Source organism: Narcine bancroftii, chromosome 3 (genome assembly GCF_036971445.1).
Source record: "Narcine bancroftii isolate sNarBan1 chromosome 3, sNarBan1.hap1, whole genome shotgun sequence".
NCBI lineage: Eukaryota > Metazoa > Chordata > Chondrichthyes > Torpediniformes > Narcinidae > Narcine > Narcine bancroftii.
Genome location: NC_091471.1, coordinates 311804528 through 311914425, shown reverse-complemented (window position 1 = coordinate 311914425; position 109898 = coordinate 311804528). Strand labels below are relative to the sequence as shown.

Here is a 109898-nt window from a genome sequence, read left to right as displayed (position 1 = left end):
CTTCATGGTTCACTCCCAGCCAGAGCTGCAAGTATTGTGTGATGCATTTGCATCTGCCTGCACTGAATTTGGTCGGAAAATGAGCCTGGGCAAGACGGGCATCTTTAGCCAACAAACCCACGACACTCCATCAGTTACGATCAATGGGTCAGTGCTCGCCAACATAGACAAATTCTGCTACTGAGGCTTCACTGTGACAACAACAAACTCACTTGATGCAGAACTGGACACAAGCCTGGGAAAAGCATCCACTGTCTCCGTGCCCATGTGTGGGAAAACTGCCACCTCTCCACCAAGTTGAAAATCCGAGTCTACGAGGCCTGCGTGCTGAGTATGCTTCTCTACAGCCTTGAACCCTGGGTCACATACATAAAGCATGAACACTGCCTAACGCATTCCATTTCTGCTGCCTCAGATCCATCCTAGGCTACTCATGGCACGACAGAGTCACAAACGTCCAAGTCCTGGAGAAGACTGGAGGTACGGACCTCTACTCAATCATTCGCGCTCACTGCCTGCGGTGGGCTAGCCACATTGTCTGTATGCAGGATGGCCGATTGCCCAAAGATGTCCTCTACGGTGGGCTACCAGATGCTCCCCGCAATGTTGGCCGCCCACGTTTTCACTACAAAGACATAATCAAGTGCAATCTCCAGTCATTCCATGTCAACCATACTGACTGGGGGGACCTCACCGAAAAAATCGCACTGCATGGCGTTCTGCGATTCGCAGTGGAACATCACAATGTGCCAACGACTACAAAAAGTTCCGTGAGGGCAGAAGAGCGACAAGACACCGTGTTCATGTTCACTTGCGAAGGGATGGGCCACGATGTTGTCAATGAATTAAACAGGAGACTGTGCAGCCGCAGAGGCTGAGGGAGCATAGGAGGAGAATTCACAGACCGTGGCTCTGAACAGAGGTTGTTTTGATTCCCTTTCTACTCCAATAGCTCAGTGCTTAGAGCACTGGCCTTGTCAACCATTCCTTGCTGGGGCCTCATTTCTGCAAGGGGAGCTGGACAAAGTGGTGACTCTCCGTCTGCCTAAAATAAAAGGAGTCTTGAACCTTGAACCTCAGTCAGAAGTGAGGAGCTGTTTGGAAAGGCTGGGTGCTGAAGCCTATCAGCTCCTCTCTGAGCGGTGAAATGGATCGGTTCCAATTTGCAATCGTAGCAGTAGGTCTATGGTGGATGCCATCTCACTGGCACTACACAAAGCCCTGGAACTCCTGGACAGCAAAGATGCATACTTCAGGATGCTTTTTATCGACAACAGTTTGCCATTTAACACCATCATTCCCTCAAAATTGATCATCAAACTCCAAGACCTTGGGACTCAACACCCCACTGTGTAATTGGATGCTGAATTTCCCTCTCCTCCTGTCCACAATCAGTGAGGATCAGTAAGAACATCTCCTCTACAATCTCCACCAGTACCAGAGGGCTGTGTTCTTAGTCCCTGCTTTCTCTCTATAAACTTATGACTGCGTGGCTCAGTACAACAAAGCCAATGCAACTGATGCTACCATGGTAGTGGATTATATATAATGGGGCGATGAGACAGCATACAGGAGGGAGAATGAAAACTTGGCTGAATGGTGCACGAACACCCAACTCCCACTCAATGCAACCAAAACCAAGGAGCTGATTGTGGACGTCAGGAAGGGAAATCCAGAGTTGTATGGTTCAGTAATCATCAGGGGATTAGTGGTGGAGAAGGTGAGCAAATTTCAGATCTTGAGAGTCATTATCTTGGACCCAACCACAAATGGCGTTGTGAAAAAAAGACGTCGACACCTGTACTTCCTCAGGGATTTGCGGAGCTTTGGTACGACATCGGAAACCCTGGCAAGTTTCTACGGAGGTGTGGTAGAAAGTGTGCTGATCGGCTCCATCCCAGTTGGGTATAGGCACATCAATACCCTTGACTGAAAAGCCCTCTGAAAGGAAGTGGACACAGCCCAAGACATCACAGGCAAAACCCTCCTCACCAACGAAAACATCTGGAACTCTGCCATCGGAAGGCAGCATCAATGTTCAAGAATCCACACCACGCAGCACACACTCAGGAAAGAGATATCGGTGCCACAAGACCCGCACCATAAGGTTCAGGAACAGGTGCTACCATCAGACTCCTCAACAACAAACTCAGTTCAGGGACTTATGTAAGGAGGGTACTTTTACACTTTATTGATGTTTTTCTCTCTGTATCGTACAGTCGGTTTGTTTAAATTTCTTTATTTGTTTACATCTCAGTGTTGAGTCAGCTTTATATGGCATTGCCAAGAAGGGTTAATTCTGCATGGCCCACAGCAAAAACAATTTCAGGGATGGATGTGACGTCATGTATGAACTCTGACAAAAAATCTGAAATCCGAAATTGGAAATGTCAGATGTTTTACACGTCTGGACATGGCAAAAGAAACCTTTTCAATGCACTGTTGCCAAAAGTGACTTTAGTTAGGGAATATTCTGGGATTTGGAGCTTTCATAATGTGACAAAGACAAGGCCATTTCCTAACCCCTGTTGATCTAACTAATGTGAATTAAACATCTGCGATCCTAGCTCCATGAAACAAGCCTTTGATAAGTTGGGTCACTCTTATGGTGCCATGTTCTCCCAGAGTAAATCATCTCTGATACCAAACTTTTTTTCCCCTCCCAGAGCAGTTTAATGATTTTGGGAGATGTAATGGTGTCAAATAAACATTCCATCATCTGGAATCCAATGAAGTGGTTCAACCACATCGGAAACGACCACAGCAAGAGTGAGTTGGGGAGGGGAGTGAATTTGTCCAATTTGCAATAACATTCACCACGTGTCATTTTTCTTACAGACAGGCCAGAATGGGGTGTTTTTGGGGGGCACGGCGGGTCTTATCACAGTCCCTCATAGAGGAGGGTATCAATCACTTCCCCGATCTCCTCATAGCCCCCGGCACCCGATCCAGGTGGGTGCAGACTACCTGGGAGGGAGGGGCAATGACAAGAGGAGTCCACCTGGCTGCCCCGACAACAATGGTTGGCGGGAGACCCTCAAATATAAACTGCCCCTTGAGTACATTCATTCCGAGAATGTGGGGGGTTGGGGTCTCATTGTGACATCATAAGGAGAGAGTAAATATTGGGAGATTGCCATGGTTTCACTTGTCTTTCTGTATTATTGTGTAACAATGAACCCATTGATGACATCACACAGCCAGCAAACCCAGTTGCTGAGACTGCAGTCGTGTTCATTGTGAGGGTTGAACGTGGTGCGAGCGCGTGGCACAGTCTTTGCCGAATACCAGGGCTTTTTGGCCAAGTGAGGCTCACGGTGGTGACGTATTTGAATTACTACATCACACGTCACTGGAAACACCTCGCGTGTGACTTGCAGGAGAATGGGCAATGCCTTGTGCTGTCTACGAGTGGCACGAGTGGCTGGGGAAGAGGAGCAGAGTAGGAAATCCCTCACTCCTCGGAAAAGAATGACGTGCAACTGCTGCAAGAAGATCAGAGGCAGGTGGTTTCATTCCCGAGTTGCTGCGGAGGAATCGTCAGACTTCAATGTCGACCGCAGGGAAGAAAACACGCAGCAGGTACTCTCGGTCACGTGTGAAACCTTCTATGAGGCAATGTCGAAATGAACATAAGTTGTACTGTGTGCACAAGGTTCATTACTCACGTAAACATCAGACACTCATCCTATAAGGAGAGTTTGGTGTTTCGCAGCTAATTACCTCCAATTCAGTGTTGGTAAATCAGTTATGCTTTGTCTTATCTTTTTCCAAAGCATCTACAGATTGGGTGCTTCATTTATTCTGAAACTTAAACAAGGTCTTCAACAAGTGAATCCTACTTGGAATTTATACATTCCTACTTAATAAATGGGTCCAGATAGTCTTATTTTTGTAAATTAAAATGAAAAACATTCTCTTTCCTTTCACAGCACAAAGGATCCCCAAGCTTTAAAGTGTAAATGATAAAACTGGAATTACTGGATATTTCAATAAGAACAGAAAAGGCTGGAAACTCCCAACAAGTCAGGAGGTGACCAACCTGCTGACTATTTCCAACATTTTCTGTTGTTACATTTGAAGTATAATTATTTTTAATATTTCTTCTGGGAACAATTGGCTGTCAAAGGCAGGAATTAAATACTCTTTATTGTTTTGGGGTAGGGAGAGTTTAGTGCTTTTTTTAGGAAGGAATATATGGGTTGGCACAACATCAAGGGCTGAAGGGCCTGTACTATGCTGCAGTGTTCTATGTTCTGTGTTTCTGCCATGGTGATTTAAGAGTAAATATTAACCAAGGACCCCCAGAAGAATGTGCCCTTTCCTTTGGTTTCTGCCCTGGAATGAGATGAGGTGAGAGACTGGAGTCCTGGTTTTGTGGCTGAAATCAAAACAAGAGTGTTCTTCGTAAAGATGCACCAAGAATCTGTGGTTTGCCTTTCATCAAATTCAAGTCAGAAACCTCAGCCTTGAGTGTATAGGTGTGAAATCTGAATGTCTCTGGGGATTGACCCTGTGCCATGTGTTCAGTTGCAATGCCTTGGGCCAATCCTGAAAGGTGTTTTGCCTTGCTTTTTCCAGATACTTTTGTTCTGTTCACTGCCATGGTTCACATGACGCAGTGGATTTGAAAATAGTCATTAAGTTATAACTGTGATTTTTACCTTCAAGACCACATGCTTGTTCTTGGTAAAATGTTTTTATTGAGTTGGAAGGTTGGAACAGTGTGGTGCATTATCAGGATATAAGGTTAATTGGGATAAGAGTGAAATGATGCTTTTGACAAGAATGGATTATGCAAACTGCAGAGATATTGTTACATTTAAGTGGTTGGATAAAATTAAGTATTTCGGGATAAATGTAGATGATAATTATAATCATTTATATGAGTTGAATTATAGACCATTATTACATTAAATTAAATAAGATTTAAATAGGTGGAAAGATTTACCGATAACTTTAATAGGGCGCTGTGTTGGCACAGTCTCTCATGGTGTATAACGCCACATGGCGGAGCAGCCATGGGAAGATGGCGCTGTCAAGGTTTTCTCCCTGCCTCAATTCACCTGCCCAGCGCACGCCTGTGGCAGCGATTCTGATATCACAATGCACGAGGTGATTGAGCTTAGGCTGCCCTTAAGAGGGCGCGGGCTGAATTTGAATAAAAACATCATTAATGGCTTTCAATGTGGTGGCTGAGTCTTTCTTGGTTGTGTCCAGCACGACAGTGTTTTAAAATGAATTTTTTCCCCCGTATTCAGTATTTTTGTCAATCAATTACATGTGGGATTCCTAAAAGGTTTTAAGGATTTCCATGTGCTGGGAAGATCTTTATTATGAAAAGGTAAATAGGCAAGAGTATCTATACAAAAATTGACTTGGAGTTTTATAATTACCACATTTTCAGGATTATTATGAAGCAGCACAATTCAAGTTTATTAATAGAATGGTTGGATCACAACAATCTTTACGTTGGGCTAAAATCCAAATGGCTCAGCTTCATGAACAAAGAATGCAACAGTTTATTTATAAATGGAATGCTCAACTTTTCCAAAATTATCCTTTACCGGTGTTAAAACATTTCATGGAAATATGGTATCGGACCAACGTTGCTATTGGTGCTGAGGGCAAAATTTCGGCTAAAACCCTTTGTATTAAAATAAGCTTTGTATTAAAATAAATCACGTATTCCTGAATATTTGGGAAAAGAGAGGTATTATCTTGGTCGAAGATTGTTATGAAGCTGGAAATTTTGTTTCATATCAGTGATAGAATGAAAAAATGGATCAGGTCCATGCTTAGTAACTTTGTTACTAGATAATTCTGGACACAGTTTGAGATTACCTAGAAGGATGAGATTTGAATGTTTAATTATTGAAGGAGGGGAAATGGGATTGATTACACAAATGTATGCTTTATTACAAAATAAGATGCCTAAGTCGGATATTTATAAAGTGAGAAGTAAAAGGAAGGAGGATCTGTCGGTTTTAATTTCTCAGGATGATTGGATGACATTATGTGAGGACAGTGTGACTAAGCCAGTAAACGTTATATAAAGATTCGTTCATTATAATTTTATTCATCAACTTTACTTAACACCTGAGAAGTTGAAGAGGTATAGATTTATCTCTTTGGATATGTGTTTTCAATGTGGAGAATAGATAGGGTCTTTTTTACATTCAGTATGGTTATGTGATCAGGTGAAACCCTTTCTGAATGGAATTATGGAACTTTTGCAGGGGTTGTTTAAATTTAAGCTTTCATTAGAGCCGTTAGTATTTTTATTGGGACATATGAAGTAAAATGGAGTTTGGAAATGAAATTGGATACATTTCAAATTGCATTTATTCAGTTGGAATAGGCAGTAGTGAGAAAATGTAAAGCTATAACCTGGAAAGATGAAATTGAATTAAGTATTCAGAGATGGCACATGGACTTGCAATCATGTATTCCATTGGAAAAGATAACTTACAATTTACGCCATCCGTCTACCATTTTTGTTAATGTGCGGGTCCCTCTGTGAAGTGTATGGGTCTAAATATGTCATGGTTGATTGGTGACATCAAACCCGACTATGATGGTTTGTTTCTTTAGTTTGAGGTTGTAGAGGATGGGAGGGAGCTAAGAGAGGGGGTGGGAGGGGGGTATATATGGGGGAAATTTTTGTATGTTAATATGATGTATTTTATTGTGGATTTTGAATTTGATTTTAAATAAAGTATACAAAAAGAAGGTTACTTTGTAGACCACATGCTAATAGTTCCTTTCATTGTTGTTCAATAACATCTGATCCTTTCCTGCTTCTAAACTGTATTTCTGTGAAATCTCCACACAGCGGCTTCTCTGTGTATTTCCGGCACTACCTGATCCAATGCACTAATTGATAAGGTGGTGTCTGCAACCTATCTTAAGGAAGGCTGAGACGACCACAGATCGCTAGTGATTGTTGTTTTCTTTCAAGCAAAGTTGGCTCGGCCAAGGGTTCTTCTCAGATCTCTGAATGTGCAGTGTGACAAGAGTTTTAGAGGTAGCTTGGAATGAATTACTCGAGCAGCTTCCACACACACACATTTGAAAACCCAGAATTTTAGCAGGCTTATTGCATCCTGCTTTTTGCAAAGGAGCAACAAAGTATCCACATACAGCTTGCCTAGGAGAGCATGTGGCGTTAGCAGGCAGAGTTAGAACAGCTTTGCTCTCAGAGAGGGAGGGAGTGAGAGAGAAGGAGTCAGAGAAATCTGTTCCAGAGGGACAAGCTGCCAAACTTTGGAAGGCTGCCTGGTCAAAGGAGAAGACTGATGGTCTGAAAGATGACCTGAAAGAAAAAGGATCATCCGGAGAACCCTGAAGGGGACAAGTTTTGTCAGAAAGACTAACTAAGAAGAAATCAGTTGCAGATGCTCTGGAAATGGAATCTCTCTCTCTGAAAACCAGCAAGAGCCCTTCTGAGTGGTAACCATTTGTCTGTTAAACACCAAAGCTTGGTGAACTTTGTTAATGCTAATGTATGAGCACTGTTGCAAGAATTGCCTGCAACCAGCGAGATTGGACTGTGATCCAAAGAACTTTTCTAATCTTCAATACACATTACACTCACCTGCACTTAGTATTTGAGGGCGGATTAAGTGGGTTAGGTAGGTTAAGTAATAAGTTAAAGTTCAATTCTGTTTTCATGTTCAAATAAAATTCTAAACTACTTTTGTTTAAATAACCCTGTGTTGTCGTGCATATCTATTGCTACTGGTTTTTGGGGTCATCTGGACTCCGTAACATTTTATGGGGGCTCATCCTTTAGGATTTGAACATTGTAGTTTCATGATTTATTAGTTGATTGGGTTGTTTTTGCAGGCTATTTTTACAAGCTAACAGAAAGCTTGTGTCTGGAAAAACTGCAGCAATGGATGTTGATACATTTTTGTTACAACCATCACCTGCAGAACTGCAGAAGGTGAGAAAGTAGGAACTGATGGCTATTTCTGAGGCATTGAAAATTGTTGAAATTAAACATTGGATGAGAAAAGTACAAACGTAGAGGATTATAATAGTGAAATATTACATGTGAAGGAAAATTTGTTGAGGAAGACTCACAAAAGGACATTCCAGAATAATAGGCATTTTCAGAGAGCTCATGTGGACCAGATTAATAAACCTGTTCATAAGGTTAGGATGGAGCAGGATAGTAGGGCTGAAATAAAGTCTGGAGAAAATGTTCAGAAAAAAGATGAAGGAAAGGTAGGAAAGGACAGAACTTCTGTATTTATATGCAATTTGTGTAAGAAAGCAGGTCATGTGACTGTGAATTGTCTAGTCTTGAAGCAGAAAAGGTAAAAACAGGTTTAACCAGAACCATGTATACAGAAACAGTGGAATTTAAGGAGAGCAGAGGTGCATAACCTGATCAGTAGGTCATGGATGTTTTCAAGCCTTTTGTGTCAGAGGGCTTTGTCTTAATAAAGGAGGGAGAACCACAGGTTCCAGTTAACATTCTTAGAGATACTGAGGCTGCTCAGTCATTGTTGTTAGAAACCGTTTTAACTGTGGATCAAAGGACAGACACAGAGGAGACAACTTTGATTAAAGGTGTTGGAGATGAGGTAGGGTCAATATTGCTTCACAAGGTTGTGCTAAATTCAGAATTAGTCAAAGGAACTGTTGTAGTAGGAGTTACCCATGCAAGGTGTCTCGTTTTTGCTGGGGAATGATTTGTCAGAGAATAAAGTTGGGTCAGTTTTAAGATTGACAAATTGGCCTAGTAAGGATGTGGTTAGAGAGGATGGTGAGATATATCCTGCATGTGCGGTAACTAGGTCTGTGACTAAGAAAATGATGACAGCTGAAGATGATCCAGATGGGGGGAGTCACGTGATGGAGTAGTGGCCGGTCAGGGAATTCCAGCCCTCTCCGGAAAAGTTAAAAAACGCACAAAATTTAAAATTTAAAACAAAGTAAAAATAAAGGTGAGAAGAAAATGGCAGCGAAGAGAGAAAAGTCGAAAACAACGGGAAGAAGAGAAGAAGAAAAAACGTCGGAAGAAGAAGGTGAAGGCCTTACCTGTCCGAGGAGGCCCGCTGCAGAGAGAGAAGCCCGCTCCCTCAGGTCAGTGGAAGTCCCGGGCTCGGGACTACAAAAATGGCTCGCAGAGCCGAGTAAAAGTGCGCAACCGCGCAAGAAAAAAAACACACTGACGGGAGGGGGAAACAGCTGCGGAGTCGATCTCCACAGCTGAGAGAGACACCTGCAGCACAGCAGCTGGTGCAGAACAGAGACAATAACGACAACAAGAAAGAAGAAGGTAAAAAGAAAAGAAGGAAACAACAGATGGTCAATCCAGAGGAAGAAGAAGAAGAAGAACAGAAAGAAGTGGAAGAAGAAGAGAAAGGCAAGACAATGGATGTATCTTTTTTCAAAGAATATATGGAATCAGTGAAAGAATGGCAATTACAAGAATTTAATGAGATAAAAAGAAGAATTAAGAATGCAGAAGAAAAAATGAATAAAATAGAAATGGTCATATCAGAGATAGGAAAAAGAGTGGAGAATGTGGAAGAACGAGAAATAATCGTAGAAATGGAAGTAGAGGACAAAAGAGAAATTAGAAGAATCTAATAAAAAAGTTAAAGAGGCACATGAGCCGTAAGCTCAGAAGACAGATATAATGGAACACTACATTAGAAGAAATAATATAAAGATTGTGGGCCTTAAGGAAGATGAAGAAGGCAAGAATATGAGAGAATTTATAAAAGATTGGATCCCCAGGGTCCTAGGAAGACCAGAATTACAGGAAGAAATTGAAATAGAGAGGGCACATAGAACATTAGCCCCGAAACCACAACCGCAGCAAAAACCAAGATCCATTTTAGTAAAATTTTTAAGATATACAAGAGAAAATATTTTGGAGAAAGCAATGAAGAAAATAAGAGAAGACAAAAAGCCACTGGAATACAAAGGTCAAAATTTTTTTTTCTATCCAGACATAAGTTTTGATCTCCTGAAGAAGAGGAAGGAGTTCAATACAGCAAAAACGATCTTATGGAAAAAAGGATATAAATTTATGTTAAAGTACCCAGCGGTACTTAAAATAGTTATTCCAGGGCAACAAAACAGACTATTCTCGGATCCAGAGGAAGCACGAAAATTTGCAGAACAACTACAAAACAAGCAGAGAGATGAAGACATGTAATGAGAGTAAAAATGACCACGAACTATATGTATGTGTGTATATAGGTATATGTATGTATATATTATATATATAAATATATATATATATATATATATATGTAGATGTGTATGTATGTGTGTGTATACATGAATGTATACGTATTTAGAGGAAAATATATAGAGTATAGATAAGAATTAATAAGGGAATGAAAGGGAATAGAGGGAATAAGGAGGGAATTAAAAGAGTGACCTTTGTTACATATGAAAATTGAAATCTTTTCCGTGGGGGGCTGGGTGGGGATGAGTTACGGTCACTGCAAAATCAGTTGACATTTGCGAGTGAATTCGCAAATCCAAATGGAGAGGGGAGATGTGTTTGCCCAACAAGAGATAAAGGGCAACTCAGGAGGGGGAGGGGAGAATGGGGTTAAAGAAGTTTTAAATAGGAGAATAAGGAAAATGTTTGATGTTTTAGAAATGTTGTCTTATAAAGTGTTCAAAACAAGAAAACAGAAATGGATAAGAAGGAAAGGTGATGATGGAGAAACGGAAAGGGAAGATAAACAAAGTTTGAAATGGCTACGTTGAACTATATGACTTTAAATATTAACGGAATACATAACCAAATCAAAAGGAAGAAACTGCTAAATTTACTGAAAAAAGAAAAAATTGATATAACATTTGTGCAAGAAACACATTTAACTGAATTGGAGCACACGAAATTAAAGAGAGATTGGGTAGGACATGTAACAGCAGCGTCGTATAATTCAAAAGCAAGAGGAGTAGCTATATTAATCAGTAAAAATGTACCAATTAAAATAGAAGAGGAAATAATAGATCCAGCAGGGAGATATGTAATGATAAAATGTCAGATATATTTGGAGTTTTGGTATCTACTCAATGTATATTCACCTAATGAAGAAGATCAAAAGTTTATGCAAGATATTTTTTTGAAGATAGCAGATACGCAAGGGAATATATTAATAGGAGGGGATTTCAACCTTAATTTGGATTCAAATATGGATAAAACTGGGAAAAAAATTAACAGAAAGAACAAAGTAACCAAATTTATAATTAAATCGATGCAAGAAATGCAACTTTTGGATATATGGAGGAAACAACACCCAAAGGAAAAGGAATATTCATATTATTCGGGTAGACATAAAACATACTCAAGAATAGACCTATTTCTGTTATCAGCTCGTATGCAAGATAGAGTAAGAAAAACAGAATATAAAGCTAGAATATTATCGGACCATTCACCCTTGATATTGACAACAGAGTTAGAGGACATCCCTCCAAGAATGTATAGATGGAAATTAAACTCCATGCTACTTAAAAGGCAGGATTTTAGAGAATTCATTGAAAGACAAATTAAAATGTACTTTGAAATAAATACGGAATCAGTGAAAGATAAGTTTATACTATGGGATGCAATGAAAGCATTCATTAGAGGGCAAATAATAAGTTATGTAACCAAGATGAAGAAGGACTATAATCAGGAAACAGAGCAGTTGGAAAGGGAAATAGTAAATATAGAAAAAGAATTAGCAATGAAGGAAGATACAACTAAAAGAAGAGAATTGGCAGATCAAAAAATAAAATATGAAACACTACAAACATATAAGGTGGAGAAGAACATAATGAAGACAAAACAGAAATATTATGAACTAAGGGAAAAAACGCACAAAATTCTAGCATAGCAGCTTAAGACAGAACAAGCTAAGAAAATTGTATTGGCATCAAGGAAAAAAGACAAACAAATCACATATAATCCAAAAGAAATTAAGGAAAACTTTAGAGAATTTTATGAACAATTATACCAAACTAAAAACGAAGGGAAAGAAGGCAAAATAGATGAATTTTTAACTAAAATTGAACTACCAAAATCACAAATAGAGGAATAAAATAAATTAACAGAACCATTTGAAATAGTAGAAATACAAGAGATAATAAAAAAAAAACTACCAAATAATAAAACACCAGGAGAGGATGAATTCCCAATAGAATTCTATAAAACATTTAAAGATTTATTAATTCCTCCCCTCCTGGAAGTAATCAACCAGATTGACAAAACACAAAGCTTACCATATTCATGTAAAACAGCAATAATTACAGTAATACCAAAGGCAGGGAAAGATCCACTCGCACCAGCGTCATATAGACCAATATCATTACTTAACACAGATTATAGGATAATAGCTAAACTATTAGCAAACAGATTAGCAGATTATGTACCTAAAATGGTAAATCTAGACCAAACTGGATTTATTAAAAAAAGACGCACAACAGACAATATTTGTAAATTTATTAACTTAATTCATGCAGTAGAAGGGAGTAAAGCGCCAACAGTAGCAGTTGCTTTAGACGCAGAGAAGGCCTTTGAAATGAAAGGGGAGGGATTAGACGAAGGGGCCCGAGAAATGAAGGCAGTGTTAGGGAGACATGAGCAGGGAAATGATGAAGCGGAATTCCGTCGATGCCCGTGTGTGTGTATAGGAGGCTGGTCTTTAGTATTTTCCATCCTTTTCGTATTGATCGAAGACTGGGCAAGACCACATGTTGCCCATGTGCATATTCCGATGAAATGGTGTGGAATGGCCCCTGTTTATAAACAGGCATCTTCCACTCAAGTGGTTTCACATCCTCCTCAATCCCAAGGGTTTGCAAATAGATGAGGGAATATGGAATTGCTGCCAGGAAAGTACAACACGTCTTCAAACTAACAGGATTTTGCAATTTGTAGGAAACAACAGAAGATAACCTACAAAAACATAAGAAGACAGTAGGTGATCTTCTGAAATGGTTGGCAGTCGAGGGTCACTATGGAGTTCATATCACCGAAGACGAATTCTACGCATTAGGTGATGGTTTCCAGATGGAGGAAGAGGACGATGCGATGGGGTCATTTGCTGAGATGGGCGAAAGACTGAATGACCACCAGCAAGGCCTGAAGGTATGAACACTTCCAGGTGTTTTGGATAAGTGTATATTCGAACAATTGTAAAAATATTTTGGATTGGACTTTTCATCAGAACCTCTGATCAGTACAGATTTGATGAAAGGCGACTGACTAAATTTCACTTAAATAATGACTAACACAATTTCTAAATAATGTTGAATTGAATTTTGACGATCTTCTCCCAATCCTATTCAAAGATCTAGCAGATCCTCTTTCTAACTCAGTCATACTTTCTGTTCTTTGCTCTGGCCCAGTCACGCAAGTGATGAGAGATGACGGGAATATGTTTAACTCACTAGTGAAGGGGCAGTGATTGACGATGGTCACAGAGGCCCTTCACTAACAATCTCACCATGGCAGCTTCTTAACAAAAACTCTTCACCTCAGTAATGCTGTATTCTCAGATAATGTGGATCTTGATGTTGTAAAGGGAAGAACCTCCTCCCCTATTTTGATAACTCCAGCACCCACTCATGTGATTAACTCTTTATAACCCATTGAATGGGCCATGCAAGCTATTCACAACCAAAAAGGGTTGAGGAAGCATACACCACCGGAATGAATTCTGGCGTAGCAACGTCACTGTTCGTCCACTCAACCAGGCCAGATCCTTGTGCAGATCTAGGGATTGGTTTGGAAAAGAGAGTGAGTAAGGCTACACCCCCTCACTACCACAATTTTCCTGTTGTTGAGGCAACTGTTGGTGACAGCAGGAGCAGAAAGATTCATCCCATGTTTCTCCAGGGGCTCCCTCAATTCTGATGTGTGGTAGCACCATTGTGCTAAATGGGATAGATTCAGAATAAATTGACAGCTGGAATCACAGTGGCCAAAAGGTACGATGGGCCTTTCACATTTGCAGCAGGAAAGTGTTACTTACCATCGTTAGTTCTCCCATTACAACCAAGACAAGTCATCACCATGGTTTAATAGGGAATGCAGATGCACATGAGGTGCCAGACTGATAATCTTACAACACTGGACAGTGGGCAGGCAATGCAGAAAAAAAAATAACATTCCAAAGACAGAATTAACCGCTGATGAAATTTGAGCTCTGTCGTCCTTCCGGCTGGGTCATGAACAGTAAATAGGAAAAGAGGGACCAAGGGTCTCCTCATTCTCAGTGGTGGTAGGCCTCAGCTTCTGAATAACAATGTTGGGGTTAAGACACTTTCTAGCATGTTCCATCAGGTTCTTCCGACACCATCACAGAAATCACTTTCACCCTATTTGATTTACTTAGGAACACCAAGTGCAGCAGACAAATAGGACCAGACTCCATCACATTCGAAGTACTGGAGAAGTTCAGTCTAGATTTTTTTGCACCTCTTGTCACAGTTGATCCACTGACATCCTTCTGACAAAGTGGCAAATTCTTCAGGTATCTGGTCCATCTACCAAAAGCAGGACAAAGCCATACTTTATTTAATCAGCTGCCCGATGGAAAGTGTGTCGCACACACTGTGACATAAAGTGGCATTGTTCACCAATAACCTGCATAATGGTACTTCATTTGGGTTTTGTCACATGACTCCAGGTCTCCTTCTCACTGTGGTCCTAACATGGACCAGCCACTTTGAGTACTGTGATAACTAAAACAGATCAGAGGCTACCTGTCAAGCAGTAGGTGGCGAACCTTTGCTCCGCACTTGACTGGATGAGCACAATTCCCAAAGGGCCCAAGGACCTCAACAGCAGAGCAAAGCAGTTGGCTTGATTAGCCCTCCATTCATTCTCTCCACTGAGGTAGTCCTGTATTCTATCAACGGAGTGAACGACATCTACTCGACTCCAAGAATATGTCCAAAGAGGAGCCTTCTGACATGGAGAGGGACGTGCATTAGGTCCGTAGGAACATTACTACCTGCTGATTCCCCTCCACACTCCTCTCCCTTCTAACTGGGAAAGATATTGCCGTTCGTTCAGTTTGGGCCCTGGCAGGGACACCTGCATCTTGAAGCACTAATGTGAAAATGATAATTACCCAGAATGTTTTCACTCAAATGGGGATAGATTTTCACGTTTGTCATTCCTTAATATGCAGTGCTCAAGTCAGATTTTCATCGTTAAAAAAGAGCAAAGATCTTTAAACATTTACCAATTGATGTTATCTTCTTTTCGTAAAGCATTGCTTAACATGTATGCAAATTATTGCCCTGTGTGTGCTTGACAGCCTGGTTTGTTTTGGAATAAGGCGACTTGAATAAAGTCTTGTCAAGTCCAAAGGATGTTGAACCAAATGGTAAAGATAAATACAATAAAGTCACCGTTATGTCTCTGTGTGGGAGGCTTTTTAAATAGCAGAAGTAAAATCTCTTCTGCTATTTGAATCTTGCATCTTCTTAGAGATGCAAGATTCAAATAGCAGAAGAGATTTTACTTATTGATGCCTTCCACCATGCCAGGAAATGTTCATACTCAAATAGACATGCACCCCACATTGGTGCACGACATTTACGACAGTGAGAAGGGTGTGTTATCTCGTCAGGATCATGTGAACTCTTTTGTAACTTCCTAGGAATACACCCTTCTCACTGTGGTAACCGTCGTGCACTACTGGGGGGCACCTATACATGAGTATGAGTGTGAACAGTTTCCTGAGATGGTGGAAGGCATCAGTAAGTAAACTCCCTTCTGTTATTTGAATCTTGCATCTTTAAGTTATTTAAGAATCCTCCCAGGTAACACGGAGACAGAACATGTTGGCAGTGGTCGGTCTGAGAGAACAAGAATAAAACTATAAAATGGATTGGAAGTGACTGAAATCTGAAGGGGAAGAAGAGAAAAAGTACACCTGGAAATGAATGGCTGGTGCAACAGCAGTTCACCCAGTGATGGACGGGAGGCTGAAGACATGGTTGAATCGTTTAAAACGTTTCAGCAGATGTACAATTTAGTAGTGAAAAGCTATTTTAAAAATGCAACAGCGAGGAGAAGGTTAGTTCTATACATGTCTGGACAGGGGAGCCAGGCCGTGACTTATTTAATAGCTGAGAGCTTACGGGGTGGAGAAAAATGATCCAGAGCAGATATTTGCAAAGGTTGTTTCTCACCTTGAACTCAGCTCTAATCCTAGACTTGAATGCAATGAATTTCAAGGTTTTGTGTAAGAGACTGATGAGACTGTTACTAACTTCCTTACTACACCAAAAATTAATGCTGCAAAATGCAGATGGAAGGATATAGAGGAAAGATTAGCTGATCCACTAATATGCCCATCCTGAAGTGCAAAAGTCTCTTCTAGGGAAGGATAGCTTGAAATTGGCCAAAGACTCTGACACAGCCAGAGTCTTCAAAGCCACGAGGATGCAAATGAAATCCCTATCAATGCAGATCCACCCACAGCAAAGAGAAGGAAGGGTTGATGCTATAAAAAATACAATCAGAAAAGTGCCACCCCCAGGACCTGTAGGAAGGGCAGCGGACAACACCCCTCCGTGACCAAAATGATTGCCCCGCATACGGTTCTGAATGTGGAGCCTACGGCATAGCAAACCACTGGGCGAAGATGTGCAAGTCTGGCGTGAAGGAAACAGTGATACCAGTGAAGAAAAAAGACAAGAAGATCCACCATCTCTTAAAAATGTTGACACACTCATATACATAGACATCCACCCCACAGTTACTTCAGTGAGAAGGGTGCATTCTTACACAGTTACAAACTAGTTCACATTCTCCTGACTAGATCACAGTCACCTCTCGTTAGATTTCACGTGTTCTCTTTTACATCATGAAAGAATATTAAATCCCTGAATTGAAAGTTAAGGATGAGATCATTCAAATGACAAAAGTTTAATGTGCTTAAGTTTAAATAAAAGTAAGTCTGTTTGACAGGGAAGGGACTGTGTACAAATACTGAAGGAGAGGATTTATTTTCTTGTCAGTCAAATTAAATATGGAATATATTCTACTCCATCTCAGCAGGATTCATCCTTTGACACAAGCAAAGAATTGTAGATCAAGGTAGTTGATTAAACCTCCGAAAGCATAAAACCATTTAGATTTCTGGACTTGAAGTATGTTTCCTGTGTGTATTTAAGGGTGTTTTGGTACCCTGATTTTAATAAATTGGGAAACTTGAATATTTTATTTCAATTGCAAATGCAATAAATAGAAACCTTACCTCCCCCAAGACAACTTGGAGCAATAAAAATGAACCTAGGATTGTTTCTTTTCTAGGAACATCGCCAAAAGTTGTCCCAGAAAGAGCAAGAGTTGGTTTTGGCCATAGAGGCAGCTCAGACTTTCCTGGAACAAAATGTCCAGGACCCTTTGCGAGACGAGGAAGTTGCACTGCAGGAGAACTTGAATGTCTTGATGGAGGAGTACGAATCCGCTTTATCAAGTGCAGATTCTCAATTAAACGTGATTGAGGATCTGCATCTAGAACTGCAGAAGTTCCGAAAAGGTGAGGGAAAGTATTCATTTATTTTCCAGATTACTATAAAATACTATTTACTGAGAGTTAAAAAGAATTCTAAGTAAGACAACTGAAAGGTACATGTGGTTTGGAATAACCCCAACTTGTAATTATTACAGGATCCTGTCAATGTGTCAAAGTCTATATAATCTGGTATTATTTGATCATTTTGATTATTTCACCATTATATTCCTTTAAACAGATTATGATGAATTTGAAACATTAATGATTCATTCAGAAAAGGAACTACAAAAAATAAAAGCTGAGGAATTTGACTCCACGTCATTGACATTCAAACTTAAGAAGCAGAAATTCCTCTTCAATGATTTTCAGTTTCTCAAAGGGGATCTAAGATACCTCAGACGATCTTGGAAAAGTCTCTTCGATGCTGCCTTTCTCTTTGAAATCAGGAATGCAATTGAAAGCTACAAGATCCCAATTGATCCTGATGCCATAAGCCAACGTGTGGAGGAGACGGTTGAAAGCGCCGATGCTCGCTTCAACGCACTTCGATCAGAAGTATGACATATCTCCTTTTTTTTGACTAATAGCATTTAAACTCCAATTTTACTTTAGATCAGTAACATGAGAGCATTTTGATAGACTGAGCAACTTGTGTAAGTTTTAGTCTTATAAGAGTGGCTCTGGAAAAGGTTTGCGGCTGTGATTAATAATACCCATGAAGAACAGGAACAATGATCAAATCTTTCCAGTATTGTGGAGCTCTCTTGGTGGCCAAACTCACTCGAGTTGGACAGAGACCACTGCAGAAAATAAGTCATGAACTCATTTCCTTTTAATAAAATCAAATGTCGAACAGATCATAATTGGTGAAGATTTTCCAGACTGGCCTCCCACGTGCATTTGTCACTGAACACGGTGTAATGTGTCCAATCCACAAAGGTCACCTCGCTGGCTCAGTATGTCCTAAACCCAAGGGTTAGGCTTGAATGGCATAACAGAAATGCAGTGTTCGGCTGGAACAAGCCCAGCCCCAAAAGAATTTCTGTCTAATCTTCACTGACACACTAAATTTGTGAAGGTTTTCAATGCTTCTGATATATTCCTGACCATCAGTTTATTTTGAAAGCAAACTCAAAATATTAATTAAAAGATTTATTGACATAACAAGAAAATGGAACAGTACGGCAGGGTAACAGGCATTTCACCTTTGGTGAGGAGTGAACATTGCCTTTTTGTCTGTGACCCTCAAAAAACTTGATGCAGGGAACAAAAAAATGATAGTTGGCATAAGTAATGGACCAGTAATGTATCGCTTGACCCATTTTGGATCGATTGGACACTCGATATTTGATCGCATCACAAAATCGTACATTTTAAAAATCCACATACTCATTCATTTCTTTCACTCTATAGTGCATTGGACTTGGAATCCGTCTTAGCACCAAGGTATTTGAACAATGGCAAGAGAAGGCAGATGAGCTGCGTTTGTGGCTAGAGAGAGTAGAAAGAGAAAGACGAATGGTTCAGCTGGAGGCCATCCCTAATCCAGAAATCTTGCAGCAAGAACTTGAAAATATCATGGTAAATTAAAGTTGTTATTTCATAAATCACTGTGTAATGTTGCTTATTCTAATTTACGAGTAGAATGATGAATGCTTTGAAATAATGATAATGTGCACATCCAATAACAGTGGTTAAGGCCACATGGGAGGTTGTAAGTTTGGCACCTGAAATAGGAAGTTGAGCTCCATTCATTCCAACTTGATCAGGTTTTAATGGGAGCCTGATGAAGATCCAACAGCCAATTTGCTTCCAGATGGTGGGGGCGAGATTGGAAACTGTAACAAAGAAGCCAAACAGTTCTGCTCTCATTGTGTGTCTATTTTCAGTATGGGTTTCCTCAGACCTTATCCATGTTTAATGGGGGCCTAAGAAAATGGTGGCAGAATTTTGGACGACCTCCAAGATTATAACAGCAGAGCAAAAAATCTCAGCAAATCATTAATGGGATCATCAGGTGCAGAGACGATAACTCCATAGATGGGGGTTTCAGGAACAGGTGAAGGGGGGTGGGAGGAAAGTGGTGATTTGGAGCACATTTGGAGGTAAGATTTGTTTGCAAAGTGGCAGAGATTGATTTATTCCAAAGAAGTATTCGAACCATAGAACCTTACAATATTACAGAACAGAAACAGGCCCCTTTGGCCCTTCTTGTCTGTTCCGAACCCTTTTTCTGCCGAGGCCCTCTGACGCACCTAGTCCATAGCCCTCCATACCTCTCCCATCCATGTACCAGTCCAAATTCTTTTCAAATTAAAAATTGAGCCCACAGTCACCACTTCAACGGACAGCTTGTTCCACTCTCCCACCTCTTCACTCTGTGTGAAGACGTTCTCCCTCATGTTCCCCCTAAATTTATCCCCTTCACCCTTATCCCATGTCCTCTGGTTTGTATTTCACTTGCTCTCAGTGGAACAAGCCTACCTATATTTACTCTGTCCTCCACATCATTTTAAATCTCTCTCTCAATTCTTCCCTCATTCTACACTCCAGGGAATAAAATCATAACCTGTTTAACCTTTTCCTACAACTCTGCTCCTGACGTCCAGGCCACATCCAAGTCAATCTCTGCACAATTGCCATCCTTCCTGCAGTTAGGTGATCCAAACTGCACACAATAATCCAAATTGGGTCTCACCAATGAAAATTATACTTTATCCTTTGATTGATCAAGGTCAATGTGCCAAAAGTTCTCTTTGCAACCCTATCCACATGTGACACCATTTTCAGAGAATGAGGTGTCTGTATTCCCAGATCCCTCTGTTCTATCGTACTCCTCACTGCCCGACTGGTTACCATGTATGTCCTTTCTTGGCTTGTCCTTCCAAAATGCAACACCTCACACTCATCTGCATTAAATTCCATTTGTCAGCCCATGTTTCCAGCTGGTCCTGATCCCTCTTCAAGCTTTGAAAACCTTCTTTAGTGTCCACAACACCTGCAAGCTTACTCATCCAATTTACCCCATTATCATCCACATAGCCTTCCTGGTTTCTTTCTTGAGGTTTTTTCTTGCATTTTCTATACTCTTCAAGCACCTCATTTGCTCTGTGATGTCTATACCTGCTGCACACCTCTCTTCTTCCAAACCAGATTCCTAAGCCTGCTAATCTTGACAGGAACATGCAAAGTCTGTACTCTCCAAATTTCACCTTTGTAGGTCTTCCACTCACCCCGCACATACTTTTCCAGGTCAACACCTTCTCATTCCTTTCTAATTTCCTCAAATTGGCCTTTCTCCAATTTAAAATCTCAACCCGAGTCCCAGACCTATCCTTTTCTATCATTAACGAAACTAATGGCATCATGTTGACTGGAGTTGATGTTTGAGGAATTGGAATTTGCATCAGAAAGACAAATCAGAAAGTTTTGCTTTATTGAGGTGGAGGGCATTTCTGGTCTTGCAGTCAGAGAAAAATCGGACCATTTATTGCAATAATGGCCTGGGATTGATGGTCATGGAGAAAAGCTGTGGGCCATTAAGTGCTCGAGAGAATAGGAGTTGCAAACGGGTCGGATTGCTGAGGGAGAACACATATTTACCTTTGAAGGATGATGGATTGGGGAGAGGGGTCATCTGGAGTAAAAGTAGACAGGCAGAAAAACGATAATGCAGAATAACCCTCTGCAGCCAAATCTATGTCCATTAGTGGTGAAAAGCCAAATGAGTTCTTCAGCATTATTTTATCAATGCTGATGTAAATCTAAGCATCAGAACATTTTTAAATATTTTCTTGTGACCTTGATGGTTTGCAAGGGGACTTCAGGGCCGGTCAAGAGATGTAGACAAGATAAAGATGATGAGCTCAACAGCATCAGAAAATGCTCAAACATCAGGCGTATTAAATACCTCGAAGCATTAATGAGTAATGAGTAATGATCAATAGAAAGTTTGATCTGGTTGTTTGAGAAAATTCCAATATCCTGTGGTTATTGGGTCCTTGAAAATGTTCGCCTCCTCACCCCAAAGCAGGCCAGAGAGTTGTTGGTAATTTATAGAATCGCCTTCACAGGCTGTTTATCTCCTTGACCCAAAGACAATATCGAAATTAACCAAGGCATCGGCAAATCTAAGATATACAGAAATAAATATTAATTTTATTGTGAATGAGTCATTGTGTCATTTTGAAATCACAGGTTCTTCAGGGAGAAATTTCTGAACATGAAGATGGTGTCGAAAAGTTACAGGAGGCAGCAAAGTGCCTGCTGAATTTGAGCAATGACGTTGTTCCAAATATAGTCCAGCTTCGAAAGACCACAGGTACCATTTCAACATTTGATGTTTAGATCAAAAGGTGGTTCTCTAATTCCAACAAATACAAGTGATGCTTCCAGCTGGTAAATTAGACATTTTCAAATTGTGCAAATTACCAGTGGGGACCCACCAACCTCTTTGAACCATTCTAAAATATTTCTTGCAATTGATTGGATTTCAAATGTTGAATCATCTTTACCTAGCACGTCATAAATAGGCTATCATTTCATAAACAGCTCTGAAAATGACCATTTACTAAAGAACTGTGCACACTTCAATGTTTGAATAAAATGCAGTATTTAAGAAAGTTCAATCGAACTTTCTCCACTGAATTGTGGTCAGTGATTCAGACTCGTAGGCCAGAATCGCAATAGTATTGCAAAATGTGTGTTTATTGAATGAAATTTCTGCTCGAGTGGTGCATCTTAGAAGTGTTGGGTCTTATAAAATTGTTGCATTAAAGGTACTGAATTGAGAACCATATTTGGAGCGTTGGAAATGAAAATGGCGGCAAATGGGAATTCTTGCAGTGAATTCGTTGAAAGTGATGCTCTGCGATTATTTAATAAAGCAGCCAGGCTCCAGTCATGCATACTTGTCCATGGCTCATCAATTAAAGAGAAGATTGAATGATTGGAAACCAGACAACTTCCAATCATAGAAACAAGACTGGAAATAGGAAACATATGTTAAAATATGCCAGCAAGGCGGTGAAGTCACGAGCTCCATCGAAATGTTAATGTTGCTTTTCTTTTTTCCAGATGCTCTATCAGCTCATTTATTTTTATACATTTTTGTTTCCTTTCCTAAACCTCAGAAATTCTATATTTTCCGTTTGTCTTGTTGATCAGTTATTAATAGAAATAGAGGGTATGTAGAAATGGTAGAAGGTTAAGCAGCGGCCATTTACCAAGTGTGAACATCTGGCAAACATGCAGCCAAGGAAGTTTTTAGGGCTGTGATGTCTCAAAGACCCCCCAATGAGAGGGGATTTCTCATGCTGTGCTGGGAGGGCACTGAAGATCCATGCATCTGAGCACCTGAAGGGCGGGATACAGTTCTGGTGAGAACGGTTGCAGCTGCTCTCAGAGTCTTCTCTATTCAGCAGGGTATTCTTTGTTGTTCCTGCTCCTCCCCGGCCCCAGCTCCCCCCCACTTCACCTGCTCCTCTCGATGAGTAAAAGGCCTTGAAGTCAACATGTTTTCAACAGAGTTGCACAACTGTCCCTCTCTTTCTCTCTCCATTTTCTTTTGCAAATGTCCCTTCCTTTTCACTGTTCTTCATTTCACTTGTCTGCTATTTCACGTTGATTCCCTCCAAACTTTTTTCATTCCTTGCTCACCTTTTCTCTCGTCATCTTCTGTTCTGCATTGCTTTAAATATTACTAAACCCACAGTTCTCTCTCCAAACCAAAAAAATGTGTTTGTTGGGAAGAAAACACCGGAAACATGGTAAATCTTTGAAGACATTTTTAAATGTATGTGTAACAGAACCTTGTGTTCATTTTAGCTACCATCGAACAGAGATTCCAGCGTTTGCGTCAGGAAACATCAGAGCAGAAGAGGACGTTGGAACGGACAAATGTCCAAGTGGAAGATCTTGAAGGTTTACTTTTACCTGGCACTTCTCACCACTGCGATTTTGGAAATGTTTTATTTCTGGATTGATGAAGCAGGGTCGTTGACCTAGTTGAGAAACATTGCTATTTTGCACACATAACTGGTCCCTAATAGCAATGCAGGAATGACCAGATGATGTTGATTGCAAGATAAATCTTGGCTGAGACAATTACAGTCCAGATACAGGACATCTCGGCCCCTCGAGTCCACACCGATTTAAGTGGGCTCCTCTAGCCCCACTTACCCACTCCCTGTCCATAACCCTCCAATCCCCTCACATCCAGGCAGCTATCCAACTTGTTCTGAAATGACACAGGAAGTTACATCCCAGACCCTGGCACCAATCTGTTTCCTTAATCGTATCCACAGAATCCACAATTTGTCATCCTGACCATCGAATCCCCTATAACTATTACCCTCCTCTTCCTTTCCCTACCCTTTTGGGCAACAGAGGTTGACCTTGTGCCAGAGATACAGCCACTGATTCCTTCCCCAGCCTGAATGCTCCTCAAGGAGGTGTACCATTTGTTGAGTGCTTCAGTCACAGGTGCCCCCTCCTGTATCTGTCTCTTCCCTTTCCCCTCTCCTAACTGGAACCCACTGATCCTCCTCCTGTGGCCCTGTTGAGACCACCTGGCTATAGCTCCTATCTATGATGGCCTCACTCTCACTGACCAGGTCGAGGTCATTGAGCTGCAGCTCCAATTCCCTAACACGGTCCCTGAGATGCTGCAGCTCAGTACACCTAGTGCAATCGTGGATGTCCAGGAGGTCGAAGACTCCAGGACCTTTCACATCTGACACTGAAAAGAGCAAACTGCTCTCACATTCAACCCTTCTCTCTTCCCCCTCACCTTAGAAAGAGAAAATAACAAAAAAAATATAGTCTTACCTTAATCTAGATACACTCGACCTCAGCCTCTACTCGCTGAACCCTCTCGAGCCAAAGCCTCGAAACCCCACTCTTTCACCAGGCCACTACTCACTGGGCCACTCCTCGCTGGCCTCTCCTTTGCATTTCCCTCCTTTTATCGGCCTTGACCAATTAAACCTGTCACTCTCAACTCGCTCCACCTCCGAACACTGCCCAAACTCTGGTCTCCGCCTCCTCCGACTCACTGCTCGAACCGACTAGGCCCGAGGCCGGGTAAAGAACAGAATTTATTGTACGATAGAATCTTGTATGTTCTTTAAAAACCATATAGGATGTGGTTTAAGGTCTCATCCAAAGCAATTGCATCCACTCATGCAATTTGATTTCACTACTTCCCCAATGTGCCATTTAGAAATGCACAGAATGACGTGGATGTTGCTTCTCTTCACCATCTGAAACAAGTAAATGGGTTCTTACTATTAAAGCTTCTGCCTCGCATGTTCGAAGTTTGAAAAAGATCAAAGCTGGTGCATAGTTTCATGCATCCACAAGTGTATAAAAAATGGGTTGTGGCAAATCATCGGCAATTATCCATGCCTGCTGCATCCAGGCATATTTGAAGATTGGAGCACGACTGCAACGCCATGTCAACTGTGGCGGATTAACTACCACTCCAGGCTGAGCTTTAGTAAAGCCCCCCTAACCTTGCCTCCCTGCCCCACTCTTTGCTGAATCGAATAAAGTGACATTAAGTTACTTTAAATAACATATTAGGGGTCTCCAAAGTGGTCGATATCGACCCTTGGTGAAGGGGTGGGGGGGTGGGTTGGAGAGGCAGCAGCGTGACCCAGATGTGTGGGGGGGGGGGGGGTGAGACAGCAGCACCACTCACGTGGGCAAGGAGGGAGATAGACGGCAGCGCGACTCGGGTGGATTGGAGAATGGTAAATAGAGTCCCCTTGTTTAAAAAAGGTAATAGGGAGAATCTTGGGAATTAGGGTTAGTCTTACATTATTGGTGAGTAAACTAATGGAAGGGATTCTTAAGGATGGGATCTATGAAGATCTGGAGAAATACACTCTACTCAAGGATAGTCAGCATGTCTTTGTGAAGGCAAGCTTGGGCCTCACAAATCTAACTCAGTCTTTGGAGGAGGTTACAAAAGAAATTAATGAGGGTACGGTGATAGATGAGGTCTACGAGGATTTTAGCAAGGCGTCTGAGAAGGTCGGTCACAGGAGACTCCTTCGGAAAGTCCTGAGTCATGGGATGAGCGAAAAATTACCTGCATGAAATAAAAGCTGTCATGTCGGAAGAAAGCAGAGTGTCGTAGTGGAATGAAAGTATTCTGCCTGGAGGTTGGTGCCGCAGGGATCTGTTCTGCGACCCGTGCTCTTTGTGATTTTCATGTCACCTGGATGAAGAGGCGGATGGATAGGTCAGTAAGTTTGCGGATGTCACGGAGGTTGGTTTGGAGGAGTTGTGGATGGAGATGAAGGCTGTTAAAGGTTACAAAATGATGAAGGTGGGATGCAGAGTTAGGCAGAAAAGTGGTGGATGGATTTCAATCCAGATAACTGAGAGTTGATGCATTTTGGAAGGACAAACCAGAAGGCTGAGTCCAGAGTTAATGGTCAGTTACTTAAGAGTGTGGATGAACAGAGGAACCTTGGGTTGCAAATCTACACATTTCTCAAGGTTGCCGCACAGTTTGATAGGAGAGTGAAGAAGGATTATGGTGTGCTGAGATTCCTTCATAGGTGGTTTGAATTCAGGAGTAGAGTTGTCATGTTGCAAATCTATAAATCTTTGGTATGACTCACTTAGAATATTATGTTCAGTTCTGGTCACCTCATTATAGGAAGGAGAGGGGACAGAGGAGATTTACCAGGATGCTGCCTGGATTGGGAAACAATTCTCATGAGGCAAGGTTCGCAGAGCTGGAGTGTAGAAGGATTAGAGGAGACGTGATAGAGGTCTACAAGATCTTCGACATCCTCCCGTGAATTCAGGGACCAGAACACTACGTAATATTCCAAATGCGGCGAACCAAAATTTTATACAGCTGTAACTTGACTCACCAACTTTTACACTCAGTTCCCCAAATCATGAAGTCCAGCAGGCTGGATGTTTTTTTACAATCCTCTCCACCATGTTGTCTCTTTCAGGGTGCAGAGAGCGTTCAGCTCAAAATCCTTCTCTCCATCAATGCTAGAAAGGATATATTGTAGACTTTCCCTTGCATTTGACCTCCCCCCCTCCCAAATCCAGCACCTCACTCAGGGGAGGGAGAGGGGAAGAGGAGGGAGAGGGGAAGGAGAGGGAGAGGGAAAGAGAGGGAGGGAGTGTTGTCGAGGAAGGGGGAGGGATATAGTGAGAGGGTGAAGGGAAGAGGAAAAAGAGAGAGAGTGGGGAAGGAGAGTTGTCAAGGAAGGCGGTGGGATAGAGGGAGAGAGGGTGAGTGGAAGAGGAGGAGAGGGAAAGGGGAAGGAGAGAGGAAGAAATGTCGAGGAAGGGGGGAAGGATACAGGGAGAGTTTGAGGAGAAGGAGAGGAAGTGGAGAAGGAGAGGGAGAGAAAAGGATAGGGAGGAAGAGTTGTAAAGGAAGGGGGAGGAATATAGGGAGAGGGTGAGGGGCATAAGAGAGGGGAAGGAGAGAGAGAAGAATGGAGTGGGAGGTAGACTTGTCGAAGAAGGGGGTGGGTTAGAGGGGAAGAGGAGAGGGAGAGGCAGGGAGAGTTGTCAAAGATGGGAAGGGATAGGGGAAGTGGAAGAGGAGAAGTCGATGGATAGGGGAAAGAGAGGAAGAGGAAAGAAGAGGGAGAGTTGTCGAGGAAGGGTAAGGAATATAGGGAGAGGGTGAGGGGAAGGAGAAGGGAAAGAGGATGAGGGATAGTTGTCAAGGAAGGCAGAGGGTTATAGGGAGATTGTGAGGGGAAGGGAAGGAGAGGGAGGGAGGGAGAGTTATCGAGGAAGGGGGAGGGATATAGGGAGAGAGTGGGGGAGGAGAAGAAGATGGAAAGTGGAAGGAATGGGAGAGGGAGGGAGAGTTGTCGAGGAATGGGGAAGGATATAGGGAAGAGTGTGAGGGTAAGAGGAGAAGGAGAGCGATAAGAGATGGAGAGGGAGAGGAAAGGAGAGAGGGAGAGTTGGTGAGAAAGGGGGAGCGATATAGGCTGAGGGTGAGGGGAAGAGGAGGAGAGGAAAAGGAGAGGGAGAGGAAAGGAGAGTGAGGGAGAGTTTTCGAGGAAGGGGTAGTAATGGGGTGAGGGTGAGGAGGGGAAGGAGAGGGAGGGGAAGGAGGGGGAAAGGGAGAGGGAGGGAGAGTTGTTGAGGAAGGGATAGGGATTTTGGGAGAGGGTGAGGGGAAGAGGAGGAGTGGGAGAGGAAAGGAGAGGAGAGTTTTTGAGGAATGGGAGGGATATAGGGAGAGAGTGAGGGCAGGAGAAGGAGAGGGAGAGGGGAAGGAGAGGGAGAGGGGAAAGAGGAGGAAAGGGAGGGAAATTTTTTGAGGGGAGGGATTTTGGGAGAGGGTGAGGGGGAGAGGGAGAGGAAAGTAGAGGGAGGGAGAGTTGTCGAGGAAAGGGGAGTGATAGAGGGAGAGGGTGAGGGGAAAAGGAGAGGGAGAGGAAAGGAGAGTTTTTGAGGATGGGGAGGGATATTCGTAGAGAGTGAGAGTTAGAGGGGAAGGAGAGGGAGGGAGAGGGAGGAAGAGTTGTCGACGAAGGGGGAGGGATAGAGGGATAGGGGATTAATGGGTTTCTATTGTCTCTGAATCTTTACGAAAAAGTGAAGATGATTTTGAGCTGAAGACCATTGGTCGTCTTCGCGTGATCTTCCTCAACTCTGTTCATCTCTTCCCTTGAATGACTTTTGTTTCCATTGCTTGTAGATTCGTGAAGCGCAGAAGGGAGGACAACAACTTGTGCTGGAAGTCGAGCTGGTAGCAGGACCAACTGTCAATAAGGCAGCCACACTTGGAAACACAATCAACATGTTCAGGTATTTCTACATCCAGTCCTGGAGGATCTCAACAAAGTTCAAGGAGATTTCTGCCAACACCTAAAAATTCGACAACTCCAAAAAAATGTAGTGAACAGATCCAACCTTTGTACACATCATTCATCACCCACACCAAAGCCTTTAACTCTGCATCAAGGAAACAACTATAGGACACCCCTTCTAGTATTAGATGAACTGAAATGGAAGTACGGATCCTGAGGCTCTTCAACAAAGGCATATTGGCCACAGTCATGGTCAACATGAGTACTTGGGAGCCTTTTTGCATGAAGTGAAGAGTAAACAAGGATCTGTGTCAGGTCACTCGCCTGAGTGCTACTGGTACCATGTAACCCAGTACTACCTGTCGCATGGTCGAGTGGTCGGCGACTAAACCGGCTCCCCCATCAGGCTTGCCTGGTGAGGAGGGTGGCTAGACACCCTGCAGGATGAAAAACAAGACCTGTCAAAGGGTGGATGAACCATGGACAGAAAGGTCTGGCAAACCATCATCTGAGAGGGAACAGCAACCTTTGAAGCCAGCAGATGTGCAGAAATAGAAGAAGATGAGAGGAGAGGCCGTACCAACCCAAGCCTGATCTGCCATCTGGAACAACCTGTCCTGAATGCAGAAGAACTTTCAAAGGCAAGATTGAACACAGAAGCCACTTGATAGCAACGAGGAGGAGAACTTTCTGACAGACAGCGCAGAATTCAAACTGAGGTCCAGTCCTGACCACTGGCCATGTAAAGGCATTGCCCTAACCACTACATCAACCGTGACACCCTGCTCAGAGAAGCCGGCTGGAATCTCGAGCGTCTGGAGGAATCGATGTGTCAGGCAGCAGTGGGGAGGGGTCGGGGATCAGCGGCGGCAGTGGGGAGGACTCGGGGATCAGCGGCAGTTCCTACCACACCCCCACACACACAAACCCTGACGCACACGCCCCACACACACACACACATACACACTCGATTCTTTGAAAGATTTTATTTAATATTCTCAAATTACATAAAGAAAATCAAATACACATAAAATAACTGTAAACTACATCCCCTCCCCATTACTAATACAATAAAAACCAAAAAAAGAAAAAAATAACCAAAATAAAGAAAAAAAAAACAACCTCTCCTCCCCCAAAACCTTAGAGAAATGTATCAAATATTCCCTGATTGGTCTGCCAACATTACAACATTGATTTAATTTCTATAGCCATGTGTTTCAAATATAAACACCACATATAAATAAAAAAGAATAATTACTTACATTATATGTTAATTTTTCTAAATATAGACAAGAGTGCAATCCGTTATGCCATCTTTGCAAGTTTATATTCTTCCATGTGACAGCTATATATTTTCTCGCTACTGCTAACCCAAATCTTAACAAAGCCAAATATGGTTTAGGCATTTTGAATCAACAAATGGAACATTAACATAACCCAACAAACATATTTTTGGATCCATTAAATATCCCTTTGAAACAAATCCCTCAAAAATTTTATAATTTCCTCCCAAAAATGCTTAATTTTCTTTCACGACCAAACTGAATGTACAAAAGTAACTTTCTGCTCTCTACATCTAAAACAGAAATCTGTTAAACTGAATCCATATCTCTTCAATTTCTCAGGGGTTGAATATAATTGATGCAAAAAATTCTAATTGACCATAGTATACCTCACATTAATTAACTTGGTAACACCGTCAACACACAGTTTTGACCATTCCTCCCATGTCAAAATAATATTTAATTCTTTCCCATTTGTCTTTTTCCATTTTCTCCTGCAACAACCTATACATATCAGAAATAAAGCATTTTTCACCTTTATCTGCAATTAATAATTCAAATTTCTTTTGACCTGGTAAATTTATTTCCTTCCCATAATTCTTCTTTAAATAATCTCAAAGTTGGTAATAAACAAAGAATTTGATGCAATACCATATCTTTCCTGCAACCTTTTAAATGAACAAAACCTCCCTGCTTCAAAACAATCTATTACATTCACTAATCCTTTAATTTCCCAATCTTTTAAGTAAGGATTCTATCATGAAAAGGGAATTAATTTATTCTGATATAATGGTGATCTTATCGAAACTATTCCGATAGAATCAAGAATTAAATTGCGATTTTACCAAATATTCATTATATGTCGAAAAACGGATAATTTAAATTCTTGTAACAATAAAGGATTCCATTTATAAATGAAATGATTAATATTATTTTCCAAAATATGAGCCATCTTTATCTTTGCCCACCTAGGAGATTGTTGATTATCAAATAACCAATTAATAAACTTCATCGGTGCCACCTCATAATAATTATAAAAACAATGTAATTGCAAACCACCCAATTTATAATGCCAAGTCCATTTTTGGAAAGAAACCCTCGATAATTTACCTTTCCATAAGAATAACCCAACTATGCAAGGAATAGATTGAAAAAAGTATTGTACTCGAGCATAAATGTTCATCTTTATGCAATTCACTCTTCCTATTAAGGTCAGTGGTAAATCTTTCCACTTATCTAAATCAATTTTAACCTTATTTAATAAAGGTACATAATGCAAAATAAATAATTCATGATCATTTTTATTTACAACTATTCCTAAATATTTAATTTTATTTGACCATCTAAATTTAGTAATTTGTCTACAATCCATAAAATCTTCTTCTGCTATTGGTAAAACCTCACTCTTTTCCCAATTAATCTCATATCCCGATAATTTACCATACTTATTCAACAAGTCCTGTGATAATTTTAGTGAAGTTTTTGGATTAGTTAAATATACAAAAACATCATGTGTAAATAAGCTAATTTTATTTTCATTTTCTCTCACTTTAAGTCCTCTAACACCAAAATCATGTCAAACAGCCTGAGGTAAAGGTTCTGTCACCAAAGCAAGTAAAGCAGGTGAAAGAGGAAAACCCTGTCTTGTAGAACAAGATAAATTAAAAGATTTTGAAATCTCACCATTCGTTATTACCCTTGTCGTAAGTTCTGCATATAAAGCCCTAACACAACCCCTAAAAAATGGAACAAAATTAAATTTTTCCAATACTTTAAACAAAAACTTCCACTCAACTCGATCAAATGCCTTCTCAGCATCCAAAGATATATCCATTGGTTGATTATCTTGTTGTTTTTAGCATTAATTAATGAAATCAATTTAACTATATTATCTGATGACAATTTAACTACATTGTCTTTGACAAACCCTACCAGATTGTTACGTAAAAAAATTTGGCAAATAATTCACTAACCTATTATCTGAAACTTTTGACACCAATCTATAATCAACATTTAATAATGATATCGGTCTGTAAGGTGACACTTTTAAAGAGTTCCTTTCTTTTTTTAGGTATAACTGTAATCAATGCTTTTGAGAAAGATTCTGGAAATACATCCATTTTAGTTGCTTGTTTCAAAACATCTTTATATAATGGAAATAATAAATCATTGAATTTTTTATAAAACACCACCTTAAATCCATCCTCTCCAGGAGATTTCCCATCAGGCATCGATTGCAAAGCTTCTCTCAATTCTAATTCAGTAAATAAAATATCTAAATTCTTTACCTCAAATTCATTCAACACTGGCAAATTTAAACTAGATAAAAATAAATCAATTTGATCCATTTTTTGATAACCCTCTGACATATATAAATTTTCATTAAATTTTAAAAATTCATCAGTATTCATTTATGTAATTTCTCCATTCTTCCTAATAGCATTAATTGTCCTTGATACTTGCTCAGTTTTATGTTGCCATGCCAAACCATATGCACTCTTTCTCCCAATTGATAATAACATTGTTTAGACTCCAACATCATTTTCTCATATTTATACGTTTGTAAATTATAACGTAATTTCACTTTAGATAAATTTATCCTTTCATCCTCTGTATAATTTTTTTTAATTTTTTTCTCCAAGCCTTCGATTTCCTTTTCCAAATTTAAACTTACGAATAAATAGTTTTTTTCTCTTTTAGTTGTATCGCTAATAATTTGTCCCCTCAAATATGCTTTTAAAGCATCCCACAAAATAAATTTACTTTGAACTGAATTTTCTTTCATTTGTAAATAAAAAATAATTTGATCTCTCATCTACTAAATGAAATCTGGTCTCTTCAATAACTTTTCATTAAACCTCCATCGATAAGCTGTCTCAGTTAATTCAGTCCCTAAACATTTAATGAAGGATATGAGAATAACCTACTTTTATATTCTGCAAAATTAAATCTACTTGTAAATGCACAGAAATCAAAAATACATTTATTCTAGAGAAAGAATCATGCCGAGCTGAATAAAGTGAATAATCTTTCTCAGTTGGATTTAATTTCCTCCAAATTTCCACTAAATTTAAATCCTCCATCATCCTAAACAGTCTTTTTGCCATTTTAGTTCTTTCAACAATTTTTGGAGATTTGTCCAACAAGGGATCCAAACAACAGTTAAAATCTACTCCGACTAACACATTCCCATATGCCTGATTCGAATTTAAAAATGTCCCTGAAAAAAATGTCTGATCATCTTCATTTGGTGCATAAACATACATTAAAGTCCAACTTTCGGAAAAAAATCTTCCAATTAACAATCAGTACTCTTCCAACATTATCAAAAAAAATCCACAGCAAAAAGTTTTTTTTTATTAACTAATATCACCACGCCTCTAGTTTTAGAGTTTAATGAAGAAAAAATTACATGTCCTGACCAATCTCTCTTCAACTTCAAATGTTCTTTTTCTGTCAAATGAGTCCTTTGCAAAAATACAATATCTACTTTTAGCTTCTTTAAATTTTTATTTTTTCTGCCTTTTTCTCCTTTGATTGTAATTCAAAAGATACATTTTTACGTATCAAAATAGCTACATCTTTAGCCTTAGAATTAAATGAAGAAGAATATACATGCCCAACCCAGTTCCTTTTTAATTTCACGCTTTCCATCACATTCAAATGTGTTTCTTGTAAAAAAGCAATATCAATTTTCTTTTTCTTAATATATGCCAAGACCCGCTTACGTTTAATCTAACTATTTAATCCTCGAACATTAAAAGTAGCAAACCTCAACTTTGACATATCTACTATTATTACTAAATACCAATAATATCTTTATATAAAAACTCAAATTAATGTATATAGGCCCTCCAATAAAAAAATCACAAATTAAAAACTACAAAAAAATTAAAAAATAAAGAAAAAGGAAAAAAAAAGAAACCCCCCCCCCCAAAAAAACTACCAAAAGGTAGTAATCCCCTAAACAAAAATTGGGTGTGGGTCACCCACCAGTGGCTGATGACTAGTAAAGAAAGTCCAAATCTCTCCTTGCCCAGCCAAACAGTCAGTAACATCAAAATATTATAAGAACAAAAGAAAAAATAGAATAAGAAAATTCTTTTAACCCAAAAGACTCCAATCTTGAAAATCCCATTTCAGAAGTTGGACTCTTTCCATTCCTGTTTTTTTCCCATTTTTGCCATTTCTTCCTTTTCCAGAGCTACCAAAGTTTTCTTTAGGAAATAATGCTGGACTATGTCTTTGTCCTCTTATATCTGGCCATGAGTCAGCAAAAATCATTGCTTCACAATCAGTTTCAAAAAACCAAAATTGATAGACTCCGTAAAACACCTTCAACACTGCAGGGTAACGAAAAGTAGACTTATAACCTTTATGCCACAAAACTTCTTTAACTGGATTGAATCGACGTCGACCTGATGCATTTCCAACAATGGAGACATTTTCCTGTGTGCTCCCTCCATTGAAATCAAAAGGCTTTCTACTTCTTGGTAACACGCACCTTCTTCCGGGGAATGGGTAATTCCAGCGCCATCCTTCATTTGGTAGCAATAGATTTTTTTTCAGCCCGCACAGGAAATCTTTGGGGTCTAGGCAATGAAGAAATTGAGCCAGGGGCTGTTTCAGGTCGTCTAGTCCCCAGATCCTCAGCACTTCGAAAATGTATATTCTTATGAACTTGAGGTTTAATCTTTTTACCATTAGTGGCCATAATAATTGCTTGATACTTTAAACTAAAATTTAAAAAGTTTAAACTTGAAAACAAAGGGTTAAAAAACAGGTATTTAAAAATCTGGCCAGAGAGGTCGAGATTACATGTCTAGACTCTACGCTATCTTGCCACAATCCCTACTTTTAGCTTCTTAATATAATCTATCACACATTGCCTTTTTATTGGGTGATTTAAACCCTTAACATTAACAATTGTAAAACTTAAATTACTTATTACAACTTACACAATGGCACCCAATCTTTCACAATTAACTTAAACAAAAACCCTCAACCAACAATGAAAAACACTAGACCCCCCCCTGAAAAAACTGCAACACACTCAAGACACATACCCCAGACACATACCCCAACAATCACACACCTCCCACACACACACCCTACACACAACCCCCAACACACATCCCCAGACACACATTCCACACATACAAGCCCCGACTCACACCCCCCACAATCACACACCTCCCACATGCACACCCCACACACACATACACATCCCAGGAACACACCCTCACGCTCACAAACTCCCACACATACACTCTGCGCACACACACACACATATCCCCCATACACATACTCCCCCAAACACAACCTCTGACAGATATACACAAACACCCTTCGACACTCATACACACCTTCCACACCCTCACTCCACAAACACCCAATGCACCCACAGTCCCCTTCCACACACCACACCTACACATATACCCCGACGCACAACCCAGAAACACCGCCCACATACACCCCTCACACACACCTTCACACATGACCACCTCCCACACACAACTCACAAAATCAACTCCCAGCCACACATCCCACACATAAACGCACACTCACACTCACCCGATACAACCCCTGGACAGATAAACCTCCCACACACATACCCGTACACACATCCTCTCACACTCAGTCCCCCCCACACACACCCACCCACACCCCATATACCTCTCACACACACCCCCAAACACACACACACCTTCACACTTGACCACCTCCCACACACAACCAACACAAAATCAACACCCAGCTACACACACACATACACGCACACTCACACAATACAACCCCTACACAGATAAACCTCCCACACACATACCCGTACACACATCCTCTCACACACACAGTCCCCCCCACACACACCCATCCACACCCCATATACCTCTCACACACACACCCAAACACACACACCTTCACACTTGACCACCTCCCACACACAACCAACACAAAATCAACACCCAGCTACACACACACATACATGCACACTCACACAATACAACCCTACACATCTGCCCCAAAAAACATGGCCCCAATGGACATCCCCCACTCACTCCCCACATACACACCCCACACAATCATAACCCTACAGACTTCCCCACAAAAACAATAACATACCCGTCCCACACACACCCAACACAAACCACACACACACCCATTCATAGACCTCCACCCATCCCCCAAACACATACCCCACATACACACCCAGCACATGGACGCCCCTCCATATTCACCACCGCATTCACACCCCTGCACACACAACCCACGCACAAACCCATTCCCAATCATGCCCCCTACACACTCCCTCCCTCGCATGCACTGCCACACTTATTTCTCCGCACACACACCCTTCACACCCTTGACACAAACATTGCCAGACAAATCCCACCATGCACACGCACTAATGCGACCCTGCACAAACACCTTCCCACACAAGTCCCTCACACATGCACTCCCACTCACATGGCCCTACACACACATCCCGAACCACATACCCCTACACACACACACCCCATAAATACACCCACACACACACTCCCTCATACAACCCCCTCACACACAAACCCGCAAATCCACCCACCCACACCACCCCACACATATTTCCCCCACACTCATGCGCTCACACATAGACACACACACATTCCCTCCACGTATATCACACACACACACACACACACACACACACCAACCCTCCATATGCAAACCCCACACAAGCCACACATCCCATACCCACACACACACTCTCTATATTCAAATCCCACACACACACAAACCCCACTCATAAACACCACACAAGCACAAAACCCCTAACACACACAAACTCACACACAAAAACACCACACAAACACAAACAACCCCCACACTCAAATCCACCCCACACACTAACCCACCACACACACTAACCCACCACACATACACACCATACTCACATCCCCAAACATCAGAGACTTACCCAAATTCCCCACACACACAAACCCCAAAATAGCGCCCATGGTGGAAGTGAGGGCATTGGTGCAGTCGCTGACCCATGGGGAGGTGTGGGTGAGGGCATTGGCGCCGTCGATGATGGAGGGAGGGGGGTTGGTGCCGTCGCTGATGGAGGGAGGGGGGTGGTGCCTTCGCTGATGGAGGGAGGGGGGTTGGTGCCGTCGCTGATGGAGGGAGGTGGATTGGTGCCGTCGCTGATGGAGGGAGGGGGGTTGGTGTCATCGCTGATGGAGGGAGGGAGGTTAGTGCCATCGCTGATGGAGGGAGGGGGGTGGTGCCATCGCTGATGGAGGGAGGGAGGTTGGTGCCATCGCTGATGGAAGGAGGGGGGTGGTGCCATCGCTGATGGAGGGAGGGAGGTTGGTGCCATCGCTGATGGAGGGAGGGAGGTTGGTGCCATCGCTGATGGAAGGAGGGGGGTGGTGCCATCGCTGATGGAGGGAGGGAGGTTGGCGCCATCGCTGATGGAGGGAGGGAGGTTGGTGCCATCGCTGATGTGTCAAGGGGTGCAAGATGACGTCGTCATTGACAAGTATGGGGATGGAAGTAGCGCTGACAAGCGGGGTGGGGGGGCATGCAATGCTTGCCATGTCCTATATACGTTGGTGCCCCACACAGACACTGACACACACACTCACGCTGCCACACACACCCACTCACACATACACACCCCCACACACACCCCAAACCCACACCCTTCACACACTCCCCATACACCCATCCCCCACAAACTCACACCCCTCACAACCACACACACACCCCTCACACACACCACACATAACCCACACCCACACCCCTCATACACACACCCTCACACATGCCCCACAACACACACCCCTCCACACCATCTCTCCACCCATCCCACACACTCTCACCCCCCACCCACACATACACACACTCAGACACCCCCACACTGCCCCCTACACTTCACAAACACTCATCTACACACATTTCCCACACACACCCCTCTCGCACCCATCACTCACACACACACCCCACACTAACACACTATACACACACCCACCCCCCACATACCCCACTCCCTACACATCCACCCTCCACAAACACACATCCCTCACAAACACACACCACACATAACCCACACCCACACCCCTCATACACACACCCCTCCACACCATCTCTCCACCCATTTCACACACTCTCACCCCCCACCCACACATCCACACACTCAGACACCCCCACACTGCCCCCTACCCATATTCTCACAAACACACATCTACACACACTTCCCACACACACCCATCCCTCACACACACACCACATTAACACACCATACACACACCCACCCCCACACACCCCACTCCCTACACATCCACCCCCCACAAACACACATCCCTCACAAACACACACCACACATAACCCACACACACATACCCCTCATACACACTCCCACACACATAACCCACAACACACACCCCTCCACACCCCCATCCACCCATCCCACACACTCTCACCCCCCATCCACACACTCAGACACCCCCACAGCCCCCTACATTAATCCTCACATACAACCCACACACTCCCACTTACACACACCCCACACACACCTCTCACACACACCCACAAACACACTTCCCACACACTCAGACACCTTCCACACTGACTCCACACAACACACAGACCACACACAATTCCCACACACACCCCACACACCCACATACTTACACACACTTCCCACACACACTCCCACTTACACACACACCCCACATCCCCACACTTACCAAACACTCACCCCACACAAACCTATCACATCCACTTCCCACACACTCAATCCACACACTCAGACAACTCCCACAGTGACCCCACACACACACACATCCACACTCCAATAGAATCTCTTTTCTCCCTCTCCCCTTAATCCCGTCTCCGAACCAGATTCTTGTATTTAAAGTAGACTTTGTTCCTAGACGAATATAATATGGGTCTGGAAGTCGGGTTTTAGAATGAAAGGTTCTGAAAATCGTTCAGGATAGGTCCCCCCAATTATTTCGGGGCAAATTGGAAGATGTTCTTTTATATCAGCGACATGTTCTATCAGTGAGATAATTTTGTCGAGTTCCTTCCATTTGACGTCGATGTTGTGCTTTGTACAAATGTCTGCATATATTTGTTCACTTATGGAAAATGGAAAGAAGGAAATGCACACACGCACACATACCCACTCCCACACCCTCCCACACGCACACATACATACACACAACCTCCCTCACACCCCTTCTTACACACGCCCACACACATACCTACCCAAAAGGACCCAAGCACATACACTCCACACATATCCACCACACAATCCTACCCACACACCCCACACACAACCCCTCACCCATTCCCTCCATAACCCCACATGCAGACCCCAAACACACACCCCAATCCCACAAAACTCCAGACACACATCCCAATGATTTTGGGGCAAATTGGAAGATGTGCTTTTCTATCAGGGACGTGTTCCATAAGTGAGTTAATTTTGTCGAGTTCCTTCCATTTGACGTCGATGTTGTGCTTTGTGCAAATGTTCTGTATATATTTGATCGTTGATATATTTGTATATATTTGTTCACTGTTCTGTATATATTCTGTATATATTGTATATATTCTGTATATACTTTTTCACTGTAAACAAAAGCCCCACATATCTGCACACACACCCTCACACACACACCCTCCCCCACACCCCTTCTTACACACGCCCACACACATTCCCACCCACAAGCAACATGCACATATAACCCACACACATCCACTGCACAATCTCACCCACACACACCACACACATCCACTCACACGTTCCATCCAACACCCCAATACCCGAACATGCAGTCCACAAACACACACCCAATTCCACACAACTCCACACACACATCCCAAATCCCACACACAACCCCAACTATTTCGGGGCAAATTGGTAGATGTGCTTTTATATCAGGGATGTGTTCGATAAGTGAGATAATTTTGTCGAGTTCTTTTCATTTGACGTCGATGTTGTGCTTTATACATATGTTCTGTATATATTTGATCGTTGATATATTTGTATATATTTGTTCACTCTTCTGTATATATTCTGTATATATTGTAAATATTCTGTATATACTTTTTCACTGTAAATAAAACCCCCACATACATGCACGCACACACACACTACCACACACACCCAAATGCCAACAGACACTCCCACTCCCACACACACACACACACACACACACACACACACACACACACACACACACTGTCCCTCACACCCCTTCTTACACACGCACACACATATACCCACCCACAAGCACCCATGCACTTATACCCCACACACATCCACTACACAATCTTAAAAAATCAAACAAAAGATGAGAAACATTAAATCGGACTGACCCGACAGGACGGAGGAACTAAGGTCGTTTGGAATCAGCAGATGCGATAGAATCGGCAATCTCCGTCAGGCCGAGGGACCTTGAAACACCACACAAGTACAAACTAAACTGGATGAGAGGGTCCTTGCAGAGAAATGGATTGGAGTCAATCCACAGGACCCTCAGAGCAACAGAGAGGATCACTGGAGTCTCCCTCTTCCCCATCAGTGTGATCTAGCAGGATCCTTGTCTGAAGAGGCCATGCCAAATCCTGGAGAAGCCCTTTGACCCTGCCCACAGCATCTCTCAGCTGCTCCCATCAAGGAAGAGAAAGGAGGATCAGAACCAGCATCAGCAGGATGAAGAACAGCTTCTGTGCAGGGGTCGGGAGAAGGTTGAAGCACCAAAGGAACTGCTCCCACTCACCATCCGAGTGCAAACAGAGAGCGCATGTAAAATGTTCAATGATGGGAATGTATGGACATGATACTAAGGGCTGAAAGAGACTTGGAACAGGGTTTTTTGTGGTCGATCATTTATTACGAATAAAGTCTTACACGAAAGGGCAAGAAGCAGCTAAGGTTCTTCTTTCCACACAGATCTACTGTTAGTCCTCTAATTCTATGGGAACTGTCGCAGGGTTGTAGCTCCCAGTTGTTGGGATAGGCTGACACAAAGTGGTAGGTCCAGGTACTAATGAGGATGCCATCAGGTGGTTCCCCACCCCCCACTCTCTCCCCACCACCACTGCCAACATCAGTTCTTTGTATTACAAATAAAGATGAGTGAAACACAGAAGTCTGCAGACGCTGTGATTATAATTACAAACACACCGACATGCTGAAGGAACTCAGCTATTCTTTCCAGCATTCAGGCCTGAGCCCTTCTTCAAGGAATAAACAGAATAACCCAGAAGCAGGAAATCTCAGAAAGGCTCAGAATTCCGGTTAGGGGACAAATCCAGCCCAACAAAAGGTGTTAATTGGATGTGATAGGGATGAGGTTTTTCATAGCAGGCCGAGCGACCATGTGGTCAGGCGGGCCGAATCGCTGTCCCAGTCAGTTGGTACAAGATGGCATAGGCCCCCCTTCCCTTCTCATGAGAAGCATGCATTTGGTGACACATGTTGCCTGGGAGGGAGATGTCGCCACATCCTGGTTGCAGCAACTCCGCAACGCACTGACATCACTCCCCTAGACCAGCGCACCCCAGAGAGGAATGAGGTCATCCCCTAAAAGCAGCACGAGAGGTTCATATAAAGGCAGTTACAGGTTCACTTCATGCTGTGCGGAGGTGCTTCATTTCAGTAGCACCACCTTTTGCAGTCACGACAAGACCATGAACAGGCTGTCAGCAAGAGAATGGGATGGGGAATTGAAGCAGGTGGCCACTGGGAGATCCCCGCTCTTGTGGCGGACATGGAGAAGTTTGTGTTTATAGGATAGCTATAAATTCCGATGAAAATACAACCAGTATAGGTTTTACTCACTCACAGGCTTCCAGAGTGGGTGAGAAAATACAAGTCTTTAGGCCAGCAAATCTTCCAGACAGGGTTCAATGATCAATTCTTCCCAACAGGGTCCCAACCTCCAAAAGGCAGCCCATTCATATATTGGTTTCCCGCCCAAACACAGCTGATTGAGTCTATTACCTATCAGATGTGAATTGTCAAAAGCTACAGTAAGCGTTCAGTAACCTTAACAACACCTTCCAGTGCCAGCTTGAAATTGTTTCTGCTCAGAGGTTTCGCCCACCATTGTTCACAGACGAAGGTGAATGATGCTTGTCAGTGACACATGGGTCTCTCTGGAGGTTGAACTGATCCCAGGGCACTGAGTTCTGGAGAAATGACCACACCAAATTTGATGTTGCTGAATGGAGGAAACACTTTCGTATGTCGCATGGCACCTTTCACTTCGTGCTGGAACTCTAAGAACCTCACCTGAAGCCGCATAGACCAGGCGCAGCAACCATGGAGCCGGGATTTCGATTAGCTGTGGCTCTGCGCTGGTATGCCACCCCTTGTGAGTATCGATCCATCAGTCCCATCTTTGGAATAGGCATCAGCACCGTGTGCATGGTGGTGCAGGAGGTGACGGCCGCCTTGACGAAGTTCCTCGGTAAACGTCTCATGTCCCTGCCCATTGGAACACGTCTCCAGGAGACCAATGACAGCTTGGTGCAAAGGGGATACCCAATGTGTGCCGGTGCCATTGATGGATCACATATTCCCATTATTGCCCCCAGCTTGCATACTGCAGCCTACTACAATTGCAAAGGCTGGCATTCAATGGTTCTGCAAGCGGTGGTCGACCACAGATTCTGGTGAGCTAAGCCTTTATTGGTCTTTATCACATCACATCTCAATGTCTATCACTTCACTGTGCTTTCCATTCACGTTACAGCTTCTCAGATGTGTTTGTTGGCTGGGCAGTACCCATGATGCCCGAGTGCTTGCCAACTCTCCTCTGTATAGAAAGGAAGAGGACCAGGGCGGATACCACTTCCCACCTGATGTGAGTGTTCACCCTACAAAGCTCCATGTGTCAATCTTATGTATGCTTATTGTGTCAACGGTCATGTGTATGAATTAACAACATTCTCCATTGTTGTGCCTGCAGGTGTCCAAGGATGTTAATGGAGTGGAGGTTCCAACGCATCTTGTGGGTCATCTGGCATATCCACTACGAAATTGGCTGATGAAGGGGTTCACACAGCACCAAGGACTGGATCTGGATCAGCAAAGATTTAACAAGGCCCTTAATTCTGCAAGGATAGTGGTGGAACATGCATATTGCCGTCTAAATGGCTGCCGGTGGTGCCTGTCCAACCGTCTGGATATCTCTACCACCTTAGTCCCAGGTGTTGTGTTTGCTCGCTGTGTCCTGCACAATATATGTGAGATTAACAAGGAAGACTTTCTGTCAGAGTGGACGTTGGTTGAAGCAGATGGTCCTGCACCCATTAGCACAGATTGTCGCAATCAGCAGGCCCATGGGCACCAGGCCATCCATTCTGCCATTTTGTCCATCCTGTAAGGGTATGACCCTGCCACCTAGCTCCTAATTTCCACAACTTGTTCCCCCCTCCACCCTCCCCACCCAATGCGACAACATGAGCCTACTGCCTGGCATGTTATGTGTTCTCGTGAAGTAATGGTTGCATATAAATGAGACTTGTGTGCTTGTCAAAAATGTAATAAAAAACATTTTTTGAGAAATCTTATTGCTTCATAAATATCTGAGTTCGATATAGCAATGTAAACATTTCACATTATGTTTAAACTAGATGTAAACCATGGAACGGACAAATCACATTGCAAATACACTCCACACTTGAACACTGCAGAACAAAAACAAAAATGGTAAACACAACAAACACCTCCACCCGGCACCACAGCATTTCTGTGTTGTGCCGATTATCCCTCTCGGAGGAGGGTTACCAAGTTCATTTGGCAGGCGCATCCTGCGCATTCAGGTGGCCTTCCGGCAGCCCATATTGCCATTATATGCGGCTTTACAAGTGGGGCATTTGGCCACCTGAAAGTGCCTTTTCTAAGAGTTCCTGTATCTGGCTCATTCCTTGAAGAAGGGCTCAGGACTGAAATGTTGGGAATATATCTTGATCTCCTATGGACACTGAAAATCCGGGCTGAGCTCCTCCAGCTTAACGGTGGGTTTTTAACCACAACATATAGATGCACATCTCAAGACAAGGCCACAAAAATGTGCCACCTGGGAAAATTGCATAACAGGGGCATCTTGTGGTTCCACTTGGCTGCTTCTTACATTATTTGGCCAGGACTTTCTTTGCAAATTTCCCAACACCTATTCTGTGTTTTCTCCAGCCTGTCAATTCAAATACACTTGTTTTCTTACTTCTCCAGTTCTTGGTTTCTCTGCTTCCTGACCTGCTTTTTCCAGCAGTTTTGTATAACTTATATTCCAGCAGTTGCTGTGGTTGAACTTTTACTGATTTAATGAATTGTTTTCATCAGAATCTAAATGTGCTTGAGTCCACGGTCAGCCATGTAAGCATTGAAATGGGTGGCCACAGGGAGATCCACCCTGTTGCAGCAGACAGAGTTGAAGTTCATTAAATGCACCCAATGATTTGGTCACTGCAGCCACCAGTTAAAAAATTCAAGAGGTTCTGCAGTCTGTGTGTCAAGAAATCCCTCTGCACCTCTGTTTTTAGTGGGAATCCTTCAACCCTGAAGTTGTGCTCTCTCGTCCTTGACTCCTCTAACATGGGAGATAATTTTACCAAATCTACTGTATCCAGGCTTCTCAACATTCGAAGTGCTTCTTAGGACCCCTACCACTCATCATTCTTCTGAACACCAAGGAGTATAGTCCAAGATCCATCAAACCTTCCTCATATATTAATCCCTTCATTCCAGGAATCATTCTTGTGAATCTTCTGCAATGCCAGCACATCCTTTCTTCAATAAGGAGCCCAAAACTCTCTCCGCTATTGCAGGTGCAGCCTCGCCAGTGCCTTCTTAAGCCTCAACATCACATCCCTGCTCTTATATCCTATTCTTTGTGATATGAATACCAACATTCCAATCAGCTGATTGACCACCAACATGGAAGTTAACCTATGGGGCATCCTGCACGGCGATGCCAAGGTCCATCTCCCCCAGAATTTTCAATCGGCCCTTTTATTCCTTCTCCCAAAGTTCATGACCAGACATTTTCCTACTTTGGAATTCACTGGCCTCTTCTTTTTCCATTCTCCTAATCTATCTGTCTCTCTGCAGCCTTGCTGTTTTCTCCCAGCTACCTGCTGCTCTGTAACGGGTGAAGAAAAAGAGATGGCCCCCAGAATTGTTTCCCAGCATTTCTGCACACCTGCAGAAAGCCACATAACACAGCAATTGCCTTCTGGTCGTTCCCCCTGATAGTACAGATTCTAACACCAATGTGTATCTGTCCACAGTGTACTTTAGGATGACTGTGATTGGCTGAGAGTGTAGCCACACCTACTGGCAGGTCTTAAAGGATTTCTCCTAGCCAGACCAGGTCATTCTGGACTGGTCGACCCACTTATGATATGCTCCAGTCTTTTAGTTAATAAAAGTCTTGGTTTGGATCAACAAGTGTTTGGTTCTTTCGACGCACTCTGCAATGTTCCCCCTTCCTGCACCTTTGCTCTCTGAGATGTGTCACCAGCAGTGTCCTTTCCTTCTGTTCCTCAAAATAGATACTTTATTTTCATATTTCAATATGTGCGCAACTCGGAGTTCACAATATTAGCCAAGAGCTGTTAAAATTCTCGGGAAAACATTGCAAATTATAAAATCTTCTCAAACAATGAAAAACCATGTACAAAAGTGAAAACAGTGACTCCTGGTGGGCCAGGTAAAAACTATCGGGAGATACATAAAAAGGTGCCTTTTTAGAATCTTTTTCTGCTCATGTAGAGAGGGTTTTGAAGGTTAATTGGAAACTATTTTCAGAGGCTTGGACATGGATGAATTTTTACGGACTGAATGAAGATGATGTTCACTTTGTTCCTGATGCATTTTTATATTTGAATCAATCAATGAGAATATTATGGTTGGAGGAGATTTTAATTGTTGTTTGGATCCGTTGTTGATTAAATCTCCAAAAATTGTGAAAAAAGACAAAATGGCAAAAAGAATAACTGAGTTAATGGGGGTTTTAAATTTAGTGGAAATATGGGAACGGAGGAATCCGACCAAAAAGGATTTTTCCTTTTATTCTGCACGTCATGATTCGGTTTCAAGAATAGATTTTTTTGGTATCAGCCCATTTGCAGGATCGAATCAGACAGGCTGAGTATAAGAGTAGGATTCTGTCAGATCACTCATTATTGTTAATTTCACGTAGTATCGCTGAGATGGTGGAAACTTGTTATTGTTGGTGATTTAATGAAACGTTGTTTAAAAAAAACCTGAAATTATTACGCTTGTAAGAGATCAGATTAGGTTTTTTTAGAAACGAATGAGGGATCAGTTCAAAGTAAGTTTATGTTATGGGATACTTTAAAAAAGATATTTACGAGGTCAAATTATTAGTTATATAGAACAAGTGAAGAAACAATATATAGCAGAAATTCAGGGCTTAGAGAAAGAAATTGCAACATTAGAGAAGACATTTAAGAAAAATTCAACTGAGGATAATAAAATACAGTTGTCCAAATTGAAGCTTTGTTACAATACAATTGTGAAAAAATAATTCAATGATTGAAACAGCTCTACTATGAGTTGAGGGAGAGAGCACATAAGGTTTTAGCTTGGCAATTGGAAACTGAACAAGTGTCTAGAATGCAGTTAGGAGAAATTCAGAGATAACATAAACCACAGGATATTAATGATGAATTTTGTACATTTTATCGGGACTTTATCTGAAGGGAATTCGGATATGGAGCAGATTGATTGTTTTTTGTCAAATTTAAATTTACCTTTATTAGAGGAAGTGGATATTAAGACTTTGGATGGTTCATTTACTGATTTGGAACTTAAGGAGGTGTTACAATCTATGCCAAGTGGAAAATCACCTGGAGAAGATGGATTTACATTGGAATTTTAGAAAGAATTTTATGATTTGTTATTTCCGGAATAACAAGCCACTGATACAGGTTTATTTCCAGAGTGGTTTTCAAGGGCATTAATAACAGTTATCCCAAAGAAAGACAGAGATCCATTAAAAGTTGTCTCATACAGACTAATATTAATAAATATTAATCTTGAATGTATATTACAAAATTGTAGCAAAGGTTTTAGCAAACAGATTGGCTAACTTTTTACCGCAATTAGTACATGTGGATCAAGCAGGATTTATCAAGGACAGATGTTCAGCTGATAATATTACTAAATTAATTACAATAATTAATGCTTCAAGACAACTCAACCAGACAATGATATTAGCGCTAGACGTGGAAACGGCTTTCCACAGTGTGGAGTGGAATTTTTATTTAAGGTGTTAGAAAAATATAAATTTGGACCACTCTTTACCAGTTGGGTTAAGGCATTATATTCTAATCCTTTGCTCGGGTGGTGACGAATGGACAGATTTTGAAGGCATTTAATTTGTTTAGATCCACTAGACAGGGTCGTCCGCTGTCACTAGCCTTATTTGCATTAGTTATAGAACCAAGCAATTAGGCAAGAAATGAATATTAAGGGAATTACAATTGGTGGGCAAGAGTATAAAATTAATCTGTTTGCAGATGATGTGTTGATATATTTGTCTCAACCTAAGAATTCTTTAGAACCATTACAAAATTTGTTGAAAAGATACGGGGTAATGTCAGGTTATAAAGTAAAGTGAGATATTACTAATATCAGATGGATATTATTCAGATTGTAAACAACTTATGAAGTTTAAATGGTCAAATAAAATTATTTGGGCATTATAATGGATAAAGAGTATCAAAATTTATACAGCTTAAATTATGTACCATTATTAAATAAGATTAAGTTTGATTTAAATAGATGGAAGGAGTTACTGCTAACACTGATTGGATGGGTAAATTGTATTAAAATGAATATATATCCTCGCATTCAGTATTTGTTTCAATCTATTCTGAGTGTTATACTGGGAAAGATCTTTCAGGAATTAAATAAAGCAGATTGTTTCTTTCTATGGAATGGTATGTTGTCTCGAATCTCTATGCAAAAGTTAACATGGAGGTATGTTTTGGGAGGTCATCAATTACCACATTTTCAAAATTATTATCAAGTAGCACAATTAAAATTTATTAATAGAGTGTTTGATATTGACCAACCTCCGATGTGGGTGAATGTGGAGAGGGATCAAATACAAGAAAGAACAATACATTATTTTATATATAAATGGAATCCTCTGCTTTTGCAGTAGTATCAACTGCCAGTATTGAAACATTTGATAGGAGTATGGTATAAATGGAATCAGTTTATAGGATCGAAAGGTAAGATTTCAGCTAAGACACCATTATATCAGAATCAGACAATTTCATTTTCTATGAATAATTCTTATTTGAACGATTGGGAATCAAAAGAAGTGATATTATTGGAGGACTGTTTTGAAGTCGATTCACTTCTTTGGTTTAATAGACAGAGAGAAATTTGGAATATCGCAAAATACTTTATTTGCTTACTATCAAGTACAAGATTTATTATTGGAATGCTTTGGTAGAAATTTAGTATAACCTGGTCAAATGAAATTTGAGAGATTCATTGTTGATAAGGGGAAAAAAGGGATTTGTTTCTGAAATGATGTGTTATTACACAAAGAGATGAAAAAGGTAGATATATTTAAAATAAAGGATAGATGGGAGAAGGATTTATGTGTTCCTATTTCTGTGGATGAGTGGTCTTACATGTGTTTGGTTAGTGTTATGAAATTAATTAATGTACGATATAGTTTAGCTAATTATAACTTTCTGCATCAGTTATATTGAACTCCTGAAAAACTGACAAAATATGGATTTAGTGGGTCAGATTTGTGTTTTTGATTTGGTGATCAGACAGGTACTTTTTTTATACTCAGCGTGGGAATGTTTAAAGTTGAAGCCCTTTTGGTAAAAAGTGATTAAATTTTTGCGATTTCTTTTCAAATAGATTTATATGTGGATCCATGGGTATGATTACTGGGATACATGAATACAATTATGGCAAATTTACGCTTGGAGAAACCTCAAATTGCATATATTCGTTTAGAATTAGCAGTGGCTAGAAAATGTATAACTGCAACTTGGAAAAATGATGTCGAATTGAGTATTTATAGATGACACAATGAAATTCAATCATGTATTTACTTTAAGAAAATAATGTATAATTTGCAAAATAATTATTCTTTTTTTATAAAGATGTGGAGTTGGTATTTGGAATGTATGGTTTGAGATTTTAAGTAAAAGCCTTATACGTGTTGCAAGATGTAAATGGATGGCGCACCGTAACAGCCTGTTATGAGACGATGTCATTCAGTTTTTTAATATAAGCTCTGTAGGGGTGAGGGTTATAGGTGCTTGGAGAGATGGGAGGGGGAGGAGGGAGGTAGTAGAGGGTAGTTATAGATTACACTTTGTATTTTTTCCTCTGGGTACTGATGTCCTCTCACATCCCTCAGGTAGGTGTAAATGGCACCTTGATGACTGATGTGGATTGTTTTATATTTTAAATACAACATCTATGTTGTACATGTAATGACAATATCATTCAAAGAATTAGACTCAACTACAAAACTGGGAGGAAGGATGTGAACCTGAAAGATTTAGTTATGGCCACTGATTCTTAAACAATTTGGTGAGAGGACACACACATGGTTACCGGGATGAACTCAGGCATGAGAGGTTTCAGAAAGGAGAAGAGACTGTTCTTGATCAATCAAGAAATTTTAGAGATCACCCAGTAAATGTTATGAGAAGGCACATGCGCACGTGATGCCATAAAAGGAGTTACGTTTATATTGCATATTCAGTTAATTTTTAATTTAGACATACAGCACGGTAGCAGAACATCTCATGCCCTGAAGCCATGCTGCCCAATTTACACCATTAACCTACACCCCCTGCACATTTTGAATGGATCATGGAAACCAGAGCCACTGGGGAAAATCCACGCAGATACAGGGAAGACTTTCAAACTCTTTATAGACAGTGGAGGACCTGAACCCAGGTCCGGTCCCAATCACTGGTGCTGTGATGGTGTTGTGCTAATTTCCACACCAACCATGTCATCCTTTAGATGCCATCTTATTCAGAATAAAGAGTGTTTACTCTTTCTCTCTTTTAACCATCTTGAACACAATGTCAAACTGTTTCATTAACCTCCAAAACAATTGATCAGAAATAATCTATAGAACACCGTCGAACCTGTTTACTGAAATAAATTAAATGGAAGGAAAAAAGAAAAAATTAAAAGCTAAAACTAAAAAAAACCTAAAAATTAGGTCTAATCCAACCTCTCCCTCTAATCAAGGTTACCTTATGTAATGAAGAAAAGACCAATCGTGTGGAACAGTTGGCAGCCCCCAGAGAACAGGCAATGAACGGCCAAAACACACATTTAGTTCCTCCAATTGTAGAAAATCTAAGAATGGGCCCCCATTATTTCATCAATTGGAACTTTCTATCTTTAATATTAGATATGATTGTCTCTAAACTTAAAAGGACATTTCATCATGTAATCACTGTGTATGGGTCAGGGAAGAATCATCTTTCCATTTCAATTACATTGCTCGTCTGGCTATTAACGTAGCAAAAGCTCAAATTTTTTTTCCTGAGCTGCCGACAATGGTTTATCTGGATCACGAGAAAAACCAAACAGTGCAATTAACGGACAAGTTCAAAATTGATAGTAAGAACCATTGATAAAGTTTGAAAAATGCCTTTCCTGAATTTCTCTAAGTTTGGGCATTCCAAAAACAGAGGAATTAAAGAGACTTGGAAAATTTTAAATTTCTCACATAGTGAATCAACACCTGCTTACAAGCGAGATAGTTTCAGTTTGGACATATGTATTCCTGTACCATCTTAAATTGTAAAAATAAATGCCTAGCATAAAGTGAAGAGTCATTAATACAATTGAGAATAGAATACCAAGCTACTTCTGGAAATTTTATATTTAAATCTCATTCCCAACTGCTCTTAATATTGGATTTTAAACCCAATACATTATTATAAATACATGCTATTAATCCACCATGAACATAATGCCATAAATTTAAAGAAATAGAAGAAGAATATTAGTCTTATAAATTCACGGAAAATCCAACATCTTAGGTTGAAGAAAATGTCTAAATTTTCAATGTCCAAAAAGAGTGATTACTAAGTTCAAAATTTAGTTGATAATTGTTTGAATGTGGCAAAATTAACTGAAATAAAGGGGTAATTGAAACTTTGAATATCTATTCTATACAATCCTTGAAATCTACATCCAACAAGGATGGTGGAAAAAGATGGTTATCTATCATAGGGTTGCCCAATGTAAAACTATTTAGCCCAAAACAGTTCCTAAATTGGCCAAAATTCTCTATCAGTTTTTCAATCATGGATTATGTGTCAAATTTGGAAAATGGTGAAAATGATCCTATTGTAGAACTTTTTTGGAAAACTGTAATTCCGTCATGGCCCATGAAGGGCGATTCACTGATTTTTCCAAAATTATCTAAAGCAAGCCTGATCCAAATGCTATACTCTTTCCATTTATTACATTCCCAGCAGAAGTTGGGGAATTACAACTAGTAACAAGGAACTGGCTCTGTTATCCCCTCTTCACACAGGCCATAAAGTTCATAGTTGGAGCAAAGGTCTATCTTGGATCAAATGAACCGATAAAAACAGGATCCAAAGCAAGATTTAATTTGTTATTTTGGCCCAGTATTTAATGGCAGAAACTTGCTGAGCAGAGAGGGCTTTTATAATAGATATATAATATTGAAATATTACAGACCTGAAGGGTTTTTATGTATTCATTAAATAAACAGAAAAGGGTTTAAAATAATCAGACAATAGTCCAATTTTATAAATTAGATCAGGGTATTATATTATAAGCCCAAAGTTAGGGTTGTACCTAATGGACAAATGTCCTCAGCATTCCCATGAACCAGGTGTAGTGGGCAGGGATGCCCATTATCTCCAGCTCCCTTCATTTTGATTCGAGAACCGTTGGTGGAAGATATTCACTGAGATCCAGACATTAAAGGATCGTGGGTAAATAAACCAGGAAGAAGATGAGATTAATCTATTTGCAGATGATGTCCTGATATGTTTGACAGACCCAGCAATTTCATTGGTAACACTACACTTTAAACTGGAAGATCATGGGAAGATCTTGGGATATAAAAGGACCAAAATAATCAACTTCCACGTATGTAAAAGGGAATTAATCAGGTGAAACTCTGGCCTGTGGTAAATCAGACATTTGTTGTTGTCCAGGTTTTCATTCTCTCTGTAAGTCACAAAGATATGAACCCTCATGATTTCATTATTAATATATTTAAGCACTGATGTACTATCAGGCCAAAACTCAGAATCTGCTAACTCCATCTGTAATTCTCTTCTTAACATAGTGTCCATTTTGCTCACCGTAGTAGCAGCAGTCAATTCCATTCAAGGTCTGGTGACTGACTTTAATGGAGTAACTCTGGCTTTTCCCATTACAAATCCACCATGTACTCGCACTTGGTTTTCACAGGACTCAGTAACTGACAGGATCAAAATCACCTTCACTACATCAGCAAAATGGTGTAACAGCAAACGTGGCCACTCCAAAGTCTGTTGACTTCAAACGTCCAAGTATTTGAAGACACTCAATCCAATTTCTCCAATCTTGTGCGATGGATTCTGAGATAGTTTCATCCCATCCAAATTTTCTTCTGCACAATTCTTGAAGAATTTTCTTTCATTGAATATTTTATTTAAATCAACATATATATGAAAGTTATAACAATTAAAAATCAAATCACAATGTTACAGAGCTTACAAATATATGTTGATAATATATAAAAAAGAAAAGAAAGGAAAAGAAACTAAGATACTACAGTAGCGGCAGCTACAACCAGGCAGGTTGAGTTCAGTGAGCAAAAATTCCTTTATTCAGGTTTGCATGGCTGGTCTTATGTTCCCAGCCCAGACTTGGCTGAGAAGCGTACCGGGGGGTCACGTGGGCCGCAGTTCACGGGCTTCTGAGCCTGGTGCCGAGGTAGGGGAGAAACCCGCGACGGTGCCATTTTGGACGGCTGCCCCACCGCATGCATGACATGAGGGGCTGGATCACATGCCTAATGGCATGCGCCACACAGCCCCCCCCCAGAACCGGTGCCAATGGCCTTTTTTGTCGGGCAGCCTCGCTTCTTGGGTTCAGCCGCGACCGCTGGCTCATTGGGGTTGAGGTGTGCTGGCTTTAATCTGTCCACAGTAAACAGTTCCCTCTTACATTAATGTCTGGTGTGAAGGTGGATCCTGAATGCTGGATGACTCTGTACAGTAGAGGTTAATGGTGATGTATGGGAGACTACGTAGATACGTTGATACTGGGCTCAGACTGGGAAGAAGGTTTATTGGTGATGTATGGGAAACTGAGACAGTTACTGTGACACCGGGTTAATAGTGGGGAATATGTTTAACAGAGCTGTACGATAACCTTTGGCGAATATAGTGACACCAGGTTCACAAAAGGGAGAATGTTTAACGGTGATTTACAAGAAATTGTGGTAGATGCAGTAACACCAAGCTCACATTGGGGAGAAGGTTTACTGGTGATGTACGGTAGACTTTGGCAGACACTGTAACACCGATTTCACAGTAATGAGAAGGTATAATAGTGATGTACGATAAACTGTGGCAGATACAGTAAAACTGGTCTCACAATGGGGAGAAGATTTACTGGTAATCTACGGGAAACTGAGGCAGATATTGTAACACCAGCTTCACAGGGGGAGAAGGTTTAAAGTAGATGTACATCAAACTGAGGTAGAAACTGTGAGAAAGTTTTCACAGTGGTGAGAAGGTTTAACAGTGATGTCAGACACTGTGACACCAGGTTCACAGTGGGTAGAAGGTTTAATGGTGATGTGTGGTAAACTTAAAAAAGTAACTTTCACACCAAGTTAACAGGGGGAGGAGGTTTAACGTTGATGAACGGTAGACTGAGGCAGAAACTGTGAGACAGCATTCAGAGTAATGTGAAGCTTTAACAGTGATTTACTCCAAACTGTGTCAGCTACTGTGACAAAAAGCCACCTTCCCCAGTTAGACTATAAAATGGTCAATTTTTAAAGTTGTAAAAGTGATTAAAATACTGTTCATAGACGTTGGAATAGTGAACTATCAAAACGGCTGCAAATGTGAAAAAAATCGAAAACTCAGTTACAGAAGAAATTACCTTACAAAAGTGTTAAAGAATTGAGGCCTACCTATCAAGTTGAAGCAACAGAATCGTCGACTGGAGTCTCCAAGCCTCATAGAACTCCTGCCCAGCTAAGTATTACACCAGTTTAGCATTGAGTTTGCCCAATTTCGAATCGTGTATTCGTGAACCCGGGCGCATGACAGGCCCGCGAGCCCACAGCATTGCCTGGTGGTCCGGGGATGACGCACCTGCGTGTGGGTAGACCTACCGGGCAAGCGCAGTGCGTCAAGGGTCCACGGACCTTTGGAGAAGGTGTGGGCTGTGGGGGAGCCCAAGCGACGGTGAGCTGATGAGGTTGGCACACTGTCGTTGGGTGTCCAGACCTGCAGCCGCACCGGAAGAGGACCTACTGCTTTGGAGGAAGAAGAAAGCTCAACTTCATTAGAGTTTGAAGAACTGGGTCTGAGGGAAAAGAAGGTCGGCCTCAAGGGAGGTGATCGATCCTGGACTGGATTCTGTGTTTCCAATTCTGGAAGGGATTGCTCAGCTCATGGACGATATGTCAAATATGTCACTGCAGATGACTCATCAGATGACTCAAGGATTTTCGGAAATGAAAACTAAAATGAACACTGTTTGTGAAGAAGTAACTTTTCCGAAGGAAGATATTAATGCAGTTAAGAGTGATGTTACGAGATGGACACCATCAGTGGATACTGTGCAAGATCATTTTAAAAAGATTGAGGAGGGTTTCTTGAATGCAAGAGTCAAGTGGAGCGTCATTAGTAAAAAATGGAAAAAGTGGAAGATCCTTTTGTAGATTGGGGGATTCAGAAGAAGGAATTATTGAAGAAGTTTGACTCATTGGAAAACCAAAGTCGAATAAGTAATGTTAAGATAGTTGGTCTTCTGGAAGATATGGAAGGTTCGGATCCGGTGAAGTTTTTTAAGAAATGGATCCCGGAAGTGTTGGGCTGGGAATTCTTTCCGGATGGACTGGAATTAGATCGAGCAAATAGAGTGTTAAGGAAGAAACCATTTCCAGGCCAATTACCACCAGCAGTTTTTATTTGCTGTTTTAAATATCAAGACAGGAAGATGATATTTCGATTGGCAGTGCAGAAAGCACGGCAAAATCAGGCTCCAACGATGGTTCAAAATAATAGGGTTTTTTTTTAATGCAGATCTGAGTCAAGAAATTATCAGAAGATGCTGAGAATTTAATTCGGCTTAAAAAGTATTGTGGAGAAAGGGATATAAATTTGCTTTTCATTACTCGGCAGTATTGAAAGCTTTTTATGGGAATTTTCAATCTCAGTTTTTTGAAAATGACCATGATGCATTATTATTTGCTGATTCATTGCCAGATGTACAAGGAAATGGGCGATCGTCACCAATGTCACCGAAGAGAAGGGTCAATGGTAATGGAAATGGGAAGATTGGAAAATATGGAAAGAATATGAAAAAGTTGAATTGACGCAAAGTCTTCTCGATATTGAAGATCCGGAACAATCATTGGGACTGGAATCACTGGGTTGAATGTTTTTGTTTCAATACTTTGTGAAAGTCTGACTGGGGGAGTGGGTGACACTGAGTCCTTTAGTCACCTGCCACTTGTGGACTTTACCACACCCAGATTTTTAAGGAGCTACTACTTTTGAGTAGCTCGTTTGGGGATTGATTTTTCTCTTTTTTTTGGAATCTTTTAAATAGGTGGGGATTAGAATACTGTGAGATTTAGAAGGGGAGCATTATTTTATAATAGGATTCACATTCGTGGGAAGGTTTAACAGTGATATACTATGAAATGTGTCAGATACTGTAACACCAGGTTCACATGGGAATAAGGTTTAACGGTGATGTATGGTATGTTGAGGTAGATAATGTGACACCAGGAGTACAGTGGGGAGAATGTTTAATGGTGATGTATGGTATGTTGAGGTAGATAATGTGACACCAGGTGTACAGTGGGGAGAAGGTTTAACGGTGATGTATGGTATGTTGAGGTAGATAATGTGACACCAGGAGTACAGTGGGGAGAAGGTTTAACGGTGATGTATGGTATGTTGAGGTAGATAATGTGACACCAGGAGTACAGTGGGGAGAAGGTTTAACGGTGATGTATGGTATGTTGAGGTAGATAATGTGACACCAGGTGTACAGAAGATAGAAGGTTTAACAGTGACGTATGGTAGGACTGAGGCAGATACAGTGACACCAGGTTCACAGTTGGGAGAAAATTTAATGGTCATGTACGGAAGACTGAGGCAGATACAGTGACACCATGTTCACAGTTGGAGAAGGTTCATCGATGATGTACGGGAGACTGAGACAGTTATTGTGACACTGGGTTCACAGCAGTGAGAACGTTGAACAGTAATGTCCGATAAACTGTGTCAGATACTGTGACACCAGGTTCACAGTGGGGAGAAAATTTAACGTTCATGTACAGTAGACTTTGGCAGATACAGTGACACCGAGTTTACAGTAGTGAGAAGGTTTAACAGTGATATACTATAAACTGTGTCAGATACTGTGACACCAGGTGCACAGTGGGTATAAGGTTTAACGTTGATGTACGGTAGACTGAGTCAGATACTGTTACTCCGCATTTTCAGTAATGAGATGGTTTAAAAATGATATACAATAAACTGCGGCAGACACTGTGAAACCAGGTTTACTGTGGGAATATGGTTTAATGGTGATTAAAAAAATAAACTGTGGCAGATAAAGTGACACCAGATTCACAGTGGGTAGAGGTTTAATGCTGATGTATTGATGACTGAGGAAGATATTGTGACACTGGGTTCACAGTAAGAAGGAGGTTTAATGGTGATGTAAAATAAACTGTGGCAGATAAAGTGACACCAGGTTCACATTAGGGAGAGGTTTAATGGTGATGTACGGAGGACTGAGGCAGATACTGTGACACCGGATTCACAATGCGGAGAAGGTTTAACAGTGTGGTATGATAAATTCTGGTATATACTTTGACATCGGTTCATATTGGGGAGAAATTTTAACGGTAATGTATGGTAGAGTGAGGAAGATACTGTGACACCATGCTCATTGTATTGTTCATTTATCTTAATTACAATATCTAATTTATATGCTCATTTCTTTTTGTGGCAACTTCTGAACATTCCATAAACTTCAATTCTAATAAGATTTTGTTCATTTAAATAGGTCACCACTAAAAGCCGAAATTGTTTGGTCTCTAAAGTACGCTGCACAAAATTAAATTCTTTACTTGGGTTTGGTTGCAACAGCTCTTCAGTCTGCTTCATTATTTTTTCAGTCCCTTGTTTTGTACTTTCTGTTTTGCCCTGCAGATTCGCCAAATCATCCAACACTGTCTTCTCAGCTTGACCCAACATCCCCTCTGTAAACTTAAGCAAACCAAGGAGACCAAAGTTAAAATTTTCATATTTGCATTTTCAAAAACAAAAATGGCGCTGTGACTTGCAGTTTTACATCATAATCCCACTTGCTAAACTTGCAAGGAACTGCACCTCATCCTACAGCTGGAAAATTGCATAGAACTGCTTGGTTAAAGCAAAGATTCCACCCAGTCACCCCATTAAAGGCCTCCAAGTTAACAACAGATAGCAACCTGAAAGTTAAACACAAAGATCTGTATCAGGAAAATTAACGGGCTTTTAAAAAAAAATCATTTCCACTATTGAAAGAAAACTCATCAGGGAACACCAGGTTCTTGTTGAACCATTCCTGTTGTATTCATCAAAATGGTTTGAATCTTGATTTCAAGCAGAGTCATTTGGTGAGATTGTTGGTCCAGAACAAACCCTGCCTACACACTCCCTTAAATACCTGAAAAGTCCCGGCTCAGCTCTGCTCCATTCTTAAGCTATCAGAGCTTTTCTGAAGAGATAACGGACTTCAGATGCTGGTACGTTGTCAAAAAAAACACTAATGCTTCCCTGAACAACTCTCTCTGAAAACCAACAAGAACCTTCCGAGTGGTAATCATTCACCTTTAGAGCACCAAAGCCTGGTGAACTTTATATATGTTAAATTCTATACACAGTATAAGAATGGCCTGCAACCAGTGAACTTGGAGGAATGAGAAGTGAGATTGAACTGTGAACCTAATAACTTTTCTGAACTTACAGACATATTACACACACGTGCACTTAGAATTAGAAGGGGGCTAAGTTAGATAAAGTAAATTCAAGTAGTAAAATAGTGATCAGTTAAAGTGTAATTCTGTTTTCATGTTTAAAGATAATTAAAATCAACTCTTGTTTAAGTAACCATTTGTCTTGGTGAATATCTATTGCTGCTGGGTTTGGGGATCCTCTGTTCTCGTAACACAGCACCAAGCTTCAGGTTATGATAATTGTCCATAAATGGGCTCCGGCATCTTTTGAAAGTTATTATTTGACTCTTTAATAATTTTTTGTAAATTTCAACAGACATAATATCATTTAATTGTTGTTTATGTGTCGTTGGAGAATTACCTTTCCATTCAATCAGATTTAGAGTTTTGGGTGCCGTATTTGAGAAAAGATGTGCTGGTGTTGGGGAAGGTTCAGAGATGATTTACTGGAATGATATCAGGAATGAAAGGGTTAGTGTATGAGGAACATTTGTTGACACTTTGACTGTACTAGTTGGAATACAGAAGGATAAGGGGGACCTCAGAGGCATTTCAAATGCTGGATGGCCTGAGCAGAGTACATATGGCAAAGATGTTTCCCATGGTAGGGAATTCTAGAACAAGAGAGCATAATTTCAGGATAAAAGGGTGTCGATTTAAAACAAATTTTGTCAGTGGGTCGTGAATCTGTGGAACTGAGGTCATTGGGTTTATTTAAGGAAGAAATTGACAGGTATTTGATTAGTCAAGTAATTATGGGTTAAGGGGAGAAAGTTGGGCAGTGGGGCTGAGTGGAAGAATGGTGGAATAGACTCGATGGACCTACTTCTGCTCCTATATCTTGTGATTTATATCATGCGGAAGACCAAGACAACCTCTTCTGCATCATGGTTTTATGTTATGTGAACCCATTTCCGAGTGAATCCCATGTTACGTGGCCCACACTCCTCCGGAATATTTGCTCTCATGTTATGCCATTTTAACCAATTCAATAAGATCGCTAAAGACCGCTGCGTTTCTCTCAATGCAAATTCTACATTGACAGAATTACAGCTTCCTCATTTAAAAAATTAGTATCGAGCAGCTCAAATGAGATTTCTTGGTTCTTTTTTGAAAGGGTTAAAATAGAATCAAATAAAATAGGAGAGTGAAAAGCAGAAGAATTTATATAAAAGTGGGAATTGAAATTAATGGTTGGTGATAAAGATACACCATTGTTGAAACATTTGATTAATATATGGAATAAAATAAATGATGAAATTGGTGTAAGTGGATGTACATCACCCAGAATAGCTTTGATTCAATATCCTCATTTCTTTTTCAAAGGATCATCAATTTCTGGATAGTTGGTTTCGTAAGGAGATTATAAACGTGGAAGATTGTTATGAAAGGGGTCAATTAATGTCCTTTGAGCAATTGAGAAATAAATATCGTATAACTCATAGCAATCTTTTTTTCTATTTCCAATGAAGAGCATATTTGAAGGATAAGTTTGGACCAACTATGTTGTACTGAAATAGAAATTCCTTATAAAGACGAATTGTTAAAAAATTTACTTCTCTGATGTCCTGTTTATTATAAGTAGGAACTTTTAAATGAGGAGTTCATGAGTCAAGATAAAGGTGGGTAATGGATCTGAATATTGTATATGATTGGCTAATATGGGCAGATCCATATAAGGATCTCAATGTAAGAAATAAATTGGTTCAGTATAATTCTTTATACATCAATCATTTATCAGATGTCAGCAAGGATTTTATCTGAAAGCAGCACCTGGAGTCAGGTGACTCAGGCAGTTGGATTTGAAAAGATCTACAGGAAGCTGATTTGGCAATAGAGATCACGTGATCCAGGGGAGTTTATTCATTCACTTCAACTCAACAGTCTGGAACGATTGACCAGCGTTCCACATTGCAGCAGTGAAGAAGGAATTCACAACTAGTTTTTCTTCTACAGTTTCTGTGGAACTCACTACATAGCAAGTTTATACTGTGGAACTCACTCACATAACAAGTTTACACTGTGGGAATCTCGCACATAACAAGGTCATACTGTCGAACTCACTCACATACCAATGTTACACTCTGAGACTCATTAACTAAACAAGGACGACACTGAGGAATTCACTTCCATAACAATGTAACACTTTAAACTGATTCACAGAGCAAGGTTAGTGTAATAACCAGGTTACACTCTGGAACTCACTAACATTACATTTTCAATATCGAACTCACTGACACAACAATGTCAAACTGTGGGACACAGTCACATCACCAGGTCACACTGCGAAAATAACTCACATAACAAGTTTACACTGTGGGACTCACTAACATAACGTTAACAATGTGGGATTCACTAAGAAAACAAGATTATACTGTGGAACTCACTCTCATAACATTTTCAGTGTCGATCTCACTGATATAACAAGTTCAGAATGTGGGACTCACTCACATAACAAGGTTAGAGAGTGGTTATAAATCACATCACAAATTCATTCTATGGAATTGTAATGGAGGATTTCGACCAGCTTATGCAAGAATGTATACATGTGAATCAGAAGACATGATCTAAATTCCACCATGAGGCCCAGAGATGCAGTTGTCTTTTGTTGGTCACAGACTGTCAGGAGACCTTGAAGATAATTAAATCAGTTATTCAAAGAGATAAGCTATAAGTAAACAAACTTTTGGGTAATATAAGCCATGGTCCCACTGCTGAGATTTGAGACTCTCTGAGGGGTGGAAATATCTCTCAGCAAGAAGAAGAACTTCTAGACTCCAACCAATGTCTCAGTCGGGGGAGGTGGAGAACCTGCTACCGGCGCCCCGACAACCTATTACAAGTGTGCAGTCGTTGCCTCGCTTCGGATGTTGGGACCAGTCCAGGTGTTGAGGGGTTGGGGAGGGGAACGGGCAGGGGAATGAGGAGGGCTACGGAGTAGAGGAAATGGGAGGTGAATGGAGGAAGGCATCCCTATCCCCTCCCTCACCACCTGTTCCCCTGCATTTCCCCTGCCTCTCCTCTCCTCCTTGCAGAAGAAGCAAGGCCTCATTGCAGCCAGAACCTCCCTGTGGTTCCAGAGCCTCCATTTCAGGAAGTGCCTTCGATGCTCGCTGCTGGACAGACGTCTTGTCTCTTGATTCATTCTGTACCATTGTTATTAAATTAAAAAATGGGTTGGCTTTTTAAAGCTTGAACACAAAAGGCTGGTCCAGATAGACAACACACAAACAGGCCCTTCGGCCCCTCTCTCCTGCTGGCTAGGCTGTTGTAATCAGTCCATATTCCTCTCCCCTTTTTCATTCTTTGCTCCCATCCAGCTCATGTTGCCTTGTCAATCTCACGGCCTGTGAGAAGAAGCTATTTCCCTGCCTGGCTGCTCTGCTTTTATACCTCCACATCTCCTTCCTGATGGCAGGGTGACAAAAGATGCTCTGTGCTGGATATCTATGAGTCTTTTCACAAATCCCATTCCTGCAAACAATCAGGGGACCCTTGTCTTGAGGTTCCACCCATGTTGCCTCTCCCTTAGCACCCTCTCGTCGGAATACAACTGCACCCTCCTTCCCCTCCTCCACCAGGTCTCAGTACCCCGCTGACAATTCCAGTCAGCTGCCATGTCTATACCCTTCCCCCCCTAAACCGATGGATCAACCAGCGCCTTCCCTCCTCAAGAGTCCGAGGAATCCACTCTCTCGCAATGTCCTGCTATCGAATGACCTGCATCCTCCTTCCCCCTTGGTTTCCTCCCGTTACCAGGCACCTGGATTGACCCCAACCTGTTGAAACTACCCGTGTTCGCTCTGATCTCTCTGTGCCTCTGCCCTCCATCCAGGGGTCTTGGTTGTCATGTGGGGCTGGTGGAGAAAAATACACCAACTCAAGGAGATGGTGAGCACTTTGGAGACCCCCAGCTCCAGGAGACCAGGAGCAGTACAGAGACCCCCATATCCAGGAGACAGCGAGAACCACAGAGATGCCCAACTCTATCAATCGGCGAAAATCTGATAACCAGGTGCCAGGTGCAAGGTGCAAGGAACTCTCGGTACTGCTGCACGTGGGGCAGGTGTGGCCCATCCCCACACCTTCACCCTGGCAATTCCCAAAACAGTCTTCCTCTTCATGTGGGGGTCCAAAATGGGTAGAGTCTGGAGAAGGACCATGTTCGTCATCAATCAATGGGGGCAAGAGTGTAACCGGCATGGCCATGATTGTGTGTGGCTGTGCGTGGAACCAAAGAGCAAGGGCACCAAAAGCTGCTATGTGCTGAGGTTCTACCTGGTTCAGGTGTTGCGGAAGATTTGTCTGGCCCTGGTACCACACAATGTCCCAGTCAGCAGGACTTTGCCACATCACCTTCCTGGGAATGGTTTCATTGACAAACAATTTTGACCAAAAGGGCATCAGGCAATGGTCAGCAGAGAATTGCTGACATAGAGAGTCTAGGATTCGATGGGATACATAGGGGTGGTTCCCTGAGCAGAGCATCCAGAGCTGCTGGAAGACCAGAAACTCGGTGAAAGATGCCCTTTGGTCTGCCTGAAATCCAGATGGGGGTAGCAAACATGATGAAATTTGCCCAAAGCAAAGGGAGGAAGGTTTAGGTATCAGGGGTATCTACCCAGAGTTGTGGGAGCCAGGAATGCCTTGCCAGGAGTGGTGATGAAGGCCAAACATTAGGTGCTTTTCAGGGGTTCTTAGTCACATTGAGGGACTGAGACCAAGGAGGATATTCTCCAACAGCAGAGGGTGGCAGTAACCACAAGGTGTCAAAGTGGTGGCAATGAAGCTAAACAGAGACCATCTAAGGTGACTGTGCGCCCGTCTGCAGGAATTTGGACTAACTATAAATACTGCTTAGTGCCAGTTCAGGCTGGAAACTTTCAACTTCTTGGGGCGTCAAATCAATAGGAACATAACTAAACCCCTGCTTAAAAAGGTAGAGGCTGTTCTGTACTTCCACAAACCTCCCCCCACAGTGAAGGGGTTGCAGGAATTCACCGGTACGATTAATTTTTATCAACGATTCATATCGTTAGTGGCCCGCATCTTGTGGAGAAAGGTAAAGACATTACCTGGGACAATGAGGATTTGGAGGGTTTCCTGAAGGCCAAGGACGCACTGGCCAACACCACCCTTCTGGTACACGCCAGGCCAGAAACACCCAAATTCTCACAGTAGATGCTTCCAGTACAACAGTACGAGGCACACTGGAGCAATTCATCGAAGGGCAATGGCAGCCCCTGGCCTTCTTTAGCAGACACCTCTGGCCACCTGAACTCAACTACAGCACCTTTGGTTGAGAGCAATTGGTGCTGTACCTGGCTGTCAGGCACTCAGGTATTTTTTGGACGGTAGACAATTCAGAGTCTTCATGGACCAGAAGCCGTTAACTTTTGCCTTCAATAAAGTGTTGGACCCGTGGTCGGCCAGGCAGCAGCGACTCCTCTCATATGAGTCTGAGTTCACGACAGACATTCAACACATCGTGGGTGACGCACTACCTCACCTCGCAATCAAGTCTGTCCAGGCCCTGTCCCAGGGAATAGACTATTTCGCCCTAGGCAGGTGATGGCAGGAAGACCCTGAGATCCTTGCATGCAGCACAGCAGTTTCAAGGCTCAGGCTGGAGGATGTTGCCATCGACCCTGATTAGTAGACATTCCTCTGCGACATTTCAATGGCAAACCCTGCCTCATCATGCCGGCAGCATGGAGATGACAGTTTTTGATGAGATGCACAACCTAACGCACCCAGCCATCAGTCCTGTCAAAATGGTGGTCAGTAGGTTTGTCTTGCAGAGACTCCGGAAACAGATTGTCACTGGGCCAAGACCTGCACACTCTGCCAGATGACCAAAATGCAGACATACGTGAAGGCATCACCCCCAGACATTCAAGTCAGCACCACATAGTTTCAGCCACGTCTACATTGACATTGTAGGGTCACTACCGGCCTCCCACGGGGCCTTCTCACCATGATTGCTTGCTCCATGAGGTTCCCCGAGGCGGTCCAGCTGGCTGACACAACACTTATGTCCTCTATTAAATTGGAAGCAGTAATAAAGATGAAGGAGCGATTGATAATAAATAGTCTCCCTTGTAGTTGGGGTACAATGTATTTCTTGAGATCAGAGGAATCCAGGAGCCAGCACAAAGTGATCCTGTGTTTCCCAATGATTTGATAGTTGGGGTAGTAGTAAGTGGAAGGGCCGAAGGGTCTCCTGCTCCTTCGACTGCCTCTCTTTTCTGTCTTGCGATGCTGATTGGGTGTGGCTGTGTTGTATCGCTCGCTGATTGGTTGCTTCAGTTGCACAAGCGAATGGGCTGATTCGGTGAGGCCGCTATTGAATTGGAAGCTGAAGTAGGGTTAGATTGATGGGCGTGTTCGCGGGCTGATTGGCTCTTGCTGTGAGGAGGCGGGAAGTTGGCGGTGGCGTCTTCTGCTCGGGGTCCGTCGCGTCACAGCGGGTCTAACGGGAAGAAGTTAGCGGCGGCGCCGGGACCTTCCTCAGCCGCGCGGTCCAGGGAAAGCGGGCGACTCGCAGCCCGATGGGACCCACCCGTGAGAGGCTGGTACCGACAGGGTGTTTGGGTGGAGCTGAGGCGTCGGTGCGAGGCCGGAGGCCGCGGGGTAACTGGCAGCGGGAGGGGGCGGGAGAGGGGTAAGAAGGAGATTGGAACGTCTTTGGTTGGCGCATGCGCGATGGGTTCGCCACTTGGCGTTCGGTTTGCGCATGTGCGGCTGATACACATGTGCCAAATGACGGCCACAAAGCGAAAGCTTAGCGCAAGCGCGAACTGATGACTCGCGCATGCGCACAGAAATTAAGATGGCTGCCCCCAGCCGATGGACCCCGAGACACTGAGTTACAAACTCAATCCGCACATGTCTCTGTTCTCATTTGGCAAATCATTTGATGTTAAAAATAGGCTCTTAGACTTCAGGGCTCCTCACACGGGGGAAATCTCCGACTTGCGACCGTTTTGGAATCTGACTGATCATTCGGGCTCCATGACGGTCGCAAGTCGGGTCGCTTCGGAAGGGATGGAAAACCAATCCATTTTTCTTTGCTTCCCAATGCTCATAGAATGTGTCTGATTCCATCCGTTTTTCCTGATGTAGGATCACATTCTTCATCAAGATAGATGATATTTTTTTAAAGTTGTGTCACTTGAACAATAATGTTCCTCCCCTTCTGATCCTGACTTACCGTGTGGGAAGCAGAAGTATCTTCACAGAATTTGCTCGAGATAAAATTGAGAACAAAGATCTTTATTATACTATTACAACAATGCAAAGTTGGGTGCTTCCCCTTACCCTGGGAATACACACAGATACTGAGGCAGACCCAACTTTTATACATTACATTTCAGTACAGAGATACCTTCCCCCTAACATTCTTCTGCCTCCTGCATTGGTTTAGCATTAGGTAATTCTGTCTACGTGGATTCTAACTTCTTATCAGTTTATGTGCCTATCTGCAAACTTGTTAGCCAGGAAATATCATGTCTTTGTTCTTTACTCATTAACCAATCCCCAAGACTTGCTAAAGCTATTTACTTGCTATCCTGTTTTGAAGATACTTATTTTATTATACTTTTATAACCCTTCCTAACCCTTCCTAACCCTTCCTCCCATTCCAGCATCCCTTCACCCTGATTTAACCCATAAAACTTAATTTCTAATGAGCACTTGCTTGATTCCTCACATTCCAGTATCCCTTATCCTTAAGTTAACCCATTATACTTCATCCTTATTTAGCACTTGCTTGACTCCTCACATTCAAGTATCCCTTACACCATGTGTTTAAAATGTAATGTTTCTCAGTTACTTGTCCGAATGCCTTGAAAAATAGAGGGACTTTGGTGTTAACAATACAGCGTAAAGATTTCACCACCTTTTAAATTTATGATCTCTGAATTTCTGGTCATGTTTTCTATTTTGGTTGGTGTATCTTGCAGACCTATTTGGTTGCAGCAAGTAAGAAGTTATCACCATGTAGCATCCGCTGCGGCAGCGCTACCAAATAAAGAGACGTCCACACAAGGTAGTGTAAAACAAAGACTGGATTTACTGGTTTAAATTCCCCACATGTGCTTGCTGGCCTGGCCACTTCTGTTGACGTACCCTTTGACTTCCAGCAGACTTGCATCATTACGTCACTCTCCGGCCGGCTGGCCGCTACACGAAGTGAAGGACTCCTCAGCCCGCACATGGTGCTAGACGCGGGCTCCTTCTTGGCAATGAAGGGGTGTCTGTGCCATCTTGGACTGTCTGAGTGTTGCAGAGATTTGGCCTTTTTTGCTTGCCCCGTTGCTTGGCACTACAATGTCTGTGTTTATAAGGGGGAAATTATTTCAATGTTTTATTTACTTTTGTTACAGAATTCTTCCTAGATTATCTGTGTAACATTGAAGGTTTTGGGTTTTCATGAACAGCGATCATGATTCTACTCATAATTTGGTGACAAAATGGATGGGACACTTTTTACTAATGCCCCATGTGAATCAAAATTAAAATGAAGTGACAAAATTAGGAAGGTTTGTTTCCCCTTCTTTTTAAGCAGGATGTCAGGATGATTTTCATCTTGCTTGCTGAATTAAAATGTGATTTGTCTGTTCTTAATGGGAGCTGCCATATTGGCATTGCAAGGAGAGATGGGAAATGGGTCAGGTCCTTGGTGGTCCCAGTAATGCAATGCAGAAAGATGTCACGGGGCTGAATGTTGTTTAGGGAGGGAGAGGGTATTAATTTTTAGGAAACATGTGGCCAGCCACCTATCAATATTTTTTCTCAAATAGAAACTCCTGCTAGTAGAAGCCATTTCCTACTTTGAACAGGCCAAATTGTCATTATCTAAGAAGATATTGTTACAAGTCCAAAGGACCCCAAAACCCAGCAGCAATAGACATTCACCAGGACATGTGGTTTTTAAAACAGAAGTTCTTTTTAATCAACTTTAAACATGAAAATAGAATGAAACTTTTAACTTAACTAACCCAAATTAACCCCCTCCTAATTCTAAGCACACATGTTTGTAATGTGTTTAAATTTTATGAAAAGGTCTTTGTTTCACAGTTCAATCTCTCTTCTCCTACTTCCAAGTTCTCTGGATCCAGGCAATTCTTCTGCTGTGCACAGAATTGATCATGTATAAATTTCACCAGGTTTTGGTGCTCGAAAGGTAAATGTTTACCGCTCAGGTAAAGGTTCTTGTAGGGTTTGCAGAGAGTGATTTGTTGTTCCAGGATTTCCACAACTGAGGTACCACCATGAGTCACCTCAATGTCTCGCTGATCAAACTTGCCCCGTCAGGGTTTTCCAGATGGTAACTTCTTTCTTTAAGCTACCACAGAGTTCCATTCCTCTTATTCCAAACAACAGGAGTTCTTTCTTCTGCTCAAGCTGTTGTTAGATAAACAAAACCCAGGAGTGACTTTCCTGTAAGCACCCTGCAGAAAGGTACTTGCAGCCATCCTGGCTCCATTTCCAAACAATGGTCATTCATTTTATGACATCAGTTCGGTTAACACCTACTTGTGTATGTGCATAAATCTTCAATGTTTCAAATAAGATCTGTTTTAAAAGGTATGTATGTATGTATGTATGTAACCTACACTAAATCTTACCAAAATCGCAAATATTACCAAATTCTCCAAATGTATTTATTCATTACAATATCACGTAAGGAGCATTTAAGAGACTCTTAGACAGGCATACATGGGTGAAAGAAAAACAGGTTGTAGAGGGCGCCACCGTCAGTTCACAGACTTACCTGACACATTGTGGGCTAACAGTGCTGGACGCCAAAGTACAGCCAGTGGATCAGATGAAGGCCCAGGGCTATAAAGCTGATAGCTTTAACGTGATGGTCCTATGGACCAGCAGTTGTTCGCCAATGAGCTCATTAACGTGCAGGGAATAAAAGATCTGTATGTCTGCAATAAACCAGTCTTGAGTTGACTACCTTTGTTTGTGTTTGCCCTTATTTAGTAGCCGCTACACATTGGTGATCCCAAAGTTAAGATTTAATGAATATGAATCATTATGGAAAAGGAGGACATTTCAACAGCAGGAACAACTGCTGCCGCCATGACAGTTAATGCAGTTGGGCTTCATTTGCCTCCTTTCTGGACACATCAGCCACAAATTTGGTTTCTTCAAGCTGAAACCCAGTTTCATTTTTGGGGTATAATGGCGGAAGACACAAAATTTTGGCAAGTCGTGATTACATTGGGCGTGGCCACTGCATTGCCAGTAAGCAAGTTTTCTGCTCATCCTCCAGCAGAAGACCAGGGCACCAGGTTCCGGTAGTTTCTTCTTGACACATTGGAACTTACTTGATGAGCGTGGATTTGAACGTGGGAGGCCAAACTGACAAGAATCCATCATACCTGATGAATGAGATGCTGGCATTGTCAGATGGTCCTTCCCATTGTCTGCTTTTTTAAACCTTATTTCTGTCAAAAATTCCCGCTCACGTGGCCATACACATTGGTAACATGGATTTTCACCATCTCCATGACGTGGCTCAAGAGGCTGACAGGCTCTATCGTACTCCGACACAAGAATCTGCCCCAATACATCCTGTTTCTGTTGCAGAAGCATCTCCCGCATCCTACCAAACTCCAGTATCTGCAGTCCAAACCAAGAAAGAGGAACATGCTGATGTACATCGAGAGTGGTGATTTTACCATCGCCACTGGGGAAACTATGCCCATAAGTGCATCCAGCATGTACCTACTACAAAAAGAAGTCGGAAAACAAGAGCGCTGGAAGCTGGCATATATACAGGCCTATTGTATCTTCAGGACGATGCAGGTAAGCACAAATTTCTTGTAGACACAGGTGCTGAACTTAGTTTGCCGACCTATTTTGAAAGGACTCAAAAAACAGCATTTGACCCTGAGAGGGGCGAATGAAACTGCCATTCCAAGTTTTGGCACTAGATGAGTCGGAATAGGTGGAACCACGTTACATTGGAATTGTGTCCTCGCTTCTGTCGCTCAACCTATTTTGGGTGTGGATTTTTTATGTTCCCACAACTTATTGGTAGACATAAAGCAGAGTAAACTAGTTCACATCACCATCTTTCAGACATATCCACTGGCGTGCATCAAGGGGAGAGTTTCACAGCTCGGAGTACATACGTTACACATGGATGCATATACTGGTCTACTCCCTGAATTTCCCCATATTCTCACCCTGAACTCCAATGCCTCAAGAATAGTCCATGGTGGGTCTCATTACATAGACACATCAGGCCCACTGGCCCATGTCAGGGCTCAGCGTCTGGTGCTTGATAAATTGTGGCAGAATTTAAAGCAATGGAAGAATTGGGTATCATCCGATGCTCAAAGAGCCCTTGGACCTCACCTTTGCATATGGTAGTCAAGGAGACAGGCAGATGGAGACACTGCGGCAACTACTGTAGGCTTCATGATGACACAACACCTGACAGATACCCAATTCCACACATACAGCATTTCGCCGCCCATCTACATCATTGCCGCATACTTTCAAAGATTGATTTGGTTAAGGGATATTATCTGATACCAATTCATGAGAATGATATGACCAAGACAGCAATTATTACGCCGTTTGGTCTTTATGAATTCCTCAGAATGCCATTTGGTATGAATGCCATGCAAACTTTTCAGTTGCTTATGGACGCTCTTGGCAGAGATTTAGACTTTGCGCTTATTTATTTGGACGACTTCCTTGTAGCAGTCAAAATGAGCAAGGTCACCGCCTCCATTTGCGCTGCCTTTTCCAATGGCTCCAAGACTTTGGACTGACAATTAATCTTGAGAAGTGTCAATTTGGCAAGTGAACCATAGAATTCTTAAGGCATAAAATTACAGCAGACGGCATATCTCCATTATCAGGCAAGGAAGACGACATCCATAAAATCTCCAGACCTGTCACTGTCAAACGGCTGGAAAAGGTTTTGGGAATGATAATTTTTTAATCACAGATTTATTCCTGGGATTGCTGACATCCTGCAACCCCTGTTTGACATCATCTCTGCTCCAAACAAAAACATTACTAGACCTCAGAGGCAGAGGTTGCATTTATGTCCGCCAAATAATTATTAGCCAAAGCAGCAATGCTTGCGCATCCAAATCCTGAAACTGCATTGATGCCTCAGGAACAGCTGTGAGTGCAGATCTGGAACATACGTCAATGGCCATTATCAGCCCTTTGCCTTCTTGAGTCGTCATCTAAGACCAGCAGAAATTAAATACAGCACCTTTGATTGAGAGCTGTTAGCACTTTATCTGTCTATAAGGCACTTTCGTTATATCTTGTAAGGTCGACATTTCACCATATTCACAGACCATAAACTTCTAATTTTCACCTTGAGCAAATTCACAGATCTTTGGTTGGCAAGACAACAACTACATTTGTCCTACATTTCGGAGTTTACTACGGACATACGTCATATTTCAGGAAGGGACAATCTGGTCGCAGATGTGCTCTCTAGATCAAGTGTGTGCCATATTCAAGGTGGAGTCAACATTGCTGAACTGGCTGCAGCACAATCTGCGGATCCGGATATACAGGCACACAGTATAGCTATCACTGGACTCGACATTCAACAGGTGGCACCACAACATGACATTCACAATCTATCACACCCATCCATCTGGACTTCAGTCAAAGTAATGTCAAATAAGTACATGTGACATGGGCTGAAAAAAGACATCACTCAATGGACCCGATCGTGTATATCCTGCCAATCTGAAAATTCCGCACCACACCAAGGCACCCCTGCAGTCTTTCCTGACAATACGCAGAAGATTAGAGCATGTGGATGTGGTTGGACCATTACCAGTATCACAGGACATGAGGGATATTCTCACGGTAGTTGACCACTTCACACACTGGCCAGAGGCCATTCCATTACCAGTCAGTAACACTGAGGCATATGCTAAAACATTCATCTTAAATTGGATGTGCCGACACACATAACCGTGGACCACAGTTCACTTTGGCATTATGGGCTTCCTTGTCTCATTTTTTTGGTACACAGTTGCACCACACTACTGCGTACCATCTGCAGTCCAATGGCCTGGTGGAACGTTTCCATCATCAACTTAAATCTTCACTGAAGGCCCGACGCACTGGTCTCAACTGAGTCGATGAACTACATTAGGTTCTATTAGGAGTATTAACAAAAGAAAATCTGTCTGCATCATCTGGAGAATTGATGTTTCGTCCGGCCCTTATGGTTCCAGGAGATATTCACTTTAGAAGCAATTCAGACATGGACATCCTTTAACAACTCCGCAAGGGTATTGCTAACAGCAAACCATCCTCCACCAACTGGCATGGCAAACCTAGCCAACAAGTGCCCCAATCACTATTAAACACTGAATTCGTATTCATACGAAGACAGGTTCCACAGGCACCCTTATTAAAACCACATGAAGGACCATTTTGTTTCATTAAGAGATATGGAGTGGTATATACATTGGACATCGGGGGGCATCCACAGCTATTCAGCATGGACAGACTTAAACCCGCCATACGACCCTACTTCATCAGTTCAGTGCCATCAACCCAGGCGACATGGACGTCTGCCTAAATCAAGCGTATCTGGCATCTTAAGTTATAGTGACGATTTTGGGGGGTGTGATATAGCGAGTGCACAGCGCGGTATTATGAACCGCCACCGTCAGTTCATAGACTTAATTGACAGATCGCGGGCTAACAGAGCTGGGTGCCAAAGTACAGCAAGTGGATCAGTTGAAGCCCCTGCATAAAGGTGCGGGGCGCTAATGGCTCGTAACTTTAACCTGTTGGTCCTGTGGACCAGAAGGTATTCACTAACAAGCTCATTAACAGGCAGGAAATAAAAGGTCTGTGTATGTCTGCAATAAACCAGTCTTGAGTTGACTACCTTTGTGTGTGTTTGCCTTTATTTAGTAACATCTACCGCAGTAGCCGCTACAGGGTATTATTTTTTTTGTTAGAAATATCTAGATCAGCACAACATTTTGGGCCAAAGGGCTTGTACCGTCCTGTAATATTCTGTTATTTCAGTTATTGCTTGACTTTGAATATCTGTTGTAAGCAATGTGAGACTTCAATAATGTAGCAAATGTGCACAGCAACATTGGAGTCAGGAGTTTGTATCTCCTGGTTGACTTGAGCTTTGTGAAGGTTTGTATCTGGATTTGAGTCATTTGACACCCTGTCCATGGAAATTGTGGCTCAAAAGCTACTGAAGTATTTGGAAACATCGTCATCGGTCCTCTTTCAAACTCGTCTGAATTTCTTGGATGAAGAAACATTGCTCTGAAACTTACTCTGTGAGAGTTTATTTTCCTCTCTTGCAGGAGGTTTCCGAATCTCTTCCACATGATGAATCTGTTCTCTTTTCAAAGAGAGAGTGGAGTGGCTATTTTCTTCCACAATGATTTCATAAACCCAGTCAAGGACTGAACTCAGTCACCATTTAAAAATGGTTATGTTGCAAATACAAGATCACTTTTACTTTATTCTTCAAAAGTGGCCATTTCCATGGACACAACGAGGTTGCCCTCTTGATCTCAAAGAGACAGAAGTGGTCTTTCTCCTTAAAATCCACTTGTTACTCCTGGTCAAAGGAGAAGACTATGTAACTGTACCATCTCTGATGACTGTATGTTCAATCCTCTCTTCCCTACAGGATGGACAACAACTTCTGCATCTCGTTTGTAATGTTTCTCCAAAATGTCTCATCACATGACAAGTGCCACCATTTCTTCCTTTGAAGTCCACTATGTCTCTTCAAAAGGATGAATCATGAGCCAATGGACTCCAGCCTGTCTGCGCAGGAACTTGAATCAAGAACTTGCTTATTCAAACCGCTGCCATCTCTCAGCACTCTATTGACTTAGTTTCAATTTTAAAAAAATACACCTAATCAACAGATGGTCTCTCCGTTTGACCAGCAATCTTTCCTTCCTTCACAAATTCTTCAGGTTTTAATAAAGCAAACATTCCATTTTTCTCAGTATCTCAAGAACCATTAAAACTTGCATTTTAAGTATGAGCTGTTTTGTGAAGTGTTTGTGTTTGTGACCTACACAACTCCTACAATCCATCTATTTCAAAAACATGTCAATGTACAATTTTTAAATATATAATCTGTCACTGGTCAGATGGAGCATAGGAGTTGTGATAAAATCAATGGTGTCCTTGCAAAGGAAAAGGGGGATGAGATATAATCCAGGTAGCTCTGGCAAGTTGAGTTTGTAATAGTTTGAAACTTGAACCTCTCTCTCTATTTCAGGAGACAATTTACTGTCATGTAATTAAAAAGTGTCATATCACACAAAATTGCTTTTTTCCTGCTGTGAGGCAGACAGATTCGCCATTTGCAGAAATTGCCTGAAATGCCTCTTGCAGTCAGAGAAAGAAGCAAAAGAGAGTCGTGCTCTCCCCCTTCCCCTCTTCCACCCCCCCCCCCCACCCTGATCCCTGGGCCAAGTCACTGAGGGCTTGTGTATTCTCTTTCAATGCTCACAGACTAATCCAAGTCATTGGCAATGCGTGCTCCTGTTTTGAACCTCTGACACGATTAGGAACCAATTCTTCTTTGGCTTGGCTTCGCGGACGAAGATTTATGGAGGGGGTAAATGTCCATGTCAGCTGCAGGCTCGTTTGTGGCTGACAAGTCCGATGCGGGACAGGCAGACACGGTTGCAGGGGAAAATTGGTTGGTTGGGGTTGGGTGTTGGGTTTTTCCTCCTTTGCCCTTTGTCAGTGAGGTGGGCTCTGCGGTCTTCTTCAAAGGAGTTTGCTGTCCGCCGAACTGTGAGGCGCCAAGATGCATGGTTTGAGGCGATATCAGCCCACTGGCGGTGGTCAATGTGGCAGGCACCAAGAGATTTCTTTAGGCAGTCCTTGTACCTTTTCTTTGGTGCACCTCTGTCATGGTGGCCAGTGGAGAGCTCGCCATATAACACAATCTTGGGAAGGTGATGGTCCTCCATTCTGGAGGTGTGACCCACCCAGCGCAGCTGGATCTTCAGCAGTGTGGACTCGATGCTGTCGACCTCTGCCATCTCGAGTACTTCGACGTTAGGGATAAAAGCGCTCCAATGAATGTTGAGGATTAGCACCCACTCATATCACAAGTCTGATACCTGATACTCTTTTAGCCAGTTTCAAACCAGTCTCTAGCAATCCACGGCCTGGTGTGAGTTCCTTGACTGCTTTCTCCAGAAGCCCACAACCTGCTTGGGTTCCTCTCCTCTAATTTCCAATAGCCTATCACCTACGTGGGTCCTTCAGCAGCAGAACCCCTCATTGGTCTGGTTCCATGGTCACTGACCTGTGGATTGAATCCTCTGCTTCTCAGATGTTGATGGTGTGTGGTCTTCCTGTTTTCTGGTGCCCTGTGTTAGTTCTCCGCTTCCCCAGAGTTTGCGGTGGCGAGGAAATCCAACACATCTAAATAAACATTTTACAACTTAGAGGAGAATCTCGTATGTCTAGAAGGATGGAAAGGGCATTATTATAAATTGAAGTCTAATATTTGAATATTCAGGTGCCAAATTTGCAAAAACATAGAGTATATATTTCTCAAACTAATGTCATTTTTTTCAAAGGAATAAAACTTTGAAATTTTGCATGTCATCTTGGCATCCCTAAAAATATATCTGATTTCCGAGTAAGTGCAATACATTTCCTCATCACTGCTAACATTAATTTAACAAATTTCAATTGATACTTTAATAGTTTAAATTTGAGCCTTGTTCCTTCAATATTTCCTAATAAGGGTAAGGTTGGATTTTGCAGAAAAACCACTCCTAAAACTTGTTCCAAAAAATTTGTAATTCTCCCCAAAAAGATCTTGCATAAGGACAAAGCTAGGTTGAATGCAAGGAAGTTGCTACATCTTCACCACACCTAAAACATTGATCTGATAATTCTGATTTTATTCTATTCAATTTCTCTGGTGTAAGAAGTAACTGTAGAAGAAAAAAATTAGTTGTGAATTCCTTCATCACTGCTGTGGTGTGGAACTCTGGTCAATAGATCCAAAATGCTGAGTTGAAGTGAATTAATACAACTCCCTTGGATCACGTGATCTCTGTGGCCAAATTATCTTCCTATAGAGCTTTTCATATCCAACTGCCTGAGTCACCTTACTCCAAGAGCAGCTTCAGATAAAATCCTTGCTGACATCTGCTACATTACTGATGTAAAAAGAATTAAACTGAACTAATTTATGTCTTACATTGAGATCCTTACATGGATATGCCCATATTTGCCAATCAATTACAATATTCAGATCCATTTCCCACCTTTGTCTCGACTTAAGAACTCCTCATTTAAAAGTTCCTACTTGTAATGAAGAGGCCATTATCGAAGTAAATTTTTTAACAATTCCTCTAGGAAGAATTTCTATTTCAGTATAACATGGTTGGTCCGAACTTATCCTTCAAATATGCTCGTAGTTGGAAATAGCAAAAAAGATTGCTATGAGTTATATGATAATAATTTATCAGTTGCTCTGATGACATTAGTTGACCCCTTTTCATAACAATCTTCCAAATTTATAATCCCCTTACGAAACAAAACCAGCTATCCAGAAATTTATGATCCTTTGAAAAAGATACGACGATTTTGAATCAAAGCCTTTCTGGGTGATGTACATTCACTTAGACCAATTTCATCATTTATTTTATTCCATATATTAATCAAATGTTTCAAAATGGTGTATCTTTATCACCAACCATTAATATCAAATCCCACTTGTAGATAAATTCTTCTGCTTTTCTCTCTCCTATTTTATTTGATGTCAATGTTTCTCTTTCAAAAAAGGAAGCAAGAAATCTCATTTGAGCTGCTCGATAACAATTTTTAAAATCAGGAAGCTGTAGTCCTGTCAATGCAGAATTTGCATTGGGTCACTTGTAACATGGCATTCAATCGGAAATGGGTTCACATGACATAAAACCACCATGTAGACTGTTTTCTATGAATGGAATACAAGAGGAGGGTTGTCTAGGTCTTCCACAGGATTTAGATCACAAGGTCTAGGAGCAGAAGTAGGCCCATCGAGTCTGTTCCACCATTCTTCCACTCAGCCCCACTGCCCAACTTTCTACCCATAACCCTTGATTCCTTGATTAATCAAATACCTGTCAATCTCTGCCTTAAATATACCCAATGATCTCAGTTTCACAGATTCACAACCCATTGACAAAATCAATTTTTCCACATCTGTTTTATCACCCTTTTATCCTGAAATTATGCTCTCTTGACGTAGAGTCACCTACCATGGGAAGCATCTTTGCCATATCTTCCAGCATTTGAAATGCCTCTGAGGTCCCCCTTATCCTTCTGTACTCCAACTAGTACAGTGGAAGAGTCAACAATTGTTCCTAATAAACTAACCCTATCATTCCTGATATTCAAGTAAATCATCTTTGAACCTCCTCCAACACCAGCACATCTTTTCTCAAATACGGCATCCAAAACTCTAATTCTGATTGAATGGAAAGACAATTCTCCAACAACACATACACAACGGTTAAATGATATTATGTCTTGTCGATATTAAAAAAAAATTGGAGTAAAATAATAACTTTCAAAAGATTCAAGGGTCCATTAATGGACTATTATCATAACTTTAAGAATTAAGGTTGTTCAGAAGCTTGGTGCTGTGTTACGAGACCAGAGGATCTCAAAACCCAGCAGAAATAGATATTCACCTGAAAAATGGTTACTTAAACAAAAGTTGATTTTAATTATTTTTAAACATGAAAATGGAATTACACTTTAACTTATCACTATTTTACTACTTCAACTTACTTTATCTAACTTAACCCCCTTCTAATTCTAAGTGCACATGTGTGTAATGTGTGTGTAAGTTCAGAAAAGTTCTTTAGTTCACAGTCTCATTCCTCCAAGTTCACTGGTTGCAGGCCATTCTGATACTGTGCACAGAATTTAAGTTCACCAGGCTTTGGTTCTCTAAAGATAAATGATTACAGTTCAGGAAGGTTCTTGATGGTTTTCAGAGAGAGGTGTGTTTTTCAGGCAAGTATTAGGGTGTTTTTGACTCAACGTACCAGAATCTGAAGTCAGTTACCTCTTCAGTAAAGCTCTGATAGCTTTAGCATGGAGCAGAGCTGAGCCAGGACTTTGGAGGTATTTAAGGGAGTGTGTGGGCAGGGTTTGTTCTGGACCAACAATCTCACCAAATGACTGCTTGAAATCAAGATCAAACCATTTTGAGGAATACAACAGGAATTGTTCAACAAAAGCCTGGTGTTCCCTGATGAGTTTTCTTTCATGAGTGGATATGATTTTTTTTTAAAGCCCGTTAATCTTCCTGATACAGATCTTTGTATTTAACTTTCAGGTTGCTATCTGTTGTTAACTTGGAGGCCTTTAATGGGGTGACTGGGTGGAATCGTTGCTTTAACCAAGCAGTTCTATGCAATTTTCCAGCTGTAGGATGAGGTGCAGTTGCTTGCAAGTTTAGCAAGAGGGATTAAGATGTGAAACTGCAAGTCACAGCACCATTTGTGTTTTTGAAAATGCAAATATGAAAATTTTAACTTTGGTCTCCTTGGTTTGCTTAAGTTTACAGAGGAGACGTTGGGTCAAGCTGAGAAGAGAGAGTTGGATGCCCATTTGGTGAAGCTGCACAGGCAAAAAAGAAAACACAAAATGAGGGACTGAAAAAATAATGAAGCAAACTGAAGAGCTGTTGCAACCAAACCCAAGTAAAGAATTTAATTTTGTGAGGCGTACTTTAGAGACCAAATGATTTGGGCTTTTAATGGTGACCTATTTAAATGAACAAAATCTGATTAGAATTGAAGTTTATGGAAAGTTTGGAAGTTGCCACAAAAAAAATGGAGAATATAAATTAGATGTTGTAATGAAGAGAAATTAACAATACAATGAGCCTTGTGTCATAGTCTCTACCTCAGTCTACCGTACATCACGTTAAACCTTCTCCCCATTGTGAACCTGGTGCCACAGTATCTCCCTTAATGTACCATCCATCCCCGTTAACCTTCTCCCCCACTGTGAATGCGGTATCTCCCGCTGTTTATTGTACATCACTTTTATACCTACTCCATACTCTGAAATCTGTGTCACAGTATCGGTCTCCATCTACCTACATTCCCATTAACATTCTCCCTATTGTGAACTTGGTGTCACAGTATCAAACACAGTTTATCGTACATTACTGTTCAACCGTATGACGGATGTGAACCCAGTGTCACAATATTTGACACAGTTTATCGTTCATCACTGTTTAAACTCATTCCCTCTATTCAACTAGTGCCACAGTATCCATCTCAATTTACCGTACATCACCATTAAACTTTCTCCCCACTGTGAACCTGGGGTCACAGTATTTGACACAGTTCATCGTTCATTACTGTGACAGCTTCTCACACTGTGAACCTAAGATCAAAGTATCTTGCACAGTTTATCGTCCAGCAGTGATTGACCTTCTCCCCATTGTGAATCCGGTTTCACAGTATCTGCCCCTGTCTTCTGTTCATCACCATTAAACCACTCCCCACACTGAATCCGGTGTCACAGTATCTCATGGAGTTTATAGTATCTGTCTCAGTCTGCCATACATCACCATTAAACCATCTCTCCACAGTGAACCCGGTGTCATAATATCTGGAACTGTTTCTCGTGTATCACTGTTAAACATTCTCATTACTGTGAACCCGGTGTCACAGTATTTGACATAGTTTATTGTACATCAATGTTGAACCTTCTCCCCACTGTGAAACCGGGGTCATAGTATATGCCAGAGTTTATTATACATCACCATTAAAACTTCATAATATTGTGAACATCATGTCACAGTATTGCCACAGTTTATCATACATCACTGTTCATCCTTCTCCCCACTGTAAACCCATTGTCTCTCTATCTGCCACAGATTATCGTACATCGCCATTAAACCTCTTTCCCCTTTGAACCTTCTGTCAAAATATCTGCTACACATAATCCTACACTGTTAAATCCACTACCAAATGGTTATCAGGTGTCACAGAACCTGGGACTGTTTATCGTACTGTTAAATCTTCCACCACTGTGAACTCAATGTCACAGTATCTGTCTCACTCTAACGAACATCATAAAACCTTCTCCTCACTGTGAACCTGGTGTCTCTGCATCTGCCATAATTTATCATACATCACTGTTAAACCTACTCACTACTGTGTACCTGGTGTGAACAGTATCTGTCAAAGCGTACCATACATCCTCATTAAACATTCTCCCCACTGTGTAACTGGTGTCACAGTATCTGCCTCAGTCTTCCATACATCACTGTTGTTTTATCTCTCAAATGTGAATCCAGTGTCACAGTATTTGCTACATTATATTGGACATCACTGTTAAACCTTCTCACTGCTGCTGTGAACCCTGTCTCACAGTATCTTCCTCATTCTTCCGTATATCACCGTTAAACCTTCTTCCCACTGTGAACCCGGTGTAACATTATTTGCCTATGTCTGCCATGCATCACCGTTAAACCTTCTCACTACTGTGAGCCCAGTGTCTGAGTACCTGCCTCAGTCAACCATATACCACCATTGAACATTCTCACGTCTGTGAACTTGGTGTCTCAGTATCTGTCACAGTTTATCTTACAGCACCGTTAAACCTTATGCCAACTGGAAACCTCTTGTCAGAGTTTCTGCCACAGTTAATTGTACAAAACTGTAAACTTTCTCCCCACTGTGAACCCAGTGTAACGGTCTCTGCCTCAGTTGCCGTACATCAGCATTAAACCTTCTCCTTACTGTGAACCTGGTGTTACAGTATCTGACACAGTTTATCGTACATCACTTTTTAACCATTTCACTCCTGTGAACACAGTGTCACAAAATATGCCTGAGTCTACCGTATATCACCATTAAACCATCTCTCCACTTTAAACTCGGTCACCATATCCACCAAAGTTTATCGTACGTCACTATTTAAACTTCTCAACATTGTGAAACCTTTGTCACAGGATCTGTCTAACTCTACTGAACATCACCGTTAATCTTTCTCCCCACTATGAGACCCGTGTTACTGTATTTGGCACAGTTTATTGTACATCACTGTTAAACCCTCTCAACACTGTGTACCTGGTATCATAATATCTGCTTCAGTTTACAGTACATCACTGTTAAACCATCTCCTAACTGTCAAATTTGAGTTACAGCATCTGGCAGGAAGACCATTCTACATCCGGCATCTGGCAGGTGACCCATTGGAAATCCGACATATTGAAGAAGAACCATTCCAGATCCAGCAACTGGCAGGAAGACCATTCTCCTTCTTGCTTCTGGCAGGCAGACTATTCCTCATCCAGCATATTTCAGATGGACCATTACACATCGGACATTTTCCAGGAAGGCCATTCCACATCATGAATCTGACAGGCGGAACATTCCACATCCGGCATCTGGCAAAGGACCATTCCACATTCTGTAAGTTGCTAGCAGTCCATTCCACATCCAGAAACTGGCACGAAGTCCATTCCACATCCGGATTCTCACATGAGGACCATTCCACCTCCAACATTTGGCAGGTGTACCATTCCACATCCGGAATCTGGCAGAGGAACATTCCACATCCAGCATCTTCCAGGTGGACAATTCCACATCCGACATCTGTTAGGCTGATCATTCCACGGCTGGCAAATGGCAGTAAGGTGATACCAGATTCAGCCTCTGACAGGCAGACCATTCCACATCCGGCATCTGGCAGGTAGTCAATTCTAAATCCGGCATCTCGTTGGCAGACCAGTCCAAATCTGGCATCTGGCAGGCCAACCGCTCCACATTCAGCATCTGGCAGGAATACCATTCCACATCTGGCATTTTGCAGCAAACCAATCCACATCTGGCAATTGAAAGCTGGACCATTCCACATCTGGCATTCTACAGGAGTACCATTCTACAATCGGCATCTGGCAGGCAGACAATTTCACATCAGGCATTTTTCAGGCAGACCATTCCATATCTGGCATCTGTCGACCGTTCAACATCCAGTGCATCTGGCAGTAGGACCATACCATATCTGGCATCTGGTAGGTAGACCATTCCATCTGCAATTTGTCAGGATGACCATTCCACCTCTGTATCTGGCAAGTGGACTATTCCACATTAACATCAGCCAGGCAGGACATTCCACATCTGTCATCTGGCAGGAGGACAATTCCTCCTCAATTATCTGGCAAGTGGACAATTTCACATCTGAAATCTGGTAGGCAGACAATTCCACATCTGGCATCTGGCAGGATGACCATTCAACCTCAGGCATCTGGCAGGTGGACTATTCCACTACAGCATCAGCCAGGTGGCTCATTCCACATCCAGCATCTGGCAGGAGTACCATTATACATTCAGCATCTGGCAGGCATACCATTTCACATCAGGCATTTTTCAGATGGATCATTCCATATCTGGTATCTGTCGACCATTCACCATCCAGCATCTGGTAGGTGGATCATTTCACATCTGGCATCTGTCAAGTGAACCATTCCACATATGGCATGAGAACAATACCATATCTGGCACCTTCTCGGCGGACAATTCCACATTTGCAATTTGTCAGGATGACCATTCAACCTCCAGCATCTGGCAGGTGGACTATTCCACACCAGCATCAGCCACGCAGACCATTCCACATCTGGCATCTGGCATGAATTCCATTCCACATCCAGCATCTGTCCAGAAGATAATTCTACATTTGGCATATGGCCGGTGAACCATTACACATCTGGCAACTGGCAAGTGGACCATTCCACATCTGGCATTTTTCAGGGGGACCATTCCATATCTGCCATCTGTTAGGTGAACGTTTCTATGTCCAGCAAATGGCAGGAAGCTGATATGACATTTGACATCTGACATGCAGACCATTCTGCATCCGGCATCTGACAAGTGGTCCATTCCAAATCCAGCGTGTCACAGGTAGACCATTGCACAGCTGGCATCTGTCAGGTAGACTAGTCAATATCTGACCTCAAGTGGGTGGGCATCTGGCCAGACGACCACTCCACATCCTGCATCTAGGAAAAACACCATTCCACATCTGGCATCTGACAGCAAACCATTCCTCATCCGGCAACTGTGGTCTATTCCACTCCAGCAAACTATTCCTCATCTGGCAACGTGGTCTATACCACTCCAGCATCAGCCAGGCGGACCATTCCATATCTTTCATCAGTCAGGTCCATCATTCCACATCTAGCAACTGGGAGGCGGACCAGACCATTACACATCTGGCATCTCTCAGGCGGTCCATTCTACATCTGGCATCTGGTAGGCGGACCATTCAACATCTGGCATGTGGCAGGAAGACCATTCCACCTCCGGCATCTGGCTGGTGGACCATTCCACATCCAGCAACTGGCATGCGGAACATTCCACATGTGGCATCTGGCAGGAGGACTATTCCACATGCCATCTGGCAGGAGGTCCTTTCCAAATCTGGCATCTGACCAGAAGATCATTCCACATCTAGCATCTGGCAAGTGGACCATTCCACTTCCGGCATCTGGCAGGTGGACCATTCCACATCCGGCAACTGCCAGTTGGACTGTTTGACATCTGACATCTTTAAGGAAGACTATTCCACATCTAGCATTTGGCAGGAGGACTATTCCATTTAAGGCATCTGGCAGGCGGAACTTTCCAAACCTGGCATCTGGCCATAAGACCATTCTACATCTGGCATCTGGCAGGCGGACCATTCCACATCCAGCATCTGGCAGGTTGACCATTTCACATCCAGCATCTGGCAGGTGGTCCATTCCACATCCGGTATATGGCAGGCGGACCATTCCACGTCCAGCATCTTGCAGATGGACTATTCCACATCCGGCATCCTGAAGTGCTCTCGGCAATGGGCAAAGTAGTACCTCTCACTTTGTTCGTTTTAGATTGGTCACAATGTTTGAGCTTCTGAAAGAAAACAGACACACACACTGAGAGCACTTTAGTTTATACAAAACTTTATTACTAAATGTGAAGCTGAATTCAAAGTACAATACCACATCTCCAGGTCACACTGATAAAATTACTCACATAACAAGCTTACACGGTGGGACTCAGTAACATAAAATGTACAATATAGGATTTACAAAGAAAACATGATTATACAGTGGAACTCACTCACGTAACAAGGTTACACTGTGGAACTCACTAACAAAACATTTTCAATGTCGAACCCAGTGATATAACAAGGTCAGAATGTGGGACTCACTCACATAATAAGGTAGGACGGTGGGTAAACATTACATCACGTTCCTTCTGCGGAACTCATTCAAATAACAAAGTTAAGTTGTGTAATCCCCCTCAATAAGAAAATTAAACTGTGGGAATCTCTCATATAATAAGTTTGCAATGTGGAACTCACTAGCACATCAATATCACACTGTGGAACTAACTCAAATAGCAAGGTCACACTGTGAAAGTCACCAACATAACAATCTCACACTGTGATACACTTTACTTAACAAGGTTACACAGTGCAACTCGTTAACATAACATGGCTGGAATGTGGAATTCACACACATAACCATCCACATTGTGAAAATCGTTCATATCAAAAGGTCACACTGTAAAAACCACTCACTTTACATTTTCAATCTCGAACTCACTGACATAACAAGGTGAAACTGTGGGACTCACTCACAGAACAAGTTCACCCTGTTTGACTAACTCACTTTAATGTTTACACAGTAGAACTCGCTCACATAACATGATAACACTATGGGAATACCTCAAATAACAAGGTCACACTGTGGAACTGACTAACAAAATGTTTACATGGTGGGAATCTCACACATAACAACGTCACACTGTCAAACTCACTAACATACCAATTTTACACTCTGAGATTCACTAACTAGAGAGGTTGACATTGTGGAATTCACTCCCATTACTCACACAACAAGTTTACACTGTGGGACTCACTAACATAAAGTTTACAATATGGGATTTACAAAGAAAACATGATTATACTGTGGAACGCACTCACATAACACGGTTACACTGTGGAACTCATGAACAAAACATTTTCAATGTCGAAAACCAGTGATATAACAAGGTCAGAATGTGGGACTCACTCACATAACAAGGTTAGATGGCAGGTTAAAATCACATCACATGTTCATTCTGTGGAACTCATTCACATAACAAAGTTACATTGTGGAATCCCCCTCAATAAGAAAGTTAAACTGTGGGAATCTCTCACATAATAAGTTTACAATGTGGAACTCATGACCTCAGCAATGTCACACTGTGGAACTGACTTACATAACAAGGTCAAACTGTGGGACTCACTCATGTAACATTTACAATGTGGGATTCTCTAAGTAAACCAAATTATACTGTGCAACTCTCACACATAACAAATTTACACCATTGAACTATCTCACATGACATTTTCAAATGTCGAATACACTGACATAAAAAGTTCATTCTGTTGAACTCATTCACCTCCTCAATAAGAAGGTGAAATAAACTGTGGGAATATCTCACATAATAAATGTACCCTTTGGAACTCACTAGAACACCAAGGTCACAGTGTTGAAGTGACTAACAAAACAAGCTCACACTGGTACTCAATTAGTTCACAAGGTTTCACTGTGGGCCTCACTGACATAACATGGTTTGAATGTGGAACTCACTCACAGAACCAGTCCACACTGTGAAAATCATTCCTATCACCAGGTCACACTGTGAAAATCACTCACTTTACATTTTCAATGTCGAACTCACTGACATAACAGGTCAAACTGTGCGACTCACTCACAGAACATGAGAACACTATGGGAATCCCTCAAATAACAATGTTACACCGTGGAACTGACTCAGATAACAAGCTTACACTGTGGAACTCTCTCACATAAAAAGGTTGCACTGAGGAACTCACTAACATCACATTTTCAATATCGAATTTAGCGAAATTACAAGGTTACACTGTGAAACTCACCCACATAACAAGTTTACACGGTGGGAATCTCACACATAACAATTTCTCACTGTCAAACTCACTCTATACCAATGTTACACTCTGAGGCTCACTAACTAGACAGGCTGACACTGTGGAATTCACTTCCATAACATCGTCACACTTTGAAACTCCCTCATATAACAAGGTCAAATGGTGAGACTCACTCACACTGTGGAACACACCTAAAAAAGTTGCACTGAGGAACTCATTAACATAACATTTTCAATATTGAATTTAGCAAAATTACAAGGTAACACTGTGAAACTCAGACACATAACAAGTTTACACGGTGGGACTCACTCACATAACAAGGTCACACTGTGTAAATTACTCACACAACAAGTTTACACTGTGGGACACACTAACAGATAGTTTAGAATATGGGTTTCACTAAGTAAACAAAAGTATACTGTGCAACTCTCACATGACGTTTACACTGTGGAACTGACACACATAACATAGTTATACTGTGGAACTCACTCACTTCAAAAGGTTGCACTGAGGAACTCACTAACGTAACATTTTCAATATCGAATTTAGCAAAATTACAAGGTTACACTGTGAAATTCAGACACATAACCAGTTTACATGGAGGGAATCACTCACATAACAAGGTCACACTTTGTAAATTACTCACACAACAAATTTACACAGTGGGACACATTAACATATAGTTTAGAATATGGGTTTCACAAAGAAAACAAAATTATACTGTGAAAATCTCTCACATGACAAGTTTATACTGTGGAACTCACTCACCTAAAAAAGTTGCACTGAGGAACTCAGTAACATAACATTTTCAATTTCGAATTTAGTGAACTTACAAGATTAAACTTTCAAACTCACTCACATAACAAGTTCACACGGTGGGAATCTCACACATAACAATGTCACACAGTCAAACTCACTCTGTACCAATGTTACACTCTGAGGCTCACTAACTGGACAGGCTGACACTGCGGAATTCACTTCCATAACATCGTCACACTTTGAAACTCTCTCATATTACAAGGTCAAATGGTGGGACACACTCGCACTGTGGAACACACTCACCTAAAAAATTTGCTCTGAGGAACTCACTAACATAAATTTTATAATATCGAATTTAGCAAAATTACAAGGATACACTGTGAACTTCAGACACATAACAAGTTTACATGGTGGGAATCACTCACAAGACAAGGTCACACTGTGTAATTTACTCACACAACAAGTTTACACTGTGGGACACACTAACATATAGTTTAGAATATGGGATTCACGAAGGAAACAAGGTCAAATTTTGAGACTCACATAATAAGGTCACACTGTGTAAATGACACACAGAACAAGTTTACACTGTGGGACTCATTAACATGAAGTTTACAATATGGGATTCACTAAGTGAACAAACTTATACTGTGCAACTCTCTCACATGACAACTTTACACTGTGGAACTAATTGACATAACACGGTTACACTGTGGAATTCACTCACGTTACAAGTTATACTGTGGAACTCACTCACCTAAATAGGTTACACTGAAGGACACACTAACATAACATTTTCAATGTTGAATTTAGTGAAATTAAAAGGTAACACTGTGAAACTCTCATTCTACATAACAAGTTTACACTGTGGGAATCTCACACAACAATGTCACACAATCAAACTCACTCTCTACCAATGTTACTCTCTGAGGCTCACTAACTAGACAGGTTGACACTGTGGAATTCACTTCCATAACAACGTCACACTTTCAAACTCTCTCATATAACAAGGTCAAACCGTGTAAATTACATAACAAGTTTACACTGTGGTACACTGTAACATATAGTTTAGAATTTGGGTTTCACAAAGTAAACAAAATTATACTGTGCAATTCTCTCACATGACAAGTTTACACTGTGGAACTGACTAACATAACACGGTTACACTCTGGATAACACTCACATAAAAAAGTTGAACTGAGTTTTTATCTATCGGATTTAGCAAAATTACAAGGTTACACTGTGAAACTCAGACACATAACAAGTTTACATGGTGGGAATCACTCACATAACAAGGTCATACTGTGTAAATTACTCACAGAAGTTTAAACTGTGGGACACACTAACATATAGTTTAGAATATGGGTTTCACTAAGTAAACAAAATTATACTGTGCAACTCTCTCATATGACAAGTTTACACTGTGGAACTGACTCACATAACACGGTTACACTGTGGAACTCACTCACTTAACAAATTTATACTGTCAATCGCCGGATGTGGATTTGTTTGCTGCCAAATGCCAGATGTGGAATGGTAACCTGCCAGATACTGAATGTGGAGTGTTTGGCCTGCCAGATGCCAGATTTGGACTGGTCTGCCAGTGAGATGCCGGATTTAGCATTGACTACCTGCCAGATGCTAGATGTGGAATGGTCTGCCTGTAAGATGCTGAATCTGGTATCATCTTCCTGCCATTTGCTGGACATGGACTGCTCTGCCTAACAGATGCCAGATGTGGAATTGTCCATCTGGAAGATGCTGGATGTGGAATGTTCCTCTGACACATTCCGGATTTGGAATGGTACATCTGCCAGATGGTCCTCATGTGAGAATGTGAATGTACAATATAATTGGTGCCAGATGCTAGATGTGGAATTGTGCACCTGCAAGATGTCGGAGGTATAATTGTCCACCTGCGAGACGCCAGATGTGGAATGTTCCACCTGCCATATGCCGGAGGTGGAATGGTCCTTCTTTGAGAATCCGGATGTGGAATGGACTTTGTACCAGATGCCGGACATGTAATGGTACAGCGGCGAGATGCCGGATGTAGAATGATCTTCTGGACGGATGCCGGATGTGGAATGAAATTCGTGCCAGATGCCAGATGTGAAATGGTATGCTTGTCAGTTGCAGGGTGTGGAATGGACTTCTGCCAGATGCTGGATATGGAATGGTCTGCCTGGCTGATGCTGGAGTGGAATAGACCACCTGCCAGATGCAGGATGGGGAATGGTTTGCTGCCAGATGCCAGATGTAGAATTGTTTTTTTTTTCCCAGATGCAGGATGTGGAGTGGTCGGCCTGCCTGATGCCAGATGTGGCATTGTCCACCCACTTGATGCCAGATATTGACTAGTCTACCTGATAGATGCCAGATGTGGACTGGTCTGCCAGCGAGATGCCGCAGTTAGAATTCACTACTTGCCAGATGCTGAATGTGGAATGGTCTGCCTGTAAGATGCTGAATCTGGTATCATCTTCCTGCCATTTGCTGGAATTGGACTGCTCAGCCTAACAGATGATGGATGTGGAATTGTCCACCTGGAAGATGATGGATGTGTAATTGTCCACCTGGAAGATGCTAGATGTGGATTGTTCCTCTGACACATTCCGGATGTTGAATGGTACATCTGCCAGATGCCGGAGGTGAAATGTTCCTCATGTGAGACTCTGGATGTACAATATAATTCGTGCCAGATGCCAGATGTCGAATTGTATGCTTGCCAGATCCCGGAGGTGGAATTGTCCACCTGTAAAAGCCCAAATGTGGAATGGTCTGCCTGCCAGATGCCAGATGTGGGATGGTCCACATGCCAGATGCCAGATGTGGAATGGTCCACCTGCCAGATGCCGGAGGTGGAATGGTCCTTCTGTGAGAATCCGGATGTGGAATGGACTTCATGACAGATTCTGGATGTGTAATGGTACAGCGGCAAGATGCCAGAGTAGAATGATCTTCTGGACAGATACCGGATGTGGATTGGAATTCGTGCCAGATGCCAGATGTGAAATGGTACAGCGGCGAGTTTACAGTGTGGGACTCACTCACCTAAAAAGGTTAGACTGAAGAACTCACTAACATAACATTTTCAATATCGAATTTAGCGAAATTACAAGGTAACACTGTGAAACTCACTTACATAACAAGTTTACACGGTGGGAATCGCACACATAACAATGTCACACAGTCAAACTCCATACTGTGAGAGATGAGGAAACTTGACATAAAAATATGAAAGATGGGGAAACTAGTGCAGACATGTGGAGTGATGGATTAAACCAGTATGAACAGGCTAAGCATGGAAACTAGAATGCAGGAAGCAGAGTCAGCCTATGTAAGATAAGAATCTTCTAGTCTTTTGGACAGGATCAGTGAGCCCACCGTATGAATAAGATAAGGAGAGGTAAGGAATAATAGAATGTTGGAAGTTGAGATAGTCTGGATGAGATAAGGGTCTCCTAGCCCGAGACAGAAATACCAAGTTCTACATATATAATTAGTAAGCCATACACAGATTTATCAAGTTAGGCATATTTAATTAGTAATCCCTAGACAGGATTAGCGAAATCTGCATATGAAGGGACTGTAGCTCTGAGAGTTGGAAAGGTATGAATGGGGACAAGGACAATGGGGATAATGATATGAGAAGACACCGACAGGATACCCCCTGGTCTCCAAGTATACTGAAACTGCACGTAGGCAGGAAGGATTGCCTCTGCCAAACCCATCCTGGAGGCAGAAGAATGTAAGGGGGAGGGTATTCTGATACTGAAATTCACTGTATAAAAGTTGGGTGAGCCCCAGTGTATGTGTGTATTCCCAGGGTAAGGGGAAGCACCCAAATTTGCATTTTGTTATAATAAATGTTCTTTGTTCTCAATTTTTGTCTCGAGCAATTTCTGTTAAGGTACTTCTTTTTCTAACAAATGGGGACTCGTCCGGGATCACACTCCCTCCACTGACAGAGTGCCCGACGACGGTGGTAGGTGCACCCCAACTGGTTCAGCTGGACTTATGGACGACGGGTGGCTACTCAGTGGAAGAAGTTAGTGATATCCGAGAAGAGGCATTGAGAACAAACGACGGGAGAACGTTAAGGAAGTGCGATAAGAGTAGCTACTGGATCTGGTAAGAGAAATTTTTATACCTGTCAGTATGGGAGGTATGGGCAGTAAGAAAGAGAATCCTAGTGAAGGATTGGATGATCAGATAATCAAACAGAGTCCGTTAGGAGTAATGTTATCTGACTGTGGTTCGGGGAGAACCCGGGGAAAAAAACTTATCATGATTAAATACTGTTGTCTGGAATGGGTTAAAAGCCCTATTAAAGGGAGCTCGGTATATTGGCCGAGGCTCGGATACGAGGATGACTGGATGTGTCAGGAACTTAACATCTGGCTGTATAAGAATCAAAGGGATAACATTGAAAGCAGGGAATATGCCGCCTGCTGGCTCAGGGGATCGGTTGACCAACTGGTCCTGAACGAAAAGAGAAGTGAGGACAAGAGGGATGAGGAACCCCTTGTACCTGAGACGCAAGGATGGGATGTGTTACATTCCTTTCCTCCACCCTATGCCCCTCCTTTACCAGTTCCTATCTATCCCCCCTCCTGTGCTCTACCCTTCCGCACCTTCCCCTCCTCCCCTGCAACTAACGAAAGGAGAAGAGAATAGGGGTGACATGTTAACCCATTCGCAAAGTATTAGATTGCCTACGAGAGACAGAGGCAAGGTTAGTTTTGAGCAGAGTATATAAGCTAGAAGTTTGCTGGATGAGACCCCTGCGGGAGGTTCCCGTGGGAGGGGGGTCTTGGTTTTGTAAATGTGCCCTTGACCAGTACGGAGGTGCCTAATTTTAAGAGGGAAATGATTTCCCTGATAGAGGATCCCCAGGGATGCGCTGAACAATTAGATCAATTGTTAGGACCGAATATAGATACATGGGATGAATTAACGGCTATATTTAGGACTCTGTTTACCCTGGATGAGCATGGAATGATTCGCCAGGCAGGGATTAGAGTCTGGGATCGGGATCACCAAGGGGGACCTGGAGAAGCTAAATTCCCCTTGGCTAGACCTAATTGGGATAAAAATACCAATGATGGTTGGGTATTAATGGAAGAGTATAGGGCTAATTTGATTAAAGGAATCAGGGAATCTGTTCCGAAGGGACAGAACTTTAAAAAGGCATTCGAAGTTCCTCAGGGACCCGACGAGACCCCCTCGGTATTTTTGAATAGATTGCATACGGGTATACAGCAATATGGGGGTCTGGATATAGAATCCCCAGCAGGGGAACAATTAATATTAACGAGTTTCATTACAAATTCAGCCCCAGACTTAAGGAGGAAATTACAGAAAACTGAGAATTGGCATGAGCAGGGAATAACCCAGCTTCTACAAATTGCGCAAAAAGCCTTTGTACAGAGATCTGAGAATAAGCAGAAGGGAAAGGCTAAGATTTTAATGCAGGCATTTAAGGGACAGCAAGGAAAAGGTAGGGACTTTGTGCCAGCTCCTGGGCATTGAGAGGAGAGCCAGGGGTGGGAAAATAGGGTCCAGAGTAGAGGAAGGAGTAGAGGAGGATTCCGGGGACGCCAACTATTCCCGGGACCCCGAGGAGACCCAACTAGGAATTGGGAAGTGGGAACAATGGTCTGCTACTATTGTAACAAGGAGGGACACTTCAAGAGAGAGTGCCCCATGCGAGCCAGGGAGACGCGATCGTATGCCCTGATGGAAACAGACTATGAATAGGGGAGTCACGGTTCTCAGTCAATACACACTGTGGGGCTGCACAGAGTACCATTGGTAAATTTAAACATAGGACCCCACAGTGATAGGATGATATTCTTAGTATATTCCGGGACAGCCCGGTCTACTATATTACACCCACCCGAGGGTGTGAGGATAGAAGGGAGAATAATGATTTCGGGGGTAGGGGGAAGAGATTTCCCGGTCCCTGTATTAAGAGATGTTAGGATACAGATGGGAGAAAAGGTTATAACGGAGGATCTCTTTCTAGTTCCACAAGCTGGAGTTTGTTTGCTGGGACGGGATTTACAAGATCAATTGGCTATCGGCACCAGACGACAAGAATCAGGTATTGGAGTTAAACTATATGTATTAAGTGAGGAGGATCGGGAACTCATAAATCCTGGAGTATGGGCAGGAAGAGGCAATAGAGGAGTGTTACATATCCCTCCCCTACGAGTTACCTTAAAAGATCCTGAGCAGATTATTAGGCGAAAGCAGTATCCCGTTCCAAAGGCTGGCCGAAAGGGGCTGCAGCCAGTAACTGGCCAATTGGTGAAAGATGGCATTCTAGAACATTGTATGTCACCTTTTAATACCCCAATCTTCTCGAAAAGAAGGGTCTCAGGGTGAGTGAATCCAAATTACAATTTGTACAACCAGAGGTTAAATACCTGGGTCATTTGGTAAGTCAGGGAACCAGAAAGATCAGTCCAGAAAGGATACAAGGTATTGTACAGATCCCACCTCCTAAGAATGCCCAAGAACTCAGGAAATTCCTTGGTCTAGTGGGATACTGTAGAATTTGGATAGAAAATTATTCTAATCTAGTTCGATTCCTTTACGATAAACTCGCGATTCTAGGGGGCGAAGCGCTAGTTTGGACGGAAGAAGAGATTAATAATTTTAACTTGGTGAAACAGCGCCTTATTAGTGCCCCAGTGTTGACTTTACCCAACCTTAATAAGTCTTTTGACCTTTATACTAACACAAAAGGGGGTGTAGCAACCGGTGTTTTAACACAAGAAAGGGCAGGCAGCAGGCAGCCAGTTGCTTTTCTCTCAAAAGTTTTGGATCCTGTTTGTCGTGGTTGTGTTCAAGCTATCGCAGCCACTGCTATTTTAGTTGAAGAAGCACGAAAAATTACATTTGGTGCCCCGATGATAGTACACACTGCTCACACCGTTTGCAATATTCTGTTACAACGTGCTGGTAGGTGGCTTACAGATTCTAGAATCTTGAAATACGAAGCGATCTTGGTGGATAGGGATGATCTAACTCTGACTACAAGTAGAGAACATAATCCAGCAGCCTTTTTTAGTCACTCCAACCTCTCCCAACACAATCAATGAGTTAGAGCATATATGTTTGGAAGTGATAGACCTGCAGACTAAGATTAGAGAAGATTTGAGTGATAAGCCTTTACAGGAGGGAGAACGGTGGTTTATTGATGGCTCTTCCCGCTGTATTGATGGCACTCGCTATAGCGGATATAGTATAGTGGATGGATATGAGGGGGTAGTTATTGAAGCCGGTCGCCTTCCCGGTCACTGGTCAGCCCAGTCTTGCGAATTATATGCCCTCTGTCGAGCTCTCCAAGGTCTGGAAAATAAGGTGGGCACAATCTACACAGATTCAAAATACGCTTTTGAGGTAGTGCACACCTTTGGGAGAATCTGGAAGGAATGGGGAATGATAACGGGAAAAGGACAGAAATTGATGCATGAGAACCTAATTGTCCAATCCTTGGAGGCTCTGACTTTACCTGAGGAAATAGCTGTGGTCCATGTATGGGGCCATCAAACTGGTGACAGCCCTGAAGCACAGGGCAACAGACAGGCAGATGCAGCTGCTAAACATGCAGCGCTCACTGCGAAAGTGGACATGCAGCTGTTCCTCCCCATCCCACAGGAGCTTAAAAAGACTCCCATCCTTTCACAAGAGAAGGAGGTTTATATGAGGGATCAGGGGATGCGTCAAACAAGTGATGGGTTGTGGTGGACAGCCGAAGGACACCAAGTCCTGAATAAAGCTTTGGCACGGCAACTGTTTGACCAGCTCCATCAACAGACACACTGGGGAGCCCAGGCACTTGTCGACACTTTTGTTCGCTCCTTTCATTGTTCAGGCGTTTACACTCTAGCCAAGCAGAGTACCCAGGGGTGCCAAATTTGTCAGAGGATTAATAAGGTCATGCGCCAGGTAATGCCTGGCGGTCGCGATATCGCTGTACGCCCTTTCCAACGCATACAAGTGGACTTCACAGAGTTACCTAAGATAGGTATTTACAAGTACCTGTTGGTGATGGTAGATCATTTCACACGATGGGTTGAGGCTTTCCCGACCCCGAATGATCGTGCCAGCACCGTTATCAGAGTACTGCTGGATTCTGTAATTCCACGGTATGGGATGATCCAGACCATCGACTCGGATCGTGGTACACACTTCACTTCTCGGGTACTCCAGGGGGTTTGTAAAAGATTGGGCATTGACTGGCAGCTCCATACCCCATGGCACCCCCAGAGTTTGGGCCGGGTTGAGCGAATGAATCAGACTTTGAAATACCAGCTCACTCGACTTCATGAGGAAACTGGCCTCTCCTGGATTAAATGCTTGCCCTTAGCTTTAATCAGGATTCGCACAGCTCCTCGTAAAGACCTTGCTGTCTCACCATATGAGATGATGTTTGGTCTTCCTTACATGGGATTCCACACTGATACTCCCATCTCTGAGGCTAATGACCAATATATCAATAAATATTTACAGGAACTGTCTGCTTCGCTCCTTGAATTAAAACAGAAGGGTTTACTTCTCAAACTACCCCCCTGGAGTATCCAATTCATTCTATTAAACCTGGTGATTGGGTATTTGTTAAAGCTTGGCAAGATAAACAACTAAAACCTGTCTGGGATGGCCCCTACTGTGTACTTTTGATTACAGACACCGCTGTACGAACGAAAGAAAAGGGTTGGAGCCACGTCCAACGAATCAAACGAGTTGCTGAACCACAGACTACAGATCTTGAAAATCCACCCTCCACCAGGCGTGCAGTCCTTCATCCTGACTTGAAAGTCACACTACACCGAGAAAAAGCCTTGTAATGTTGTTTTTGATTTTTATTGTACTATTTAATAGTTGCCTCCCAAATTCTGGGACATCACTGAAATTTTCAAAATGTATTAAGTCCTCCTGGAATCGGGGCAGCATAGATGGCCATTATTTTACTTTACAATGTAGACGGGACATAGATATAGGGTACGATCATAGGAAGGTAGGGGTTAATGTAGATTTCAAATGTGGACCAGGGGCACAGAACACCTCTCAATATGATGATTTTAATGGGTTTTTGGACTCTGCAGATATTTACAACATCAGTTTTAATGGTTTAGCACAAGGCAGATGTGGGCACAAAGGCAGACAGGATAATTGTCAGGATTGTACATGTCCTCCTCAGCGACAAGATCTCCATCCTCAACCGATGGTCAGAACACTTCCAATCTCTTTTCAGTGCCAACCGCTCAGTCCAAGATTCCGCCCTGCTCCAGCTCCCTCAACAGCCCCTAAGGCTAGAGCTGGATGAGGTCCTCACCCTGGATGAGACATATAAGGCAATCGAACAACTGAAAAGTGGCAAAGCAGCAGGTATGGATGGAATCCCCCCAGAGGTCTGGAAGGCTGGCGGCAAAACTCAGCATGCCAAACTGCATGAGTTTTTCAAGCTTTGTTGGGACCAAGGAAAACTGCCTCAGGATCTTCGTGATGCCACCATCATCACCCTGTACAAAAACAAAGGCGAGAAATCAGACTGCTCAAACTACAGGGGAATCACGTTGATCTCCATTGCAGGCAAAATCTTCGCTAGGATTCTACTAATTAGAATAATACCTAGTGTCGCCGAGAATATTCTCCCAGAATCACAGTGCGGCTTTCGCGCAAACAGAGGAACTACTGACATGGTCTTTGCCCTCAGACAGCTCCAAGAAAAGTGCAGAGAACAAAATAAAGGACTCTACATCACCTTTGTTGACCTCACCAAAGCCTTCGACACCGTGAGCAGGAAAGGGCTTTGGCAAATACTAGAGCGCATCAGGTGTCCCCCAAAGTTCCTCAACATGATTATCCAACTGCACGAAAACCAACAAGGTCGGGTCAGATACAGCAATGAGCTCTCTGAACCCTTCTCCATTAACAATGGCGTGAAGCAAGGCTGTGTTCTCGCACCAACCCTCTTTTCAATCTTCTTCAGCATGATGCTGAACCAAGCCATGAAAGACCCCAACAATGAAGACGCTGTTTACATCCGGTACCGCACGGATGGCAGTCTCTTCAATCTGAGGCGCCTGCAAGCTCACACCAAGACACAAGAGCAACTTGTCCGTGAACTACTCTTTGCAGACGATGCCAGTTTTGTTGCCCATTCAGAGCCAGCTCTTCAGTGCTTGACGTCCTGCTTTGCGGAAACTGCCAAAATGTTTGGCCTGGAAGTCAGCCTGAAGAAAACTGAGGTCCTCCATCAGCCAGCTCCCCACCATGACTACCAGCCCCCCCCACATCTCCATCGGGTACACAAAACTCAAAACGGTCAACCAGTTTACCTATCTCAGCTGCACCATTTCATCAGATGCAAGGATCGACAATGAGATAGACAACAGACTCGCCAAGGCAAATAGCGCCTTTGGAAGACTACACAAAAGAGTCTGGAAAAACAACCAACTGAAAAACCTCACAAAGATAAGCGTATACAGAGCCGTTGTCATACCCACACTCCCGTTCGGCTCCGAATCATGGGTCCTCTACCGGCATCACCTACGGCTCCTAGAACGCTTCCACCAGCGTTGTCTCCGCTCCATCCTCAACATCAATTGGAGCGCTTTCATCCCTAACGTCGAAGTACTCGAGATGGCAGAGGTCGACAGCATCGAGTCCACGCTGCTGAAGATCCAGCTGTGCTGGATGGGTCACGTCTCCAGAATGGAGGACCATCGCCTTCCCAAGATCGTGTTATATGGCGAGATCTCCACTGGCCACCGTGACAGAGGTGCACCAAAGAAAAGGTACAAGGACTGACTAAAGAAATCTCTTGGTGCCTGCCACATTGACCACCGCCAGTGGGCTGATAACGCCTCAAACCGTGCATCTTGGCGCCTCACAGTTTGGCGGGCAGCAACCTCCTTTGAAGAAGACCGCAGAGCCCACCTCACTGACAAAAGGCAAAGGAGGAAAAACCCAACACCCAACCCCAACCAACCAATTTTCCCCTGCAGCCGCTGCAACCGTGTCTGCCTGTCCCGCATCGGACTTGTCAGCCACAAACGAGCCTGCAGCTGACGTGGACTTTTACCCCCTCCATAAATCTTCATCTGCGAAGCCAAGCCAAAGAACACATGTGGTAGAGAGAGAGTTGATACATATGCTAATGTTCGCAGGCAGGCTACAACTCACAGATTAAGTTACAAGAAACACCCCTCCCCAACCTGTGCTATTCTAAAGCATCCTTTGGGTTACACAGCCAGTCCAACTGTTAAATGCCACCACTGTAAGGGGAGTTCCAATTATCAACGAAGTAAACAGCTCCAGAATACTAAAGGTGCTGGGCATTTAAATCGTTTGTTCAGACTCCAGGCGGCTTTGGAGATCGTCGCCGAACGGACGGCGATGGCCCTGAATGTAGGGGCTGAAGGAAGACTACAGCTACAAGCAATGATTCAACGAAACCACCTGGCTCTCTATTGCTCGTTGGGTGCTGGAGGCAGCGTTTGTGCGAGAATCAGGACTGACAATGCTTACAACAGTCAGACGGTTAAAGACACTGCTTCAGGACTTCGACAAAAATCTTCCCATGCCCATGTTCAGACTTGGCAACCTTGGACTGATGTGGGATGGACTCGACTTTTTACTGAGAACTGGAGCCTGATACTCACAGCCCTGATAGCAGCAGGACTCACTATTCTGGTCAGTGTGGTGCTCCCCTACCTAAAGGCTGGTATTCATTTCATGATTTTGCGGACCCTTATTTCTATAACTCAAGGGGTGTGTGTTTCCCAAATGGATGCTTATGACACTACAATTCGTTTATTGACCCGCTGGGAGAAAGACCAACTTTAGCAATAACACATTTTATTTGACAGATCAGTGACACTGATCTAAAAGAGAAGTGAGGATTGTGAGAGATGAGGAAACTTGACATAAAAATATGAAAGATGGGGAAACTAGTGCAGACATGTGGAGTGATGGATTAAACCAGTATGAACAGGCTAAGCATGGAAATTAGAATGCAGGAAGCAGAGTCAGCCTATGTAAGATAAGAATCTTCTAGTCTTTTCCACAGGATCAGTGAGCCCACCGTATGAATAAGATAAGGAGAGGTAAGGAATCATAGAATGTAGGAAGTTGAGATAGTCTGGATGAGATAAGGGTCTCCTAGCCCGAGACAGAAATACCAAGTTCTACATATATAATTAGTAAGCCATACACAGATTTATCAAGTATTGCATATTTAATTAGTAAACCCTAGACAGGAGTAGCGAACTCTGCATATGAAGGGACTGTAGCTCTGAGAGTTGGAAAGGTGTGAATGGGGACAAGGGCAAGGTTGTGAATAAGGACAATGGGGATAATGACATGAGAGGACACCGACAGGATTTCCCTGGTCCTCCAAAAACTGCACGTAGGCAGGAAAGATTGCCTATGCCAAACCCATCCAGGGGGTAGAAGAATGTAAGGGGGTGGGTATTCTGATACTGAAATTCACTGTATAAAAGTTGGGTGAGCCCCAGTGTATGTGTGTATTCCCAGGGTAAGGGGAAGCACCCAACTTTGCATTGTTGTAGTAATAAATGTTCTTTGTTCTCAATTTTTGTCTCGAGCAATTTCTGTTAAGGTACTTCTATTTCTAACACTCTATGTAAAAACCTAACTCCTGGTGTCTCCTCTAAATTTTCCTCCCCTTACCTTCTTCACATGACTGCTGGTATTTTCTATTATTGCCCCAGGAAAAAGGTCCATGATCTATGCCTCTCATAATCTTGTAGACCTCTATTGTCAACTCTAATCCCTTTATACTCCTAAGATAAAAACTCTGTCTGTTAACTTTCCTCATAAGGTATGTTCTCCAATCTAGGCAACATCTTGGTTCATCTTCTCTGCACCCTTTCCAAAGCTTCCACATCTTTTGTGTAATGAGGCAACCAGAACTGAATATATTATTCCAAAGTGGCCTCAGCAGTTTTATAGAGCTGCAACATTACCGCACATTTCTTGAACTCAATCTTCCGACCAATGAAGGCCAGTATTCCAGAAGCCTTCTTAACTACTCTATCAACATGTGTGGCAATATTGAACGATCTATAATTTGGACCCCAAGGTCCGTCTCATATTCCACACTGTTAAGAGTCCTGTCTTTAACCAAACACTTCACCTATATGATCAACCTACAAAAATGCATCACTTCACACTTATCTGGATTGAATTCTATCTTCCACTTCTCTGTCCAACTCTGCATCCTGACTATATCCTGTGGTAACCTACGGCAACCTTCGACACTATGCGCAACCTTCATGTGTTGGTGTGCTTCCTTCACAGTTGGGTCAATTTTCCGGCTTCAGCGAAAGACTTCTGAAATGTGGACTCCCATGAAATTAAAATTCTGACTGGCTGCACTTTTCCATGGATTAGTCTCCTGGACCAGATGGATTACACCCTTGGTTCTGAAAGAAGCAGTAGAGATTGTGAAGGTTCTGGAAATTGTCTTTCAGGAATCAATAAATTCGGGTTTGGTCCCAGAGGACTGGAAAATTGGAAATGTCACTTCACTATTCAAGAAGGAACACAGGCAGCAGAAAGGAAATTATAGCCTGACGTCAGTGGTTGAGAAGATGTTGGATCGATTGTCAAAGATGAGGCGATGGAATACTTGGAGACACATGACAAGACAGGCCAAAGCCAGCATGGTTTCCTTATGGGAAAATCTTGCTTGATAAAGCTGTTGGAATTCTTTGATGATGTGACAAGCAGGCTAGATAGGGGAATGCAGTAACTATATAACGATTTACAGCACAGAAACAGGCCAGTTCGGCCCTACTAGTCCATGCTGAACATCTTCTCCCACCCAGTCCCACTAACCTGCATTCAGCCCATAACCCTCCACACCTATCCTGTCCATATATCTATCCAACATTTCCTTGAATATTACCATCGATCTCACTTCTTCCCCTTATACTTTTGAATACCTCTATCAAATCACCCCTCAACCTTCCATGCTCCAGGGAATAAAGCCCCAGCCTGCCCAACCTTTCCCTGTATCTCAAACCCTGAAATCCTGGCAACATTCTCGTAAACCTCTTCTCTGTTCTGTTTATATCTTTCCTGCAATTTGGTGACCAAAACTGCACACAATATTCCAAATTTGGCCTCATCAATGCCATACAATTTCAACATAACATCCCAACTCCCGTGTTCTATACTCTGATTTATAAATGCCTTCTTCACCACCCTATCCAATGTGATTCAACTTTCAGGGAATTATGTACCATGATGCCCAAATCTCTTTGTTCCACTGCACTCCTCAATTGTCCACCATTTAACATGTATGGCCAGTTTTGATTATTCCTACCAAAATGTAGCACTCACATTTATCAGTATTAAACTCCATCTGCCATCTTTCAGCCCATTCTTCTAACTGTCCTATATCACCCTGTAAACTTTGATAATCATCCTCACGGTCCACAACACCACCAACCTTTGTATCATCTGCAAAATTACTAATCCAATTTACCACCCTATCATCTAGATCGTTAATATATATAACAGCAGTGGACCCAGTACTGATCCCTGAGACACTTCACTCACGACCGGCCTCCAATTCTATAAACAATTTTCCACAATTTCTGAATCCATTTCTCTACTTCATTAATACCTAATGCTTCCACCTTACTTACTAACCTCTCATGGGGAACCTTGTCAAAAGCCTTACTAAAGTCCAGATAGACAACATCCACCACCTTCCCCATATCAACCTTTTTAGTAACCTCCTCGAAAAACTTTACAAGATTTGTTAAACATGAACTACCGCGTACAAAACCATGCTGACTACTCCGAAACAAATCCTGTCTTTCTAAATAGTTGCATATAACATCTCTAAGAACACTTCCCATTAATTTACCCACCACCATTGTTAGATTTACTGGCCTATAATTAGCAGGTATACTTTTGGATGCTTATTTGAACAGCGGAACAACATGAGCCACCCTCCAGTCCTCTGGCACTTCCCCCGAGGCCAGTGACATTATAAATATTTCTGTCAACATCCCCATTATTTGTTCACTAACCTCCCTCGGGGACCGAGGGATTATTTTGCCAGGACCTGGAGATTTATCCACCTTGATATTTTTCATTATAGCCAACATTAATCATTAATCCTTACATTATCCATGAGCTCCCGACCATATTTCTTCACTTCATCTGGTTCAATATTATTTTCCTTAGTGAATACGGAATTTAAAAAATCATTAAAAATTTCTCCCATCTCCTCTGGCTTCTCACAGAGCTACCCCGCTGATCTTTAAGGGGTCCAATTTTATCCTTCACTATTATTTTACTTTTAATGTACATAAAGAAACCCTTTGGATTTATATTTACTTTTCCTGCCAAAGCAGCCACGTTTCTCCTTTTAGCCGATCTCATTGATTTCTTGTTTTTTTTTACACTTCTTATATTCCTCAAGCAATTCATCCGCTGCCTGCTGTTTATATCTGTTGTACACATCCCTCTTCCTCCAAACCAGGTTCCCAATATCTTTAGAAAACCAAGACATCCTACAGTTTCTAACCTTTCCTTTAATCTTCACAGGGACAGACAGACTCTGTGCCTTCAGAATTTCTCCTTTGAGATCCCCCAATTATCTTTTACATTCTTCCCTGAGAATATCCCTATCCACACCCTCCAAATCATTTCACATCCCCTTGAAATTTGCTTTCTTCAAATCAAGAATCTCAATCTTTGACCCACCTCTATTCTTCTCCATTACTAACCTAAAACTAATAGTATTGTGACCACTAGACCCAAAGTGTTCCCCAACGCAAACCTCTTTCACCTGACCTATCTCGTTCCCTAATAGGAGATCCAATACTCCCCCCTCTCAAGTCAGTTCTCCAACATATTGATTAAGAAAACTTTCCTGAACACACTTAACAAACCCTGCCCCATCCAGCCCTCTTACTGTATGGGCATCCCAGTTAATGTAGTCTTCCATAACTACCACCTTATGTTTATGACACATATATGCAAACTCCTTACACATTTGCTCCTCTAATTCTCTCAGCCCATTTGGTGGTCTATAATACACTCCCATTAATGTCCTTATAACTCTGCCATTCTTCAATTCTACCCAAATAAACCAGCTGGACAATCCCACCAAACCATCCTGCCACAGCACTGCTATAATGTCCTCTCTAATAAGCAATGCAACTCCTCCACCTTTTGTTCCCCCCACCCCTCCCAACCATTCTATCATGCCGAAAACAAAATACTGGTATATTTAACTGCCAAATATACTCTTCCTGCAACCGTTTCACTGATGGCCACGATATCCTATTTCCATGTGGACATACATGCCTTAAGTTCATTCCCCTCCCCCATCCCGCCTTCTTCCCTCCCCACCCACCACCCAACTATTCCCCTCACCACCCACCCCCCACCTTCTTCCCTCCCTACCAAACCCCACTATCTTCCCTCCCCACCCACACCCCATCCCACCATCTACCCTCCCCACACCACCCCACTACCTTCCCCCACCTTCTTCCATCCCCACCTTCATCCCCTCCCTATTGAACACTCATCTTTTTCTCCTCCAATTCCACCCCCACCTTCTTCCCCTCCCCATCCACCCGCCACCAACTTCCATTCCACCCACACCTTCTTCCCCTCCCTATCCAACCCCCACCTTCTTCCCTCTTATTTCACCCCCACTTTCTCCTCCCATTCCAACGCCCACCCTCTTCCCATCCCCATTCTCCCCCAAACTTCTTCCCCTCAACACCCACCCCCAACTTTTTCTCTTCCCCATCAAGCCCCCACGTCCTTACCTACCCATTCACCTCCCACAATCTTACCTCCCCATCCACCCCTCAGCTATTCCCCATGCTTAACACCCCCCACCTTCTTCCCTCCCTACCAACCCTCACCATCTTCCCTCACAACACACACCCCACCCTCTTTCCCTCCCGATTCACCCCAACTTTCCACTCCCCCACCCACCCCCCACCTTCCTCTCCCCAACAACCCAGCAACTATTCCCCTCCCCACCCACACCCACCTTCTTCCATCCCCACCCACCCCTCAACTATTCCCCTCACCACCAACCCCCACTATCTTCCATCCACAACCACCCACCAACATCTTCCCTCCCCACCCACCAACCACCATCTTCCCTCCCCACCCACACCACACCCCATCAACTTTACTCCCCACCCACCCACCCCCCACCACCTTCTTCCCTCCCCACTGTTAGAAGCAGAGATGCCTTCACAGATTTCACTCGAGACAAAAATTGAGAACAAAGAACATTTATTATAATTTTGCAACAATGCAAAGTTGGGTGCTTCCCCTTACCCTGGGAATACACACTGATACTGGGGCTTACCCAACTTTTTATACATTTCATTTCAATACAGATGTACCTTCCCCCTTAACATTCTTCTGCCTCCTGGATTGGTTTAGCGTTAGGTAATTCTGTCTACGTGTATTCTAACTTCTTATCAGTTTATGCAAACTTGTTTACCAGGAAATATCATGTCTTTGTTCTTTCTTTTTCTTCTTTGGCTTGGCTTCGTTGACGAAGATTTAAAGGACGAGGAGGGGGAGGACGTGAAGGGGGAGGATGTGGACCTGTCCTCGGGCCTGCGCAAAGGAGCTTTTAGGTGGAGTGCAGTGCGCGCAGTACTGGCCCCACCCTTTACACCCATGGTTCGTGTGCCGTGGCCAAGCAAGCTGGGACGTGGCAGCGAGGTCCTTGGGTCGTAGGTTTTATATCGGAGTGACCTTCTCCTATGCAGGTTACTTACCCGGGCTGGAGGGGTCTGCCTCCCCTCTTAGGTCGGTCCATACTGCCCGGACCGGGGCCGAGGCCGCCGCCGCTCTCCCTGTGCCCGGACCGGGGCCGCCACCCACAACTCTCCGCCCGGATCGGGGCCTCTGCCTGCCCCACCCGACCGAGGCTGGGGCCGCCGCCTCCCCCCTGCTCCTGCCCGGATTGGGGCCGCCGCCGCTGCTCCCCCTGTGCCCGGACTGGGGCAAGGGGGAGGCGGCGGCCCCGGCCTCGGTCAAGCGAGGCAGGCGCTGTAGTATTCTTGAGTAGCTTAAGTCGTTTACAACTGGAATCCCCCTTATAGTGACGGCCTTCAGCCTTCCGGATGCATTCATCACCCAATGGATGATTTGCAAGATGCCAAGCTTGGGAGGGGAGTTCAATTTTATTAGTTGTATCATTAAAGCGTAGAAGTTCCCATATATCCACAGGCTCACCTTGCCAGGGCCAGGTACCATCTCCAGTTGGGCCTCCACAAATCCAACAATTCTTCAACCCCAGCAAGTCAGCTGTTTGTTGACTCAAATCTACCCACTTATTGTCACCTAACGGTGAATAGCAGCCTGTCTGCGAGCACCAGCATATATATCCCCTTTAATCCTACTCCATTTATAGCCCTGACTAATGTTTTGCCTTATAATTCTCCCACCATCTCCTCTGTACCATATTTTAATACTCGTCGAGGCCAGGATGCAGACCCAAGCCACTCCCCTAGGACAGTTTTGCTTCCCTGGTCCATGTGGGGATCCTAAATTAAACCATATTAAATAAGGTACCCCACTGTGAATGCACTTCCTACCTGTGCCCCATTTGCATTCTAAAGGTAAACTTATCCATTCTTCAAAGTAACCATCACCTCTGCTGCCCCTATTCCAGGAGGACTTAATACATTGTGTACAATTGGGTAGTTTCCCAAAAATTGGGAACCAGCAGGAAAACAATACCGCAAATAGTAAAAATAACATTATAACAATTTTTTTCGGTGGAGCGTGACTTTCAGTCCAGAAGGATGCGAGACTGCATGCCAGGGAGAGGGGATATTGTCAACGTCTTTAGTCTGTGGATTAGCACGCTTAACACATTGCACGAGAGTCCATCCCTTTTCTTTTGTTCGTACTTCAGTGTCTGTAATCAAAAGTACACAATAAGGGCCGTCCCATATAGGTTAGAGTTCATGGTGTTGCCTGCTTTAATGGAATGAATGGGATAGTCCAAGGGTGGAGTTTGAGCGAATAATCCCTTCTGTTTTAAGTCATACAAAGAAGTGGAAAGCCCCTGTAAATATTTAGAGGTCGTTAGCCTCAGGGGTAGGGGAATCGGTGTGGAAGCCCATGTAGGGAAGACCGAACATCATCTCAGATGGTGAGACAGCAAGGTCCTTACGAGGAGCTGTGCGAATCCTGATTAAAGCTAAAGGTAAGTATTTAACCCAGGAGAGGCCAGTTTCCTCATGAAGTCGAGTGAGTTGATTTTTCAGGGTCTGATTCATCCGCACAACACGGCCTGAACTCTGGGGTGTCATGGGATGTGTAACTGCCAATCTATCCCCAAGATTTTACACACACCCTGGAGTACCTGAGAGGTAAAATGTGTACCTTGATCTGAGTCAATGGTTTGAACAATGCCGTAACGCTGAACAATAGCCTCTAGTAATATACGGATAACGGTGCTAGCACGATCATTGGCGGCGGCCCCAATCCGGGCAGGAGCAGGGGGGAGGCGGCGGCCCCAGCCTCGGTCGGGTGGGGCAGGCAGAGGCCCCGATCCGGGCAGAGAGTTGTGGGTGGCGGCCCCGGTCCGGGCACAGGGAGAGCGGCGGCGGCCTCGGCCCCGGTCCGGGCAGTATGGACCAACCTAAGAGGGGAGGCAGACCCCTCCAGCCCGGGTAAGTAAAATAATCCACCATCACCAGGAGATATTTATCAACCCCTATCTTAGGTAATTCCGTGAAGTCAATCTGTATTCGTTGAAATGGGCGTGAACCCCAGGCATTACATGGCGCATTACTTTCTTATTCACTCGCTGATAAATTGGACATCCCCGTGTACTTTGTTTGGCTATGGTGTATATTCCAGAACAATTAAAGGACCGTACAAAGGCATCAACAAGTGCCTGCATTCCCCAGTGTGTCTGCTGGTGGAGCTGATCATTAATTTGACGAGCCAAGGCCTTATTCAGGACTTGGCGTCCCTCTACCGTCCACCATAACCCATCTGCAGTTTGACGCATTCCCTGATTCTCATATAAACCTCCTCTTCCTGTGAAAAGATGGGAGTCTTTTGAATCTCATGTGGGGTGGGGTGTAACAGCTGCCTCTCTATGATTTTTGATAGTGCAGCCTGTTTGGCAGCTTCATCTGCCCATCTGTTACCCTGGGCTTCAGGACTGTCAATAATTTGATGGCCTTGTACATGAACTACAGCTATCTCCTCAGGTAACATAAGAGCATCTCAGGATTGAACAATTAAGTTCTCATGGATCAAATTTTGTCCTTTCCCGGTTATCATTCCCCACTCTTTCCAAATCTTTCTGAAGGTGTGTACTACACCAAAAGCATACTTGGAGTCAATATAGATTGTGCCCACATTTCCCTCTAGACCCTGAAGAGCTCTACAGAGGGCATACAATTCACAGGATTGTTCCAACCAAGTACCACGGAGACGACCGGCCTTAATCACAACTCCTTCATTCCCGTCCACTACACTATACCAGCTATAACGAGGCCATCAATGCAGCGGGAAGATCCATTAATGAACCATCTTTCACCCTCTCGTAAAGATTCATCGCTTAAATCATCTCTAATTTTAGTCTTCCCTCCCCATTCTCCCAACTTCTACCCCTCCCCATTCCACCTCCAGCTTCTTCCCCTCCCATTCCACACCCCAACCTCTTAACATCCCCATTCGACCCCCCACACTCTTCCCTCCCCATTTTGCCCACAACTTTTATCCCTGCCCACCCACCCCCAACATTTTTCCCTCCTTATCCTCCCCCCACCTTCTTCTCTTCCCCATCCAACCCCACCTTCTTCTCCTACCCACCCACCCCCAACTGCTTCCCACTGCCCCCACAAGCCACCGCCCCCACCCCACCTCCCCCCCAAGCCACCCCCCCACCTCCCCACACCCCACCTCACCCCACCCCACCTCCCCCCACACCACCTCCCCCCACGCCACCTCCCCGTCAAGCCACCGCCCCCCACCCCACCACACCCCCACCACCTCCCAACCCACCACCCCCCACACCCAACCACCTCCCCACCGACCCCCGCACCACCCCCACACCCAACCACCTCCCCACCGCCCCCCACACTGCCCCCACACCCCACCACCTCCCCACCCCACCGCCTCGCCACCCCACCGCCTCCCCACCCCACCACCTCCCCACCCCACTGCCCCCCTCACCCAACCACCTCCCCACCCCACCACACCCCAACCCCACCGCCCTGCCACCCCACTGCCCCCCACCCCACTACTTTCCCTCCCATTTCATCCCCACCTTATTCCTCTCCCTATCCATCCCCTACCTAGTTCCACACCACTTCAACCCGCCGGATTCACCTCTCCATCCATCCCCACCTCCTTCCCCTCCCCATCCATCCCTGTGTCCTACCCTCCCCATCCACCCCCGTGTCCTACCCTCACCATCCACCCCCATGTTCTCGCCTCCCCATCCAGCCCCGAGTTCTCGCTTCCCCATCCACCCCATCTGCTTCTCCCCTCGCCTTCATTCCCTCACCATCTACCCCCCATCTTTGTCCCCACTCCATCTTCCCCCACCTCTTTCCCTACCCATCATCCCCCCACCTTCTTCCCTCCACATGTTCTTTCTCTCCACATCCACCCCCACCTACTTCCGTTCCCCTTCCACTACCCGCCTTTTTCTCCTCCCCATCCACACCCCTCCTTAACCTACTGATCCACACCCCGCCTTCTTCCCCTCCCCATCCACACCCAGCCATAATTCCCTAACATCCACGCCCCCAACTTTTTCCCCTCCCCATCCACTCCTGACCTTTTCCCCTTCCCATCCACCTTTACCTTTTTCCCCTCCCGTACATTGCCCGCCTTCTTCCCCTCCCCATCCATCTCACACCTTTTTCCCCTCCCCAAACCAACTCACACCTTTTTCCTCTCCCCATCCAACACGCTTTCTTCCCTCCCCACATCAGTCCCCTTCCCATCCACCCCTCGCCTTCATCCCTCCCCATCAAGCACCTTCTTCTCCGCTCGCCTTCGTCCCCTGCCCATCCACCCCATAACTTCTTTCCTTCCCCATCCACCATCCCCGTTCCTCTCTCGCCGCCTTCTTACCATCCCCATCCACCCCTCACTATTTCCCCTACCCATCCACCCCACATTCTTCTCCCAGCCTTCATCTCCCCACGACTTCTTCCCCTCGCATCCACACCTGCCTACTTCCCCTTCCCATCTACCCTGCACCTTCTTCCACTCCCCATCCTCCTACCGCATTCTTCCCCTCCTAACCCCCCTACTTTCCCTCCCCCTTCCAATCCATCCTCCACCTTATTCCACTCCCCATCCACCCCTTCCTACTTCCACTCCCCTTCAAACACCCGCATTCACCTACCCATCCACCCCCGCCTTCTTCCGCTCCCCATCCAACTCCGTCTTCTTCCCTCCCAATCCATTCCCCACATTCTTACCTCCCCATCGACTCCCCGCATTCTACTCCCCTCACTTTTATCCCCTCCTCATCCACTCCCTACCTTCATCTGCTCCCCATCCACCCCCACCTACTTTTCCTCCCCCATTCCCTACCCATCCTCCCTCCCTTCTTCCCTCCGCATCTTCCCCTCCTATCCACCCCTCACATTCTTCCATCCCCATCCAACCCCTCCTTAGTCCACTCCCCATCCACCCATCACCTTCTTCCCCTCCCCATCCACTCCCCACCTACTTTCCCTCTCATTCCATCCCTACATTACTCCTCTCCCTATCCATCCCCTACCTACTTCCACTCCCCTTCAACCACCTGCATTCATCTCTCCATCCACCCCCACCTTCTTTCCCTCCCCATCCTCATTCTTCTCTCCCTGCCTTCTTACCATCCCCATCCACCCCTCACTTTTTCCCCTACCTATCCACCCACCATTCTTCTCCCCACCTTCATCTCCACTCGAGGTCTTCCCCACCCATCCACCCCTGCCTACTTCCCTTTCCCATCTACCCCACGCCTTCCTCCATTCCCCATTCTTCCCCTCCTAACCCCACCTACTTTCCCTCTCCCTTCCAATCCATCCCCGCCTTATTTCACTCCCGATCCACCCCCTTCCTACTTTCTCTCCCCTTCAAACACCCCCATTCACCTCCCCATCCACCCCCGCATTCTTCCCCTCCCCATCCACCCCATCTTCTTCCCCTCCCCATCCACCCCGTCTTCTTCCCCTCCCCATTCACCCCGTCTTCTTCCCCTCCCCATCCACCCCCCGCCATCTTCTCCCCTTGTCTTCCCCTCCCCATCCAGCCCCACACATTCATCCCCTCCTCATCTACTCCCATCTACATTGCCTCCCCTTTCCCTACCCATCCACACCCTGCCTTCTTCCCTCTGCACCTTCTTCCTCTCCCTATCCACCCCCACCCCATCCACCCCTTGCCGTCTTCCCTCCCCATCCCCTGCTTTCTTCTCTGCTCACCTTCGTCCCCTGCCCATCCACCATCCTCATTCTTCCATTCCTGCCTTCTTACTATCCCCATCCACCCTTGGCTTTTTCCCCTACCCATCCACCCACCATTCTTCTCCCCGCCTTCATCTCCGCTCGAGGTCTTCCCCTCCCATCCACCCCTGCCTACTTCCCTTTCCCATCTACCCCACGCCTTCTTCCACTCCCAATTCTTTCCCTCCTAACCCCACCTACTTTCTCTCTCCCTTCCAATCCATCCCTGCCTTATTTCACTCCCGATCCACCCCCTTCCTACTTTCTCTCCCCTTCAAACACCCCCATTCACCTCCCCATCCACCCCCGTCTTCTTTCCCTCCCCATCCACCCCATCTTCTTCCCATCCCCATCCACCCCGTCTTCTTCCCTCTACATCCACTCCCTGCATTCTTCCATCCCCATCCACTCCCTGTGTTCTTCTCCCCTCACTTTCATCCGCTCCCCATCCAACCCCACCTACCTTCCCTTCCCCTACCCATCCAACCCACTTCTTCCCTCCGCATCTTCCCCTCCTATTTACCCCTCGCATTCTTCCCTCCCCATCCAACCCCTCCTTAGACCACTCCCCATGCACCCCTCACTTTTTTCCCCTCCCCATCCAAACCCTACCTTGTTCCCGTCCTATCCACCCCTGCATTTTTCCATCCCCATCCACCCCTGCCTTCTTCCCCTCCCCATCGACCCCCACCTACTTTCCCTCCCATTACATCCACGCCTTATTCCTCTCCCTATCCAT

General features: G+C 43.1%; 3 protein-coding genes and 1 long non-coding RNA gene across 5 annotated transcripts; 3 read left to right on the top strand and 1 right to left on the bottom strand.

Moving 5' to 3' along the window:
- Positions 1-3208: 3208 nt before the first annotated feature.
- On the top strand, positions 3209-32235 carry LOC138759064 (microtubule-actin cross-linking factor 1-like). Of its 2 annotated transcripts, XM_069928925.1 has the most exons (8): positions 3209-3582; positions 12905-13114; positions 17300-17528; positions 17743-18059; positions 18918-19085; positions 21702-21825; positions 23331-23426; positions 28207-32235. In XM_069928925.1, the coding sequence occupies exons 1-8, from the start codon at positions 3385-3387 to the stop codon at positions 28212-28214; spliced, it is 1350 nt and encodes a 449-aa protein (XP_069785026.1). In that variant the 5' UTR covers positions 3209-3384; the 3' UTR covers positions 28215-32235. The 2 variants fall into 2 exon arrangements, with proteins under 2 accessions (XP_069785026.1, XP_069785027.1); XM_069928926.1 differs by lacking the exon at positions 23331-23426.
- A 4807-nt stretch (positions 32236-37042) lies between these two features.
- On the top strand, positions 37043-43174 carry LOC138759063 (uncharacterized). Its single transcript, XM_069928924.1, has 2 exons — positions 37043-42470; positions 42576-43174. Exons 1-2 carry the CDS (start codon positions 42123-42125, stop codon positions 42990-42992), a joined length of 765 nt encoding a protein of 254 aa, XP_069785025.1. The 5' UTR covers positions 37043-42122; the 3' UTR covers positions 42993-43174.
- Positions 43175-56824: 13650 nt separating this feature from the next.
- Positions 56825-62987, bottom strand: LOC138756553 (uncharacterized). The gene is made up of 2 exons (XR_011353153.1): positions 62954-62987; positions 56825-57147 (listed from the first exon to the last, which is right to left on the bottom strand). It is a non-coding gene; the product is annotated as an uncharacterized lncRNA (long non-coding RNA).
- A 602-nt stretch (positions 62988-63589) lies between these two features.
- Positions 63590-77719, top strand: LOC138756859 (uncharacterized). The gene is made up of 4 exons (XM_069923252.1): positions 63590-63662; positions 64297-64511; positions 68484-68702; positions 77475-77719. Exons 1-4 carry the CDS (start codon positions 63590-63592, stop codon positions 77571-77573), a joined length of 606 nt encoding a protein of 201 aa, XP_069779353.1. The 3' UTR covers positions 77574-77719.
- Positions 77720-109898: the final 32179 nt, after the last annotated feature.

Bases quoted from the DNA above. Each gene is read 5' to 3' on its own strand.
- LOC138759063 (XM_069928924.1), top strand. From the start codon at position 42,123: ATGACAGCTTGGTGCAAAGGGGATACCCAATGTGTGCCGGTGCCATTG. The intron at 42,471-42,575 runs GTGAGTGTTCAC...TTGTGCCTGCAG, and splicing joins GATACCACTTCCCACCTGAT to GTGTCCAAGGATGTTAATGG.
- LOC138759064 (XM_069928925.1), top strand. From the start codon at position 3,385: ATGGGCAATGCCTTGTGCTGTCTACGAGTGGCACGAGTGGCTGGGGAA. The intron at 3,583-12,904 runs GTACTCTCGGTC...TGCAATTTGTAG, and splicing joins GGGAAGAAAACACGCAGCAG to GAAACAACAGAAGATAACCT. The intron at 13,115-17,299 runs GTATGAACACTT...TTTCTTTTCTAG, and splicing joins ACCACCAGCAAGGCCTGAAG to GAACATCGCCAAAAGTTGTC.
- LOC138756859 (XM_069923252.1), top strand. From the start codon at position 63,590: ATGGAGATGACAGTTTTTGATGAGATGCACAACCTAACGCACCCAGCC. The intron at 63,663-64,296 runs GTAGGTTTGTCT...TGCTGTGAGGAG, and splicing joins TCCTGTCAAAATGGTGGTCA to GCGGGAAGTTGGCGGTGGCG. The intron at 68,703-77,474 runs GTAAGCACAAAT...GGTTTGCTTAAG, and splicing joins GTATCTTCAGGACGATGCAG to TTTACAGAGGAGACGTTGGG.